The sequence below is a fragment of the Podarcis filfolensis genome (genome assembly GCF_964270895.1).
Source record: "Podarcis filfolensis genome assembly, chromosome: 5".
Lineage (NCBI taxonomy): Eukaryota > Metazoa > Chordata > Lepidosauria > Squamata > Lacertidae > Podarcis > Podarcis filfolensis.
In genome coordinates, this window is record NC_139608.1 from 43,814,079 (window position 1) to 43,935,974 (window position 121,896).

The following is a 121,896-nucleotide window of genomic DNA, read 5'->3' on the forward strand; positions in this document are numbered from 1 at the left end:
GATGACAATGTCAGGGCCTTCACATGTTGCATCACATAATGCAGTCTAGAGTAAGGTTACCAGATTTTTTTCAATGAATCCAGGGATACTTTTCAAGTTCAGTCGGAATGATAGTGGAAATGGTAGGGGACTGATTTGTAAATCTGGGGACTGCCCCCGGAAAACGGGGATGTCTGGTAACCTTAGTCTAGAGAGAGGTGTATAAGATCCTGCTGCTGTATTGTAATGGGATAGTTGGGAGCAGATTTGTGCATCACATGCATAGAAATTGAACACAAGGTTCTGCTTTGTGCACGTTACTGTGTATAATAATGGTAATGTATGTGTCCAAAGCACAACAATAAAAACAGCCATTTGTTTTTTAATACTGACATTTCTAGGAAGAAAATTAGCGTAAGCCCCTTCCAAACACTGAACAGAGGGAACAGCTTAGTCACGATGGCTACGTTCTACTTCCCTCGTCAGAGAAAATATGCCACTGAAGTCTAGTTGCTGGGAATCACAAGTGAGGGGACATGCAGGGGATTCTGTAAGCATGTATTTAAGCATGTAATGCCATTTCAAAGGGAACAGGAGTTACTCCCTTTTCCAAAACTTAATGGAAAAGGCCCGACCTCCAGCTCTCTATTAATCCAAGGGCTGGTTTGAATCTGACCCAAGCGCTAGTTTCTTTCCAGATTATGTGCTTTATTGCTGCCTCTGCTGTGGTGCAGTGGTTAGAAAACCACATAACAGTACTCTGAATTTTCCAAGCTCTTTCCCTGATCAAGAAATTAGGGAATGAATGGATCTTGGTATGATTCCAAAATCATAGGCCCCATATAGTGTTGCCAACTCCCCTTTGTCTTGGACAACTGCCAGGTTGTGACAAATTCCAAAGCAGCTTCCTTCCCCCTTCACCGCTACCTCCCTTTGAGAAAAACGAGACTTCTCACTAAGGTGTCTGTTAAAGGCAGGTGAGAGTCTCTTGAGTAGCTATTGTAGAAGCTAGACATGACAAACCACAGAACTGTGTGTCTCTGTGTGTAGTTTCAGTTGTTAACAGGTAGGGTTGCCAGCTGCAGCCGTAGAGCATTCTGGCACCTTTTAAGGAGTATATAATTCTGTATGTTGCCACATTTCTTCATTCACAATTCACCTTTGCTCTTAAGTCTTTGCACAACTTTCTACTGCCCATTCTATGCTTGTAACTCATCCCGTAACTAAGGCTGTGTACACAACATACGTTTAAAGTGGATCTGAAGTGCATTATTTCCCTCAAAGAATTCTGGCCACTGTGTCACAATTCCCTTAAACCCTTCACAAACTACAGTGTGCAGAATTCTTTGAGGGAAGTAATGTGCTTCAAATCCACTTTAAATGTATTTTGTGTACACAGCCTAAGCCCCTGTAACTCAAAACTGTTGCATTTTCTTCCCCATCCTATTTACATCTTCGATTGTCAAATTTTAGATATTAAGCTCCTTGGAGCAGGGACCTCTGCTCTTGTAAGGCAGCTTGTGCACTGATAGTGCTATAAACATTTGTAAACAAACAATAAGCACAGAAAACAGAATTTTCCCAGGTGCAGCTTTTTTAACCAGGCCTGCAAATATGAAAGAAGCTGCACCTGGTGCAATTTAGCCTGCTATGCACCTGTTAAAGGTACAGGAACCTTCTCAAGGTCTAGACCCAGAAACTCAAGTTGAAAACAGTTCTGAGGAAGTTTATTCAATTGCTGGAACTGGGAAGGGTGTCTGAATCTGTTAATTGATTGCAATGTCAAATAGGAGAGGCTTTACAGAGACCCCAGCTGAAAAGTGTCTGTTTTTTAGGGGTGGACTAAGTAGCCAGGAAGAGAAAAAGTGAATATGATCTTAACAGAAACATTAAAGGATTAAGAGAGTGTGAGAGGAAGTAGGAAGCCCTTTCTACAGCCAGTAGCTAATAACCTTCCTAAAACTAGGATACTTTCCAGCAAGATCCTGAGGCTCCTGATTGGTGAGTGATATGGTTTTATTTCTAAGTCAGCATTCAAAACTCCCATTGTTCTAGGCGCATTTTGCAACAGGGAATTTCATTAGTCGAGCGGTTTCTGAGTTCTGGGTGCAGTACTAAGATTTCAGATTAAAACTGCAGAGTGGAAGGAAAGGAGGACCTTTTTTTTGCCTCCCCACTTCCAACTACTCTGAAGACTGGAGAAGAGACCCTCTTAAAAATATTAGGGGGGTTGGCAGGGGAAGGACTAGACCATGTGAAAAATGAACATAATATTTTAACTGCAGTTCATTTTCAGCTTTCTATTCTTGTTATTAAAAAAGCGTGCCTGGACGTTCCATTGTTGCACCCATAGCCTCGGCTTAAGGCTTAAGGTGCATTTAGATCCCAGCTTTCAGATCTCAGTTTCTAACACGGTTCTAAGTTGATAGTTTTCTACATGGCACAACGGGGGGGGTGCAGGGGCAAAGTGTTGGACATCTTTTAAGTATTCTTCTCTGTTTGACTTTCAGAAGCAGTTTGATAGCTTGTTTTAGATTTAGAGGCAGTGCAGTGCTACAACCATCTAAGCCAGGGTGCAAATGGTCTTATAGCTCTAATTTATCAATATAGTACATGACAAAAACGGCTGAGCTAGTTGAACCTAGAGGTCTTCATACATGAGGAGTTGTTCTCAACCATAGCTGATATTCTTCTCTCCCAAATCCACAGCAGAGGTACTGGGCAAGTGTTACTGACATTCTTATTTATTTAAAAGTTTTCTAGCCTGCTCTTTTGCTAATGGTGTAAGCAATTATAAAACCAACATATTAAAAACAATATACTATATTAATGCAGGGTTTCCCAAACCTGGGTCTCCAGTTGTTGTTGGACCACAACTCTCATCATTCCTAGCTAGCAAGACCAGTGGTCAGGATGATGGGAACAGCTTGAGACCCAAGTTTGGGATATCCTGCTCCAATGCAACAATCAATAGGAAATTCATATAGAAACAGCAACAGAATTGTGCACTGAAAACTTGAATAATAATAACAATAATTTATTATTTCTACCCCGCTCATCTAGCTGGGTTTCCCCAGCCACTTTGGCGGCTTTCAACAGAACATTAAAAACAGAATAAAACTTCAGACATTAAAAACTTAAACAGGGCTGCCCTCAGATGTCTTCTAAAAGTCAGATAGTTTATTTCCTTGACATCTGATGAGAGGGCATTCCATAGGGCGGGCGCCACCGAGAAGGCCCTCTGCCTGATTCCCTGTAACCTCATTTTTCGCAGTGAGGGAACCGCCAGAAGGCCCTCGGCGCTGGACCTCAGTGTCCGGGCTGAACAAAATGAAAGAATGCGCTTATGTTGGTCATTCATACAGGCCCTCACTCCAAGAGTAAGGACACTTCATCAACAGATTGAGGTTGAATCCTGACAAGACAGAAGTACTGTTTTGGGGGGACAGGAGGCGGGCAGGTGTGGAGGATTCCCTGGTCCTGAATGGGGTAAATGTGCCCCTGAAAGACCAGGTGCGCAGCCTGGGAGTCATTTTGGACTCTCAGCTGTCCATGGAGGCACAGGTCAAATCTGTGTCCAGGGCAGCTGTTTACCATCTCCATCTGGTACGTAGGCTGAGACCCTATCTGCCTGCAGACTGTCTCGCCAGAGTGGTGCATGCTCTGGTTATCTCCCGCTTGGACTACTGCAATGCGCTCTACGTGGGGCTACCTTTGAAGGTGACCCGGAAACTACAACTAATCCATAATGCGGCAGCTAGACTGGTGACTGGGAGCAGCTGCCGAGACCATATAACACCGGTCTTGAAAGATCTACATTGGCTCCCAATACGTTTCCGAGCACAATTCAAAGTGTTGGTGCTGACCTTTAAAGCCCTAAATGGCCTCGGTCCAGTATATCTGAAGGAGCGTCTCCACCCCCATTGTTCTACCCGGACACTGAGGTCCAGCACTGAGGGCCTTCTGGCGGTTCCCTCACTGCGAGAAGCCAAGTTACAGGGAACCAGGCAGAGGGCCTTCTCGGTAGTGGCGCCTTCCCTGTGGAATGCCCTCCCACCAGATGTCAAAGAGAACAACAACTACCAGACTTTTAGAAGACATCTGAAGGCGGCCCTGTTTAGGGAGGCTTTTAATGTTTGATGTAGTACAGTATTTTAATAATATTTTTTTGGAAGCTGCCCAGAGTGGCTGGGAAGGCCCAGCCAGATGGGCGGGGTATAAATAAATTATTATTATTATTATTATTATTATTATTATTATTATTATTATTTCTTCTGTATCTGAAGTAAAGCATGTGAAGTGTGTGGGGAGTGGGGAAAAGTACAGGATTATCTGAATAAAGAAATAGGATGGGGTTTGGCTACTAGAAGGCATTTGTTTACTGTGCCTCAAGCAACTGGCGCTTCCTGGATTTGTGGTTTAGAGCACCCAGTGATTTCTTTCTCACATAAATATGTCTGAAGAATTGAAGTTGTGTAGAGTGTCCAAATATGGTCCTAGCTGAACAAATGTCTTTTTTCAGTGAACTTGCCATGTTTGTAATTTTATGTAACCTGTTGTAATTGACCCAAAGCTTAACATACACACAGGCAAGAAACAAACGAACAACCTTAGAGGCTGCTGGTATCTCTTGCCCCTACTGAAATGGAAAAGAGGGCCTGTTGATGGGAAAGTTGATGGTGTTTGTAACTGATAGGAGCTCTTCTCATTCAGCCTTAATAATTTTAAAGATTACATTCCAGGGACTTGAAATTGGACCATAGAAAATCCATATCCCAAACTTTCAGCAACAATTTCATACTTTCGGCTAGATGAGTTTCTTTACCAGGTCCAGCTGGAATAGAGATGGAAGCAAAAGCTTTGGGGAAAGAGATTAAGTTTTGTCTTTGCTAGAGTCTACCTTTTTAAAGAGTACAACATGTGAACCGTTCTTTTCTTTCTGTCGTTATGTGAACTTAAAGAAAAAATGTCAAATTTAAAACATCCTGTTTTGAGCTGGGGAAGAAGTGAACCTGGAATCTCCTGGGGATATTGATCCATCAGGAGAGGCCTACTCTGCCTGATTTAGAAGCACTAACTTTGGCAATATATTGGTAGTGCCTAGTTTGACCAACAAGGCTCAGGCAAGATGGCGGAAGAAGGTGTCAAGGGTGGTTCTCTTCCAAGTAATGGGAAAAGGACATGAAATGAGGTTGTGTGATGTTGAAATAAAAAGTCAACATAAACTAGAAATAAAATTAAGGTATGTAAGTTGAGAACTCAGGGGAAGTGGCAGTTGAAGAGTCTGTCTTTTAACTAGTTTCATGGCTTCGGATCAGGGAATGGAATCTGCATTATTTAAGCCACTATAGATCTGACGAAAAGCGATGAACACAGCTCTTGTGTACACCTGACAGAAAGAAGCAACCCTATATTCAAAAAGTAATGGAAAACCCTGGCTCATGATTCCACTGTGGTGTTCATCACTGTCAGAACATTCAGAAAGTATAAGGAGGGAGGAGAGTAGCCATGTGATGACCATGGAAATATTGAGGGTTAAAGCTGTGGTGAATATTTGCAAGCGTTTTTGGCATGGAAAGAAGAGTTGAGGATGTTTTTTGCACACACACAAGCACACACACACATACACATTCATCTTGTTTGTGTGTCTTCAGTTTGACAGCAGGCCTAATAGGCAGTTTCCTTGCTCCCATTTTTAAAAATGAATGGAACAGTGATGTCGTCACTGATGGTGCCACCAAACCTTAATTCACTGCTTCGAAATGCTAAATGGATATTAAGCAACATATAAATATATGAAACAAATAACTCTGAATGAGTTGGTTCTGCTTGTTTTCAGGCTCACTGCGTTACCTTTGCCTTGCTTTCAGTAATGTCATAAATAGCTAAATCTGATTGGGTAGTTGTTGGCATCAAAGACCAATTGGGGATTTAAATTATAAGGTAGGAAGTGTGGGTGTGGGTGTGTATGTATTGATGGGGGGAAAGCATGGTGCTGAAGCAGCTGCTGACAGGGCTCAGAAGAGCTCACAGTGGAGTACCTTGGCCTGCATGTCAACAGTACAGATAAGGAGACCCCTTGAGGGGGTATGGGGTTGCATGTGACCCCCACAGCTGCACTGTGTACTCTCCCCTGAACATTGCAGCCTTAGGGAATAAAAATGCCTGCAAAATTTGAAACCCATTTCATTTCAGCTGGGATAGCTCATTTGGTAAAACATGAGATTCTTAATCTCTGGGTCATGGGTTCGACGGCCACCTGGGGCAAAAGATTCCTTGCAACTCTATGATTCTGTGAGTCTATGAGCCCTATTTTCTCCTGACTATAATGGGGCGGCAGGGGGAATGTGACTTGAGGGGGAGGGGTGTTACAATTTATTTAAAGGGCTTTGAGAGGGTGCCATACTTGGTGGACAGTTCCCTCATAAGGCTCTTCTGAATGACTTTAGGACACCTTGCAATCTTTGCCTAATTCACCCTCATGACAACTCTCTGGTTTGATTATTGATTTAACTATATAGTCAGGAAGTCAAAATTGCAGTACTGCTTACAGAAATTCACCCTCTTGCAGAAATTTGACTGTTTGACATGATACACACCCATTTGTTTACGTGATGTGTGCACATGCACAAGTAATCAAAAGAATTGGTGCATACATGCTCACACGTGTACGGAAGAATTTAAATAAATTAATGAGCATGACTGCACTTTTGTTTTGTTTGTTTGAAAATATTCTGCCCTACCTTTTGGTGTTGCTGATCCCAGGACGAGTTACAAAACATAACATGATAATCTGATCATAATGCAATGAAACAGCAACATATAAGAACATATCAGGTAAGACAGCAATTATAAGATTCATACACCATCGTACACAAAGCAGATCGTTCCGATAAAACTTATATCACATCAATGCCTGGGAAAACAGGTGCATTTTAAGTTGGCACTGAAAAGCAAAGGCAGCAGGTGCCAAGCATATCTCAGAGGAGAAGGCATTCCATAAGCCAGGCACCAATCTCGAGGAGGCCCAATTTTCTGTTGTTTCTAAGCACTGCACACCCATTGTGCATATGTACAGTTATGTAAACTGTTAATGATATGGCAACTTCATATACATCTATGCAATTGTTCTCTAAACTACTGAGCTAGCAATGTAGAATGATGCAATTTGTCTACTACCTTATATATGTTGTTGAATTTGTGTTTTGTAGTATTTCCTCCATAGCTCCATAGCTATTTCATCCCTACGGTGATACTGTCAGGATCTTGCTTACAGTCTTCTTTCTTCTTTGGCAATCACTCATAGCCGAGTAAGATTGTCTTCCATAAACACGATTTTAACATTGAGTCCGTAAGTGAGTGTGGAGGCCAATTCTGGATCCACATGTCCTTCCACAGTGGGGACATTGGTTTCTGGGTGGGAGTTGATCACGGTGTGGATTTGTCAAGCGTGCCTTCCTTTTAGCATGTTTCTCCCTTGCGTCCTGAGTTTGAGTGTCTTCAAAGCCCATGACACCTTTGGTAAAGGTTGTTCTCCAATTGGAGCGCTTGCAGGCAAGTGTTTCTCAGTTGCTGGTGTTTATACTACATTTTTTAAAATTTGCCTTGAGATAGTCTTTAAACCTCTTTGTAGACCACCATTTTTAAGTTTGGAATAGAGTAGTTGCTTTGGAAGACAATCAGGCATCTGCACAACATGACTAGTCCAACGAAGCTGATGTTGAAGAATCATTGCTTCAACACTGGTGATCTTTGCTTCTTCCAGTACACTGGTATTAGTTTGCCTGTCTTCCCAAATAATGTGTAAAAATTTTCAGCGACACCATTGATCTTTTGAGGAGTTGGAGATGGCGTTTGTAAGTGGTCCATGTTTCACAAGCATACAGTAAGGTTGGTAGTACAATAGCTTTGTAAACAAGCATTTTGATTTCCCTACGAAGGTCCCGGTCCTCAAATACTCTGCACTTCAATTATTAGAAAGCTGTACTGTATACAAATGTACACATTGTACGTGCATGGTTAATGTACACTGAACATGGCTAATATTTTAATGCTGAAGTCCTGTGCCTACTGCCTTGTGCTGTGAGTAAGACCCATGGAACACAGTGGGGCAAACTTCCCAGCAAACATAAGAGGATTGTGCTCCAAGTCATTAGCAAAGCCTGAGCTGGCCCTTAAGGCCACTGGCGTCTGAAAACCTGGAGCAAGCACAGAGGTCAGAGAGGAAAACAAATATGAAGTGAGAGTTCCAGGCGTACATTCCTGTGTTGAGGAGGTAAAATGACAAAAGGGGGGACTGCAGGGGGATGTTTGACAGCACCTTTATTAGTCTGTCTTAAAATATTAGTTTTCAATTGATGGGCTAGAGACTGCGCTAGATAAATTGATTCTCTTTTTCCCCTCCGGCAATCAATTCTTCCTTTTGAGTAGGGAATTGGACATGGTTTTTATTGTTGTAAGCAAGCAGCTCCTCCCTCATATGAAGAACAAGCAGGAATTGATCTAGCACTAGATCCATGAGTATCAGCCATGTAGCGAAGGGAAAAGAAGGCCGTTCCTTCCTTGGGTTGGGTGTCCATGGGAAGAGGTTGCTGGAACAGATCCTGCTTTCAGCAGTATTGTAATTGAATGACATGCCCCTGGAGTAACAAAAGGGATGGAAATTGCTGTATTATGTGGGAGAAAAGTCTCTGTTCTCAGTGGGAACATTTTAAGTATGTCAGGCCAGGTAGTGAGCGGCCCAGGGAATGCAGCGCCCTAGAATGACTCCATGCAAGAAACAGTTAAGGCCCCGAAGTAGCTTGAAGCCGAGTGTGCCTCCCTAGAGAAGGGTGCGTGGGATGCTGCTTGTTTTTCTCAGGAGGTGCAGATGTGCCAAAACATACAGCTGTGCACATTGAGGATGCAGAGCTGAGAATGAGAGGCTTTGTGTTTCATCAGTATTTTCTTGCTGTCTTTGTGAGGCAGCATGCTTCCAGCTTCTTCCTTCTCCTCCCCCAGCACCAGTCCCAGCCAAAATAACACACTATCAGCGGCCAAAGACTCTCTGCAGCATGCAGTATTTCCTGCTGTTTTAGAAATGGGGGCCACAGGAGGGGCAGAATCAAAACCGATGTGTTGTCCATGCTGTTTCAGAAAAATTGAGAGTGTGTGTGTGTGCGCGCACTTGCACACAGATACACAGTTACCTTTTAAAAAAAACTAGCTTAAAATCATGGGTGCTAAAACGTTGGATTTTAAATCTTCATTTGCATTTCAGAACCTACACGCCTTTTTACATTTTTGCATTCAGACACTATCCTACCATTGTGGGCTAATAACGACTTACTCTGACATGTGTAGGGTTTTTTTTTAGAAACAATAAGGCTATAGCGTATTGTTACTGAGAAGATAAATAGTGCTGTGGCAATTTGCAAAATAAATTGTTTTATTAATCCCTCAACTTTCTGGTGAGGTAAACTTTTGAGGTAAACCCTTCTAAGGCACAGTTACACTACAAATTTAGAAAAATATGAAAGGGAGGGCAAAGAGAATTTTGTGAAATAAAGGTCCTGTTTTATCGTAGAATGAAAATTCCCAGGGGGTCCTTGGGAAAAGGCCAGTAACATTATAAACTGATTTCAAACTCCATTACAGTTAGAGCACAGGCCACTGCCATGGTGTTTTTCTGTCCCTTGCTTTAGGCTCATCTTTTAGAATTTGGCTCAGTTTGTTATGTTAATCTGTCTCTGTCCCCATCAACTCCCTTCCAACTGTGATCAGCTCAGTCAAGATGGCAGGTGGGGGCTAAAGTGGATCCTGTGAATCAAGTGGCTTAACATTTATCTAAGAACTCAACTCAACAGGGTAAGGCCACCTCCATACCACAGATGCTTGAGTGTGGCAAGTGAAGCCAGGAGGCAAAGTACCATCTGCCAGAGGAACCCATGAAATCATAGAATTGTAGAGTTGGAAGGAACCCGAACAGCTCTTACTGTTAGAAAGTTCTTCCTGATGTTTATTTGGAATCTTCTTTATTGTAACTTGAAGCCATTGGTTCATTTCCTACCCCCTAAAGCAGGAGAAAACAGGTTTGTTCCCTCTTCCATGAGACAGCCCTTGAGATATTTGAAGATAGCTATAATAATCTCCTCTCAGTCTCCTCTTTTTCAAGCTAAACATACCCAGCTCCTTCAATTGTTCCTCATAAGGCTTGGTTTCCAAACCAAGTTGATCAACTTGGTTACCCTTCTCTGCACATGTTCCAGCTTGTCAACATGCTTCTTCAATGTGGTGCCCAGAATTGGACACAGTATTCCAGGTGTGATCAGACCAAGGCAAAATAGAGTGGTACTATTACTTCCTTTGATCTGAACACTATACTTCTGTTGATGCAGCCTAGAATAACATTAGCTTTCGATTGGAGAAACAACAGAACAGAAGCCACCAGTACTGCTCCTACAGTTCACCTGGATGTTGGCTTTAGTCACGAGATACTTCTGATCATAATCGGATGCACTTTTTCACCAGCCATGTGTTCACACCTACATTAATCATCAGAAACTCTCCAAACTATTCTCCAGGCCATCTTAGTGAAGACTGAACTATTGCCACTTGAAAAGGAAAGCTCTCTGTCACTTACCCATATCTGGCTCATGACCCTTTTACTTCAACAGTAGCCTGTAACAGCCATAGAGGTGGGGAGTAAAGGTAAAGGACTCCTGGATGGTTAAGTCCAGTCAAAAGTGACTATGGAGTTGCGGCTCTCATCTTGCTTTCAGGCTGAGGGAGCCAGTGTTTGTCCACAGACAGCTTTCCAGGTCATGTGGTCAGCATGACTAATCCGCTTCTGGCGCTACGGAACACTTTGACAGAAACCAGAGCGCACGGAAACGCCGTTTACCTTCCGGTACCTATTTATCTACTTGCACTGGTGTGCTTTTGAACTGCTAGCAAGGCAGGAGCTGGGACAGAGCAACAGGAACTCAACCTGTTGTGCGGATTTGAAGCGCCAACCTTCTGATCGGCAAGCCCAAGAGGCTCAGTGGTTTAGACCACAGCGCCACCCGCATCCAAGGTGGGGAGTGTGTTTGAGCTTCTACGTGCAGAATATATCAACTGATGCTGCAGAAGATGTTAATCAAAGGACAGAAGAGCTGGTTCTGATTTTGCTCTATGTCTGCCAGCCACCTAGACATTAAGCCCCATCCCAGTAACAGCTGCCGAACATCTGCAAGGCTCATAACAGCCCCATAAAATGTGCCCGTAAAACACCTCCCAACATGCCTGATCCTAGCTCAGATATACACAAGTGCTTATAACAGGAGCTCTTAGTTCCTCAGGGGACAATATACTTCAGCCATCTCCTACTTGATTCTAGCAGTATAACTGCCACCCAGGAAACAGAGCAGGAGAGAGGATCCCCCAATTAGATCTGATCCTATATCTGACAAAAAAAGAGAGAGAAGGACATGCTATGGCATCCAAGAACAGGTTGGTTGTGTTGAGGAGTGGAGTGCAAGCAGCCAAGGACTGCCAAAGGATATAGGCCAGCTTGTGTGGGGAAACTGAAGTGCCAAGCTGATGATAAAAGACAGAGTAGCCATTTCAGATTTCACTGAGGATGTGAGTCACATTCAACCAGCATCGAGGCCCACTTAATTTTTTTAGGTACCAATAGCTACTCAGCATGTAGAACCAAGTGTTCCAAAGGAATCATATTGGGAGAGCTTTGCTCAATAAGGCACCATATTAATTTTTTAAGAGAAACTGAATATATCCTGAAATACTGGTGTTGGGGAGGCAGTGCAGTCACTGCAGTTAACAACGGCAAGCAAAAGACTCTCCTTTGAAAGAGAACAGTTTGGGAGAGAAGAGAGGCACACAATGTTCATTTGATTCCTTGAAATGTGGTAAAAAGAAGAGCCGTCAGTGAACAGGAGGGAAAGCAGGCTGAGCTAAGAGGCAAATGAATTGACCAGGTTGGGAGCAGCAGCGGCGGCAATATCAGGAGGCACCATGTGAAAGGGCTTTGGTGTTAGAGAGAGCAAAGGAGAGGCTCCAGGATACTTTGCCAGAGATGGATTTTTGGTTAAGAACACTGGTGCTAGTAGTTGTGGCAGGAACCACATCTGCACATAGGATTTTAAGCCAGATAAGCACCTTCATTTCTGACTATAATGAGGTATATAAGTGCCTGCAACAAATGCTCTGAAAATGCTTTTGTTGTTGTTGTTTCAAATCAAACCTCAATACAGTGGTACCTCAGGTTACATACGCTTTAGGTTACAGACTCCACTAACCCAGAAATAGTGCCTCGGGTTAAGAACTTTGCTTCAGGATGAGAACAGAAATTGTGCTCCGGCAGCACGGCGGCAGCAGGAGGCCCCATTAGTTAATGTGGAGCTTTAGGTTAAGAACAGTTTCAGGTTAAGAACGGACCTCCGGAACGAATTAAGTACTTAACCTGAGGTACCACTGTATAGGTGAAATTAGGTTTTAAATCGTTCTGTGAAACTAGTGGAATCTCTTTGACTTCTGCAAATGTGACCCAAAATGCCCCCTCCTTTGGCTTTGTCCACTCTGAACAGGACTGTGATTTATCATTGTGGCCTGTGAGCAGAGATGGCATAAGAACAGGGTGTGGTCTGTCTGTTGGCCATCCTGGCAGGGGCTGCTGGGAGTTGGAATCCAACAAAGTCTGGAAGGCCACAAGTTCCCCACCCCTGCACTGAAACCCCCATCTAACCCCAGCCTCTCTCCTGTCATCATCTCCTCACTGCCTTCTCCCCTCTCTTCCCATCCTCCTGCCTGCCTTTTGAAATCCCAGGTGAAAAGTATGTCAATTAGATAATCTCTGTAACTTGCTCATACGCACATACTTGTGAACAAATGCTGATTCTCTGCCAGCTTTTCCTTTCTCTCTGTTAGTAAGGGAAGGGGCAGGGAAGCCCTGTGGATTCCTCCAGGGAGTTTGTTTAGGCCAAGCCTTGGGATGTCAAAGCCTCTCCCTTGAAGAATTCCTTGTGGGCAAAAGCAGGGACCTAATGTCTTCTCCATTAGATGAAAGCTCTCAAAGATTTTGACATATGCCGTAACGATTGACGTACTATGTCAGGATTAGGGAAGGCTTAAGTATTTGGAACTCTGTAAGGAATAAGAAATGTTTGTACAATATTATTGGGGAAAAGGCATTAGGCTAGAACATACATGACTGAACAAGGAGTTGCTAGGTGGCAAGGTGAATATTTTCTCTCCCTCTCTCCCTCTCCTTTTTTAAAACAAGAATATGCCATACCTTTCAATAAAGTTTGTGACATAACAGCACTGAAAACAAGAATAAAGTATGCTGGGTAGAAGAGGGCAGCTCTTTGCTTGGTCAGTTGCTCCATCAGACAGGTGGCGTTTTCTAGGCTGGCCTTGGTCTGAGCACCTACAGATGCAGAGGCTTCACTCCAGTGTTGACCTTCAAAACATAGCAGCTGTGTTTAATAGGATGGGCAGGAATAGCCCTTCCTCTTTAGCAAGCCTAAGGTTCACCTACAGTAACCAGCAAGTTTAGGACTGATTTATCCAGGACCAAGTGTATATTGTGAGGAACATGTTTGTGTAGCCCACAACTACTAGCTTGTCCTACCTGAAGCAGCACTGTGCTTCTGTTCCAAATCTGTTACATCCATATCTCAAAAAGGTACTAAGTATACAATGATGGCCTCCAAACTTGTTGATTTGATGAATCATTTTTGCAAACTCCTTTATTCTGGCCTTTGTCGTGCCCATGCTCTTGTGCCATTTCTGGTCCCCTCCCCTTTATAAATCTGATACATTTATATAGCATATATTCATAAATACAACATCAAAGAACAGTAGATTGCAATACCTTATAGGCTCTAATTATTAGACAACACAATGTAATCTGTCATCCTCCCATGCTGTTGGGTAGGGAACAGTCTGGCCTACAGGGCTTTCTTATGGTTGCCTCATGCAGTTATGAGTGGATGGACAGGCACTTGCATGTGTAAAGCATGGCTATGCAGTCTGGGAAGGGTAAAGCACAAATACAAACTGGGAAGAAGTCACAGCCCACAGACTCACTTCAAGGGACTCACCTCCATGTGTTTTGTTTAGGAATGACTGTGGGAAGGAACCTCCAGACAAAGTATATTAGCAGTATATTATCTGGCAGCACTCCTGCCTAAAAAATATACCAATGATAGCTGCACTGCGCAAGAGCTTTCCCAATTACTTTGCCTATAATATTGGGCCCTCTGTGCCCCAGGGTGACTTTTGAGTAAGTCATTGTTTCTTTCCCTTCTTTTTTTCTTTTTAAATATTTGTATATCGCCCTTCATCTGAAGACCCCAGGGTGGCTCACAACAGAAAGTCACTGTGACATTTCTCTTGTGGAAACATCTCAGCTAAGGAAAGTGATATTCCCAGCACCTTGGAAGGATCAAGCTCCTTGCAGTTTCTCAGGTTTGGCATCTAAAAGAAGAGGTGCATAAATTAGAGAACACTGAAGTCATGCCTGAACTTTCCATTGCCACTGACACAGAAAGAGACATTCAGGATGCTCTTGCCTCTAAAATCAGAACAGTGCAATGCTAGATGTCCAGTACTAATGCCACTTGGGGCTCAGCACAGATGCCAGCACCATGTTCACAACAGTGGATGCCACGAAATCCCTTGGCTTGGGTGTGTGCTGACTTGTAACCAATCTATAATCAACCCATGGCATAGCAGACTATAGGAAAATCAGGTTTTGCATCAGTATGCAGTCAGTGTTAGGCAGGCCCATGGGTTTGTGCATCTGTTCAGAGTCAAAGTTTGACTCCCTCACTGTGTCCTTGCCATGTGCAAGAAAGAGTATATTTTATTTTCGCTAAACATTTTCTTGCTCTTCCTTCACTGCTGATTAGGGTGTCCTAAACACAGAACAGTACAGTGGTACCTTGGTTCTCAAACTTTATCCATTCCGGAAGTCTGCTCTAAAACCAAAGCGTTCCAAAACGAAGGTGCGCTTTCCCACAGAAAGTAATGCAAAATGGATTAATCCATTCCAGACTTTTAAAAACAACCCCTAAAACAGCAATTTAACATGAATTTTACTATCTAACGAGACCATTGATCCATAAAATGAAAGCAATAAATGATGTGCTGCAGCCACACAATCAATCACAATCAATCAATCAATCAGTAGCTGAACTGGGTTCCACACAGTCACAAAAACAAAACAAAACAAAAAGAGCTGCAAAAACAAAAACGCAAAATAAATAGCAAAAAAAGGCAGACCTCAGTGTAACACTCAAAACTAAAGTGTGGCACTCAAAATGGAGCATGTTGAGCTTCCGAAAAACGTTCACACTTACTTCCAGGTTTGCAGTGTTTGGGTTCCAATTTGTTTGAGTACCAAGGCGTTTGAGAACCAAGGTACCACTGTACCCAATTTGAAGGGCTGTCAGACAGCAGTCCTCTATTTGAAGAGCAGATTCTGTTGAAAGGTAAAGAAGAGAAGCCTTGAAAGAGTTAGCACCTGGTCAGGTTACCTGGTCAGTCTTCCTCATGATGATGCAATGGATTATAGTTCTAGTTACATTCTAGCAAGCGTTTCCAAATCTGCACCAACACAGATAAGTGAAAATGTAAAGCAAATCTGTGCCTTCTTTGGTCTTTTTTTTCTCCTGAGTGAGGCATTACTTATTTTTTTAGGCAGTCCAAAAGTGGCCACCCTAAATTGACCAGAGCTAAGATGAAACGGCAACTGGAATTTATGGTAGTGAATCTGTGTAATTTTATTTGCATGCTGAGCACTTTGAGGCGCTTTTGATATGACAACTTCACTCCTTGTTCCGCAATAGCTAAATGGGGCATGTCTAGCAGCCAATGCAGAGAGACAGCAGAGAGCCTTACTTGATTTATGCAGCCCAAAAGAGCCAACTCCTAGGCCCTCCCAATAAAATATTCAAGGGGGCTGCCCCACCCGCAAAGTTGATGGGCATTGCCATTCAAATGGTGTGCTTGCACTGAGTCTTGTGATCAATTATGTGGGGTGGTGTTTCCCTGCCCCCCAATAGTTTATTCAAGGTGACACCCCTGATCTGGCCCTTCTCAGGATAGCCACCCTGACTATCATCATAATCGCCTCTACCACCACCACCACATTTGTACAGTGCTCACTGAGCAAAATGTTGAATGCACTTTATCTCAGTACAGTGGAACCTCAGTTGTCGAAAGTAATCCATTCCGGAAGACTGTTTGACTTCTGAAACGTTCGACAACTGACGCACATTAGGTGGTTGGCAATTTCAATGGAGAAAATGGAGAAATGAGCCTTGGAAGCCGTTCAACTTCCTAGGTGCGTTCAAAAACAGGAGCATTCACTTCCGGGTTTTCGGCGTTTGGGTTCCGAATCATTCAGCTTCCAAGACGCTTGAAAACAGAGGTTCCACTGTAACTTCTACAATGGCCTTGTACTATGAATCAGCATTATTGCTTCTGCATTTGCAGAAGGCTTCCCACACACAGAAAACTCCCGATTTATGAGGTGATTACGTTCAAAGGCACTGTGCCTTTAAGTGAAATTGTGTATACTTGAAAGGCCATTCCTGGCTCAGAGTGCATACTCTTAGTCCTCGCACTGCACACAGCATCTTTAATGGACCTTTTCTCTCCACCCCACCCCCCAAATCTAGCTGCAAACATGCCAAATTGCAAAGCACTTGAACTGCATTTGCACTAAAACATTGCTGTCTAAAAGCTCATGGTTGACTTTAAAATCACAAGATTTAAAAATACTGCAGTGACAACTTTTCATTTGCCTTCTGGTTCATTGTGAGCGGGCAGAACTGCACAATTCAGTACATCACATGAACAGATGTGACACTTTCCCCTGGGAACAGAATCGGCTTCATAGCAGGAAAAGGCAGCTGTCCTGTGGCAGCACTGGAGGCAGCGGACCATCAGCCCTGTCAAGGATGAGAGGCGGGTTAGTCAAGCCAACTTGCTTCCTTCACTAAGTCCAAGTCCTGAGGTGATACTCTTAGGTCACAAGACAGGAATCGGCTCTCCAACACTTCAACACTGACATATAAACATGGTGCTTTTTTGACACCACACAATTTGCAAGTTTTCAACCCAGGTAAGTAACTATAGCAGAAGCCGAATGAGGAGTACTTAGATCTTGGATACAGTTAATATTCTTTGCTTGATCTATTGGCGCTTTCCAACCTTGTTGACATTTATGGACCACAAGCCAGTGACAAAAAAAAAAAAAAATAGTTTTAGGTCAGAATAATGGTCAGGGGTCCCTTTACCTTTACATACTGAAACATGGATGGCACTGTGGGTTAAACCACAGAGCCTAGGATTTGCCAATCAGAAGGTCAGCGGTTTGAATCCCCGCGACAGGGTGAGCTCCTGTTGCTCGGTCCCTGCTCCTGCCAACCTAGCAGTTCGAAAGCACCTCAAAGTGCAAGTAGATAAATAGGTGGGAAGGTAAGCGGCGTTTCTGTGAACTGCTCTGGTTCGCCAGAAGCGGCTTAGTCATGCTGGCCACATGACCCGGAAGCTGTACGCCGGCTCCCTTGGCCAATAAAGCGAGATGAGCGTCGCAACCCCAGAGTCAATCACGACTGGACCTAATGGTCTCAGGGGTCCCTTTACCTTTATACTGAAACCCCAAAGCAAAACTCAGTAATTTTCTCAGAGGAAAGCTTCTGGTTTTTGGTAAATCAAGTAAGCTCTGACATATGAGAAAATATACACAAAAGTGCATGCTGATTAACATTGCCCTACTCCAGATGGCAACAAGCTACAGAACAGGGCAAAAACCTTGCAGTTGTATTACCAGAGCATTTACTGCCTGTGATGTAGATCCCTCTATCTCTGAGAGAAGCAAAGCAAATATGTTAGCAAATACGTTAGCATGGACGCATGCTGAATTTCCCACACAGGTAAAGAGCTTGGAACCAGAGTAAATTCGTTGCACTTAGTTCCCATTGAAAACAGTGGGACTTCATGCCTAACTTGTTTTCATTCCCAGAAAGTGAAATCTGCTTTGATAAATAATTCTGAAATAGGGCCTGGAGCGCTGGAACAGAAATGGATAGAAGCCTGTCCTGTCTAAAAATAAAGCCATGCTGTTGTATTATTATTATTATTATTATTATTATTATTATTATTATTATTATTATATTTATTAACTGCATGGTTACATATAGTCAATAACAAATTAAATAGTGGGAAGGCACTCATATCTTACTATTTGCTTCACAACCTGTGGCCAGTACTTTGCTTTGAAAAGATGTCATTCTTATGGCATGATAGTTAATCATTGTTACTAAGTGCATTTTTTCATAAGAAGTTAATTATCTTTCAAAGCCCAGCCTTGCCTTACATTGGACTCTGGTCTTGCACAGATGATAAGTGTAAATTAATATTTCTGGCACACTTGAGTGGCCTGTGGATCGGTAGGGTCATTCTGCACTGTAATTTTGTAGGCCCAAACTGCACTCTAGCACTTATGTACTGCACCTGCAAGTCCATTTCAACAGCAGGATCCACCCCCCACATAACTGAGGGGAGAAGAGACTTGCTGCGAACGGGGTATGAGATAAGTGCACTGCTGCCTTTTGAACCTTTTTTAAATAATATAAAATCTGGTAACATGGGCCTTCCAGCCCCGCAGTGGGAGAAGAGCACGGCTTCAAATTAGTTGAAACTGAATGTTAACGAAGGATGCTGAGGATAAATTTGTTGGTGTTACCCCCTTTTAAAGAGGAAGGGTAAGAGCTGCTGTGCTAAAAGAACTCCATGGCTTCTAAAGGATGGTTTTAAAAAGAAAACAAAACAAAAGGAGTGACCATAGAAGGATAAATATGTCTCCAGCTGAGTGGTGACTAACTTGCGGCTCTTCAGATGCTGTTCAGTTACAGCTCTCATCATCCCTCCCCATTGGTCATACTGGTCTGGGGCTGAAAGGAGTTGGAGTTCAACAACACCTAGAGGGCCACAGTTTCCCTACACCACCTTCTGCCATTCTACCAACTCCAGTGCAAATGTTGGAGGCACAGGCTGATGGAAGAATTACGCTGAGCACAAAATAGGTTTCCTATGTAACCATGACACAGGTCAGCATAGCTTAAAAAGAGTCAAATCTCTCAAGGCGCTGCACTATTTCTGCCTGGTCTTGATTCATTTGTTCTGCTCCACCCCAACCCCATGAGGGAACTTAGCCACTTTTGTCCTCACAATGAAATAGATAGGTGTAATGTTGATTTAGCCATTAGCCCCCTCCCCAGCTGTTTTTAGGCAGGCTGTCATTTTGCTGTTTGTTTGTTTGTCTGTCTGTCTGTCTGTCTAAAGTGCCACTTTACAGTTAAAGTTCATAGTTCAAAGCTCGTTCCAGAGAGGGACATGAATTTGCAATTCAGAGGCCATAGCCAGATGTTCAAAGGATGCACATGAGAATAAAAAGAGGAGGTAGCATGTTCACTGGCTACGGCCCCCAATGTCTGCATCTGGACCAGCTTTACCCCCTCCCCCTCCTCATGTTGACATTAAAAGTCTGAAGCTGAGTTCTTAGTGCATTTGGGCGAAAGTGCTTAGAATCTTTGCAATCAGGGCTCCTGGAAGTTGGGAGAGGGCCTCCTCCTCACTTCATTCCCAAAACATTCTTTGAATTCTTCAACAGGGCTACTGTCACCAGCCAATCAGAACTATGCACCGTTGACATCAGTTGCTAGCTAGCAGAACTCAGTTCAACCTTGGGAGTGAATTAATTGTTTGTTTAAACAGACCCTGGTCAGTGCACTTCCAGAGTGAAGATCTGCAGTGTGTTGCATAATCGGTAAATCGCTAGAAAGGATTCACAGGATACCAAAATTACAACAATGTCTCAAAGAAAAACATGCAAGGGTTGAGCTACTCAAAACTTACTTTTGGCAAGAATGGAAAGATCACTAAATCAAGATCAGAGCTTAAAAATCCAAGTTACTACAGGTAGATGATTGCCTATGGTAAAATTTTGTACATCAAACAAGATGTATTATCATCGCCTTTATCACATTCCAGGATCACACCAAGAAATAGAACCCAGGGCAGGAATATGCATGTGAGAGGGCTGAGACAGCAGCTGGTTCAGTTTTAAAAGGCTTCCTATTGGGTTCCATGGGACAAAGTAAATAGGTTACATTCAGGCAGGAAGCCTTTTGCAGCCCCACCTAGATATGCTGAGGATTGAGCTTGAGAGCCACTGCCACTGAGCTACAGCCTTTCCTGTATGTCTGCCCTCCAGAAGCACCACTATTGCTACCCCCCCCCCCGCACCATTATCCCACTCACTCTGTGATGGTCTAACAAAGATGGCACATCATTCTGTGCTAACACAGCCAGTTGCAGTTACCAAATACCCAGATGTATGTTAAACTTATTGTTTTTCACTGAGCTCACTTTTCCTTTTTTATATTATTTTAAATAATCTTATACCCTTTCCTCCCATGTTTTAGAACCATGTATTTTTGTAACCTGAAAGGGGCAGAGAAAACTTAAGAGGCTGTTTCTATAACTCCAGGTCAGCTACAGGAAAAGACACAGGGCGAAAGAGCAGACCCACTGAAATTCATGGACTTAAAAAGTCCATTGATTTCAGTGGGCCTACTCGGGATGTGATTGATGTTGGCTATCCCTCAGTGTATTTATACGATGACAGCCAAACAAGCATTGCATCCTATACTTAGTAAGGTGAGGGATAGGATGGGATCTTAGGAATGGCATGAGAAGTAGCTGTGCCCTTTTACCAGAACAGGGACCATAATCCTATGTGAAACTTGGGGGAAGTTATGTATGAAAACTTGTCTGTAAAACACTTAGAAACATAGAATTGTTGAGCTGGAAGGGACTTGTTTTGTTTCTGTTCCATAAAGGACAGATTGTGGTAAAGAAAATAAAACTCAGCTCTTTAAAAAAATTAAAAACAGTAGCCCCTAAAATATGACTTAAATAGAATAAGCAAGAAGCCCAGAATAAAATTTAAAATACTAACTGATGTAAAGGAAAGAGGTGGATTTGCCCTGCCAGACCTTAAACTTTATTATGAATCAGCAGCATTCTGCTGGTTGAAAGAATGGCTGCTTCTTGAGAACACAGACATTTTGGATTTAGAAGGCTTTAATAACGTTTTTGGATGGCATGCATATCTGTGGTATGACAAGGTTAAAGCACATAAAGCATTTAAAAACCATATTGTCAGGAAATCATTGTTTAATGTCTGGATAAGATATAAAGACTTACTTGAAAATAAAACCCCAAGGTGGTTGTCACCGATGGAAGCAAAGGCTCAGAAAAAGCTCAATATGGAGGCCAAATGGCCAAAATATTGGGAAATTTTGGAGCAAGAAGGAGACAAATTGAAATTGCAGAGTTTTGAGAAATTAAAAGATAAAGTGTGAGACTGGCTTCACTATTATCAAATAAGGGAGGTTTACAATTTGGACAAAAAAATTGGCTTCCAGGTGGAGAAATCAAAATTGGAAACAGAACTGTTAGATCCCAAAACAAAGATACTTTCTAGAATGTTTAACTTGCTGTTAAAATGGAACACTCAGGATGAAACGGTTAAATCTGCTATGATTAAATGGGCACAAGATGTTGGACATAACATAATGTTCGCTGACTGGGAACAGTTGTGGACCACAGGTATGAAATTTACGGCATGTAATGCCCTAAGAGAGAATATTATGAAAATGATATACAGGTGGTACATGACACCAGTCAAGCTTGCAAAAATCTATCATTTGCCCGATAATAAATGTTGGAAATGTAAAGAAAACAAAGGTACATTCTTTCATCTTTGGTGGACGTGCCCAAAGATTAAGGCTTTCTGGGAGATGATCTATAATGAAATGAAAAAGGTATTTAAATATACCTTCCTGAAGAAACCAGAGGCCTTTCTCCTGGGCATAGTCGGCCAATTGGTGCCAAAGAAGGATAGAACTTTCTTTATGTATGCTACAACAGCAGCAAGAATACTCATTGCAAAGTATTGGAAGACACAAGATTTACTCACCCTGGAAGAGTGGCAGATGAAGGTGATGGACTATATGGAACTGGCGGAAATGACTGGCAGAATCCGAGACCAGGGAGAAGAGTTGGTGGAAGAAGATTGGAAGAAATTTAAAGACTATTTGCGGAAACATTGTAAAATTAATGAATGTTAAAATGATGTTGGATTGAAATTAAGTGGCATTAGCAACAAGGTTAATAAGAATATGTAAAAATGGATTGATAACGGATGAAAATATATAGTTATAATATGTTGAGATATAGAGTTAAGATACATGAAAGAGGGTAAGGATTTGCTGAACTGACTATGTGAACGGGAATACAAAAAAGGGAGGTGCGAGGAGGTCAGGGAAATAAGCAAATGAAATCCAAGATATGAAAAAAATGGATTTGTTTTTAATTTTTCCTATTTTGTATTTTCTTTTTTTCCCCCTATGTATTTTTGTATTTTTTGTATTTTTCTTTTTTCTCTTGTTCTCTTTTTATTTTGTAAATTTCTGCTTTTTGTAAAATTCTAATAAATATCTTATTAAAAAAAATAGAATAAGCTTAGTGCCTACATCATTCTGCTTGATGAGGTCTAGTTGTGGCCCAAATAGTCTCATCTTCCTGAGCAACAGTTCTAACAGTTACCCCACTCCCCATTCAGACAGTTCCTTCTATGGTATCTGTAGCTGTTTTTCATGCCTCGAAGTTGGCATGAGACCAGACACCAAACCAAACGCCTTTGGTTTCCTGATTCTTCCTTTAGGGCCTCTTTTATAGCTAAATCTTTAAAAGAAACTGCAAGAGAGACAGATTTGTCCCCAGGAGGCTGCATTTTTATGACAGCAATATTGCCACTTGGAAAGCCCACAAAAGGGATATCTTCTTTCTCATGTCACAAATGATAAAAGCAGGTTAATCAGGCAGAGACCATGCCTCACCAAAAGTGTTTCCCCTAGCCAGGGTGGTCTTGCCTTGGGCTCACCTGCCAGTCAAAAGCGTGGCGTGGGGCGCTTTGCACATTTCTGCAGTGTCTGATGCAGACCACCACTGGAGGCAGGAGACTGGGTGGAAGAGGCTGTTGCATAGATCCCAAAATGGAGCAGTAATGTAAACTAGCAGAAAGTTTTTTAAAAAGGAAGAAGTCTCGATAATCGCCAAAGTGAATGAAAGGATTTTGACCCTTTGGCAGTTTCTGATCTCTTTTGCCTGTCTTAAGTTTGGTTAACTATTTATAGAGTGAAAGAATGTCTCCAACTCATAAACAGCGGTTTCCATAACTACTTCCCACATCCAGCACAGGCTGCAGCAGAGCAGATTCATACAAACATCCTGCTTCATCTGGATTTGGGGTGGGTGGGGGTCATGGTGGGTTGTTTATTAGTATTTCAGTTTTCACAATCAGCAGTTTCAGGGAGGGTGATGAAAGGCAGCTGAAAGTTTAACATGAGAATGCTGACGAAGCTGATGGGAAGGAATGATGGGTGAAAGTATGTGAGAGGCAGACAAGATTAATGAACAAAATCTAAAAGGGCAGCTAGCCAAACTGGAGGTGACTCAAAACTGGACATGAAAGCAATTAATGCAAATGTCTTCTATTATGTAAACAGCAGCCCTGGGAATCCTGACCAGCCCTGGGACCACAGGCAGCAGGTCTGGATAAAAATACCCACCGCCAGCATTGGCATTAACAGAAGATTCTCTCTCACTGCAAAGAGCAGCTTGCTCAGGAGCAATTTTCATGGGGACCACAGTAGCACAGAATGGGTGGGATTCTAACCTAAAGTATCATCTTCTCTTGTGCATACCCAGCCAATCCCTGCACTCTGCCGGAGAGAACATCCTACAGATAGCATCTTATCAGGAGGTCCTTTGGCATAATGCCGGAACTGGGTTTTTAGGCTAGTGAGATGTACCCTTTTGGAACAGCTTGCCATGGTATAACGGACAGGTGCTGTCTCTATTCTATTCTCTCCATCTTTTAAAGGCGCTGTCTCTAGTCTATTGTTCCTGTTAAAGACTTTCTTCTCTCCATAAGCCACTTAAGTGGAGATGTATGTTTTGGATTTGAAAATTTTTATGTATTTTTTATGTATTTTTAATTGTATTTTATTATATGCAATTGTTTTAACAGTTTGTATAGATATGAATATATATACATATAGTTCAGCTCTAACTGAGCCAGAATGTTGGTGTGCATCTTGCTGAAGGAGATGCATAATGTATGTGCAACATTTTCACTCTAACTGAAATCTGAAAGTGCCTCTGCTCTCTGTCTGGGTTCCTGATCTAGAGAAAGACGTGCATGTGCAAGCCCTGCTTCCAGAGGCAAACCATTTTATTTGGGCTGGTGCGCAGGATTCAGTTTCTGGAAAGAGAGAAACAAACAAGAGCCAAGACTCTTGTCTAGAAGAACTGTGATGGATGAGGAGAAAACTGAAGGCAGCATCATTTGCCTTTCCACACAATTCTGCTTTCATGCAGTACATGTAGTTATTATATTTGTGGTGTGGTATTCAGATGCCTCTTTCCAAAAAACTGCTTCTATTGCAGATGACTTGGTTTCCCCCTGTACTCAGTTCCTGCTTTCACACCACTGCTCACCTGTTGGGAAGGGAGAGGTGGCTCAAATCCAGCCCTCCTTTTCTCCCTCCAATCTCCACCCTTTCCCCATTGTAACAAGCCGTGCTTTCTTTTCTGGGGGTACGCGGGGGTACGCATACCCCTAAACATTTTGTGAATCTAAGCTTGGCCTCATTGAGGGGAAGTATTTCAATATGAATAGGAAAATGAGAGTACCCCTAAACATTTTTTTTTAGGAAAAAAAAGCACTGGTAACAAGTACATTTGCAGCACTGAGGGATTGTTGCTGAGATTAATCATCTGGAACTATGTGCTCAGCAGCCCCACCCTTGAACTCGGATATCTGTGTTTCAGGGAGGGGGGGGTCTAACAGGGACTGGATTTATGATACCTGAGGATTGCTTCATAAGCAGATAACTTGATTTCTATCTACTTGATTGCACTTGACGATTGGCTGCTTAATGCATAATGCTTAATGCATAAAGTGGCACTGCTGAAAAACATTTTGCTTGAGGCGCTGTGTGATGCAATATTAAAGGTACCCCTATAGCAATGGATTGGCAATGGTTCCTTCACAGATAGAAGTTGTCATTTCACCTCATACGTGTGTGTGGCAGCCTAAGTGCAGGCATGTTGCCTTCCAGTTCGAAGGTCATCTTGCAGTGAATTTAAGAATGAGATTCAGCAGGCCCCATTTCTCATTTTCTTTAACTATCTAATCCCCAGTGCATGCATTGAAATTAATCGACATGTGAAGTGTGGCTGATGGTGTCAACAACATCTGGAGGGCTACAGGTTTCACATCCCGCTGAACTGTTCATTCATTTAACACAATATTTAAGGATCACAAGCAAATTGATCAGTTTTCTTGTGGAATTTATATATTCTGGATCCTTGCTGTATTCCAATTTCCACCTCCCTATCACTGTTCCTAATGATGGGAAAGTTTTACCATCTGAGATCTGCCGAGTTATTAAATCTGCTGTATTTAAGCACTTGTTTAGAAACCCCTTGCCTGCCATGCTCTGAAATCTATTCTTTTTTACTTTACTTTCTTTTATTTTACTTTCTTTTATTTTTTACTACTACTACTACTACTACTACTACTATTATTATTATTATTATTATAACAGCACACATAATTATAGCACAAAATAAATGAGAACATAAGAATATAACCTAATAACATAAAAAGAGCCTGCTGGGTCAGGCTAATGGCCCATTCAGTCCAGCATCCTGTTCTCACAGTGGCCAACCAGATGCCCATGGGAAACCGGCAAGCAGGCCCTGTGCCCAAGAGCCCTTTCCCCTTCTGTGGCTTCCTGCACCTGGTATTCAGAAGCATAACTGCCTCCAACTGTGGAGGCCGAGCATAAGCATCACAGCTAGTAGCTGGTAATAGCTGTATCGTCCATGAATTTGTCCAATCCTCTTTCAAAGCCATTCAAGACTGGTGTTAATCATAACTGAATCATAGCTGTCAACGTTTCCCTTTTTTAAAAGGGAAATTCCCTTATTCCGAATAGGATTCCTCACAAGAAAAGGGAAAAGTTGACAGCTATGAACTGAATAAACTACAAAACCATGATCTCCCCAAAAAGTCAGTTTTACTTGCAAGTCCACCCACACGGATACACAAAATAGTTAGGTGGCTTAACCAGGGCTTTTTTTCAGCTGGAACTCACCGGAACTCAGTTCCAGCACCTCTCAGGTGGGTGTCACTAGAAGAGAACAAGGGAGGCCTTCATGATGAGTTTTGGCACCTTTTTTCCTAGAAAAATAGCACTGGGCTTAACCATTCTTGCCTCATAGTAGAATTCCTGCAGTTTTTGACAAGTACCAGCTAGATTGCTGAACCTTCTTTTGGCTTCTGCCACAGTTCACATGGAACAAGCAAAAAATCTGTAAGCATATTCGCGCTTAATTGAAAATTTATGTATGAAGTAGACATATAATCACACAAATCCTACTCAAAGCAATGGCTCCTACTATTCCTAATATCCCTGTTTGTTATGACCTTGGTCCATCCCACTTGCCTATGTGTAAGGAACTCTGGGACTGCTAGTTCTTGACAGAGCATGTCCCATGCGGAAGCAGAAATCTCTGTGCTGCTCAAACCACACATCCTAGTAGCACAAGCACACTCTTTCTCTTCTAGAAAAGGGCTTGGACCAGCAATCTGCTGTTCAGAATGGCCTGCTAATTCTGCTTCTGAATGGCTCCAGCAAATCTCACAAGATCTTGGCAGCAAAATAAGTTGCCATAACCTACAATTCCGCTTCAGTTTCTCCCCTCATGGTAATGGTCTTCCCTTGATCTCAGTAAAGTGTACCCCTCCCCACCCACTTGGGTCTGCACCCAATTCCACCTTTTCAGTGGTGAGGGTCTTATTAAAACCAAACAAACCTGGCAACCCAGTTACTCACAATTGCCCTTTGCCCATGTGTTCCTCAACTACTGTATAATGATTTCTCAACATGTTGGCAGAGGGGAAGGAGGACTTGGAGGGTATGATGGAAGGCTGACATTTCATGTTTTATTGATGGCGTACTTTTTCCTGATGGGTGAGGGCTAGTGGGGTTGGGGGTGGGGCCGGGGGAAGGAGAAGGCTTGGAGGAAAGCATTAATATACAGCTCAAGTAAATGGCAGGAGATGGATTAGGAGCTGGTTGAAAATGTGTCAGAATGCAAGAAGAAAAATGAACAGCTGCCTGAAGAAAAATGGGCATCTGATGAAGGACATAAGGCCTGGTGGAAGAGAGATACACAAAGCTGGTGACACTGTTTGGGAAAGCCTGATAAAGAACAGCTGGGTCTGGGCAGAGAGTAGCACTGGAAAGGGGGAATGAGGTGGGAGGAAGGATGTGAGGGGCTCAGAGACTGGTTCCTTCTTTATTTTTATTTGTCTCTGACCCTCTCACAAATTAAAACTGCAAAATGTAATCCAGTCTCTTTCTCTAATGTTCTTCTTAACTCTGAGGGTTGCCGCCTTTCTAAATTCTGGTGGGTATTACATACCAATGGCAGGAGTGAGTTTCCCAGCTCCTAATATAATTAAGCATTGATGTTCAGTTCCCTGGCTGCACACCCTGGATGGGTGGGGAAGAAAAAACACTTATCAACTGGCAACCATGGGTGAACACTTTCTGTGTTCATTTATTATTTTTAGTGATTAATTTGTGTGTGTGTGTGTCTTTTTTATTTTAAGCTTTTAAGTCACACTGTGACTCTTTTGCTGTAAAAAGCAGTGAATAAATGAGCAAAAATAATGAAATAATAACAATAATTTAATACGAATAAATCTTAAGGGTTGCCGCAATCACCTCTGTGAACTTCTTAAAAGTGTAATTGGTGCTTGGCATCTGTGGTAATCATTCTTAGAGGCACTAAGTATTAGAACAGGTAATGATAATAATAATAATAATAATAATAATAATAATAATAATAATAATAATAAAAAACAGTTTTAAATAATAAAAAGTTTAATAATAATAATCAGGCAATTATCCCAGATCCAAGCCCTTTCTTTGAATCATGTAAATTCCCTTTCAGTCCTCATACATACACCTGATATACTTACACATGTTTCTTTCCTTAATCCCTTTGTCCCCATTCAGCAATACACATGTGCAGAAGTGGGCTACCTTTGAATGCTATTGTTCAGTTCCAGGGCCGGCCCTACCAGTAGGCAGAATGAGGCAGCCACCTCGCCCGTTCCTGAGAGTGAGATGTGGCAGTGGCACACTGGTGGCCACATTGTGCCATGCGGTGTGTCCTACACTCTTAAAGCCAGGCTGCTGGCCTCAGGTGTGGTCAATGCAGGCTGGTCCAATAGGGCAGATGGGGCAGTGTGGCACCAACCTCAATCTTCATTCCTCCAAGCCCTCCTGCCTCCTTAACCAAAGGGGTGGCCCTTACAGATTGCTTTCTCCTCCTTAGTCTCAGTTTTGCCCATGTATTAGGGAGGCAGACAGGGACAAAATCAGAATTACTTGTTTGTGTCTGTCCTTGGCTCTGGCTACTCCTACTGTTGGCCTTCTTGCTTTTTGCCTCACCGATCCCAGCATGCACCAAGCACCATTGGGTGGGGTGGAGGAGTCTATCTGGTTGCCAGGGTCAATGTAAGATTCAACTGCCAGTCCAATCAGGTTCTATACATGGGACAGTTATGGCAGAAGGCAGGGTGCCATCTTGTCCTTCATTTCAGACAACAAAATGTATTGGGCCGTCCCTATTGTTTGCTGTAACAGAACCGATCAGCTATCTGAAGGTGAAAGAAGGCTGAATTCTCCCCACCCATTTAATAGGGTGGGAATAAAGAATGTATCCCAGATTTAGTTTTCCTCCCTAAACAGGAACTTGATGCAGTCAAAGCAGATACTGCCCCCAGCCACATGTTTGCTGCTGCATGTACAGTGCCCAACCCAATGTCAAAAACTTCTCGTCCTTCATTCCCACTACTGTATGCTGAGATTCAGTGCTGGGAACTGCGAATCTTTTTCCACTGGCCACCTTCTGTATTTGCATTACCGGTACCTTCACTGGATCAGAGTGTTTCTCTGTCTTCTTCCTTCTGCTCATTCTAAGCACACATCATGCTTTCCCAACAGCTGCAGCCTGGGCAATGCTTGTCCTCCTAAAATGTGAAACGAGTTGAGTTCCACAAAAGTTCCCAGATTCCAGCAGGCTATATTGGTTCACCTCTCCTTAAAGCTCTCGGGATATGTATATATTACGGGGAAATGTTCATGGTTTGTTGGGAAATTAAGCACAGAGCTTTAATTACAAGAAGTATATTTAGATGCCATCAACTCAGATACTTGCAAGCTTATAAATATGGAACACGGTTTCAGGGAGCTTTTCAAGATACCTCATCAGCTCTTGGAAAAAATACACAGGAATATTAATTAGCACCTATCTGGCAATGAATGTTCTTTGCTTCATTTGCTTTTCTTAGAACACAGTTTCTGATGGTGTTATCCTAGGATACGCTAGACTGAGTCTGCAATTCACTGCAAGGCTTCTATGCCTCTGTTGGAAACTAGGAAGGCAACACAAACGCATGACACTGAACATGCTTTCAGAAACACGTCCTATTGATTTTGATCGGACTTACTCCCTGGTAAGTGTGCATGGAACAGCACAAACCTATGCATGGAAGTTTCACTGTGTTTAATTACGCTTCCAATGTAAGTGTGCGTATGATTACAGTCTCAGAGTCAAACAAGATTTGACATTAAATGCATGAGCATAATTAACATGGGGTTTTGGGGGGGCCTTTTGTTGCAGGGGTGGGGGTCCCAGTGCTGCAAATGAGACCATCCCTTGAAATTTTAGTCACAAATTGGGAGGGGTCATTTTGTCATAGGAAACTGCCTTACACTGAGTTGGCCCATTGACCCATGTATTGTCTACACTGACTGGCTGCAGTTCTGCAGGGTTTCAGGTAGGGAACATTCCTAGCCCTAACTGGTGATACTGGGAATTGAACCAGAGACCATCTGCCCTCAAAGCACATGGTCTCCACTGAGCTATGGCCTTTCCCTGTAAGGACTGTGGCAGGCAGAGAAAGAGTTAAGCTTCCCCTCTACACCCACCCACAGGGTCTGGAGCCTTCCCAGGCCTCTCTGCAGCTGCTATGTATATCAAAGCGCACCTTAATGACATTCATGCAATTAACATCATGGCTAGTTTGACTCTTCTTGTTGTCAACTAGGAGATTATCTAGTCTAAGCAGGGCTTCCAGGCATTGAACTGGAATTTAGAAACTATAGTAAATTCAGCAAACCAGTTTGCCTCACCTATTGCTTAAACGCATAAAGACACGTTAAACAGAATCAGCCAGAATAATAGAATCATAGCATTGTAGAGTTGGAAGGGATCACGAGGGTCGTCTAATCCAAGCCCCTTGCAATGCAGGAATCTTTTTGCCCAGTGTGGGACTCGAACCCGCAACCCTGAGATTAAGAGACTCATGTTCTACAGATTGAGCTATACAGAAGTGGATTCCAGAGGAGTATTTATCCTGATTTGTTTGCATAAAGTTTGTGGGGTGGTTATAGGCTATCAGCTGCTTACAGAACATTCATTTTGATTTGTTTGCAGTGAGGTTATACGCAGTAGCAGACAACAGGGTGGGGCTATGCCACTCACCTGACCTCCCTCTGGCTGAATCGCTGCACATACTGGCACAGGGAGGGGTGAGGCTGTGGCAAACTCAGCATGGTGCAAGCGCACTGGTGGAACAAACTTGATGCTCCTGAAAGCATGTTTGCATCTTACCACCACCTCACCCCTCCCCTCCCCATCCCAGGATACAATAGCAACCCAGCCGGAAGGAGGTCAGGTGAGTGGTATAGCCCCACCATGCCATTACACTGGGTCAAGCAATTGCTATCCAGTGCAATTTCTTTTGGCAGCCCTTTGATACACAAATGTACCAAATCCACCTTAGCTGTTCAACCTGAATTTGTCTTCGAACTGTGATAATGCCTCTTGCTTGCTTGCGTGGAGGATGAAGAGATAAGTGTGTGTTGGTAGAAACCTCTGACTTGTGCGTGACTGGAATGTAGCCCACAGCACAACAGTAGGAGTCACAGCTCTTACCCCCCACACTTTTGCCTCTGGCCCTGCCCAGCTAGCCAAGGGCAGGACTGTAGGTCAGTGATAAAGCATCTGCTTTGTATGCAGAAGGTTTTGTGTTCAATCTCTAGCCTTTCTAGGGCTGAATCTACACAGATATAAAAAACCACACTGTGAAAATGCTTTTTAAAAAGTTGTAAAATATATATGGAATTTGCCATTACCTCATCAGCACCATCTAGTGTCACATTTGTATCATGCACATAAAGCACACTTAAGGCATTATATTTGCAGCTGTATATCTGAGTCCTAAGTAGATCCCCCTGTCTGAAATCCTGGAGAATCACTGCCAGTCTGTGTAGACAAGACCAGTGAAGACTGATCTACTAGGGCAAATGGGGCATTGCCTCACCACCTTGATTATTTCAAGCCTACCAGCCTTCATAATTACAATGAGTCCAAAAGGATGCCCTTGTTATCTGCTTCCTTCTCCTTAGTCTCAGCGTTGGCCTAGTAGAAATCAGCTGGGGAGAGGAGCAGGGGGAAAGTAGAATTCCACCAGTCATTGGCTTTGCTTCCACCTAGTGTTGGCCTCCCTGCCGTCAGTTCCATCAGCCCCAATGGGCACCAGCCAGTCCTGGACCAGACTGAGCTAGATGGAGCAATGGACACAGCATAAGGCAGCAAAAGGTTTCCCGCCCTTGTACTTGCCCTCTTATGCTTGAGGAAGAACTACATGCATAGGACCTGGAGGTCCTGCTGGACTACTTAACATGACCATCTGTTGGAGGGACTAGGGAGCCTGGGTTTAAAAATGAAAGAACAGAAAGCAGGAGGCAATCCTACACAGGAGCAGTTGCTTTTCCACTGCTGCTGGTCTTTTAGGTCTCACATGGCACTAGGGTTGGGGAATAACCCACCTCTGCACATTCTGAACTGCTGTGGGAAGACAAAGTGAAATGCTGGGGTGTTAATGAGTCATCACAACAGGTGGTTCCTGTGGCTGCTTTGCTGCTCACTCCAAGTTTGCTGGTGAGCACTTGAGAGGGTGCCAAGTGCTCTTTTGGTCTGCACCCCTCAGCCTAGCTTCCTGGACCCCCCAATTGGTTGACATTTATTTATTTCTATACCACCCTTCATCAAAAGATCTCAGGGCAGTTCACAAGCTAGAAATGCAAGACAAAAGCACAAATGAGTAGTTAAAACAGAGACAGCAAAACAATAACCACCCCTCCCACAAACACATTTGAAAGGTTATAGAATATTAATCAGTCCAAGGCCTGGTTGAAAAGGGACATTTTTGCCTAGCACCTAATATATATATAAGGAAGGTGCCAGGCGAGCCTCCTTGGGGAGAGCATTCCACAAGTGAGGAGCCACTGCAGAAAAGGCCCATTCTCATGTTGACACCTTCTGGATGTCATGTGGAGGAGACATGAAGATGGGCCTCAGATGATGAATGCAGAGTCCAGGGCGGTTTATATGGGGAGAGGTGGTCCTTGAGCTGTTGCGTTCCTGAGCCACTTAAGGGCCGCTCCTGATGTGTACAATTAGAGATCCAGCTTTAAGCTTAGGTCATGGAATAATTCCAGTAATATTTTCCCATCCTATGTAGGGAGTGGCACTCTGATCCTCCCCTGAAGTCCTCCCCCAAGCTCAATCCCTTTTTGCTCATGTCAAGTGGCAGTTTCCTACCAGCACAAAAGTAGCAGTACTATATAACATTTTGCTTTACCAGAACAATTGGATTTAGTTGTGGCCCTGTCCCAGCCCAGAATGTGCAAGTCAAGTGTAGGATTGCTCTGCTGGTGAATTCGTGGTGTTGGTGAGATATGAACCAGAGACTGACTGGCTCCGGTATGCTACACCAACTCTTAGACTTAGAACAACAAAAAAAGAGTATCTCCAGAGATTATGCAAGTGTTGATGTGGCTGCCTCTGGAGCAAGCCAGAGCTGTTTCTAACAGTGTTCCATACTCCGCAACAATTCTATCTAACATCTGTAAACCACATGTAAGATCATGACACTAAGTGGAATGGCCAAGGCCCAGAGAAACCATCTTTGGCTGTAATGTGCTGCTGCTTACCATGTGCAGAGACCAGAATCCTTCAGTGCGCACTGCAGGCAGGCCTGTGTTATGTCTCGCATGCCTGAGAAAGGCTGGACTACCTGAATCCAAAATCTACTTCGTGCTAGAGCACTGGCTTTATTTGAACAGCAGCAATGGCATGGAGAATGTCCCTAACACTCATCATTCAGTTAGAAACTTTGGAAGTGTTTTGGCGAAAGCGAGAAACCAAAGTGAACACAGCTCAAAGATCCTGGGTGTGTGGAGTCAAGGCATTCATATCCAGATTGTTTGTTCTTCCTCCCCATGGTTCCTCCTCCTTATCCTCTACTCTTGGTTATGGATCCGTTCTTAGCTACTGAGAACATTGTGCCTCTCCTACTTTTCTTGATCTCTTGTCAGCCTAAACATTTTCACAGTAATTTATTCAGAATTCAGCAGATGAAAAAAAAAAGTGTGTCTGTGCCTTGTGTAACTAACTATTCAGCCAGTGAGGCTGATTTTTCCTGGTTCCCATTCACATCGCATCCTGCTCTCCTTTTCCTCGCTGATGCGCATGTGGCTCTAGTTTGGCACAGTGACTGGCTGGCTCTCTGCAATGAACATGTGTGGAACTTCCTTCCTAAGGTCTGGGTGGAGATGATTATTAAAGGGACAGCCTTGCCTTTTGAGATAACTGACAAAGCCAGTGGATCTCTGCAGAACAAAGGCCTGTTTGTTCCATGTCAGGCTCGCATGCACACACACACATATCCACAAGGCAAGTTTGGATAAGTCCATTTTGGGTGCAAATGTGAAGCAAAGGCAAGCTGGAGGAAGTTGGTTTGAGAGTCTTCAAGGAATTTAACAAGGTGGGGAGGGAGATTTTGAGTGTGAAGAGAGATTTCTTAAAACCCGTCAGAGTCTTCTTATGACAATTTAACCCACAGCTCTTCCCCCCACCCCCCCACCAACACTATTCAGCTGGAGGCTGGCTGAACAGTTTCTCTCTCTGCCATTCCCCCTCCCCTGCTCTCCGGCTGCATCCTTTGCTACATCCGGGCCAGGAGGTGAACTTCCTGGTTGCCCTAGAAACAGAGATGAAGGCCAGATTCAGACAAAGCCAACCAAAAAGTGCCTCTTTGTTGGTGGCTGAGCAAGCTCCGCCATCCAAGTAATTCCCTCCCGCCTTTTGGCGGATTAGCTCTGTGTGTGTGTGTGTGTGTGTGTGTGTGTGTGTGAAGAGTCAGATGGAATCTTCATGAAAGAGGCTGACAGTTGGTAGCAAGCAGTTGCAGGGGGTGCCTCAGGGAAATGTAGCTAGGTAATCTTTCTATTAGCTGTGTAGGTTATGAAGAAGCAACAACACACTATACATTGCTTTTAAAAGAGTTAAAAATGCAACATTTTTATGTTTTGTTCCCCACCACCCTTTTTTTTCTTCCTCTCTTTTTAAAGGATTTCACTGATTTCAATCACAATGTTTGAGATCATTAAGGCATAATCATAGGGGGAAAGTGGGGAAGGAGTAGGGTACTTTTATGAAAGCATTTCATCAGCTGTGAGCTGTTTCTCTGCATCCCTTCCTTTAGACCACCTTGTCTCTATTTTGCTGTGACATGCACTCCGGCATGCACCCATGCACGTTGCCTGGTGCTGGTAAAATGGCAGCAGAAATCAGCAGCACCTGTATTTGCCAGTGATGCACCATTGTCTCCTATCCATATGTATTGTCATTGCATGCAAATGTACATGCAATGTTCACAATCTAATAACTTTGTGTGTGCATTGGTTTCTTCTCAGTTCTTTTGCCCAGTAGTTCATGGCCAGGGATAGAAACTCTTAGCAGCTGATCCACCAGCTAATGCTGATGGTGTCCTATGATTTGCTGACGATTCAGTAGGATTGTTTGTTCTCCTCCATTGTGGCCACGGCAAGAGAGCAGGGGAGCTGTCTGTAGCCCTGCATTGTTTTCAATGGGCACAATTCATTTAACCTCCTGTTTGGCATTATTCTGGAACTCGATTTCAAACCGACCTGAACAAGCATAGGATATCAACTAAGCTCTGTTCTTCCCCTGCCATGCCCCAAACACCGTTCTTTTTTTCTGTTCTGACTGGTGGTGTGGTGCCAGCAGAGTGCATATGCCAGTGTAATGAAACAGTGACACAATGGTATTTCAATGCCAGAGAAAACCCACTATGCCAAGGTAGCTTTCTGATCTACTGAGGAAAAAGGATTTTAGTAGAGATGCTCTTCTCATATAGACCTAAGGATAGTGCTTAGTGCTTGTGATTTACAGTGCCCCATATGGGCAGAAGTGACATCACTTTGAATCAAATAATTCCGTTCCTAGGAAAGGAATAGGGTTTTCTAACAGCTCTGAGTTGTTTTTTTGCTGTCTTAGCTGATCAAGGTTCCTGAGTGAGATCTTCAAAATAAATACTGCAAGCAGAGTGAGATATTCAAAACAGATGCTCCAAGCAAGGCTTTTTGTAACTTTTATGTCTTTAGACTGTGTCCTACAGCAGTGAAAACCTAAAGTAGTTGACTAGTGGGGTGTAAGAGGTGTTAGCAGAGGGGTGGGACCCCTGGTGGGAACGTGTTGTGTTCCTTCTGGGGTATTTTGTCCAACTTTGGTTCTCCTTTGGAGACAGACGAATGCCAACAACAAAGCTGATTAGTTAAATTATTGTTTTTTAATGCTTGCCCCCACCCCCATATAAATCAAACTTTTATTTAACAATTTCTTTGTTTACCTCTGGGATGGGACGCGGGTGGCGCTGTGGTCTAAACCACTGAGGCTCTTGGGCTTGCCGATCAGAAGGTCAACGGTTGGGTCAAATCCGTGCAACAGGGTGAGCTCCTGTTGCTCTGTTCCAGCTCCTGCCAGTCTAGCAGTTCGAAAGCACGCCAGTGCAAGTAGATAAATAGGTACCACTGTGGTGGGGAGGTAAACAGCGTTTCTGTGCACTCTGGCTTCTGTCACGGTGTCCTGTTGTGCCAGAAGTGGTTTAGTCATGCTGGCCAGAAGACCCAGAAAGCTGTCTGTGGACAAACGCTGGCTTCCTTGGCCTGAAAAGCGAGATTAGCGCCGCACCCCATAGTCGCCTTTGACTGGACTTAACCATCCAGGGGTCCTTTACCTCTGGGGTGGTTGTAGCTCAGTGGCAGAGTATCTGCTTTGCATACAGAAGGGTCCTGGCTTTAATCTCTGGCATAGCTTTCTTTTCTTTCTGTCTCCAAACCCTTATTAGGCATTACAGATATAGACCATCTAAAAACATCCATATACAAAATTTTAAAAATATATACAAAGAAGCAGCCATATAAGATATATAGTAACAGAAATTTTCACTGGAATGTCTTCCGCTAAACCATGCCATTCACCACTCTAAGAGATACTATTGACAGAACCTCAGCCACCCTTGCAGTTACCTCTGGGTTAATATCAGACAAGTGGAATCTGATATTTTCATTGTGCCATGATGTTAAACTACCCAAAATGGGGGATAACACGCATTTATGTAGCTGGTTGTACAGTGGACAGTAGAAAAGAATATGTTCTACAGTGTACAGCACATTCAAATAACATCCGCAATGTCTATCATTTCTAGGGATGTTTAAATATCTGCCCTTAACAAAAGCTGAGGGGAAAACATTCAGTCGGGCTAACATAAATGCCCTGTGTTGGGCTGGAATTATTAACTTTGAGATATGTGATACTGTTATCAGTTGTATTTAAACCATAGAACTTGGGGGAGCACATTTAATTTATAGCTGACTCAATGTTTTGTTTTTCAATATCCCTTAATCTAATTTGGATATTGCGATAAATATATTGCTCACTAGAATTATACAATAATTCCAAGCCAATACCAATAGATCTAATTTTGCTGTGTATGAGTTGGAGCCATCTGGATTTATAGGAGTCCTTAAGTAAATCGGAAAACAGACTTGAAGGTTGGGAACGAAAATGGCAACGCTGCCAGTGTTTTATAATGCTAGTCCACGCCCAGTTTTCCATCATGTGTATACCTAATTTTGACATAGCTCAGTTGGTAGAGCATGAGACTCCTTAATTTCAGGGTTGGGGGTTCAAGGCCCATGTTGGGCAAAAGATTCCTGCATTGCAGGGGGTGGACTAGATGACCCTTGTGGTCCCTTCCAACCTTACAATTCTATGATTCTTTGATTCTAGCTGCACGTAGGGAAGACAAACACCCCTGTCAGAAACTAAAGAGCCCCAGCTCCTTCCAGACAACACAGTAGTGTGGGGATAATTAGGGAGGCAGGAGAGGATATATTACTTAATCATATCCTTCCTAACTTGCGCTAGCAAGTTCCATATTCTAGCAGAGTTCCAAATACCCCCCTTTTTAAATTACGCAGCGATCAGCTTGTTGCTGACTCATCTGAGTCTTACTATTAAAGATTCCTTCCTGGTAAAATCCCTTCTAATCCCTCTTAAAAAGAATAAACACAAGAATCTGATTAATGTTAATATAAAAGTAGTTTACTCACAGATTCATTCAGGTTCACAGACATACCCCTGAAGGCAGGCTTAGGTTACATAACAACTAGAACTATTCCATAAAGTTAGTCCCAAGTGACTGCAACTATGCAGTTACTTCTCCAAACACACAACAACATACAAAATGGAAAACACACACTTATCAGAACATGGAGGCCGTGTGCTCCTCCATGCTAGTACAACAGACCCTCTTCAAGTCGTATGTTGTGGAAGTCTGTCCCAGCTCAGGAGGAAACAGGAAGTCTTCTCCTGAGTAGTACAAAACATCCCCTAACATGTCCACTGTAGGAATGTTGTACTTGACTGCAGTTTTACATCCCACAATTAGACAATGCTGACTAGATTGACCAACGGTCCAACTAGCTACAAAGCAATTTTTCTATTCAGTAGCTTTTACACCCACTGGGCTTCAAATACTTTTGTGTTGATATGTCAGAAGAGATGAAGAGCTAAAAGCCACTGGAAGGTGAAGCAAGATGTAATTCTGTATAGGCAATTAACATGTTTTTGTATTGTAAAAGTGGGGGGAAGAAGAACCCAAGCAGTTTCTGAGCCATGCAAATGGGGAGGAGATATTTAACTCACTCCCTCTTTTTCTCCCTGCCAAGATCCCAGTAGAAACCTCTCAGAAGCTGCTATTTGCATTTCAAGGGAAGCACTAATTTTGGGACCTGTGTAGGAGGTGGAAAGTATGTGCAGGGGTGGGGGTGAAGAAACCATGCGTCTTTAAAGAGATAGCTGTCTATTTATTTATTTATTACGTACGTATTTTTTTGCCTACAGTCTATAACAGCCTTTCCCCTGCCCAGAGGTACCAGATTTGGGTGAGCTAGTCTAAAAGACCTTGAAAGCAGCTTGCATATTGAAAACACTCCAGACACAGTAAAGAGAATGATTGAACACTAGCAGCATAAAACACAATGAGAAATCAAGGTCTAAAAATCAGGAGATCTAAAATGCCTGATGCCAAAAGGACATGGGTCCCTCTGGAAGTCCTACCGGCAGGTTGTATGTTTGATTCCCCTTCTGGCTCTTTCAAAATGGGCCTTAACACCTTCACTTTTCTAATTTGTTTTTAATGGAATATTGTATAATTATAACTGCTGCTGTTTTATGTTTTAAATTGTTATCCACCTTGAATGGGCCTTTGGCCCTGAAAGGTAGTATAAATCCTCCCCAAATAATGCAGAACTGAGGTGCCACAACAGAGGAGAAGGAGAAGGAGAAGGATATATTTATACTCCACCCATCTGGCTGGGTTTCCCCAGCCACTCTGGGTGGCTCCCAATAGAATATTAAAAACACAATAAATACATAAAATATTAAAAACTTCCCTAAACAGGGCTGCCTTCAGATATCTTCTAAAAGGTAGTTGTTTATTTCCTTGGCATCTGATGGAAGGGCGTTCCACAGGGTGGGCGCTACTACGGAGAAGGCCCTCTGCCTGGTTCCCTGTAACTTCACTTCTCACAGTGAGGGAACCTCCAGAAGGCCCTCAGAGCTGGATCTCAGTGTCTGGACTGAATGATGGGCATGGAGATGCTCCTTCAGGTATACTGGACCGAGGCCGTTTAGGGCTTTAAAGGTCAGCACCAACACTTCGAATTGTGCTTGGAAACGTACTGGGAGCCAACGTAGGTCTTTCAGGACTGGTGTTGTATGATCTCAGTGGCCACTCCCAGTCACCAGTCTAGCTGCAGCATTCTGGATTAGTTGTAGTTTCTGGCTCACCTTCAAAGGTAGCCCCATGTAGAGCACATTGCAGTAGTCCAAGCAGGAAATAACCAGAGGTTTGACTTGGTCATCACGCACCTCACTTCAGAAGCGGTGGGGGACTTGGAGAAAGGCCTGCAAATAATATATTAATACTTGGGCAGGGGAGAAGGCAGTCCTTCATGGACCCAGATCCTAAATTGTTTAGGTAACTGCCAACACTTTGAACTGTTCTCAGAAATGGAGTTGCAGCCGGGGCAATTGTTTCAGAACTAGGAAGATTTGACTAGTCCCAGACAGTAATCTGACTGTTAGATTTTATGCTGTCAGAAATTTCCAAGCATGTTTCAAAGGCAGCTCTAATAACATGACATTAGGGTAATCTAAGCAAGATATTTCCAGAACATGGATAACTATGGCCATGTACTTACAGTATATGTGTTTCAAATACAAACTGATGAATGTGTGCTATTTCACTGACAGTGTTTTACATATTTTAAAGTATACACTGTGGACTAGGGCAGCAATAGCTGATTTGATAGTTATTTCTTTCCAAAATGCATACTGTCCAGATGTGTGGCTCACAAGCACAGTGCCTATTAGTAGTCCATAAAATACAACATTTTGTAACCTTCCACCCATTTTGTATGGATGGTGCCCCTTATCACCTTTGAAACTGCACTCTTAGGATAATGGGTGAAATGTGTGTTTACTGATTTTCTGCCATTGGCCTTGGCCAAGTTACTTGTTCTCAGCCTTAGCTCCCCATTTTGTAGAATTGTAGAATGGTATCGTTGGAAGCAACCACGAGGCATCGCAATATAACAATACAATAACATTACACTTAGATATCAAATATGTCTTTGAGAGGGAATGTGCTGAAAACCTGAGACTGCCGTTTAGATTCTCTGATCAGTTCTAAGGCCCAGTTTTCAATGGAAGCTTTGCATACTGTTTGGGAAGGGCTTAGGTTAGTCCTCTCTGTGGACTCACAAGTTTCTGAGACTGTGAATAAGTGCATGGATGCTATTGGCTTTCTGTCATTGTTCTGGATGTGTATGAGTGCAGTCAGAGAAGCAGTTATTTGATACTTTTGTATTTATTTGCAATGCGTTTTTTTGAAATAGCGATGGTAGAAGAAACCTGAGGCCAGGGCAGGCAGATGTGTTCAGTTAGGGCTGGAGCAGATGCATGGAGCCCGTGATTGGAGTACCACTAGCACATAGTCCAGGCACAGGCAAACCCCAGCCCTCCAGATGTTTGGGACTACAATTCCCACCATCCCTGACCACTGATCCTTTTAGCTAGGGATGATGGATATTGTAGTCCCAAACATCTGGAGGGCCAGAGTTTGCCTATGCCTGATCTATACCAAGTGATAATGATTATTATATTTCCGTTATGTAACATCAAAACCCCAGCTATGCAGAACCCATCCTTTATAAAATAAATATGATTAAAAAAGAAACAGAGTGGGCTATTGTTGTTTTTTTAAATACACTCATACACCAAGTAAGCTAACTTTAAATGAAACGCAGTTATTTTAATTACAGACAAAATCCATACTATGATAACATCTGGCACCCAGGGCTAAAGAGCCTCCATTAAGTCCATGCCTCCTGAACTAATTTCTAGCGGAAGATCAAAGGTACCTCTTGGCTGGGTTTTCTGCAGCAAGATTATTTTATTTTAAAGTTATGGCAACTGACAGTCCTTAAGCATAATGGGAATCAAGTGCTGTGAGGGGCCCAGATGTGATGCATCTGCTGGCTAGCCTAGAAGACCAGCTCTGTGAATGACTGTAAGTGTGCACACAGCATCTCCAAGGTACAAAGAGGAAGCCCTTCCCATTCTGGCCACATTCACACAATACATGTAAATCACTATGATGCCACTTTAAACAGTCATGACTTATCCTACAGAATTATGAAAGCTGTAGCTTGTTAAGAGTACCGAGAGTAGTTAGGAGCCCCCTGTTTCCACCACAGACCTACAGTTCCCAAAGTTCCTATGAAAAGGGACTGATTGTCTAACCACTCTGGAAATTGTAGCTCTGGGAGGAGAATTGTCTCCCCTGAAAGTATGACTTGCCTCTTTTTTGCTCCCCTATGGATAATGCTAGCAAGTGCCTGCATATGAAATATAGCCTCTGAGAAAATAGGGATGGACAAGTCTATTCATTTTGGTTTTTCTCAGTTTTGAATTTTTTTTGCACGGTTTTTGTTTTTGTTTCCCCACCCTCTTTCTCTGAAATCTGACTAGTAGGTCTCCATTTATCCCTGCTACTATTTTGTTTGCTTTAATAACCTCATCCCAAATCTTGGTTGATTGTTTGTGTGTGTGTGTGCGCGCGCTTGGGCGGCATTGTGTGTGAAGCAGTCCTCACAGCTATATAAACGGTGCACGAGTCCACATGCATCCAAACGCAGAGGCTGCTTGCCTTGCAGCCTTGTGCAGTATGGACATGCAAGGCCTGGGCTGAGCTTTCCCAGATGCCTCTTCATTTAGGAATGTAGCCCCTGCAAATGACAGGAGGGGCCTGTTTCAGCTCCCCAAGGGAAAGGGACTTGTTACACAGATACCGAGGATGCCGCATGACTCGTTCAGCAGATACTGACAGTGTGGCAATATTGGAGCCATTCTGTCCAGAAAAGATAAAAGACCAGAGTTTTGCCTGATGAGACACCAGCCAGCACATGATTCCCTCTTGATCTAGAGTTGTTAAAGGGCAGCGCTCTGCTGACAGGCATCTTGAAACCCCCTTGAGCCTCTGAATCTTTCCATCTCGTTTGCTCCCACAAGGCCTCCCTCTCGCTTTTGTTTGACAGCTGGGGAAATTGTTTACCCCCATTTTAAAAAATGAAAGCTGAGATTCCAACTAATTGTGGAAAGGGAGAGGTCTGGCCACCCCCCTGGAATGTGGTTAATCTTCAGCTGCCCCCTTGCGCTCCCAAACTGTGTAATTTAGACCTTAATGGTGAATGTACCATTTTTTTAAATTATGGGGGAGTTTTCTTTGCGTGTCTGTGTGCGGTGAAATGCAGGGACGTGCCGAACATTCATTTCTTTGTCTTTTGGTTCCAACTTGGGTTCCTGCGTTGCATCTGTGAAGCCAGCTCAGTGTTTGTCCCCCTCGGCGGCATCCTGATTCCTGAGTTCCATGACGGCGACTGCAGTCCGCCTGAACAAACATTCCCTTCAGTGAGTTTTCAATGCTCTCTCGAGGTAGACAAATTGGGTGGGACCCCCTTGTTTCCAGGACAGGAGAGAAGATTTAACCCTAGAAATCCACAGCCTGCAGGTTTTGCTATTGAGATTTATGTGTTAAACACATAATGGCATGGTTGTGTTTCTCCCCTGCTTTCAAACATTTGTTTGGATTTCATGGGAAATGCGTGCTCTCCATGAACCTAAATACAGGCATGAGCCCTGCCCTAAAGGTGCTGGTAGGGAACCAGACTTCCTGCAGAAAAGATTTGAGCCTCTTTGCTTGCCACCAGTGGCGTAGCGTGGGTTGTCAGCACCCGGGGCAAGGCAAGTAATTTGCGCCCCCTAACCCATGGATTTGCGCCCCCTAACCCATGGATTTGCCCTAACCCCAGATGTTGCGCCCGGTGCGGCCGGCCCCCCCTGCACCCCCCACGCTACGCCACTGCTTGCCACTGAAAACTCTGGTAATGGAAGCAGATGGATGTCATCCCCCCCGCCCCCGCCATCTTTCCTCCTCCTTTGTTTGTTTGCACCTTGCGCTTATGCCTGCAGTATATTGTGAGCCTTTGGGAAACGACAATATCCTGGGCTGATTCTTACATTACCAGAGAAGTGAAGGGGAGCTCCTCCCCTGTGGCTACAGCCTCTTGCTTTGCACACATTGAAATGTGGGTGGTGGACCATGGGGGAAGTTCCCATGCCAGTTCTAAAATCATAGAGTTGGGTGGGACCTTTGATGTCACCTGGTCCAGGGATAGAGAACTTGTGGGACTCCAACTCCCACCAGCCCCAGCCTGTGTGGCCAGTGGTCAGGGACAATGGGAGTTGTGGTCCACCAACATCTGGAAGGCAAGTGGTTCCCCACCTCTGGCTCTCCATTCTAAATAATAGTTGCGGTGTCTCCTGAGGGTTCGTGGTCAGTGTGACTGAACCGGTCGCTCTCCCCTAAATCCGCCTCTGCGCTGTCGAATGGCTCTTACCCTCAGAAAGTTCTTCCTAATATTTAGTCGGAACCTCCTTTCTTCTCGTCGTTTGACTCCATTGGTTTGGGTCCTTCCCTCTGGAGCAGCAGAAAACAAGCTTCCATGTGGCAGCCCTTTAGATATTTGAAGGTTTCTGTCACATCACATACTTCAAATAACTTTTTTGTTACATCACTTGAAAAACTGCTGATACTTGTTCTGGGACCGCTTACTGGTGTACCCTAAATCAAATTGTGAAGGATGCCCCATAATACATTGAAAGCGGGGGGCACCCACCTCACACTTCTTTTAAAAAACATTATATTTGACAGCTGCACAATAAATAAGGTTTCTTCATCTCACATCTCATTTGCATGTATGGAGCTTATTGGTTGGACTGCTTACTGGAGCTCCATTTTAAAACAAATGCAAGCCTCCTTCCACCCCCACGGTAGAACTGATGGTATCAGATGGGGGCCCTCTGGTGGTTACTTTGGTACCTGCAAACTCCCTTGGCTAACGCCACAGACTGGTTCGCATTTCAGTGGCATTGCTTATCCTCCAATCGCACCATTTGAGCTGATGTATTACTAATGTTTAGAACACTGTAGTGCATTTCTAACTACTGCCAGGTTTCTCGATACATCCAATCTGTGCTCAGCATTTGGAAAATTGATGCAAAGTAGAAGAAAAAAATCCTGCTCTGGTTGGACAGAACTTATGAAAACTGCATTTATTTGTTCTTTCATTCATTCAAAGCACTTTTTTAGCCTGCTTTCCAGCCAAAAAGACTCTTAGAGCAACTTACCCTAAGATCCACAAAGCAAGGTAGTGGCTGCCCACAGGCTTACAATCTGAAACACAGCATAACAGGAAAATGGGACAGAGAAGGAGGAAGGTGGGGGGGAACTAACTCAAACGCTACTACTTAAAGTTTTAAGAACAATCAGCCGGCATGGAAACAGACAGGAGAAGCCAAAAGGAGCTGGTCTCTCGGCAGAGCCAATGGAGTGGCCTGCTTCTCTCTCTCTCCCCCTGCCCTGCCCCGCCTCGCCTCACCCCGCCCCACAAATCCTAAATATACAATCCAAGCTGATGGTTGGGGCTTTGACTCTACAGGGCTTTCTCTTCAAGAGTTGACCATTAGCTGAAAGCCAGGGCTTCAAATTGCCTTGCAATCCTCTTTCTTCTGCCCAAGTGTAGTGTAAATGGGGTTGTCTTGGCCAAAATGGCCTGGTGGGCCTGATTTGACCCACGGATCCGGTTTTCCCCACCACCCTGCACCCAGGTTGAAGCTTTGGAGACCTACTTGCCTTTGAGATTTACCATCAAGGGAGATTATATACACACACCTCCAGGTCTTAAATTTATAGGAAAAGAGATAGCAGAGATTAAAAACCTATATGGAAACACCTCAGTCTGATCTGAAATTTATTTGACCCAATCCCTGGTGTGTGGGGACTTCTGATAGGTACTTAGCACTTAGAAAGAAATGGACTCTGCGCCTATTTTGTCTCACTTTCATCTTTGCTTTTTTTAATGTGTTCTTGGGTTAAGCCCTGCCGTTAAAAATTGGAGCTGGGGCTGAGCAAGCTTTAGCACCCATTAAGCTCTATTGCTGCCTGCTCAATCTCCCTGGTAATAATTAAGATCCATATGAATGCACATAGAGATGTCAGATCTGTTTCAAAATTAATGGGTTGCTTCACATTGCAGTGATGCTCTCAGTGACATGAGAGAAGGGATGTGGTGCAGAGCTGTGATGTTGTTAAACAGGAGACAAGGTGCTTATATAAGGGACAACCATTTAAAAACAAGGGTGTAGAAGGGCTTACTTTCTGCCAGGGCTTAATCGCAGAAGGTCATGTGGGCTGAGCTCAGGAAATCGCCTTCCTTGTTAGTCATGCCTCAGTCCCTTCAGACATACACTTAAAATACAAAAAAAAAAGTTACAAAGATTGGTCTTTGGAAAAGAAAGCAAAAGTTACAGTCATCGGGAGAGGCAGTCTGTGTTTTCCATGGGTCTCGCCAACTAGGTGTTGCCAGCAGTGCTAAGCCTAAAGGCTCAGGCATGGAGTATATGGAGCAAGAGTAAACACAAGATGGGCACAATGTCCTCCTAGAATATTATATGGCTGGGATGGGAAACCTATGACCTTCCAGATGTTGCTGGACATCTTCCAGCATCCCTATCCATTCACAGTGCAGGCTGGGACTGATGGGACTTGGAGGCAAATAACATATGGATTCCTCAACCGTGTTCAGTGGTAGAGCACCTATTTTGCATTCAGAAAGTCCCAGCTTCAGTCCCTGACATCTCCAGGTAGGGCTAGGAAAGACCCCTGTCTGAAATATTGGAGAGCCACTGCCAGTGACTGTAGAAAATGGATGGTCAACCTGGTCCTTCCAGATGTTCTGGACTCCCATCAAGCTCAGCCACCAAGGGCTAGGCATGAGCAGAGTTGCAGCCCAGAGCACCTGGATGGTACCAGGATGGCTCCTACTGGTGTAGAGAGTATGGAGATAGATCAGTGTTTCCCAAACTTGGGTCTCCAGCTGTTTTTGAACTACAACTCTCATCATCCCTAGCTAGCAAGACCAATGGTCATGGATAATTGTAGTCCAAAAACAAATGGAGACCCAAAGTTTGGGAATAATGAAGATGGACCAATGGTCTGGCTGACTCAGTATAGGGTGTATACCAAAGAGTACCATAGTCAGCTCCCACACACCTAGGATTATGGAGAAAGTTTCGGGGTCAGCATGTGTCTCTTTAGAGCAGTGAACCAGTGGTAAGACATTATTTTGCAAAGCTCCCCATCTACCTTCACTTACCACTTCCTCTACTCATGCACATTCCATCATCTCAGCCCATTTTCTGCCCTGTCAGCAAAGCCACCAAGCTCAAGGAGTTGCCATTGTTCAATCAAGGTGATTCAGCCTAAATCAAAAGCACCAACTGGGTGAACTCATCATTGCACAAACAACTTGCTCCTCCAAACTAGGTCAAGTAACCCTCCAAAGAGAGAGGGGAGCACATGCCTGAGCCACGCTGGCAGTGGAAGAATTGCAGCAGCTGCATTCTCCATATATATATATATATATATATATATATATATATATATATATATTTGTGGGTATAATATAGATGCATGCATATGTATAGCCATTTGCAGCTGTCAGGCCTTCTGCTGATTAGGGCCAACTGTTTGGGAGCCAGAGGGAATGGTAGAGATGAACACAGGAGAGTTTGTTGGCATATTCAGAGACAAAAGTGCCACCAGCAACTGCAGCCCTCTCCCCGCCTTCCACCCGCAGCAGCTGTGGTGCTGTTGATTGCTCTTGATTCAGCAGCTTCTGCCTGCCTCCAAGTCATTCCAGCTGACAACCTCATCCTTGGAGTTGTCCTTGTCCTTGTCACTGTCACACACACACCCTCTGCTACAAGATGGTCTTTCTTTTAGTGTTGTCTTTCCCTGTTGAGATGTCATCAAGGCTGTCTTCACAGAAGCTTGTGAGCAACTCAAGCTATTTCTGTAAGGCTAATCTAAGTTGATACACCTTACTTAGATGTTGTTCACAATCTTTCGAGAACAGGGATACCTAAATCTGTGTTTTCATCAAGTGGGGTTGTGATCAATAAAATAATGTTGGGCTTCTTCTTGGTTCTGTTTTCTATAGGGCAACTATCCAATTAAGTTCTACTCAGAATAGAGCCACGGAAATTGATTGACCCAAGTTAAGCATTTTCATTAATTTTATACTCTGTGTATGACTAATGCTGGTGTGGACAAAGATGACCTGGGCCCCTACTCATTAAATAAGGCAAAACTGGCAAATTAACTGGAACTGTATAAACTCACTTGGTAAATGAGAGTGCAATCCTAAGAATATTGATTTAGAAAGTCATGTTGTATGTAATGGTGCTTATTTCCAAGCAATTAGGATTTCAGCCTTAATCAACAAAACCAGCCATTAGTAAGGGCAAATTTTAATGGTTTGGACTAAGTGTCAATGAAGGGCACACATATTTCTTTTAACAGAATAGTGGCTTTTGGTTTTGCGAGTTATCTCATATTTTCTTCAGTACTGCAAAATATAGCTATATTGAACTTGCAGTACAAGAGGATTAAAGTTTAATGAATTGGCTGAAAAGTGATAAATAATTATTTAATCTGTGGACAGCCCAGCTTTTTCCAACCAAATGTTGCAGGAATGAGGGTCTAATTCTTGTGCTCATGCTTGCCCACTTCTGTAGCAATCTATCTGAGCTGCAAATAGTCAAGTTTGTGCTTTGCGGTACCAGAGCTGACTGATCAGCACCTGAGAATCATATCCATGCTGGGGAGAACACCTGGGACTTTGACCTTCATTGTGTGCCTGTTCCCAACAGCCTAGCTGCTTTCGTAACGGGGAGTTCTGAGCATCATGCCAGGCCTTGTCCAACAAATGAAATTGCAACTCGGAACGGACGCCAATAAAATGGATGATAAAAAACCGTTAGCCCCCACCATTCCCCTTCACACAGGCATCAAGGGCAATTAGCATCACAAATGAGCCACTTGGCTGACTGTGCCAGGAAAGTTGTGTTCTGCTTGTGGTGGAGACAAGGGACTCGTGGACCTACCCTTGGAAATGGCCTGGTGCCATTATAGTGTCCTTCAAAGCCTGCACTAGTTTGTGCAGCTTATGATACAAAACTTGAACATGGTGACCTTGAAGAAAGACTCTGCAGTGTCACTGGTGGCTGTGATGTGATGTGTGAGAAGAGCTGGATGTAAACAAGGGCATAGCTTCTCTGGAGATGTCAGGAATTAGCGGTGATGATGATATGAGGAATGGTTGAGGGAGTTCGATATGTTTAGGTTGGAAAAGAGGAGACTGAGAGGAGATATGAGAACCATCTCCAACTATCTGAAGGGTTGTCACATGGAAGATGGAGCAAGCTTGTTTTCACCTGCTCTGGAGGGTAGGACCTGAATCATTGGATTCAATTTGCAATAAAGGAGATTCTGACTAAACATCAAGAAGAATTTTCTGACAGTAAGAGCTGTTTGACAGTGGAACAGGCTCTATCAGAAGGTGGTGGACTCTCCTTCACTGGAGGTTTTTAAGCAGAGGTTGGATGGCTATAGATGGCCACCTGTCATAGATGGTTTAGCTGAGATTCCTGCATTTCAGGGGGCTGGACTAGATGATCCCTGGGAACCCTTCCAACTTTGCAGTTCTATAATTCTATGATATTCAAGTCTGATCTTCCCACCACTCTCCTGCAGCAGGACTGATCATGAGAGGATTATTGTCTCTCTCATAAGACATCTAAATTTAGCAGAATTTAATTTTCTCCCAAAAATTCTCCTCAAAAATTCTTCCTTGAAAATTTGAGTTGAATATTCTGTAAATAGTATTTAAGAATCCGCAACTTATATTCTAAAGTAATATTTTAAACATCTTTTCACATCTTAGTTTAAGTCTGCCAAAACCAAAATAATCAAGGAGATGCCTACAAGTCTAAAGCATTAGATTATTATTTTTTTGTTAAAAATTTCACAGTCAAAATGTGAATATGAATTTTGCTTTGAGATTTCTCCTTCAAAAATGTGTATGGCAAAATTGGAAACATTAGTGATTTCAGATATTTGTAAATAATTTATTTCAGCTCCATATCCATCTTTGAATTCAAGTTTGTGTTTCTTTCCTGATGACCAGTTTTACTCCTCCTTTCTGAGACCCTGTAGCCGTGGGCAATTTCTGGCTTCTGTTCAGTCAATCTACGTCTCACCATGTGATAAAATTATTTGGGGAAGCCCTCACATGAGAATATCATTGAGTGTGTGCGCGTTTGTTGGTTGCTGAAGAGAATTGTGTTCCAATGGACTATGGCACTTGTCTGGGCATGGTTCAAGGCCTAAACCTGTTTGGTGCATTTGGGAAAGCATCACTGTCTGAGGTCCTTCATCATGTGCCCCTCCACAAAATTCCAGGAGGGTGGCAACATGATAATGGGCCTTTTCTGCAGTTACTCCTCATTTGTGGAGTGCTGTCCCCAGGAGAGCCCATTTGGTGCCTTCATTACATATCTTTAGGCACCAGACAAAAATGTTTCTCTATAGCTTGCCCTTTGGCTGATTGAATATTCTATTTGCATATAGGAGCAGGGTTATTGATTTGTTTTCATTCTTGTTTTATTAAGTATTTTGTGTTCTTATTTTGTATTTTTATGTTCCGAACCGCCCTGTGATCTTTGGATGAAGAGTGGTATTCAAATTTAATAAATAATAACAACATAAAACATACATAAAACAACATAAATAATAATAATCAGCTCTCATCTGTTTAACATTAATCACAATGTACTTCACCACAATGTTGTGAGGACAACAAGACTGAGATTGCAAAGCACTTCAGACGGATGACAACTGGACACTAAATAAGAAATGATGCAGCTGACATATGTTTGCAACAGGAGCGAGAAACCTGATTGTTAGAAATTGTATTAAATGAAAGTTATTTGGTTGGATTTGGAAAAAGAGAGAGAAATTGCAAAGCACTTTAAGGCTCCATAGGCACATGATAAGCAGGTTGTCATTTCTTTTGCGGCTGTAGGAGTAGATCTACTGAACTCACTCAATTTCTCTAGCATAAGGGTTGGTGTGTCTTTGGCATGAGGAGCAAGTTTTTTCTTGCATTTCTTAGTGCCCAATATGTTTCAGAACAGGAATTCTAAAGGTCCTCACATCTCACCATGCAACTGTCCCGAGTACAGCTTTCAGCTTACAGAGAAAACCCCAGTGCAATCAAGACTGTGAAGAAAGATGTCCCGGGAAGATGTGAACTAGCAACTTACAGGGTCCTGTTGCTAGTTCCTTGTCTGAGATGTGGTGATTTGTAATCTGACCACGAATGCGCTTTGCCAAAACTATTCTATCATTTTAGTATTGGAGGGGGAAACTACATAGGGAGGGATATGTTCTTTGTGTGTAGGAGGGTGATTCAGGTTTGATCTCTGGTGTCTCCAGGATGAAGTATCAAACAGCAGGTGATGGGAAAGGCTTTTTCGTGCCTTTGATCCCAGAGAGCTGCTGTCGTACTGTGATACACCCACACCATACATCTAAAGCACCATACACTTTTTAAAAAAAGTTTCTATTGGAAGATGTTCATGGATTACAAAGGTACCTATAGCACCTCTGTTTTCAGTTCATAGAGTCCTATCTACAGGTCAGTTACATTTGGTGTGAGACGTTGCTATCATAGGCATTGTGAAGTTGGAGAGGGGAGAAAGATGTGGGGAAAGAGAAGTGGGGGAAAGGGGGGGTAATGATTTTTCCTTCTTCTGCATAGTTATGTTAGTGTCATGTGGATAGGTTCTTCATCTATTCGTTTATTAGTTTTCTTTGGCAGTGAGAGAGATTGGGGAGCCCAGGGTGAGATTGATTGCATTGCCGTGACTACAGTGAGTTTTATTTGTGTGTGTGACATGGCAGGGTGTGTGTGTTGTTGGCTCAAATTAGCCATAGCAAATCATAGGCTGTCGGGGTGTGTGTGTGTTGTCTTGTTGTCTTGTTGGGCTGTGTATGCAACAAAGGGGAGCCACACCGAGGTGAAGGCATCCTCTTTTGTTTCTCCCCCAAAGAACCATACAGTGGTACCTCGGGTTACATACGCTTCAGGTTACAGACACTGCTAACCCAGAAATAGTACCTCGCGTTAAGAACTTTGCTTCAGCTAAAGTGGTGCTTCAGGTTAAGAACAGTTTCAGGTTAAGAACGGACCTCTGGAACAAATGAAGTACGTAACCAGAGGTACCACTGTACATTTAAAGGATTCCTTGAAAGAATCCTAGGACCTGTAGTTATTTAAAGATGCTGGGAATTGTAGCTCTGTGAGGGGTAGACTACAGTTCCCAAGATTCTTTGGGGGAAGTCACATGCTTTAAATGTGTATTAAATGTATGGTGTGCCTTTTGTGGTCTCAAAAATGGTTTGGTTAATCAGCCAGTAATTTAATGCCAAGAGAGAAGGCACAGTCCATCCTCCACGAAGGAAGAACAGGAACAAACCTTTTAAATACTTTCCCAAATCTGTGGCAGAAAAAACATTTTTTTGAGGGGAGGGGGTTGTTTCTAAAGTGAGCTGGTTGCATGGTGAGTTTTAATCTGATGCCTAAGTAATGACCACTTGAAGCCAGGAATTTGAGGTGAGGTACTGGGTAGGGCGGACATGTTAAACAGCTAAGAAAATGTTGGCAGAGGCTCAGCCAACAGGTTTTGCTTTTATGCTTAGGAAAGGTTCATATTACTGTATTTGGGTAATATTGGAGAGAAATTCCCCCCAGATCAGATTGGTGGGGGCCTCTTTTCTTCTTCTCCTCCTATGAAATTTGGGACTGCTCCCTTCTTGAGGAATCTTATTTTATTAAACTTGTCCTGCAAGTAATTCTGGCACCTAGCTGCGGCCTGCTCTCTCCCTTCGTATTGTGTGGGCTAATTTATTGAAAATATTGCATGTGGAGGATCCTAGCCTCTTTCAGATTATTCGGCATCCACCCTCATTTGTTTACACAAGGTTTGCAGGGAGATTATAGAACACCATTTATTAAGCATCATTCGGATTTGATTGGGTGGGGTTATATGACATCACATCAAGCAATTACCTCACGCTTTCCAGTGCATCTTCCCATCACTTTCCTTTCTGCCAAAAGGCCAATTTCATTTTGGAAGGTGGGCTTGTTGCGCAAGAGGCCAAATCCCATTTAAATTGCGCAGCAACCTGCATTTACCAGTATGAAATCGAATCGCACACACCAATCAGTGACAGTCCAGAAGTGGCCCCAATTTACAGTAGCAGGAGGCTCAGCTAGAATATCTTCACGTCTCTTCCAATTAGAAATTGCTGTCTTCGTCACCATTGTCTTTATTTGAGTAACGCATCAAAGCGAGAAGAAATCAAGATGCACCCCAGCACTTAATTACTTGAAATCCTAAGAGGAGAAGAAACCAGTGCTTGTATTTGGCCTACAGTCTGTCAACTGAAGTTCATGTCTATAACTTTTAATTCGAATTCTGTACTCTTCCTTGTCCCTTTGCCTCTGTTACTGTGCTGCAAAAGTAAAGTGCTGCTTGCCGCAACAGGCTGGAGAGGAGAATGAACAAAGGGACCACTGGAGCAGGTGGGGAAAGAGCCACTGCATCCTTTCTCATTACTTTCCAGACCTTTTCTTTCTTTCTTTCTTTCTTTTTTAAAGATAGGAATGGCTTCTGGGGTGCACAGCTGACAGCTCAAGCTGGTACTGTCCCATAGCTTTGCTTAAAAAGCATTTAAACTAATATTATCCTGCCTGTAGCAATTTTTGCTTCAAAACAGATCAAAGGAACACCAGCCCTTCCTTCCTTCTGCTCCCCACACCACCACTTATAAAAGTATTCAGTATTTCCCCCTCACTTGCTTTCTGGCTAATCCCCCTCCATCTTGCAGCACTTTAAGTTATCACTCAGCTGTCTTCTGCTTCACAGATGGTGGGTGTGACTTTTTGAAATTTACAGTTGGGAGTATAAAACAAAACAGCTGCTGTGGGGCTAGACAGCTTTGGCCCTGTTTGCCCAGCTGCGGAGATGCTCACTCTGCTGGGCATAACTTAAATTCCCCATAGCCTGCACCTGTTTGGAGGCAGCCATATCAGGGGGCAAGAGGAGGGAGAAACATACCCACATTCGGTGCTTCCTTGTTCTTCAACACTCCTGCTGCATCTTGAAAGGAGTTGTGAAGAGATGGCAGTTGTTGACCACTACTGTTGTTGAGCTGTCTTCCAGCATGTTCAGAGGTTTGGTCCAGTTCTAGCATGCAGTTGCCTCCCCATATAATGCTCCTCTGCTGATCCAATCAACATCAGTGCGCACACCATGCCATATCCTTGCCAAGGCACTAACATTCACTGGATTCCAATCAATGGTCGATTTTGCTCAATGGCAACCCAGTGGCTTTTTTTGTCCATGAGAACTAAGCTGTTTGCCACCCAGATAAAGGTTGCCAGCACTGTTCCTGAGCTGCCGTGCCTTTTAACATGTGCACAACACACAAAACATTCAATCGGTAAAACTTTCTCCAGCTCTGCATCTACTAGAAGAGTTCAGCAGCCAAACATTTGTGAGTCATGTAGCTATTAAACTGGCACAATAACTTTGGCAGGGGTTTATTATTATTATTATTATTATTATTATTATTATTATTATTGGCATTGGCATTGGCATTGGAAATGGCAACAATTTGGGCTTGGGAAAAAGTGAGCATTTTGAACTAGACAATAGGTCCATTTAGCAACCTCAGGGCTGGAAAGGATGGATGCTAAGGTAATACTGCAATGAGGCTCTGGGTCATGTTGACTGAGTGTAGCTACACTTTCTCTTGGACATTATTGTGCAACATGGTCTTCCCATTGTTCAACAGCAAAAAAAGGAAGGGAATGCAGTGAGAAGAGGAAGTATATATGCAGGTTCGAGAAGTGCAAAGTGGCCTTTGGCTTATTAACATTTGATGGCCTCTTAAGTGTGTTTGTGGGAGGGGGTTATTGGTTTGTTTTTGTTTTATTATGTATCCAGTGTTTTCATTTTGTGTTTTTATGTTGTGAACCACCCTGTGATCTTTGGATGAAGGGCGATTTACAAATTTAATAACAAACAAACAAACAAAACATGAGCACATCATTTACAGGTCAGACCCCAAAATTGTGTGTTACTTTTTATACTTTGTAAGTCTAAGATAAAATAATACTGAGAAGCACTTTGCATTTTAAAAATTGTAGAGAGATAATCTCCACCTAGTACAAACATGTACACTAGCGCTCATGGTTGAAAGGGATGCCAGTTTGCAACTTTGAGAACATGTAACTTTAAATTCCTTAATGAACAAGAGAAGTGGCAGCCGTGGCTTCTTGGCACTTCCCCCCCCCCCCCAGTCCTATTGTCCATTACCACCAGCTGCTTGCTACACCTGGAGTCCTAGGAGATCACTGCAGCAGGTAGGGCAGTGGAGCACCCAACAGCATATGGTGTGCGGGGGAGATGCTTTTTCTCCTGTTGCTTCATAGACATTATCTGTGTGGTTTGCACCTTGGGAACTCTATACTAAACTGTAGCATATATGGCATATCTACAACAGTTTGATTTCCTCATAGTGCTGGAAACCACTTAACGGCTTCATATGCTCTCACTCCCCCCCCCACCCCCAAAGTCCAGTCAATGAGTGATTTTACTACAAGCCAAATCAAGTCTTAGATGCAATTGTTTCCACTCTGGAAGGCAGAGGGTGGAGGAATCATTACTCAGCAGCATTCACTTGGTTGGTTCAATAACTTAGCCGTCAAGGAGGCTTGGCCATTGCAAGAGAATGTCCCTGGCTATGTAGCTTGCAGTAAGCAGCTATGTGGGAAACGAGACTGCAGAAATGACTACCTAGCAGCTAGGAGGCGGATTTGCAAGGATGGAAACTGACAGTAATGCAGTCTTATGTTGTATTGAAGGGCTTAGTCAAGGGTACAAGAATTTTTCAGTCCAAACAATAGAGATGCAGCAGCAACCACAGCAATAAAACATGCCTTCGGTTTTTCCTCAATCCTGAGTTTGAACATACAGGGCCAGACCAAATCCTTGTCATTTTAAGAGCACCCAATTTATCATGTAAATGTAAAAGCTTCTGGGTGTAATTCTCCCTACCTGACACACAAACAAGGTCACACAGCAAACCCCTCGTAAATTACACAGCATTCTACGGGAAAAAGCAACAGGAAAAGAAAATGCAGAAACCTGGAAGCAAACAATAAATAACACCGAGACAAGTTAAACTACTCCCAGGGCATTTGTTTGCCAAAGGGTCATTTTCCATATCCAATCCATTAGGAAAATTAGAAGTGAAAGAATGTGCTAGTTTGACTTAAAAACATTGAAGAAATACCACCCCGCTCCCCCAAAAAATTAAGTAGAGCCATCTAATATTTTCCCCAGTGATTTGACATCATGCCAGATGTTGCATGTGTGAAGGAGATGGTCCTGATATATTTTTATAGCTCAGTTTACTGTTCTTCACTTCTTGCCCTGCATGTTTTCCTGTAAAATAACACAAATTCTTGTACCTCCCTGATAAAAGCCCATGCTAAATAGGGTTTATGGGAATTTGTGAAACTTGTGTGTGTTTTTCCCTGAGTGGTTGTAATAAAAAACAACATTTTAAACAACTGAGAAAAATAGGAGGAAAGCTTAGTGATAGGTAACATTTATATTACATTTTGAAGTGTTTGAAGTGCTTCACATACTTTACCTCAGTCAATACTATTGTCCCCACACACGGAGAAAGCAGCAGTGAGGCACCTGGTGGAAACCAAGCCATTTATGGCTGAGGTGAGATTTGAAGAAGACATCCTTAGAAGCAGTTTGCCAACTCTGCAACTTATGACATACCTGTGCTCCAGTCTAATTAGGGAGAGCCTGGATGTACAAGAAAGCTGTCGTGTGTATCACATGCTGGAAAAATGTGTACATTGGGGTTTTTTTATAAGATGTTTATTAGGATTTTACAAAAAGCAAAAATTAACAGAATAAAAAGAAGACAAGAAAAAAAAGAAAAAATACAAAAAATACATAAAAAAAGGAAAATACAAAATTCAAAAAAAAATAAGTAGAAAAAGTTAAAAACAAATCCATTTTTTTGCATATCTTTAAGCTCGTTTGCTTGTTTCCTTGACCTCCTCACACCTCCCTTTTTTGTATTCCCGTTCACATAGTCAGTTCAGCAAATCCTTACCCTCTTTCATTTATCTTAACTCTATATCTTAACATATTATAACTGTATATTTTCATCCATTATCAGTTAATTTCGATCCAACATCATTTTAACATTCATTAATTTTACAATATTTCTGCAGATAGTCTTTAAATTTCTTCCAATCTTCTTCCACCGACTCTTCTCCCTGGTCTCGGATTCTGCCAGTCATTTCCGCCAGTTCCATATAGTCCATCACCTTCATCTGCCACTCTTCCAGGGTGGGCAAATCTTGTGTCTTCCAATACTTTGCAATAAGTATTCTTGCTGCTGTTGTAGCATACATAAAGAAAGTTCTGAAAAATGTGTACATTGAACACACATATAAATATGCATATAAGCGGGAAGATCATCTGTTCACAATGCAACGTGTCATATGCGGGGCTGTCTCTGAAGGTGGTTCGGAAGCTCCTGCTGGTGCAGAATTCAGAGGCCAGGTTGCTCACTGGGACAAGACAGTTGGAGCATATAACACTGATCCTGGCCTGACAGCACTGGCTGCCAATTAGCTTTCAGCCCCAATTCCAAAGTGATGGTTTTGATCTATAAAGCCTTAAATGGCTCAGGACTGCAAGACCTCAAGGACTACCTCTCTCCATATAAACTGTCCTGGACTCTGTTCATCATCTGAGGCCCTCCTCCACTTGAGGTCCAGAGGGTAGCAACAAGAGAAGAGGCCTTTTCTGTAGTGGCTCCCCATTTGTGCAATGCTCTCCCTAGGGAGGTTTGCTTGGTGCCTTCATTATATATTTTTAGGCACCAGGCGAAAACATTCCTCTTCAACCAGGCCTTTGACCAATTAATATTCTACAGCCTTTTAAATGTGTCTGTGGGAAGGGAGGGTAATTGCTTTGTTGCAATTATTTACTTGTGTTTTTATCTTGTATTTTATTCTGTGAACTGCCTTGAGATATTATGATGAAGGGCAGTATATAAATTTAATAAATAATAATGATAAATTCAGTGGGGGGGAATATAGACCTTCAAATGTGCATCACTATCCACATTGTGGCGCAAGTAGTCATTCACAAAACACCGTTTTTAAATGGTGGATCATAACAGAAGAGATACAAATTTCCTATAGCATAATGTTGTTGTTGTTTAGTTGTTTAGTCGTGTCCGATTCTTCGTGACCCCATGGACCAGAGCACGCCAGGCACTCCTGTCTTCCACTGCCTCCTGCAGCTTGGTCAAACTCATGTTGGTAGCTTTGAGAACACTGTCCAACCATCTCGTCCTCTGTCGTCCCCTTCTCCTTGTGCCCTCCATCTTTCCCAGCATCAGGGTCTTTTCCAGGGAGTCTTCTCTTCTCATGAGGTGGCCAAAGTCTTGGAGCCTCAGCTTCAGGATCTGTCCTTCCATATAATAGGATAGCATATATGTCACCAGTGGCCCAATCTGAAACCCAGCCATGGTTTTAAAAATTCATTTCTTCCTGCATGTAGTTCTTGTACAGCAAACCATAGCTCAGTGGTAGAGCACTGGCTTTGTATGTAAGAAGTCCCAGATTCAATCCCTGGTATCACCAGGTAGAACTGGGAATGCTTCTTGCCTCAAACCATAAACTATGCTGCCAGCCAGCATAGACAACACTGAGCTAGGTTTGCCTCTGTATAAGGCCTCTTTCTGTGTTCCCTGGCCTCCCATGTACAACGCTATATCAGATTGTCAAAAGATGAGGTTCTAGGAAATCAATGCAGTGACAAGTGAAAGAGGGACACATTCGCCTCCTGGAGATCAGGCTCCCCCAGTTAGCACACACTAAACATTTATCCTGAAAAACAAGTATATCTGATTTAGTGGGATTTACGGTACTTCTTACCTACACTTTGCATTATATGATACCTGATACCTGAAGAACAGGAGAAACCAATTTGGTACTCTCCATATGTTCTTGGACTACAACTCCCATCAGCCCCAACTATCATGGCCATTGGTTAGGGATCATGGGAGTTATAGTACAATAAAATCTAGAGGGCACCGCATTGTCTATCCCTGCTACAGGTAAAAATCTTGTGACTCTCAGTACCTAGGGATCCATGGGAAGCAAGTTTCCAGAGATCACATATATTCAATAGGAGAGTCATTAGGTTATAAAATCATAAGCATACAGAAACAACAAACAGTGTTAAATGTTCAAATGAACTCTATAGAGACAGAACATCACAGCATCCTGGAGGAATTATATGTACAGGCGTTACAAACAGACTATTCAAATGGAGTTCCTTAAAAGAAAATCAAGACTTCATTCTGAAATAAAACAAAATCGTAAAGGCGTCATTTCTACTAAATTTTATTCAAGTTTGCCAAACATCTAAACATATACACCAAGGCTTAGCATCACCAACTTATCATCACACACACCCTTTTCATGAACGTCAAAAAGAGAGAATAAAACTAAGAACTAAAAAAAAAATCAAAAGAATCAGATGTACCCTATTGAGAGAACAGAAAAGGTGTAATGGATAACATTTGCAGCTATGGCTTTTTATAGCAACTGAACATCATCTGGTATGTAAGAAAGAGAGCAAACCCTGCTATATTTAATCAAAGAAACAAGTAATTAAACCACATCTGAAACATGCCTTCTTCATTCTAGTATGTTACATGAACAATACTACTCTGGTCTCTCAAGGCTATACTTCATCCATTCTGGCTTACCTGTAAATGTAGCACAGTATTCAGATAGGAAACATGTACCATATATATAGCGAAACAACTTGTCAAAGAGTCAGTGTGGCTATTGTACTTAAATGAAAGAAAAACCCTTTCACACACTACATTCAGTGCAGAACTAACTGAACCCGGGATATTGTAAAAGCCAATAGCAGAGCTGGAATAAAATTATTTTTTAAAAAGGATAAGATAAAGATTGGTTTTAAGAACTGTGAACTAAACAGTTAGAAGTTGCGAATTTGCCTGCTCAGGGCAGTCTTTTCTATTTGTTAGAAATAACAGAGGGAGATTGTTCTGTAACTGTCCCATGTTTTGCAACTTATTTGCGAAGCATCCATCTGGCAGAGGTCATTTTCAGAGCTAGGATATTGGCCTCTGGGGTCACTGGGTCAGCCCTGTCTTCTAGTTCTTAGAAGATCTAGTTAGGTCAAAATGATTCAAACTTGATGCAGGTATGACAGCTGCTTGTTGAAGTCAATGGACCATGGTAGTTCCTTTTGGCTCAGCGAGCTGCACCAGTACCAGTGAGATACCATTTTCCACAAAAAAATATGCTTAGCAAGAGATGAGAAAGAAACAGAAACAGGACAGCCCTTGGGCAATCTGCATTCACTGTCTGAGATAACAGAGAGCTGTATTTTGTGCTCAAAGAGAGAAGCAGAGAAGGCAGCATGGTCAGTTTGCTTCACAGTTTGTCAACTGGGTAGTAAGTATTGGGGGCGTTTTGTTAGCTTGCTGCACACTGAAGGAAATGCACTTCTTCCTGAACTGAACAGGCTGACTTAGGTTTGTTGAATTTTAAGGGAGATGCTTCCAGACATTATGGCATGAGCAGACAGGCCTCTCTCTAACATTTGGACTGAATAGTTGCAGACATATTTCATTTCTTTTAAAATTGGACTACAAGTGCAAAAAGAAAAAAGAAAAAAAGAGAGATTTCTGCTGCCACTTTTGCACACTGGACCTCTAGAGAGTGAAAGCCTTTTCTAAAACGCAAATCTGTATTTGCAGCATGTCACCAGCTTCCGCATAGAAAGCAAGCAATAGGAAGTATCTGCTCTTAGTGATGTTTTAGCAGTTTGTGCAAATATGTATTTTAGCTGTCACGCCTGGGGGTTCTCAATGGATTGATTTGGATTGTTGTCTGTACCTTATTTTATTCTTGCTCATTGTTGTAATGTTTGCTTATGGATTTATTACCCTTACAAATCCGTTGAAGTAGGTGGGATATAGACTTAATTTATCTAATCTAGAATTTATGTCTGTTGCAAACCACAAATTAAGAGCAAGACAGAATCCAAGTTGAGGTGGACTAGAAATTATTGCCATTACGCTCTTCAGATTAATAAGAAATAAGCAAAAAAAAAAAAAAAAGACAATATAGTGACAGTGGATAATATGGTCAAGAAATGTCTGAAAGCAGCTATTGTGCTCTGGCTCTCCACAATGTATACACATTGCCCAAGGTTTAGCAAGCAAGTTTACTCCCTCCCACTAGGAATGAGAAAGGGCATTATAGTTGCCATGGCATTTTCTGCCCTATACTCTGGTTATAATCTGCATGCTGCGTGCTAAATTCATTGCATGCAAGACTGCCCTCGCCAAATTACTTTGAACTTGGACAAATCTAGCAGATGACCCAGAGGCGAGAAGCAGCCTCCTATGTCATTTCCTGGTGTTGTAGCGATATGCTGAGATTTCCCAATCATACTATATGACTATTCCCTCAAAGGAGAGAGTGCATCCTTCATGCATTTTCCTAACGAATATTCTGTATTTAAGAAGTTATAGACTCTGGGCTTTTCTTCTTAGGACTGATAGAGGAATGCTTCTCTTGCCAGAGATTTATCTATACCTTTTGCTCTAAACTGCAACTTAAATTGGTTGGGTATTTCCTGAAGTGAGGGACATCTCTTTTTGAACACATCCAGACTGTTACTTCCTGCAGAGATAGTTCTGAAATGTAGTTCTAAACTAACAGTGCAGGAAGCAGTGCAGACTCACAAAAAAGCAATCCCAGACTATACACCCACAACAACTCATTTGGATAGAGTCACGACATTGAACCTGTTAATCTCAGTCTATTACTGTCTGGACTACTTGGGAGAAGCACATTTGCTACATGGCTTATAGGAGGCAGGTGCAGCCTACCAAAAGCCCTTCTCAAAACACGCCCCCCCTAAATTAACCAGTTCACTGCAGATAAGACTTAAAGAGCACTAAACTGACTACCACTATATGCTGTTAAACTCCACCCTCATGGAGGGATTTTTACAGTGCAACGAGACTGAATGTCAAAGAGCTCTTGGTCTGTTTACACCAACCAAAAAGGCAACACTGCACTGCAGTCTGACACTGTTTTATTTGATAATGACAGCATCTCTAGCACTCTGATGCTTCTAACATTCAGACTGTTAAGAACTTGAGTTACAACGCAGGTCTCTGTGAAAGGAAGGGCAGACACCTGGGTATCTCGCTATAATAAAGGCTCTTCATGAGGCCATAGGAGTGTCTTGCCAGCATTCTACAAAGTAATGTATTGTTTTAAAACTGAAGCACAGATGCTAATAAAGCATCAGCTCATTTGCTGATGAGAAAAGCTTTGAGTGGCACCAGGTGAGCATCCTGAGTGACTTCAGAACTGAAGCAGGCTCCCGTACACGTTGCTATGATCATCCTACACTCTGCGGAACCCACTGGAAGTCTTTATGGCAGACTTCAATCTGCTCCTGTTTTCAGTTCTTATTCTTTAGTCAGATGAATGTGGAGACTCTCAATACTATTTATGCCAAAAGGGGTAGGGGTGGGGGGAAGAAATGCATATGTGGAGGGAAATGATACTAGAGAGAAGGTAAAGTTCGAATTTGGGCAGTAGGCTTAGCTGCTGTTCCCATTTCTAACAGCTATAGCTGCACACAGATGGAAAAATATTTGGTCAGATGCTAGCAGCCAGCTAGCGTGTTTGGCTCCTGCAGCCCGTCCAATTCCATGCAACGCAGTTCATTTACTTCTTCTTTGCAATGACATTTCTGCAGACCCAGTTCATGCCATCCTTCAAAAACAAGACAACAAAGAAATGGAACATTAGATGAGAGGAAAGGGTCAGCTTTTGCCCAGCTCACAATAAGCTCTCCCTTATCCCATTTTGCAAACGCAGAATCAAGTTTCGCTTTTCCCTATCCTATATAATAGCGTATGTGAAATGCTCTGTCTTGTTAGTGCAACTATGGTTAGGAAACCTGATCTACAAATGGCCCTTCTTAATCTTACATCCCTTGTCTTGTTGGTAAACTTATGGGACTAGGAATTACTGCCTTTTTATCAGGCTTTTCTGTCAACATGACCCTCTTTGGCTTTAATTGTGACATGGATCCACCCACTTTCAACTGTGTGGTTGTTATTATCCTGCTTTATTTTGAAGAGGATGGACTGTAAATCTAAATTCGAAGGAATACCAAGGATCCTTTGCTAACTCAGCAGTATACAATCTTAGGATGTAATCACACAGAAACCTTTGTCACGTTCAATTTAACTTTTGCACCATACATGTGTGCTTCCTAGTCCTGGGACTGCAGCTTTGAGATTTTGATCGTCTCCTCCCATTTATGAAATGCTAAATTTGCTCAGCTGCATCCATACACACCCTGATAAAATATTCTGCAGTTGCCAAAAAGGGGAGCAAAGATAGAGAGATACCCGAAGATGAGATAACGAAATAGCTTCCAATAAATAATTTTTAATAGATGAAATTAACAAGGTTGGGGAAACCCAGCCAGATGGGCATTGTATAAATAATAAAATTATTATTAATTATTATTATTATGGCAGTGTAGGTGGCAAAATGCACAGCTGCAAAGGTATAAAGTATTAGCAAAAGGAACTGCACTTAGAAATGCACTAATAACGAAGGAGGCAGGGATGTAGAACTACCAAGAGCATATAGCAACTCAGAAAGCTGGCCCATCTATTAGTGGTCCTCCCAAGTCTCAGGCTGAGGTCCTTCTAGCCCTGCTGACATCCTTTTCATTGGAGAGCTTGGAGATTGGCCAGTCTAGTCCAATCACAAATCTCTCCAATGACGTACAAGATTTTGAATAAAGGAGAAAGCCTAGGAAATGACATACAAAGAATGCTGGTTTTCATGCACCTTTACCCAAGTCCCCAGCCCTGTCTGATTTAATCTTAATAGCCCACAGTTTTGTGTCAGCAAGAATGAATGGTCGGAGCTGAGCATGTTGCTGTGTATACTGTAATGTCTTCAGCATAACTGGAAGGCCTGCAGATTTCAGCTTCCTTTAAAAAAAAATATAAAAGCACGTGTGGATTAATTTGTTAAAGGACATGCATGCACAGCAAGTTCCAGTACAGTTGACTCATGTTCATTGTAGAAAATACCCCAGAAAAAAGGTTTGGGTGGGGTTCCCAAAAGTAATGGTAGAATGTTTCAGAACTCAACAAGTTGCCTGCTCCTCCCTACAGCTGCTTGCTTGCCCTTACAGCACCAAGGACACATGTTCCCTTGCTACCCAAGACCTTGTGAAGAAATTCTAAATGCTGAAATAGCCTTACATACATCAGTCAAAATGCTGGAAGTAAATGTTTTGTAAAACTAAGGGAGTTCTACAGCAATTAGGAAACATACATGCCAACTTCCTTTATTGCACCTTTTAGAAATCTGGTTGCATAGAGCAGTTTCTTTAAAAAATAACAGAGCTTTCTGCAACAGTTTTTGCTGCTCCTGTTGCCTCTAAAGCAGTAATCATGTTTGCACACATCATGGAATACAAGGCAAGCAGCACTCCTCATTCATTTTGAATGTAGGCTTATATGCCGAAGCAGAAGAGCTGAGACAGCTTAAAGTCATAAATATCTGCTGACACTCCTTTGATATTCAGCACAACAATCCCATAAACAATACATCCCTGCAAAACAACCACCAGGCACCCCATCTCCCAGGTAGAAGCAGACCAGAACCTACCCATACAGAGGGACTCTAACACTGCCCGATGCCACAAGGGAGCTCAGCCAAAGGGAAACTCAGCTACCTGAACACTGCACAGCAGAGGCTCATAAAGCTGAGTTTATGATGGGATTTACTGTGGCTGTGAGCCTGACTATATAACAAGGGCAAAAGAATGACAAGGCACTATGCAGGAGGAAAGGTGAACTCCAAATGGCTTTTCAATTCATATCTGGGTCACTTTACTTTGAAGGCAGGAACTCATCCAAAAATCACTTTCATAGCAAGAGCTGGTTCAAAGAGAATTCTGACTGTCCCTAATTGGTTTGTGGGGAATGAGTGTGTGAAATTAACACAGAGACTACAAGGGGAAAAGGATCAATTTCCCTGGATCAAAGAGGATAAAACACACACATTTTTTTTTAATCTGCAGGTAAACCGTTTCCCATACTCCACACAAATAATTGTCAGTATCAAGTTCAATGATGGGAAATAAATGTTCTCATCAGATAGCTAAAATGCAGAGATCAGCTTAATGGGATCAAATTCTGGTAAAGAATTGGTGGCTATTTGCCAGCAGGGAAAGAAACAGGAAGCTAGTAATTAGAGAAGCAGAAATTTGAAAATAAAATCAGTAAGGCTGTTGTTACATCTGCATTACAATTTTATTTTATTTAACAGTAAGACGAGCTTAGCTAGATAAGACTAAAAAACCCTTCTAGAGCAACATCTTATTTCCAACAACGGAGAACCAGATGCGTTCAGAAAGCCCACAAACAGGGCACGAAAGACAACTACTCTTCCCTTGTTGTATGTCCCCAGCACCAGATATTCACAAGTGTACTGCCTCTGCATGTGATGGTTCCATTTAGCTCCCTATCCTCCCTGAATTTGTCTGGTCCCTTTTGAAGACATCTAAACCAATGGCTGTCACCACCCCTTATAGAGGTTCATAATGTATTATTTGGAATAGTATTTCCTTTTGTTTCTTCTTTTTTTGCATAATTTTTAATTGCAACTTTTCACCATACAATATAATGAAAAACAAACTAATCTAAGTAAAAATAAAGAAGAAAACAAAGAAGAGAGGCCCTTTCCTTGTCTCACACAGAAGAGGGTGGACCCCTCCCTGAAAGCTTCCCTTTCTTCTCCCAGCCTCCCACCTTGGGAGTTCTTCCCTTCCCTGCCTCTCACACAGGGTCTTTCACCAGTCATCCATCACCTTCCTGTGCGTACCCTCAGAGTAGAGGACATCAACAAACAAAATAAAACATAAGCAAAAGCAAAGTAGATGAAGGAAGAAAAAGAAAAAAGACAGGAAGGAAAAGAAAAGAAAAAGAAAAAGAGAGGGGAGAGGATAGAAATAAAACGACTTCAGATTCTCTGTCTGTCAATTATATCTATAAGGATTATTCAAAATATCCAAAGTGTTCACTCCAGGACGGTATCCAGCTGTATTCTAGGAAAATATCCAGCTGTTTCTTGATCTGCTAGGCAATGTTTTTCCAATCTTCAGCCACACATATCTTAAGTTTATTCCTTTTCCTTTTCACACAAAAAGTCTAAAAGGGGCTCTCCAATTGTTACTATCACTAAATGTTAATAATAATTTTCCTCCAGTATGGTATGACAACTTTATCTCCATAAAATTCCAACTTCCATTATTAGAATAATAATCCATAGTTATTTACTTGTAGTATATTCATTGATTCATACCCACTTCCATATATTCTAATCTTGTTTCCTGTTGGCTGTGATTTTCCATCCTAATTTAATAAAAGAAAAATAAGGGGGGGCTCCTTCTATTTCCATTTCTTCCATTCTTTTTCCAAGTGCATCACCAGAAGTTTGGTAGATCTTTCCTTTAAATTCACTCCAAATTGTACACAGAATACTTTCTCTGTCAGCCCTATCTCTGCCATCTCAAGAGGTTTCTTAATGTCTTGGTCAATGGTTTTGTTCCACTTCTCCAGCATCACACCTCCATCATTTGTCCATTCTACACCTCCAGGCACTTATGTGACGGTCCTCTCCATTTCATCATTTACTGCCTCCAACTTTACCATCCCACTCTCATGTTCTGGCAGTATTCCCCCCCCCCCCCCGCCCCAGGCTCTGTCTGATCTTTCTCTGTTCCATTTTCATTCAACATTTTACGCATCTCAGCTCTGAGCTCTTTTAATTCCTCACCCAATAATTGACTCATGACACTATAAGTCAGTGGCATGTTCAACAGTACTTTTACCTAGTCTCTGTCTTGAAAACTTGTGTCTCTCTCTTTACCAAAGCACATTCCTTTCCCACGGTTAAGGGATTAAGTTTCACTTTTGCAGTCAATACTCCACAAAAGGTACAGAGAGTTAAAGGTAATATAAATGAAAATTTCTAACAACCACAGCTCTCTTATCTGTTTATAATCTTTCTTAGTCGCAAACAGTTAAAATATGCTTTTTGTTTTATTTTCAGCCTGTTAATTAATGCCTCTTCTTATGCCAGCAGTCAGTTCACATTCCGTGTGAAAGTTTAATTGGCAGATAGATCACCCCAGTAGTAATTCATCATAGTCTCAGAGGTAATTAAAAGAAGGGAGGTTTAATTGACCTAATGCCCTGAGGCATAGGGCTACTATGTGGTGTCTGGGCATGGTGGTGGTTCCTCACTCCAAGTTACTCACTGCATCTGAAAACCTCCTGATCTCTGGAGGGAAGAGCAGCTTTCTTCAGAGCATTAGAGGTTAATGCCTTTGATCCCCCTATTTTCAAAGAGAGAATGTGATAACCAAGATTTACATCTTGGCTATCATTAATCACCATGTAATTATCTCTGTTGATGGCGTGTTGGTAGTAGACGACTAGTCAGCCATCTTTTCTCCCGGAAGTCTCACAAATGCCCCTTTTGTTTCTTCTCAATCTACCACCAATCAATGTCATTTAGGTAGCCCTAAGTGGTAGTGTTACGAGACAGAGTGTCCACACTTTCCACAACATACATACTTTGTGAACCTGTATTATGTCCTTCCAGGGATACTGTTTTTTAAAAAAACTAAAAAAACCCAAATGTTTTAACCTTCCTAACGGAAGAAGCTCCCATTGCTTGGTCATTTGAGTTGCTTTTTTCCTACCCTTTCCTTCTTTACCTTACTCTTTTTGAGATGACTTGGTCATAATTGTATACAGTATACCAAATGTGACCACACTACGTAATATATAGTTATTATGGTAGCAGTTTATTTTTACTCTCTTTTTAAAAAATCAATCTGAAATTTGAGATTGTCATTGCTGATGTACACCAAGTTGATGTTCTCATAGAACTATTCATAAAGATGCCAAGAACAATGCTGGATAGTCACAGCCAGTATATGTATGATTAGGGTGTTCGTTTTTTTGTTCTTGTTCTCTCTCTCTCTCTCTCTCTCTCTCTCTCTGTGTGTGTGTGTGTGTGTGCTTTGCTCCATTGTAACTATATAAATAGATAATTTCAAATAATGTTTATACCATAGCATTTATATTTTTGTGCCTATACTCTATATACCACAATGCCAGCATAAGTGTATTTTACACATGGCTAAACACAACATCACAAGTGCAGTTACAAACTGACAGAAAAAATGAAACCAGAAGTAAGGGAATAGGATTGGCAATGTTTTAAGTACAGCCCCTATTTCAATCATCTGATTAACCTTATTTAACTTACATAGCAAGAGGCAGTTGTCTCCCAATAATGATAGTGCATAAAGATCAAATGACTCCAGGTGTCAGTGTGTGTGTTTCTCATTGGCTGGAATCTGCCATTACCAACTAAGCTAGATGAGTTAAAAATAGTTAGAAAATCCAGCCATCTCCTTTTGTGCCTCTTTGTATGATCACAATCCTGTCTTGGACACCTGATGGCATGGACAGCTCTACTGGCCTTTCTCTGCCTCTGTTAATATTTAAAACCCACTAATTTCTTACCTGCTTGCACATTCCTTTGTCTCCTGGAATCAAGCAGTCTCCCATGATCATAGACTCTTCAAGGCCTTTATACAATATTTGCAAATGTGTCAAGACAAGTGAACAGACTTCCCAATAACTTATTAAAAACAACGATGAGTGAATTGCAACATAGTACGCACAGAGTAGTGGGGAAAGGAAGGACAATGGCTAGGGGATAAAAAGAGGTGAAAAGGTATTTCCCTCCCCCAACTATCATTGGCTGTAATAAAAGGTCACTGCAGTAAGAGTAGTACTAAAAAGGAAATACAGAATATTCTTTTTTACAGTAAAGCCTCCAAACCAGGATATCTGCACCAGTAATCGGCTGGTGATGTGGAAGACTTCTTTTTAGAAAACGACCTGACACCGTTCAAGGTTTACAAATTTTGTAAGATTATAATACAAAAATATAAACCTATACATTACGGTGAAGTCATTGCTTCCATTGCCATTTAGTTTGATTTAGTACATGAATGAAAACAACGAAATAAATGTTGAAATGAAAACACATTGGTAGTATAATTAATAAATAATAATATATATTGTGGCGTCCTTTTCTAAAAAAGAAAAAGGGCAGTCTTTTACAGCAACTCTATTCCCCTCTTATTTCTGTTTAAATAAAACTCCAGAGCCAAATATACTTCAAATTCTATCCTAATTATGAAGGACTTAGATTTAAGGTATTGGCATTTATTCAGCTGAGTACTGTCAGCTCCAGTTGCTTGTGGCCCTTATTGCTTGGAGGAAAACTACAGTAGCTTCACTCTGAAGACTGGCTTCTGTTCTGGGCTTTCCCATCATGTGCCTGCAAACACATTTTCTAGAGAATGGTGTCTGGTATTTTCACAAGTGCTCACAGTGTGTGTGGGTGTCTGTGTGCTAAATGCACATGTGGATGCGGGGGTGGAGAAGCATAAATGCCACAAGTCTCTTTTGTGGCAATTCACATGTCAGCTTATAAACCTGAGTTGTGTACTGGCAAACAGAAGCGCTGAGCTGACTGATCCCTTATTCTGTAGTATAAGGGATATTTCTAGCCAGCCTGCTCCTGTCTCTCTTTAGCTTGTTAAATGAGAAGAACAAAAGGCCTGGTACAAATCTGTGTATGGTAAAAAATTATCTTCTCTGAACAATGGCAGGAAGCCTGACTGGTGCATTGAAGGAGAGTGAGAGTCAATTATAAACAATGGGGCTGCTCTACATTACTGCTCATGGAAATAAACCGGGGGCACTCTTTACATTCAAAGCCTCTTGATCAGAACCTTTCACTGGTATCAAATAGATACAGGGCAAGCTCGCAGCGGATTCCTTTCTTAATTAACATTTTTAAAGAAACCCATTTCAAATAATAGTTAAATTCTCTAAATGTATATAATTTATTAACCATAATGTAATCTCATTAACCTTGAAATCCCCAGCCTTAACTACTGAGTTCTGCAGACTATAGCTTAATCTACGAAACTAATTAAAATGACCTTCAAACCATTTCTCCTTCGTTTGCTGTCATTATTTATTCTTTTTTTGATACTCTGCCCTGGGGCTGTCACAAACCGTTCCCTATTAACTCATTCTCTGTACGTTTCTGTTCCACAGAAAGTCCTATTTTCTTTTCAAATCCACTGTTGCCAACATGCACTCTTGTTATTCATGCAACAGCCTCCTGGGTACCTTCCCTCCTCCCAGCTGGCATATTTACTTTCTCTTTATAGCCTTCTAAATAAATATCTGATAACACTTCCATGTTCTGTCACCAGCCTCTAGGGTGGTTCTTTAATGCTGTGAACTAGGACTGAAACACTACATCTCCTTTTTCCTGAAGAGCTGAAGCAACAATTCTTCTATATTTACCTCAGCTTCAATGCACAAATTAACTATTCTTTAAACTTCACATTTAGGGCACACTGGAATCTCTTGATTGCCAGGCCACTGGGCAAAGATGTGCCAATGATTACTGGCGAAAGCCGTGTCAGAACATTCAACTCACTGCTAATAGTGGCAATACTTGAAAAGTATACGGAGGCATCAAGAAAGCCTTTGGACTAATAGGAAAACTGCACCACTAAAAATCTTATCTGGAGAGATTATCACAGACTGCAGCAAGCAGATGCAGCAATGGGCAGAACACTACAAAAACTGTACTGGCAAGAAAACATGGTTGCTAGCACAGCAGCTGACAGCATCCAGACTCTGTCTGTCTTGGAAGAGCTGGATGTCCCTCCCCTTGACAAGCTGAAGAACACCATCAACTCTCAGGCATGTGGTAAAGCCCCAGGACAGGACGTGATGCACCTCCATAGCCTTCTCTTGCAGTGTTGGGAAACAGGATCTGCGCCACAAGACATGCACTGCTCCAGCACTATGACCCTCGACAAGAACAAAGTTGACTGCCATGATTGTAACAACTACCAAGGAATCTTCCTGATGATTACTGGAAGGAAAGCCTTTGCCCAGATCTCAACAGATTAAAGTCACTCACTACAGGGTCTATCCCAAGTCGCAATGCAGCTTTAGAGCTCAGAAGTTAAGACTCAACATGATTTTTTCATTGCATCAGCTGCTGAGAGCAGAGGTGTCCCTTTTGTGTCACCTTCATAGACCTGTCAAAGGCCTTTGACCACATCAGCCAAAAACAATTCTTTACACTGCTCAGTAAGATAGGACACCAACCTAGGCTATACAAGATGATCATGTCCTTTCATGAGAACATGTGCAGCACTGTCCAGTATGATGGCTCATCCTCCGACATCTCCCCTATAAAGAATGGTGTGAAACAGGGCTGTGTTCTTGCCCCAACTTCTTCTCCCTGTTGCTCTCATATGCCTTCAGCTTGACTAAAGACAGCGTGTAATCCATTCAAGGAGCAACGGGGGTCTGTTCAACCTGGCAAATCTCCATGCCAAGACAAAAGTGCAACAGGTCTTTATCCAAGAGATGTTGTTTGCAGATGATGCAGCCTTGACAGAGCACTCAGAGGAAGCTCCACAGAGTCTCATCAGCTGTTTTGCCTAAGCTTGCATGGAGTGCGGTCTTATCGTTAGCCTGACAAAGAACAACATCCTGAGTCAGGATATGTCACCTTCTCCATGCACCTTCTCCAGGTGTCGCCAACACTCCATGCATCAGCACTGGTGAGCGCGTGCTTGAGGTGGTAGATGATTTTGTCTACCTGGGGTCCACCATAACAAGCTACTTCTACTGTGAGCAGGTCAAGCTTATTGGCAAGGCAGCTACGTCAATGGCTTACCACTCCACAAGAGTATGGGAGAATGTGATGCTAATGACCAGGAACAAGATGAAGGTCTAAAGGATTTGCGTGTTGAGTCACACTGCTTTATGGAAGTGAGTCATGGGAAACTTACAACCGCCAGGAACAACGACGTCTCAATGCCTTCTACACTGACTGCATCAGGAAGATTTTGGGCATTACATGGCAGGACAGCTTGTGCTCTCCCAAGCCGTCATTCCCAACGTGTTCACATTCCTGTCTCAGTGATGTCTACACTGGATTCGTCCTGTCCACAGAATGGAAGATGGCAGGATCCATTAGGTTGGAAACATTAACCATGCTGCATGGGAATCCCTTGCAGATCATTGCTGTGCCTGTGGACAATCAGGTCATGTATCCACAGCAGTGAACGGAGGAGGAATGACCACTGGAAGGAGCACATAAAGAAGAAATGCCATGGTACACCTGTATCAGTACAACAAGATGCCTCCATCTGACCCAACTGCAACAAAACACGTCTCTCCCGTATCATTCTCTACAGCCACGGCAGGCGCTTTAACTATCCAGTGGTTTGACTTAACATCCGAAGGAGCACTTTTCCATTGTCTCCCTAGACAGATGGATGCCAACCAACAGTTGTAACTCAGCTTCCTTTGTATAAGTTGTTTCCTAAACCAACGAAAGCTCAAAGAGAGGCCCCAGATATCTGAGTGGACAGATGTGTGCCAATCCAGCAAGGGATATTTTGTGTGCAGAAATAACCTTCCGCATGCATGACAGATGCTCACTGGTCTCCCCATCCACACTGTGGTGCTCATCCAGGCCTCAATGATCTGTCGCGATCTGTGTATAGATCTGTATGCAGTTGTGCATCCTCATCCTTACTAAGCCACCAGAGTTTATAGTTAATTGCCTATGAATCAACCTGGATGGGGGCCATAGTGTTTAAGTGTCGTATCTGCAGCATAGGCAATGTTTCATTCTACCATCTGTGGGCAGTTTGTGTGACTGGCTCACTGTCGGTGTCCAGTTTTCAAAGGAATGAAAAGCTGTCACATTCAAAAACAGAGACCAATTAAAATAGCTTATAGGATACTGCTCTCCATTGCTACCACCACAAGATACACAAAGCTAGCAAAATCCAATTTACTAATCTAATATGAGATCAGAGTGGCCACTTTCTTATTCTGTATCTAGTGATGTATGTGCATGTGTGTATGTAATTTATATTGAGCAGCTAATGCTCAACTATTTTTGTTTCGATATTTTCTTTACACACTGCATTGAGAGCTTTGCACACTGCAAATTTATCAATTTATATACTGCTTAGATACAATTGTCTCCAAGTGATGTAGATGAACTACAATGCAAAGGAAAGGTAAAATTCAGTTAAAACTCTAAAATCAGACTACAACCAAAATGCCCGTTGGAACAAAAAAAGAAAGTCTTCAGTAGGTGCCAGAAGTTCCACAGTGAGGGGGCCTGTCTAACCTCGACTGGAAGAATGTTCCATTGGGCCCATGATACATTTAATATTAATATAATGCAAGGTATTTTGCCAAACAATTTTTTTTATAGAAGAGTTTCCCAAAATGAACTGTTTGTCTCCTCCCTTAAAGTGTGTGTGAGTGTGTGTGTGTGTGTGTGTGTGTGTGTGTGTGAGAGAGAGAGAGAGAGAGAGAGAGAGAGAGAGAGAGAGAGGGAGGGAGGGAGGGAGAGGGAATGAGAGACAGAATGCTGCCTGGTGGGAAGTGGTCACTGGAAATAGAAAATTCACTGAAAGTCAGCCTGACTATAGGTGGTAGTCAACTATACGTTTTACTCAGAGAAGACCCATTGAAGTACAGTAAATGAAAATGGCCAAGTTAAGACTATTAATTTTGATGTACTCTGAATAAAACTTAGTTGAATACCACCCTACAGTATATGTATATAGATCAGGCAAGCAATGTTGAAACAGCATCATGAGACCCTAATGATGTAATGGAGACTCTAAGTTTAAGGAGGAGGGAGAATCTCATGAGAGAGCCTGAGTCTGTGTTAGAAGTCTTTACCTCCCTCCACACACCAAGCTACACATTTTTTGCTTTGTTTTGTTCAGTTTCCAGTTTTGCAATAAATACATCATACATTATGATCCAGAATAGAGGGGGAGGGGTTGTGCATTTCTCATTCAGACCAGTGGAAAGGCTATTCTGCCAGAATAAACATTGCCTCCTCACCGACACACCCTCTCCTGTGAGGGCCGAACAAGACTGAATCTGCCAGACTCTGTCACGGATCGTGTGCAAGTTCAGACCCTCTACAATCTCTGCAGCAGGGGCTGCCGTCAGCAAATCTTGTTTGTTCGCAAAGATGAGCACAGGAACACCACTTAGCTTCTCTTCATCTAAGAGTTCCGCTAGCTCCTGTAAGAATCATAAAGATGCAGCCAGTATTTTTAAAAAGGCTTTGGCAATGGCTGACTGTTGTATCTAAGTAGTTGTACATGTTTTAGTAACATATAGGGCAAATAGTAAATGCTAATGTTTCAACAAAGCACAGATGTTATAGTAAAACAAGCAACTGGTACATACAATTACTGAGACAAAGATTTAAAAGCAAATCCCTCCGTCTATGGAACGGAGAAAGTTTTAGCTCAGTCCAATATTACCAGTTGTTTTCAAGGCACTGTCAATCCCAACCCTCTAGAGATCAGCACTGATGACGCAGCAAAAATACATGCTGGCACAGTTATAACTTGACTTGCTAGTAGAATGGAGCGGCCCTTGAAAACAGGTGGTTTTATCCTACATATGCTTCAAATTCTGCGGGAATGCTAACAGCAAGCTTTGAACTTTGTTCCAGTTTAATCAACTGTAATTCATGCATAGGACATCACTGATAAAATCTCTATCCAGAAACAAGCTCATCTTCATAAAAGGCAGCTGTTCTGGATACTAAAAGGGATGCGAAGTGCTCATACAGACATCATTTGTTGATAATATCAATGAATGCGCTAGGGATTAGATAGTTCAGGAAAATGGGGAATGGAGCCTGCTAAATCTCATTCTAAACTTGTTGTAAGATGGCCTTAGAACTGTAAGGAAACAGGCCTAAAATAATGGGCAGGTGCCTGGGAATGTTAAACCCTTCAGTCCTAAACTTGCGGTGAAAGGTACCAGAAGGAACAATACTGGCAGAGGTAGAACAGAATTCATAGATGGGTGGTTAGCAAGTCCTTTACAGATGTTGTTGAAGATTATCAATGCACGATTATTTCTGATGCACTTTGTAGTCCACCACCACTAGCACATTATTATAGAAGCACATCCATGCTGTGTATTCTGTAATTGAGCACTATGTCCCTGTATGCTATACAAATCTCTGTAGTCTTAATTATGGTAGCCAGATAGCTAGAAATGGATATTGCTGTACCAGTCTTAACTGTCCCCGCAGAACAATCCTATTTCTGTGGGTTTTACTTGAGGAAAACAGAAAAGAGCTTAAAAACTCAGAAGAGTAGCCCAAACGTTCATTAATTCATTTGGCAGAAAACAATAATTTAAACTTAACAAGGCTTAGCTTGCTTTTAAAACGGCAAACTGTACATCAGTCCCTTTTCAAATGTCTGACAGTGTTCTATGTATTTATACATTATATATACATTATAGAAAAAGGAGTAAAGCGATTTCATGAAGGTGTGCATTACTTACCTGACCCGTTTCTTCAAATCTCTTTCTATCTGCACTATCAATGACATAAATCTTTAAAAAAGGCAAAATAGAATGCAACATTAGCCAGGAAATAATAATAGCCCATTTCCAATCACATTGACTTGGCATTACTTCCTTTTTAAGGAACCTGCAGTCAGGAAAACTTTTATTCACCTATATATCATGTCTGAAAATTCCCATTATTCTGATAGTGGATGGTTGTACCTTGGCAAGATTCGGCACAGATATTTATTTTGGCGTGTGTGAATACAAACATCCATTTACCAAGTGATAAGTTACTAAAATGTGTCTATAATTACATAATCAGTATGGGGGGACGGGGGGGGGGGACTTACTGCACTTCCACACCTCAGCAGAAGGGGAAGCAGGGGGTCTTGAAAAATTGTTCATCACATAGCTCTTTATATCCCATCAGTGTCTTCTCACTCCCCATAATGTCTTCTTCTTTTTTGTGGGTTGGATGGAAAATTTTCTTACCCCGGCTATTGTCAGCCATTTACAACTTACAGCCAGCAAGAAAAGATTCCAGAAAATCAATGCATTCAGCCCAAATTTTAGCTTATATTATCCAACTGAAAATAATCTAGACAGTGGCCACATTTGGATGATCATATCTTAACAAGCTGAAAGAAGAACATGCCATTTCGAAACAGGCTGTCATTTACCTTCTCCCTTCATGTGAGTTGCAATTAAAGCAGGAAGTCTATAATTCAAATAAAAATTAAAAATTAAAAAATTGTCCAGTAGCACCTTATGGACCAACGCAATTTGTTCTGGTGTAAGCTTCTGTGTTCATGTACACTTCTTCAGACAAAAGTTTATACCAGAACACACTTAGTTGGTCTATAAGGTGCTACTGGACAATTTTCAATTTTTTTATTTTTATTTTGACTGCGTTAGATCAACATGGCTACCTACCTGAATCTTTAATTCCAGGGTAGGCGATGTGGTACCCTCCAGACATTGTGGGGCTACAGCTCCCATCTGTCTCAGCCAGCTAAATGTCAGGAATGATGGAAGCTGCAGTCCAACAACATCTGGAAGACACCATGTTGGCTCCCCTTTTCTAATGAATTGTGTCTTCTTATTTTGTCCAGACTGAGAAATGATGGTTACCATCTTTGTAACAATCCAGGAATGTAGACCACATATTGAAGTTGGTTTAGAATTCCAGGTTTTTCCAAAGATAAAGGTAAAGGTAAAGGTACCCCTGCCCGTACGGGCCAGTCGTGTCCGACTCTAGGGTTGCGTGCTCATCTCACTCTAGAGGCCGTGAGCCGGCGCCGTCCGAAGACACTTCCGGGTCATGTGGCCAGCGTGACAAAGCTGCAGCTGGCGAGCCAGCACCAGCGCAGCACACGGAAACGCCGTTTACCTTCCCGCTATAAAGCGGTCCCTATTTATCTACTTGCACTTAAGAGTGCTTTCGAACTGCTAGGTGGGCAGGAGCTGGGACCGAATGACGGGAGCTCACCCCGCCGCGGGGATTCGAACCGCCGACCATACGATCAGCAAGTCCTAGGCACTGAGGTTTTACCCACAGCGCCACCCGCGTCCCAAAGATAGTAACCATAGTAAGATAGTTCCAAAGATAGTAACCATAATTTCCAGGTTTGGAAAAAAACAGGAGAGTATGGGAAATTGTGTCAAAATGGTAGGGAGGAAAGGGGCCATGACTAAACACTGGTTTAGTCCTCAGACAAGAAGGCTGCACTTACAGAAGCATCCACCAGATCCCTACAGCATCTGGCTGTTCCCCAAGGACCTCTTATCTAAGCGTAACTTGTGAAAAGCATCTCATTCACAACTCGAGACTGCAGACCTTGTGGCAATGCCACAGTGAACAGCACTGCACCAACCAAGGTAGATACACGTCAAGTGCCTACTTCCCATAACTAGAAGGCTCAATGCCAAATAGCTGCAGGTGTGTGTCTGAATATGCAATCATTCAAATATACACACCTTTATTTGACTGTGCATAGCTTCCAAATAGCACAGGTGTGGGTAGCTGGAGTATCTCCCATTCAAGAACACCTGCATGTTTATGAATGTGCAATCACTTCATGTGTTAAAAATATTCTTGGAGGGGCCTCTCACTTGAGCAGAGACAGGCATCTTAGTTAGCAAGCTGTCTTGTTTCCAAGGCACACAGGGCTAGTTTGGGTTCTGTGTTCCAGCATTTCCTTCAAAACATTTTTGTAAATGATAGATCAGAAAGGGGGAATGCCCCTGCTCACGGATTTAGGCTTCTTTTTTAAAAAAAAGAAAGAATGCCCATAGGCAATCAAAGTGAATCAGATATAAAGGAAATCTGGGCAAATGATGGCATAAATTATAAAATGGATCGAAGTGATAAAATTTATTTTACATTAATTTTGCCTACTCTTGTGTTTGCAAACGTCAATGTTTTCTTGTTGAGATTCCTAGACTGGAGATGATGGGGGTTCCTAAGTATCCATTTGGTCTTAGTTTAAACATACACTACTTCTTCCTTTCTTGGGCAGTGGGGCTTTATGGGGATTGTTATATGTATTTTTAGAAACTGAAAAATAAAGAAGTTAAAAAAGCACCTTCCATCTTTGTCTCTATACAAGAACTGCATAGACATATGAGTTGAATAGTTGATTAACTGTTTGAAATCTTCATGACTTAGCTAAACCTGCCAAGACACAGGATTTACAGACATTTGGTAGCATATGCTACCTCCCCTCAGTAGAAGAGGAGGCAGGGGGACTGGTAAAATGATCTTAATCACTAAGCAGCTAAGTTCCCCTTCCCACAATCCTTTATCCTAGCTATAACAGATACTCTGCTTTTTGAATGGATGTGCCTGCAGTACTGCACTGGGAACATGTTCAGTTAATTGCTGCTATCAAAGAAAGGTGCAGAGTCCTGAAGCCTGCAGTTAACTTCCATAGAACCTCCCCGGTAATGTCAGTGATACACTTCTTTACCAGACTGGAGTATGTTTTTAAGATCTACTTTGGAAGTTCTCCTCAAGATTCCCTTGCTGGAAGATGTTAAGACAGGTGCCAACCAGAGTGCACCTTTTCAGTGATGCTGCCCTGCAGGAGCAGCCAATCCAATGCTCCCACTGCCACACCCTACACTGGCCCAAGCTTCCCACACCTTGCCCCTCCCCTCTCCATAAGCACCAGCGACCTGCTGTGTTGGGAAGCCAAGAGGGCAATGGTACCCCACCCACGTTGCTCCACCACTTGTTTCTAGTGCCTTGCCTGTTAATCCCCTTCCCCAGGCAGGTTTGTGAGGCACCAACACTGGTGTCCTTTGGGTGTCCAAATCTTTTATTTTCTCCAGGGTGTTTAAGTGAGCAACCTATATGCTTCCTGCTTTTCTTTGATTTATTTCATATTTTTTTAAAATAATTTTTATTAACCGACCAATCAAATCAAATCAAATCACATCACATAAATTCCGAATTACAAAGCCGAATTTTAAATTTTTGTTGAGGGGACCCATATTTCAAGTTCCGAAGGGGGATTCTGATCATCTTCTTGCTACTGCGTTAATATCCAAATCAGTCCAAATAAAGTTCATAATTCTATCCAGTCTTATCTTGCTGTTTCCACATCTCATCTTGTTTGTATATTTTTTCTTTTTTTCTTTATGATCTCTTCTGATAATCTCCTTAAGCAGATAAACACCAATTATATCCTGTGTGGATTTTTCCGTTCGTCCAATCCTCATATCGAGATGGTTTCCATATATCATCACTTTAATAAATAACATCGCTCTTTCCATCATTAATCTCAGGACCTGTCATTCTTAAGTCCCACTGAGGAGTCTCACCCACAATATAAAAACAGCTCTTTTCCTCCTCCCAGACTCAAGTCCTCCGACAGAGCTTACCAACATGGTGACGGTATTTTTAACTGCGTCATTCCAAAACTCTTGAACTTTCCATGCTCTTCTTAAAACATGCTTTGGTTAGAAAATTCATCTCCACACAGTCGTAAATCCACAGCTTAAGTCATTAAAACGGCATTTCTGACTTGTGGGGGGGGGATTCTTGTTTAATCACATAGAGGAAAGAAAGGAAAGTTTTTCCCCCCTCCCCCATCCAGTCCCTTTGCCATACCGAGTCTTGGCATATCTTCTCATGATTGATTATTGTTCCTCCGACTCGTCTTGTTTATCAGAGAACTCTTCAGTTAGCAGTCCTTCCTTGAAATATGTGCATTCGCTTCTTCCTAATTGTTCCTTTTGAAGTTCTTGCAGCTAGCGGCGCGGATCAGAGACAGCGTCCAGGAGCACCGAGATCCACAGTAGGGCATTCTGCCTAGTGCCCCCATCCCCACAAATTCGGGGGTGGTATAGGGCACAGCAGGCAAGGGCAGCCCCCCCCATAACCTTGGGGGGGTAGGGAGGCTATTTACTCCCATCACAGCCTCCTAATTACCTCCTGTGGGTTGGAGAGATGTTATTGTCAGCCATCTTCCGATGCGCCCCTAGTGGCCCCTCTGATTTATTTCATTTTTGCTGTCACAACTGCCCTTCGGCTTTTTATCTGCACATTTTTATTGTTTTAACTGGACATTTTGTTTTTGCAAGATGCTTTTGATATAATTATATAGAAAATAAATAAATATATAGGATTTTTTAGGCTCTGCACGTGTGAAAGACTGCTCTCACTACAAAGTGCCTTCTGTCCTCTTCTCCCCACTGAAGTAGGCAGCCTCTGATCAACTCTTGATGATTCCCCTCTCCCCACTACTGCCGCCCTCCATACTATATAACAGGCCTTTCCACGGGGTGCTAGGCTTACACAAAGTCTGGATACAGCCCATAGATATTGGTTCGTGGCTGTCTGCAGGAGAAACCCAAGTATTCAGTCTGCCCTTTGCAGTTCTGACTTTTGTCCATCACCAGTCCTTTCTGCATCCAACAGTGCACTACTGCCTCACTGATGAAGCCATGATAGCAATATGGCAAGCTGTCAGCCAAGCAGACCTTGCCAAAGAGCAAAATGTCATCAAGGGACTTGTCTTCCTTGATCCTCTGGTTAGCAGGCCTTCTAAATGCTTCTTCAACTGTGCTTCAAAAAGCCAACTGAATGAGCTGGTATAGGATAACACCTCAGGGAACAGGCTATGTGTTCTCAGTTCAAATTTCACCCAATGGAAAGGCTGTGATTGCTACTATCCCAAATTCCAATTGGGCAGGGGGAATACACCAGCAATAAGCCCCAATGTGAGCAGGATTACTGCCAGTAGAATCTTTATGTTGATAGAACACTGCTACTATGTGGAACAAACCTGGGGCAGGGTGGCACAATGCCACTCATCTGCTTCTGTGGCTGTTTAGACAGGGAACTATACTGCTCCCTTTTCTGCATCTGAAGACTGTATTCTCTGGAGTGTTTTGATGAGTTCTTGTCTAGAAGCACTGTACACATAATAGGTTTTACCTATTATGGAGGGAGCATGGGTTCTTCTCCACTGAGGTATGGAGCTGGCATGGTGTTATAACTGACACTCCTTTTTCTGTGTGTAGCCCTTGAAAAAATTTGCTTGTTTGTAGAACCTTATCATTAGAGGGTCATTAATGAATTTCCAGGGATACTATGGGCGACCTGTACATGTTGGTGTACTGCTGTTTGTTTCTTCACCTACTGTTATAGCATTGCCTCTGCTGCTGAGAGCACCATTGCTGCTATGTCACACTGGTGACAGATCTGGCACAGCAGGATAGTTGGATTGTCCAGTTAGGCAGCAGTAATCTCTTAGCATCAGTTCACCACTTGCAACATGGAGATAATACTGATTTATCTTACATGACTGTTGTCATAAATATTACTAAGATAATGAATGTGAAGACTTTTGAAAATTCAAAAAGGAAATGGCATCTGGGAGTCATATAAGTGTCCTTCAAAAGATGCCATGGAAGGAAGAGCTCCATAAAATGTTGTTTTAATTGTGCAATGTGGTTGTACTTTGGTGGCACCCTTACTGTGTGTTTTGTAGAGTACTAAAGAAGAAGAAAAGCGCATGAGAATTGCACCTAGTAATTTGGTTCATATTTTTCAGCCTGGAACACAGAGTTACTTCAAAGGGAAGGAAAAACCAAATGGAACTGTCACATAGCACACTGTTGAGAGACCAGTTAAAAATAAATGTTTCTGCAGATTTCATAATTCACGTGCACACACTGGCTCTGCAAGAATGTTCAGACTGGCTGACTGCTGCAAAACAAATGACTTTGATTGCAGTATTTCTTAGCTGTTAAAGTCACTATGATATTTAATGTAGCATTCAGCAGTGGCCAATGCTTACCAGGATATCGGTGTTCTCAAAATAATTCCTCCAGTATGGCCTGATCTTCCTCTGTCCACCAATGTCCCACACATTCAGCTTGAAACCTTGTGCTTGCACGCTTTTGATGTTAAAACCCTGTGACAAGCAGAGATAAAGTATAACTGGTGTTAACGTGATGCCTGGCTTCAGATTCACAGGCACACATCAGTCACAGTTTATATATCACAACTCTGGAAACCCTAACAAAATAAACCCCGTGCTGCTATTCAGATGGATTGACTGTGGGCAAGGTGAAGGCTATAGCAGCCTTGCATGGATCAGGGTCTGTTTCTGTCAAAGCTATAAAGATGTATGTTGCAGCTCATAACAAGAAAGGAAGGTGCAGTGGGAGGTGAGAGAACAATGCAGATAAGAAGTAATCACATAGCCTTGCAAGGAAGGAGTAAGCCTCAGCTACTGAAAGCTGAGGCCAATGTGCAGGCTAACGAGAAGCAGAAGTCTGTATGTGAGTTGATATGAGAAAACTAGAAGCAACAGCTGCACTTTTGAAGGGCCCATTTCATCAATTAAAGCTCCAACTGAAAGGGGAGTGCAACCGGAAAAACAGGATGTGGTGCAGGCTGGCAGTGAGCTGCCACACAATACAGGGGATTGGCTTTAAGCTTGGAATCTGAGGGTGGGCTTTTTCTCTAAGGCGTGGGAGCATCTCACAGGCAATGTGCTCCATCTTGAGGACTGGGGGAAGCAGATCCAACCTTGTACAATCTCTAGCACCATCCACTGGCCAACATTGGGATGGTGTCAGTTGAGCAACTAATGAAAGATACTTTAGCCCTTAAAAAAAGCTCTGGAGAGTTGGTGCATGTAGAGAGGACAGAGGGACACTGTGTGTGTTGCAGTTTTGAAGTATACATGTGAAATATCTGCACCGTATATGTGCTGAACTGCAACACTGAAGGACGTAACAACATGCAGCTTTGTTTAATCTTCTGATTCTCTAGTGTGTGTTCATAGCCTGAGAAGTTTTAAAGCAAGAAATGCATACACTCTACAACTGTTACCATTCCATTGGGCACATGCACACCCCTTCAATCTGCACATCACTATATTAACATGTGAGGAAAAGAGTCATAGCTCACTTAGAAAGCACATGCTCTGTATGCTAAAGGTCCCAGGTTGAATCCCTGCGATCTCTAGGTAAGGCTGGGAAAGGGTCCTGTCTGAAACCCCTAGAGAGCCGCTGCCAGTAAGTCTGGACTACAATGTGCGAGATGGTGAAATGGTCCGACTCAGTATATGTGGGGCTACCTTTGAAGGTGAACCCGGAAACTACAACTAATCCAGAATCCAGCAGCTAGGCTGGTGCCTGGGAGTGGCCGCTGAGACCATATAACACTGGTCCTGAAAGACCTACACTGGCTCCCAGTACGTTTCCGAGCTTCAAAGTGTTGGTGCTGACCTTTAAAGCTCTAAATGCCCTCGGCCCAGAATACCTGAACGAGCATCTCCACCCCCATCTTTCAGCCCAGACATTGAGGTCCAGCGCCAAGGGCCTTCTGGCGGTTCCGTCCCTGCGAGAAGTGAGGTTACAGGGAACCAGGCAGAGGGCCTTCTCGGTAGTGACACCCGCCCTGCGGAACGCCCTCCCATCAGATGTCAAGGAAATAAACAACTATTTGACTTTTAGAAGACACCTGAAGGCAGCCCTGTTTAGGGAAGTTTTTAATGTTTGATGTTTTTAAAAATTATTATTAATATTCTGTTGGGAGCCGCCCAGAGTGGCTGGAGAAACCCAACCAGATGGGCAGTGTAAAAATAATAAATTATTATTATTATTATTAGTAGTAGTAGTAGTAGTAGTAGTACAAGGCAGCTTTCTACGGCCTTAGGAAGTGGCTGCATGAGGTAAAAGCTATATGAGTCCCAGAACTGTGGGTATACTACTATTGGAATAAAGGAAAATTGGGGGGGGGGGGGAGTACATAGGTGTTGTGGCATCTGTAGCAGCTTTATTTTTTATAAAAAGAGATTATATTTTACTTTTGGTTGCAAGACAGATTCTGTTTGTAGCCACCCTTCCCTCTCCATCCTCCAAACTTCAAGATTTAGCAGAGCACCAAAAGCCTCGTTCCTTACCTGTGTGGGAGTAATGTGGGTGATGTCTTCAGATGCTAGTTGTTTCAAAAGTGTGGTCTTGCCTGCATTATCCAATCCCAGGAGGAGGATTCTTACCTCCTGGTCTGGTGCACTCTTCAATTTGCGCAGAATTGACAGCAAACCCTGTTAGTGAGAAAGGGCAGGAGATGTTACTTGCTAGATGTTATTTTTATCGTTGTTGCCAAAAATCAATGAGAAACAGAAAGAATAGCCTTATAACACATGAACAAAATGTACAAGTTGCTGCCTGTAGGTTGATGATCTGTGATACATGAGACAAAAAGAAAGGGGATTTGAAAGAGGGATTTTCCACTTAATGAGTGAGATTAAAAGGAAGCAGGAGAGTAAACACAGAACTATTTGGTAATTAACATAGCACTAAAATAATTATTTTAAAAAATAACATCAAGAAAGAAATGCAAAAGAGAATATAGAAGTTTTAATAATTTCCTAAAATAGGATAATGAGGGGGGTCAAGTGACTAGATAAAGGAAAAGAGTTCCTTACATTTGGGAGAATGGAAACATCAAAATAAGAAAGAGCACAGGGAGATGGAAGTTTAATAAAAAAAAATTAATGAATGAAGGGGCTGCAGAGGAGACTAGAGTAAAGGGAGAAAGCAAGAAAGGCAGATTACAAGTGGCAAGGCCATAAGTGGCTATTAGCACTGAAAGGTAGCAAAAAAACAAAAAAAAGAGGAAAGGGAAAAGGAAAAGGAAAATAAAGAGATGATAGCATGATCAGAACAATGAAAGAAGAATACAAGCAGCAGAAGGGAGAATAAGATAAAGATGTTGAAAAATAAGAAAGAGAAATAATCAAAGTGGGTGGATCTATGCAATAACTTTGCAACAGAAGTAACGTATAAATAAAAATATAGGTCATAATCTGATAACACACCAGCACTATGAAAAGCAGCAGCAGCAAAATATATCTTTTTAAATAAACCACAATAAAATTATGTTGTAGAATCCAGAATGAGATTGCAGCTAGATAGTATGTAACAAGTAAGAAGTAGAAAATATTTCCAGAAGGGTATCAGTGTTAGTTTGTTGCAACAACTATCTTGTGGCACACCTTAAAGACTAACAAATTTGTGATGGCATAAACTCTCATAGACTAGAGTTCATCTCATCAGGTACCTAAGAACAAAAGATAGCACTGAGGCAGAAAAATAAATGTGAATGCTATGAGCATAAATAGGGCAATTCAAAACAAATAAATGAATTAAATGTCCAAGTAGGAGGCTGTACAAGGAAAAAAGTAACAAGTCCTAAAACCATGTTGCATGGGACAACAGACAATGGAAATAGAAATATATATGTCTGTAACATGAATAAAGCACAATTGAGGAAAAATTAAGAGAACAGAGAAAATAGGCTTAAGCTGAGAGACAAGAGATTGTCAAGCAAAACATGACAACAACCCATGCAGAATAGAATGAGAGTCTGAAATGAGGATTTTACTAGAATCAGGGTGGATTTTAAGAGATATATTACACAGAAAGAAATCTTAACTAGAACAGTAATACAAGTTGAGAAAGAAGAATGCCCAAGCTCTTAACTTCATTTTCCATGCATGGACCTAACCCTTATTTTGGTGTGTCCATGAACCTATACCAACAAATGATAGCACTTGCTCAGAGGGGGGTCCTAAGATTTATCACCTCCTTCTCATTCTTCCCATATGAATGCCATTTTGCCCCCTCATGCAGCTCCCACTAGTGTTAAGAACTGCCATTAATATTAGATCGTATCATAAATCATTCATATCAGGGTGTTAGGTCTCAAGATTTAGGGCAGTAAAGAATTTCAGTCAAGCTGCTGAATTAGTTTTATTACTTTTGCCACCAGCCAATCCTCATTTATACAAAATCCCATAATCCAAATCCTCCCTCTACATTCCGACTAGCCATGCCATGAATTCTTACCTACTAATGATTCTGATTATCCACAGCCCCTTGTATTTATTCTCTGAACCATTCCAGGCAAATGATACATTCACATGTCAGCGTTTTCATGATGTATCTATTGCAAACCTCTCAATTGCCTCCATTGTGTAGCTAAGAAAGTTCAGCAGATTTCAAGTGATAGATCCTTGAGCTGAGAGTAGCTTTCAGGGTTTGGGAACAGAAGATCCCTGTGAGTTTATTTGCATTGCAAAAATGCTAGAAATAATTGTGTGCATTGGTGGTGCCAGCACTCAAACACCTGTACTACTTTAAAAGAAGTGTCAGCTGGAAGGGCATGTTGGGCACTGATATGTAAATGTATCTGGGCTGCTTTCTTACATCTCTATAAGATGCAGATCAGCCAGATTGGCCACTGGGTGACAAAACTATTATTAAAGCCAAAAGATCTGCTTTCTAGTCCTAGCTTTGCTAGCAACCTGTCACAGGTCACCTGTGACATCTGCTGTTATTGCTTGTATTTTCCCTGTGCTTGTTTCTCCTCCAGTTCATATGACTGACCGAAACATTCTTAAAGCCAACAGCATATCTTAGTAAATTATAAGAAGTGCTCTTGGTCACATCACAGCCAACTATCAACTCTAAACTCTGGTTTTTGTTCTTTGTTTTAGGTACATAATATATTTTTATAATAAATAATAATAATAATAATACTAAATTTATTATTTATACCCCGCCCATCTGGCTGGGCTTCCCCAGCCACTCTGGGCGGCTTCCAAAAGAATATTAAAATACTGTGATACATCAAACATTAAAGGCTTCCCTAAACAGGGCTGCCTTCAGATGTCTTCTAAAAGTCTGGCAGTTGCTGTTCTCTTTGACATCTGGTGGGAGGGCGCCACTACCGAGAAGGCCCTCTGCCTGGTTCCCTGTAACTTGGCTTCTCGCAGTGAGGGAACCACCAGAAGGCCCTTGGTGCTGGACCTCAGTGTCTGGGTAGAACGATGGGGGTGGAGACGCTCCTTCAGGTATACTGGACTGAGGCCGTTCTTGAGCTTTGTCTCATTGCTAATCCCCTCCATAGCATTTAGAAAAAGTTATTCTGCGGCTCACCATGACTCATTTAAAAACCCTAGCATATGTTCCTTTGGTGCAGGTGGAGAGCAGGATACACGTGTAAGCGAGGATACACAGTAACAACTCAATTATTTTAATTTATCAGTTGTGGAAAGATGTTCTTTTCTATCAAGGATGCATGTATTAATAATAAGTTCCATGGGGTCATTGTTGGCTTTAATTTTAAATAATTAAATATTTTGAGTGTGAGCAAAAACCAAACATATCTTACATTCCAAACATACAATAACCGAACATCTTTATTGGCATTTTGTCAGGAAAAACTATGCTGAAGCAAAAAAAAATTTTAGGCTGAAAACACACTACTGGTGTAAGTTATTTTGTTCTGAGCACACACTTGATAAGCAACAGTTATTTCACAAAGGCCATAAAGGGAACCACTAACATATACTTAATAATCCTGGACATGATCCAGCCATACATTTTTTTATATTGAGACACTGAGATCTGGCAGAGACAGAGGTGTTGCATTTATACAGGCCATCCAACCATGGAATTCCCTTCCTCTCCAAATAATATTTGCAGCAACCATTATGAGTTTTTACCAGTAGTTAAGAACTCATATTTTTTGCCCAGGACTTCGGTTGATTTCCCCCCTCCTCCGCATTTGTATTTTTATTTGTACTAGGTGCTCTTAATTTTAACTGTGCAGCATGATTTAAATTTGTTCATAATGCTTTAATTGTTGTTGGAAATCACTCTGGTAGGCATATTGCCTGAAAATTAGTCTATAAACATAATTAACAACAACAACAATTTGAAGACATGCATTTATAAACATGCATTTAGTTATCCTGTTGAAATCAGTAGAACTTGAAAATATTTCTGTATCATTTTTAAAGCTGCAAAATACCTCATAGTAAATATTTATTTCAAAACAACCCTATTATGACTAATACACAAACTAGGGTAGAAAGCAATTAAGCTGCCCAAGATCAGCAAACAAGTTAAATAAGGCCTTGAACTCAGGTTGTCATGATCTGAGTATGTCATGAGCCAAGTCTATCCACTACTAGAGCACTCTGTCCCTTGAGCTCCACAAAATACTCTCCATATCCAAATATAAAGCATAAAGAGGGAGTACCAGATTGTCTGTTTATTTGAACAGTTACACATGCTAGTACAATGTTAAAGCATAGCATTAAATAGCTATAGTTCTCCTTCTTTAAAACTTGCTATTCTTTTAACTCTACACCAGGGGTAGGCAACCTAAGGCCCAGGGGCCGGATGCGGCCCAATCACCTTCTCAATCCAGCCTACGGACAGTCTGGGAATCAGCGTGTTTTTACATGAGTAGAATGTGTGCTTTTATTTAAAATGCATCTCTGGGTTATTTGTGGGGCATAGGAATTCGTTCATCCCCCCCCCAAAAAAATATAGTCCAGCCCCCCACATGGTCTGAGGGACGGTGGACCAGCCCATGGCTAAAAAAGGTTACTGATCCCTGCTCTACACTGTATCAGTTTTCTGGTTGTAATCCGTGTCACATAACTGTTGACCTCAATAATGTATTTATAGGACAAATGCAGAATATTTCAAATATGTACTTAGGGGAAAGCATCATGGAAAAAATACACATTTAAAAAATGCCTGTTATTTTCTACTGAAGTGACCCATATAAGAAATACCATAGAGAGAATTGCCACACATGCTATTGGCTAGTAGTAGGGAGGCTTGCCAATCACTAAAGAACAGAGAGCGGAATCCCATTAGAGGAGAGAAGTAAATACCTGCTGTTTATCTGGATTAGCCATAAAGCTTTGATAATGAATTTAGAGTGCAAGTACAAAGAAATCTGCCTTTTGTAACCAGCAAATGTTTACTTAGTTGATGTGGTATTTCTCTAAAGATCAAGTCAAGTACAGCTGTCCTGTAAAATAGTCACTGAGGTTGCTTCCCCAATAGTAGATTTCATTGAATTCTATCTTCTCTTTGTCCCAGAACTATCAGCCTTAGCAGCAATTGTGGTAAGGCAAGGTAGAAGTGTGTTGCACAGTAACTATATGGCTGAGTCCTGTCTTGGAATGTGGGATTAGGAAGGGAGGAAATCTACATGACATCAATCTAACACAGCTAAGGCTGAACTGTAATGTGTGCAAGCCTTTCAGTCTGCCCCACCCTAAAATGCTATTTGTCTTTGCACCAACAGCAGAGGGGCAATAGTGTGGCTCTTTAAAAGACAGCTGGCAGGGGACTTCTTGGGGAAAATACCCCTTCCTGCCAGCAGAAGAAATCCTCAAAATCTTATGCTCCCTGGTATGTCCTCCTGGAAACTATAGACCTATATCCTTTGATGACTTTAAAAGATTAGACAAATTTATGGAAGATAGGTCTATAGTCATTAATATTTAATGGTCCATTGTGTAATTAGGTTACAAAGTTCTGGGTGGAAGTGTGTGTGGAGTGAATTTGTCATGGCCTTAATAAACTAGCTAATGCCATGAAATGTATTTGATTATCTTACTCCTGCATCTCAGGGCTGAGCTGCATACAGTATTAGTACTAGCTGCATTAGTAGCATAACTTTATATGTACAAGCTGTGAGGGCTAACAATTATCATACAGCTACAGTATTTTTCAAAATACCGATGAAGTGCAGAAGTTTCCCCATATTTCTGAAAAATACCACAGAAATTATGAATAATGATTTTAAATATTCATCCTCAGGCAAATCTATGGTACAACTTCAAATTATCATCGTAATCACTACTACCCACCCTTCCACCCATAGGTCCCCGGGTAGGCTACAACAATTTAAATAGTTTGTATTTCTTAACAGCAAATTTTTAATCACAAAACCAGTGTGGAATCTAAAAATATACAATCCAAGAGTGTGGGATAATCAGTCTCATATAAACAACATGCTTAAGTTTAATTAATGCATGAAGGGGTTGATACCATAGAGTAAGCTACCCTGTCAGGCTTAGCTATGTCATTTCCCTTCACCTTGGGAGGAAAGAGGTAAACAAACACCCACCCACCCACCCCACTTAGTGATCCCAAGAAGCTCAGCATGTGAAGGTTTGAATTGGTTGCTCCAGCAAAATTGCATGGCTCTCACCAGCCACTCTTCAGTTCCTATACCAATACAGTGGTACCTCCGGTTAAGAACTTAATTCGTTCCAGAGGTCCATTCTTAACCTGAAACTGTTCTTAACCTGAGGTACCACTTTAGCTAATGGGCCCTCCTGCTGCTGCCGCCACGCAATTTCTGTTCTCATCCTGAAGCAAAGTTCTTAACCCGAGGTACTATTTCTGGGTTAGCGGAGTCTGTAACCTGAAACATCTGTAACCCAAGGTACCACTGTAATCTCTAGGCACTTTTATCACTTTGTAACTAAGCTAAGTTTTACTGCCTGTGCAACTTTTTCTGAATGCACATGAATCTGACCTTTGGAGAGTTTGTAGATAAACCATTTTAATTTTCCAAGTGTGTGGTATTCTTCTTTGCTGGGGGAAGTGGGAAACTTTGTAACTCACTTAAAAGGGGCTATTTTAAAGGTCTAACAGCCTATATTTCCACACTTTATAGGGAAGGAGGCGGTGTTGGAACGCTTTGTACACCTCTAAGTCACCTCAAAAAGAATATTGTAACGCTGGAAAAGGTTCAGAAAAAGACAACAACAAAAATCAAGGGGCTGGAGCAAAACCCCTTTCATCTTACAATGTTTAGGACTTTTTTCATTTACAAAAAAAAGGGGGAGTAAGGGGGATATGATACAGGTTTATAAGATTGTGCATAGATTGTGCAAAAGCTGGTAAGCAGTGGTTCCTGAACTCCCTCATAATTCTAGAGTCAAAGGTCATCAAGTAAAGATCTGTGGTAGGAAACTAAGAAAAGACAAAAGGAAGTACTTCTTCACACCCTAGTTAAAACTTTGGAATTTTCGACTTCCGGAGGCGGCGCGAAACTGTAATGGCGGTCCTCTTCTAGTCTGAAGAGGGGCTCCGCAGGAAAGGGTCGTTTCGCTGCGGCACAGCGACGACCCATCAAGAAAAACCACGAGCAGAGTGAGCTCGTGGCCGTGGGACTCGGCGGGCACCTGGAGCGACCCCGAAATCGCGAAAGGAACCCCGTAAGGGGCTCCGGAGTGAAAGAGGGGTAGCGGTGCTGTGAGTTCATCGCTCTTTCTGCGGGAGTGAAGCCGCGCAGCTGTTGCAGATGAGCGCCGACCTTTCTTCCTTTAAAGATTCGACTGAAACAACAAACCCGTGAGTAAGGACGTTAAATTCGGCAGTAAATTCTTGAAAAAATTTTGGCTGTAACCGGGAGACGTTAAAAAGGAAGTCCGCCTCCCGGAGCTGCTTACAAGATCAAAGCAAGGGATCAGAGAAGCGAAAAGCGGCTGAAAAGGGATGTTTTAAAGAGGGACTTTCATGCACTTTCAGAAGTGACTGTTAACGAGAAAAGATAGACTTATTTGTGAGCAATTTTTTAAAAGGAAAATTGGAGCGATCCTCCCCAGTAAGATCATTCAAAGCTAAATTCCAAATCGTCGGGCTGCTGGAGGGGAAACTGTTTAACTGCGGAACTGTTACAAATTGTTACAAACTTTTACAGACGTATGGATACCCTTGAGCTTTTGAGCTTTAACAAGCTGGACTGGATACAAATTGTAGGCACCTTTTTGAAACTTTGTTAAAAGTTTAAAGTACTCTGCAGGACTTGTTTATTACCATTTGGGACTATTGCATTTCTGTTTTTTAACATACAGGGGACTTTAATGGCGGAAAAGTTGCCTTCTTCTTTTTGAAACTTTGGTGGTACTCCCCCTAGAGGATTTTGGGAATATAAGGCCTGGGAACAGCTTTTTATGTTTACTCTCTCTCACTGGATTGTTTTTAAATTGGATCTGTCTTTCCCATGGGACAATAACAATTTGACCTTGAACATTGACTGATGAGTGGTACAGGAAAGACAAGAGCAGCCAAAGCCAAGGAAGCTAAGGAGAAGGAAAAGGAAAAAAAGCAGGCACAGCTTGTACAAACAACTTTGACTCAGGGACGCAGATCATCAGTTCCAGCTGTGCTGGGCGTACAAAAGGCAGAAGCCGAAAAGTCTAAAATTCCAGCAGAGGAAGATATGGCAGCAGGAGCATCTGAGGGAGTTCTGAAACAAATCTTGGAGCAGTTGGCAGCTTTAAATCAAAAGGTTGACAACCAATCATTAAAAATTGACCAAGCTACATCTTCGATCCAGAAATTGACAGATCAGGTTTCCCAGCATACACAAGCAATTGAAAAATTGCAAGGAGCTACACAAGAAAACCGTAATTTGGCTGGGGAAGCTGTTCAAATTGCAACGGCAGCTAGAAAAGAGGTCGAGGAAGTTAGAGGTGAAGTTAAACCTTTGCATAAACAAATTGGTGAACAACAAGCCTACCTCTCGATGGTGGAATTGAAAAATCGTGAGAATAACCTCAGATTAAGAGCAATCCCAGAAATTGAACAAGAAGATTTAATTGGATTTTTGACAACAGAATTTTCAAAATTCTGGGGCATTAAGGAAGAAACTGACTTTAAAATAGTGTCAGCTTTTCGGCTGGGAAGATTGGTAAGGAAGGACAGACCCAGAGATTGTTTGATAATTTTGAGATCAAGGGAAGAGAGAGACAAAATATTAGGCCTACATTTCGCAAATACATTGGTGATACAAGATAAAAGGGTGGAAATTTACCGAGACATCCCAAAACAGTTATTGGACTTGAGAACCACTTATTCAGAACTGGCAAGACTGCTGAGAATCAACACAATTCGTTATAGGTGGGAGTTTCCACAAGGGTTATCATTTACTTACAAGCAGAAGAAGGTAAAGATAAAAACACCAGAGGATTTACAAAAGTTCCTGCACGATCACGGTGAAGATCTCCAAAAAGAAGCAGCAGCACTTTGTCCTCTACCACAAGTTGGGATTCCGCCTGGAGGCGGAGCAGGCCCTACACCCTCGGGACCAGAAGATACACCACTCTAGGTGTAACAAAACAGTACAGGATGTCTCTGCAGCTACTTAGTTGGAATATAAATGGCGGAAATTCTCCGGAAAAAAGAAGGAAAATATTTCACATATTGAAGAAAGAACAATTGGACATTATTTGTTTACAAGAAACCCATGTGACCAGGCTTCACAGAAAAGTCTTAGTTAACAAAAGACTAGGCCAAGAATTTATTTCATCAGACAAGGTTAAGAAAAGAGGCGTGGTGATATATGCCAAGGAGAGCCTGGCACCAAAATTTGTATTTAAAGATGAGCAAGGAAGAATCTTGGCGATTGAAATCCAGACACAAGGAGAAAAAATTTTGATATTAGGAATATATGCGCCAAATGACGGGAAATCAGAATTTTTTAAGAAGCTGCATGAGACCATGCTGGACTATATGGACTACAACAACATCATAATGATGGGAGACATGAATGGAGTGGTATCTACACATATGGATAAGTCTCAAAATCAAAACTTAACATCAGATGGCAGACTGCCTAAAACTTTCTTTGAACTGATTGACAATTTGGATCTGATTGATATATGGAGGACAAAAAACCCCCTAGGTAAAGAAGGAACTTTCTTCTCTGAGGCCCACCTGTCATGGACAAGGATCGACCAAATCTGGACATCTAGAGGGCTGGCACCCAAGACTAGAAAGGTGGAAATCTGCCCAAAAACATGCTCCGACCACAATGCTTTGAAACTAGAACTTAGACTTACCCAAACCGGTTCCTTCAGATGGAGAATGAATGACACCTTATTAAGAGATCAAGAGATTGTGAAAAAGGCCCAAAAAACGTTAAAGGACTATTTTGAAATCAACCTGAACACTACAGTTGAAAAAAGAATGATCTGGGACGCAAGTAAAGCCGTTATGAGAGGGTTTCTGATACAACAAAATACAATCAAGAAAAAGCTCTGGAATGGAAAGAAGGATAAAATATTGGAGAAAATATATCAAGGTGAGAAGAAACTGAGAACCAATCCCAAGTCAAAGGAAGTGCTGAGAGAAATCAAATTCCATCAAGCACAATACTCTAAACTGATAAATCAAGAGATCGAATGGAAAATCAAACAGATGAAGCAAAGATCGTTTGAATCAGCAAACAAATGTGGAAAGCTGCTAGCTTGGCAGCTGAAAAAAAGACAAAAGTTAAATACAGTGACAAATCTAGAGATTGAAGGAAGAATGGTTCAGAAACCAGAAGAAATCAGGAAGTGCTTCCACAGATACTTCAAAGAACTTTATGCACAAGGGCCTCAGAAAGAGTTGGAGATAGATCAATTTTTAAGGATAAATGGACTACCAAAAATAACCCAAGATAAAAGATCAATCTTGAATTGTAAAATAACTCAACAGGAAATTGAAGGTGCCATTCAGAATATGCAACTTGGCAAATCTCCAGGCCCGGATGGGCTTACCTCCAAATACTACAAGACTTTGAAGGACTACTTGACACAGCCTTTGATGGAGGTATGCAACCAGATCATGGAGGGGAAGAGGGCACCGGAAACGTGGAAAGAAGCATTCATCACATTGATACCCAAGCTAGAATCTGAAAAGACCCAGCTTAAGAACTACCGTCCCATCTCACTCCTGAATGTGGATTACAAAATATTTGCAGACATTTTAGCAAGCAGACTTAAAAAGGTCTTAAATGAAGTAATTCACAAGGACCAAGCTGGCTTTCTCCCTGGTAGACATTTATATGGAAATACCAGAAACATCATTGACATTTTGGAACTATTGCAAACCAATAGGAACACAAGGGCGGTTTTAATCTTCATTGATGCGGAGAAAGCATTTGATAATATATCTTGGAAGTTTATGAAGAAAAATTTGGAAGGGATGGGAGTGGGACGGGGGTTTGAAAATGGAATAGAAGCAATCTATTCAGAACAGAAAGCTAAATTAATAGTGAACAATGTGGTGACGGAGGAATTTAAAATTGAAAAAGGGACACGACAAGGGTGCCCTCTATCCCCTCTTTTATTCATTTCAGTCCTGGAGGTGCTATTGAACATGATTAGGGAGGACCGGTTGGTACAAGGGATAGAGGTCGGAGTGAAACAATATAAACTGAAAGCTTTTGCAGATGACTTAGTTTTGACATTACAGGAGCCAGAACCCAGTACAAAAAGAGTTTTAGAACTTATTCATGAGTTTGGTCGGGTTGCAGGATTTAAGTTGAACAAACAAAAGACTAAGGTTTTGGCCAAAAACTTGACATCTACAGAAACAGAGGGGTTTCAGAGAGAAACAGAATTAAATGTGGTTAAAAAGGTGAAATACCTAGGGATCTATTTGTCTTCCAAAAATTTGAACTTATTTAAAGACAATTATGAAAAATGTTGGTCGGAAATTAAGAAGGACTTAGAAATTTGGTCAAGATTGAAACTTTCCTTGTTGGGTCGAATAGCAGCTATAAAGATGAATGTATTGCCGAAAATGTTATTTTTGTTTCAGACCCTACAGATCGTGGACAGAGTGGAATGTTTTGGAAAATGGCAGAAGGATATATCTGGGTTTGTCTGGCAGGGCAAAAAGCCTCGAATAAAGTTTAAAATACTAACTGACTCGAAAGAAAGAGGAGGGTTTGCCCTGCCGGACTTGAGGTTATATTATGAATCTGCAGCCTTCTGCTGGTTGAAAGATTGGTTTTTGTTAGAAAACACTGATGTCCTGGATCTGGAAGGGTTTGATAATGCTTTTGGTTGGCATGCATATCTATGGTACGACAAGGTTAAGGTTCATAAACTGTTCAAAAATCATATTGTCAGAAAATCAATTTTTGCAGTCTGGATGAAATATAAGGACTTATTAGAGAGTAAAACCCCGAGGTGGCTATCACCAGTGGAGGCCAAGGCTCGAAAAAGACCCAATATGGAGGCCTATTGGCCGAAATATTGGGAAATAATCGAAAAAATTGGAGACAACTGGAAACTGCAGAGTAAGGATAAACTAAAAAATAAGGTGCGAGATTGGTTACACTATGCTCAAATTCAAGAGGTTTTTAAATTGGATAAAAAAGTTGGTTTCCAAGTGGAAAAATCGAAATTGGAGACAGAATTGTTAGAACCAAAAACTAAGGTATTATCGAGAATGTACAACTTGCTGCTTAAGTGGAATACACAGGATGAGACAGTTAAATCTGCCATGATAAAATGGGCACAGGATGTCGGACATAACATTATGTTTGAAGACTGGGAAAGGTTATGGAACAATGGGATAAAATTCACGGCATGTAGTGCCCTGAAAGAAAATATTATGAAAATGTTATACCGGTGGTACATGACCCCAGTCAAGCTAGCTAAGATATATCACCTGTCTGATAACAAATGTTGGAAATGTAAGGAGGCAGAAGGGATATTTTTTCATCTCTGGTGGACCTGCCCAAAAGTGAAGGCCTTCTGGGAAATGATTTACAATGAACTGAAAAAGGTATTTAAGTATACCTTTCCCAAGAAACCAGAGGCCTTCCTGCTGGGCATGGTAGACCAGAAAGTGTCAAAGAAAGATAGAACTTTGTTTATGTATGCTACCACAGCAGCAAGAATACTCATCGCAAAGAATTGGAAGACACAAGATTTACCCACGTTGGAGGAATGGCAGACGCAGTTGATGGACTATATGGAACTAGCTGAAATGACCGGCAGAATCCGAGATTTGGATGAAGAATCAGTCGAGGCGGATTGGAAAAAATTTAAAGACTATTTGCAAAAATACTATAAGCTGTATGAACTTTAAGACAGTGCATGTTTTTGGAAAGGTTACGCTTTAGCAAATATGATTAAGCAAATGGTAAAATTAATGACAAATGAGAAAAGAAGTCAATGTGAATCAAACATTTTATGTTTATTTTAAAAGGTAACAAAGTTAAGATACAATATACTGAATATGGGTACATAATAATGGAAAGTTCCAACAAGGTTTGAAATAAGGTAACAAATTGCTGATATTGCTACTACAAAGAACGCAGATCTGGAAGGTGTGGGGAAGTCCAATGGTTTTCTTTTTTGTTAAAAAAATCAAAAATTGTTTCTTGTATTTGGGTTTTTCTGTATTGTATTGAATTGTCAAAATTATGAAAAGAAACGTAATAAAAATTATTTAAAAAAAAAAAAAAAAAACTTTGGAATTTTCTGCCAAGCTGGTTGGCTTTAAAAAATGAATGAATATAAATTCATGGCGAGTAAAGTTATCATTGCTTGTTATTCACAAAGACAATTTACAATCTGAAAAAATCAGAGGCAAGGTGCTTCTAAATACTAGCTGTAGGGGAAAGATTATAGGAAAGTGCTATATCATTCATGTTCCACTTGTTGGTTCCCCATGGGCATTTGGTTGCCCATTGTGGGAACAGAATGGTGAACTAGAAGAGTTTTTGCTCTGATCCAGTTTGACTCTTCTTATCTTATCAGCTAATGCTTGCTGCAGATCAAGTAAGCTAGTAAGGAGATGAACACATAGAAGATCTGTGGGGGAAACCCCGGGATTCCTCATGACCCAATTCCACTTCGAAAATGAGTTATTTCAACAACCCAACCCTCTCTCTTCTCCCCCTAAGGTCCCCCACTGAGAATCCCGCAAATCCCATCTCAACCTGTCCTGCTTACAGCTGCCACGTGTCATTATAAAACAACAACGAAGATATCGCCCCTTAAACAGCAAACTTTCTCGCAGAAGATTGTACTGTATCTCATAGAATACGGGGGGGTGGGGAGGGTAACCGTGTTGCAATTCTTTACATGCTATTCTCACAGCTTCCCAGAGCACATCCAGTAACTCGCAGTTTTGAAATAATAAAACAGATGAAGGGATCCTTATTTCTGATTTTAAATAAATAAATAAAAAACAAATAAAAAATAGAAATCTGGCGATCTCAGCCTCTCCGTCCCCATCGTCACCTGAGCGGTTCCTTCAGCTCCAGGTACACGACTCCCACCCCTCCCTTCAGCCAGGCCCATTCATCGTCTCCTCATCCATCCCTTTAGAGCAGCATCCCCCCTCCCTCAACACGGAGCGCTCCGCCGCCACAGGACGGATCCTGCCCCGCACCCAGCACAGGGCGGAGGGCCGGTTCTGCGCTCCCGCTTCCCACAACGCCCTCCCGGGCCCCCCTCGGCCTTCTCCCCCTCCTAATCTCTCACTCACCATCCTCTACGCGGCTCCCGGTTACCATGGGCAACTGCGTCATGCGCGCGCGCGCACTGCATTCCTCCCACGTAGAACGTCCGTCCCGAGTTCGACGCACAAGCTCCGCCCACTACCCTGTTCTCTCCCCTCCCTAACCCTCCAAAGAACCCAGCCTCCTTCTTCGTCAGATACATGCGGCCTGCGTCGACGCAGGCACCGACGCGACTAAGCCAGCCTTTCATTGGCTGAGGAGAGCCACGCGTCCTCGGCGGGGCCGGGTTAGAAGCGGTGCCCATGTGCACGAGAAAGGAAGGCGGCGGCACTGCTGATTGGTGCTTGGCAAGCTGCAGGTAGGAGTGAGCGGTAGTCGGGAAGCGCCACGAGGAGTTAGGAGTTAGGAGTAAGAGAAAACCATAGAGGCGGCCTGGCTTCCTTTCCCGCGGAATGCAGGACACGCCGGGGAGGGAAGGACAACATGTAATAATAATAATAATAATAATAATAATAATAATAATAATGTAGCAGAAGGGGAGAAGTTTGGCAAGACGCGAGGCATGTGTGGTGCTGCGCTCTTAGGGTATTAGTGACACAGTTTCTGCATTGTTAGAAGGAAAACCTGTTGTTATATATATACGTGTTTGTGTGTGCATGCATATGCATATATATGCAGCTGTGAGAATGTCGCTCATTTTTGCGGGGTGTGAAGTGGAAGACTTCAGTAGTGAAGGTAGGCATTGGCGTGCCAACTTCAGTGGCATGAGAGAAGAGCGGATTGGACAGAGGATGGAGATGTTTGGGGCTGCGTACTCACCATATAGTTAAAGCAGACTCACACACCTTCGCTGAACTACAGTTCCCAGCAGCCTTCACAAACTGCAGCTCCCAGAAGACGTGTGTGCTTTAAGTGTACGGTGTGTGTACAAACAGTGATCCACAAGTGGTGCATAATGGGAATAGGTATCCCCTGTTGTTTGTGCTCTCATCTGGTAATTAGAGATAAACAGAGTTGTAGTTAATAGGCTTGTTCTAGACTTGATACACAGTATTTCCACAGAGCAGGGGTAGTAGAGTGAGAAGTCACTGCCAAGTTATGTTTTGAGGTGGTGAATAACAGCTGGCTGCTCCTGATGAGATTGTTGTAAATTTTTTTTTAACCATCTGTGGCCCTGTTGATTATGTAGAAATTTAGCAGTTCTGCATCATGTAACAACTGGGTTGCTTCTTCATGCACCTTATGTATTTACAGTAACTTTTTGTACAGTACTTTGTCAGTTTCTCTGCCCTTTACCTGTCACACTTTCAGTCGACAGGGGAGTTGATATCAAAAGGATTGTGTGTGTGGTAGTTGAGCAATGATTGGTTGATTCGAGGGATATTGCCTGGGTAGTGTGCATAAGGAGGAGTTAAGAGTGCCACTGTTTGTGGGTTTGTGGTGGAGGTGGAGATTATCAGAGGAGTTAGGGACACAAAATATTTACTATCTGTAGAATTCTTCAGGCCCCCCGCCTCCTAGTCTTTCAGTATTGATAGCTGACCCTTCCAACTGCTGGTGTTTGTGAATGTTAAGCAAGGCTCACATGGCACCTGAAGTAATGAGTATGTATACTCAGTTATGATTGGTTCATTGGCTACAGCCATTCTTGGCCTAGGCTAACCTTGCTACAGTAATCCACGCTCTGTTAACCTCCTAATTGGACTGTACATTACAAGGGGTTGCCCTTGAGCAGAGTCCAGAGCCTGCAGCTAGTGCAGAATGTGGCTGCCATTTGCTATCTAGAGAAGCAAGTTGGGGTCCTATTGTACCAATCCTGAAAACAGTGGACTGGCTGTCAGTGAGTTACTGGGCCAAATTCAAAGTGCTGGTACTCATGTATAAACCCCTGAATGGTTTAGAACCCAAGTATTTGAATTAACACTTTCCATAGTATTAGCCAAACTGAGTTTTGAGATCTGCAGGGGAGACCCTGCTTATGGTACCCTTGATGAGTATTGTCCAGGAAATCACTGTACAAACAGGACCTTCTCAGTGGTGGTACCCCAATTACAGGACTCAACCCAATCTCTCACTTTGTCTTCATTCAAATGGCGATTAACAGTGTTCAACTGCTCAGGAAACTAAATGGTTTGCAGTCCAACTTCTATGAAGGAACAGAAGGCTATCATTTTGACTGGGTTTCCATGCCACATAGGGGATACCTAAAGAATGGCAAGATGTCTGTGATGTAGGGAAACAACCCCCTACCCCAGAGCTTTCCAAACTGTGTGTTGCTACATGTTAATGTGTTGGCTACAGTGAGTAGGTATGTCATGCGAACGCTCCCCATGCTGCTTCCAGGGCTGGAAAGGGGTTAGTTTAACCCCCAGTTTGCTAGCAAAACTGAATTACTGTATCGCAAAATGATGTATGTCTAAAAAGTGTGAAACCAACATGAAAACTATAAAGTATACTTGGGGAGAGGGACCTGAAGAGGATGTGGCGAGGGGAATGGCAGAACTGGAAAGGGCTTAACCAGGGGGGTTATTCTGAACGTGACTTAAGATTTGGGCAGGGACTATATGCTACAAAGGGAAGGAGAGGGACCTACTAAGGAGGTTCAAGGAACAGGGACAAAGTAAGCAGTGTCTGAAAAGCAGGAATCTGAGGAGACATGTTGGAGACATGAAGTTGAGAGAAATACGAGCTAAGTGAAAAGTAGGGTTTATTTGCTTCAGCTGTGAAAACTGTTTATTATTATCTCTTTGTGTGTGTTTTAATCCAGTTACTGCTCTATAAACGATTGCCCATGATTGCCGAGTATTCCTAGAAGTCCAGCCTAAGAATATACTGTCTACCATTTCAGCCTTGCTTACATCTTCATTGACTACCTCAAAGAATTCTAAAAGGTTGGTGATGCAAAACCTTCCAGTGAGGAAAACCAGACTGATAATTTCTCTGTAAAGTGTGAGACTATCTAGCATGTGACTGGTGTGTGCAGTTGTCTTCTTATAAGTGGGGAGAAGCTGACACCTGGAGAAAGCTATAGTTTGCTGAGGTAGTACTCACAGATAAATACTGGAGTTGGTGATCCAGGATCACCATTTTCTAATCCTGTCCTTTAGACAAAATTAGAGTTCAGAATCTGAAACAACCAGAGTTTTGCCTGCAGTAGAAGGCCTTCTCTACCTTTTCTAGGGCTTATCTCCCTTAATAGTGTGTCTCTCTCAATTTCTGGTAACTAAAAGATAATCAGCACTTGTGTGTTTTTCCTTCTGATGTCTAGCCTCATTTCCCCTCCCCCCCCAGCTCTCCCACTTACAGTCCCAGCATAAATCCATTTAACTATACCAATATCCTCCTGTTTATTCCAGCCACCAGTTAGATGACAATTCTCTACTTGACAGAGACTGCTGCCCATTAACAGAAAGAGTTGAATATTTATCCAGAGGTCAAGGGCAGTTTGTGCCTATACACACTTAATTCTGTTTTGTCTTAGTCATGCCTTTGGAGATCTAATTATTCTGTAGCCACAAGGGTAAGCTATACTCTTGCTGAGCATGGAATCTTGACTTAAACTGCCAGTAAAATATTCTACACATCTTGACTGTTAATGAAATTTTATAAATCTTGGCTATCTTTTATTCTTCTCCACACTACCTATCACCCTGTTGTCAGATGTGACCTCTCAGAGAGGTTGATATTTTTCCTGTACAATATATTTTAAATCTTGCCTGTCTTGTTAAATCTCCATTCATTTCTTGCAGTAATTCTTTTTTACTATGTTCATTTAATTTTTCAATACATATACAGTGGTACCTTGGGTTAAGAACTTAATTCGTTCTGGAGGTCTGTTCTTAACCTGAAACTGTGCTTAACCTGAAGCACCACTTTAGCTAATGGGGCCTCCCTCTGCTGCTGTGCCGCCGCTGCACGATTTCTGTTCTCATCCTGAAGCAAAGTTCTTAACCTGAGGTAATATTTCTGGGTTAGCGGAGTCTGTAACCTGAAGCATATGTAACCTGAAGCGTATGTAACCTGAGGTACCACTGTATTGTGACTCTGATCCCTAAATAATTAAATTGGGGAATTCTCCAAGAAATTAAATGTTGTTTAGTATTAATTACATTTCTTCATACCTTTCCCTATGTTAAAATCCCATCCATTTTGATTTTGATATTATATATGCAGATTTTGCTGAATTCCTTAACCAGAGTCAAAAACTTTCCAAAAGAATTCAGAGGATATACAGTGGTACCTCGGGTTACATACGCTTCAGGTTACATACGCTTCAGGTTACAGACTCCGCTAACCCAGAAATAGTACCTCGGGTTAAGAACTTTGCTTCAGGATGAGAACAGAAATCGTGCTCCAGCGGCAGCAGGAGGCCCCATTAGCTAAAGTGGTGCTTCAGGTTAAGAACAGTTTCAGGTTAAGAATGGACCTCCAGAATGAATTAAGTTGTTAACCCGAGGTACCACTGTATTTGAAATGGTAACTGTAGTTGCTCCCAAGACTTCCAGATACAGTGGTACCTTGGGTTAAGTACTTAATTCGTTCTGGAGGCCCGTTCTTAACCTGAAACTGTTCTTAACCTGAAGCACCACTTTAACTAATGGGGCCTCTTGCTGCCGCCGTGCCGCCGGAGAACAATTTCTGTTCTCATCCTGAAGCAAAGTTCTTAACCCAAGGTACTATTTCTGGGTTAGCGGAGTCTGTAACCTGAAGCGTATGTAACCTGAAGCGTATGTAACCCAAGGTACCACTGTAGTTGGTAATGCCTTATACTTCATAAAGACACTGGCCAGGGGCTGTTTGCATAAGAAATTTCTCTTGGTTATGGTTAGTTCTAACCTTTCAGTGGTACTAAGGAGGGCTGCTGTTTAATATTTTAACAGAGCATGCATAGAATTTCTTTGGAATATATAGCAATTACCTTAGTAAAGATTATGCTGTAGATTCCATACATGCTCAGTGTACGATATGTGAACAACAAGGTAATAAAGTCCTCCCTCCCCTCTGTGTATTTCTGTGGCTGAAAAGTCACAGTGTGATCCAGTTCATGCCAAAGTTCATAGCATGAACAAATAAATAACTTGTTCTTGCAGAGTGGGATTTTCACAGAATTTCCCAGCCTCTTTTCTTAGTTGCATTCCTTTGAACCTAATAGTTTCATTTTTCAGGCACACCTTGAGACTCTGTATAACACACACACATGTGTATATATCACCAATTTATAGGTTTCTAATTTGTAAAACTTGTGGAGACCACCCAAGTTTTACACCAAAAACTGGTGTCAGTCACCACAATTCCACCTTGCCATCATGGCCATCACTCATGTGCCAGGCATGTGCCAGTCATTCTGCACATCTTTATCCTTCCTGGGCCTCTGTGTGTTTGTGGCAAAATAGCCATAGCTGGATAAACTCTGGTTGCCTGACACGCACCATTTAAGCGCTGTGCCCCCTCAATCTCTTCTAGGGGTTCCCTCAGTCCTCTGGAGCAGATTTGAGGAGTTCATAGGAGAGTTCTTTAGTGCAAGTGGATATGGTTGTGCTGATGGGATGCATTATTGCCCTTCCTATGGCAATAGCACCTGTTTATTTAAAAAGAAAGTGTGCAGAAGTTGCATTTCCTACCAGTGTCTTGCAGTGGTGGTGGGGCTTCCTCTATTTCACATAGGAGAATGGGGAGGACAGCTAAACCATCAGATGCATCCTTTCTCAAAACTTCATAGCTTTTAAAAGGGCAGTCGCCATTTCCAGGTGAACACATGTGCCAACCATAATCCTTGGTTTTATTTGGGTAAACCATGGAGCTCATGCAGTGACCTGCGGATTCCTTTTCTACTCTGCAGTAAAATGGCAGCCAGTGTCACCACATTTAACATTGACATCCCTCGCTGGGACCAGAACACTTTTATGGGGCGTGTGAAGCACTTTTTCAACGTCACGGACCCAAGGACGCTGCTGGTGTCGGAACATGAACTGGATTCAGCAAAGGCATTGGTGGAGACCTGCAGGTAGCCTGGGCAACTAACAATCGTTTTTAAAAAAACAAAACACATTTGGGACTCTTGCATGATCCAAGCATAGATCATATTCAGGTTTATTCACAAAACTGGTGGCACAGTGTCCATGTTACTCTAGAGTCTATTACAGAAAACGTGAATACCTGAATACATTTTCAAACCTCGATCTGATGAGAGAGGCAACACTTTAACAGAATTTCTCTATCCTGGTCCTGGTGTTGAAAAAATACCATAAAGGACATGTAGGGATTTAGACACTGTTGTTTGGTCCCAGCTCCTGCCCACCTAGCAGTTCGAAAGCACGTCAAAGTGCAAGTAGATTAATAGGTACCGCTCCAGTGGGAAGGTAAACGGCGTTTCCATGCGCTGCTCTGGTTCGCCAGAAGCAGCTTAGTCATGCTGGCCACATGACCCGGAAGCTGTCTGCGGACAAACACTGGCTCCCTCGGCCAGTAAAGTGAGATGAGCACCACAACCCCAGAGTCGTCTGCAACTAGACCTAATGTCAGGGGTACCTTTACCTTTTTAAGAATATGTGTGTGTGTGTGCTGTGCGTCTGTGCACTCTGTGAGAGTGTTTCTCCCAGATTCCCAGTGCTTAACTTTGTAGCAGAGGGAGGGTACTGCTCGAGGTATTTGGAGGCTCGAGGTATTAGAAAAATGGTGCTGGAACAGTTACTTCTTTCTCATGCCTGCAGGGCAGGCATTGTGCCTCCAGGAACCAACCAAGAGCAGCTGTTCTATGCCAAGAAGCTTTATGACTCCGCTTTCCACCCTGACTCTGGTGAGAAGATGAATTTGATAGGGAGGATGTCCTTTCAAGTCCCCGGGGGAATGGCTATCACAGGCTGCATGCTGCAGTTTTACAGGTATGAAGGGAGGAGTGTTGTTTCAGGAAGTTGCTTTTGTGAGACATGGAATACTGGGTGTTTATTCCTTTCAAGTGCTGGTGATCTCAACTGAATTTTTGTTCCTTATCGTGCCTGCGCTACTTTCTCCCATTTTTATTCCTGTTCTAGATCGGTCTTCAAGAGGTGCTACATTAACAGTGAAATGTTTTTCAGGCAATTAATCCTTAGCACTGTGCACCTGCACTTGCAGAAATTAGTAGCAGACACTAATTGTAACTAAGGCTGCAATCCTAATCCCACTTGCGTGTGAGCAGGAGCCATTGAATCAAATAAGATTTACTTCTGAGTAGACACAGGTAGGATTAAACTGTAAAGGAGACTTCCGAGTGGATTTGAACACAGGCAGAGTCTATGCATGGGCTGAGCAGACAGACAGTGCACTCACAAAGTCATATCTGTGTGCAGCCAGTGCTTTTAAAACACTAAGCCCCAAACCATGGTTTAGCTCAGCCGAACAACCAGGAGCCTGCACGTTTGCTTGTTCACTGTAAGTCCTGCTTTGGCTTGGCGTTGCATGCAACTAAAGGCCAAGTCTGATAAAGGTGAACACCTTGTGCCAGAAAAATGATAACAGTGGTGTCACTTTTGGTTATTTAAATGGATGCACAATCCTATTCTGGCTTCTGGATCTTTTCTTCTCTCACTCCCTTCCCTACAGGACAGTTCCAGCTGTAGTTTTCTGGCAGTGGGTGAATCAGTCTTTCAATGCCATTGTGAACTACACCAACCGGAATGCTGCCAGCCCCATCTCCCTCAAGTGAGTACCTGTTCAGGGTTACCTGATGGCATGAGGCAGGATTCACCTAACCAACCCCATCAACAGAAGGCCTTCCACACAGCGGTGCTTCCCGCCTCTCTCTTCCCCTGTACAATCCCTGGAATTGGCTCTGGGAAATGGACAGGAGAATCTCCAGAATAGCATGCAAGGAAGGAGGGGGATGATTCCATCTGGAGAGCAGGTGGAACAACTGGAAGTGAGCAACACTGAATTTCACTCAGTCTTTTAGCATGTCAGGCTTGTTGTCTGGCTTAAGCTAGGATTTGCTCTATCAGCTGGAATAGTTTGACTACATTGGCAGGAAGTGCCCTCTGGGGAAATCGGATGATGCAAACAAATTGCTATGCATCCATTTGTCATAGTAACCCTATCAAGTTGATAGGGTGCTTGGCACTTCTGAAACGGGCTCCAGTGAACAGAGCATGGTGGTACTTTTGGAGTGGCAGAATCAAAGACCCCATTTCTTATTGCCCCTATGTGTGATATTCATAGCTTATTCACGTGGATGGCTTAACTTCAGACTGTATGATGGTAGAAGAGGCTGGTATGGTATGGGGAAGAGGCTCTTGTTAGGCAACTTGATGCTCTGTCTACAACAATAGACTTCATGGTGGTTCTGTTTCCCCTCCCATTGGATCGCAAAGCTAGAGTTGGAAAGATTCTTGATGTCTTGTGTCTATTGGAGAGCCAACAGTGTAGGGATGGCAGGTAGTGAATAAGCCTGCCACAGTAAGACCACACTGGTGGTGTGGAGGAGTCCCTCTGTTGCACAATTCATGAACTGAAATGGACTGTCTATGGACCTAACTTGTTTACCCTTTGGATGATTCCAGGCAAATTGGAGTTGCTTATTTCACTGCTACCAGCACTGCCTTGGCAACTGCCGTAGGACTCAACCTTTACACCAAGGTACCGTAGGAAAATGCTTCGTTCTTCTAACCACAAAGGGGCAGCAAGGCTGCAGGCGGGGAGGCAATCTTCCTCCAGTGTCTTCGGAGCTGTGGAAGTGTGATTGTCTGCTTCTTATGCATCAGCCTTGGGAACTATACAAAGGGATAATTGGAAGGCACACCATCCTGGACGCAGCTTATTTTGGCTGTGAGATGTGTCCCATCCCTTCCTTCCTTCCTTCCTTCCTTCCTTCCTTCCTCCCTTCCTCCCTTCCTCCCTTCCTCCCTTCCTCCCTTCCTCCCTTCCTCCCTTGGCTTCAACTGTTGTACAGTGTTATTGTAAGCAGATGTGTATTCATTATAAGAATTTGGGAGAATTGGAATAACTCTTGGTATTAGGCATACAGGGCCTATGGTATCCATAGCATAGGCACTGTGTCCTTCCTGAAAGCACACACAGAGTTCTGAAGATCTGGTCCTCCTCCTAATTGCCCTCCTGTCTCCTTGCAGAGAGCACCATCCCTTGTGGCACGCTGGGTTCCCTTTGCAGCGGTAGCTGCTGCCAACTGCGTCAACATCCCCTTGATGAGGCAGCAGTAAGTCTCTAGGTAGAGCTCAAGTGGCCTTTTAAGGCGGGAGGGGTAAAGGGGTGAGCTGTAATGTCATGATGCTGTGCTCTGCTTGCCATCCACAGCCCAGGCCTTTGCTTCAAAGAAGGAATTCTGCTTTACCTAGCGGTAAAGGCATTTGCCTGGGAATAAGGACACCTGAGTTCTCCCCGCTCCTCCAGTATCTACCGTATTTTTCGCTCTATAAGACGCACCAGACCATAAGACACACCTAGTTTTTGGAGGAGGAAAACAAGAAAAAAAATATTCTGAATCTCAGAAGCCAGAACAGCAAGCGAGATCGCTGCGCAGTGAAAGCAGCAATCCCTCTTGCTGTTCTGGCTTCTGGGATAGCTGCGCAGCCTGCATTCGCTCCATAAGACGCACACACATTTCCCCTTATTTTTTAGGAGGGAAAAAGTGAGTCTTATAGAGCAAAAAATACAGTAATAATAACTCACTTGCTCACTCATACAGCTGCTTTCCAAAGTCACTGCTGATAGCAGAAGAGGCAGCAGGGTAAACAAACCAGAAAGGAAGCTCCATTTCCTTCCCAAAGTGTATTTACTTCTCTGGAGGTGATTGGGCCTCCATTTAAACTACTAGTCTTAAAATCCTGGGCATTAGGTATCTAAACACAGACACATTGAGTGCTGAGTCAAAAACATGATGGGTGGGACCATTTTTGTTGATGAAAACGCAAACTGATTTCATATAGTGTGTCATGGAGTATGTCCTAAGATGTGGGTGATAAGTCCTTGTTGTTCTTTCAACATCCTACTATTTTTCACCATTTGCACTACATTTCCGTGTGTGTCTGTGTCTGTGTGTGTTTGTTTATTGTGTGTGTGTTTTTAACCTTCAGACACAAGTTTATACTCATTGAAGAGCTATAAGCTTTTGCATGATAGGTGTGGTCTTACACTGTTGCTCTTCCACTGTTGAAATGGTTTCCTGTCTCCCTGGACAGTAAACTTGCATCATTCCACTTACTTCCTGTACATTTTGCTAATATTGTATAACTTCTCTTATCCTCAGCTGAACTTGCATATGTTATGACCCTACAAACCAGTTTCTTTGCAGCAGCATCCCAAGGTCCCTTGCTCCCTGCCCTGCTTTTTGTGTGTGTGTGGAAATTAATTAGATTCATGAATTCTCTATATAGGTGCAGTTTCACAAATTCAGCATTTATTAAAAAACAACAGCAAGCCCAAAACATGAGCCACAGTCCCTGGAGGAAGAAGCATGCACATATATAGAACATGTGCAGAGGTTAGGTACCCAGACACAAATGCAACATAGGTGCTGTCTAGATGCATCCTTAAAGCAAAATGCAGAAAAATGACAGCTAATTATGTGGATTTGGCTGGTTGGTTCTAACCTATTCAATGGAAAATCAGTACTACTGCCATTTTGACCTCTCTGCTCACATTTTCCCAGCCCACAATCCCGTATACTACAACACTCTGTTTTCTTTGTTCGCTTAGAAAATAAACAGTTGGAATAGTTTAAAACACAATGTCAATTAGTATTATTTACCAGTTGTTAAAATGAGAGCACAAATCAGAGTCGAATACAATTTTAATATATTGCCTAAGGACTAAGTCAGCAGGGTAATTGAGGCATCAGTGATTCAGAGACAAATGGGAAAAATCAGTTCTACTAGGCTGAATTCTCATTGCTCTTTATTTTGGATTTGATGAGGTAATCATTATACTCTGGTTACACAAAATATAAATCAAATTTTCCCCATGATTGCCTTTTTACTTTTATGTACAACCAGTGATGGTTAAAGGGAAATAACTTGGCTTGCAATGAACTTAATTGCCATGTGAATGAGATTTCAGCAGCCACCCTTAGTGACATGGGCAAAAACAGTAACTTAATTAGACACATGAAATACACAGCACAGGGCATGCAGAACTGACCTGCCCAGAATAAAGAAATGCAATGATGGACATTAAAACAAGTGGTAGGCCCCAGGTAGAATGCATACAGACGTCAAACCTTAAGATTACAGAAATACGTTAAAATTCTGATCTGCTTACTGCTGGTTATGCAGTTGTGGTGGGGTTTTTAATGGCTGTGTAGTGTGCTACAAAGAGAGGTAATCTATTCCTGCTCAAAGCCACAACCATCAGGCATCCATTTCAACACAGCTCCTTCTTGGCTCTCTGTGTCACCAGAATACTCTGATACCCCAGCTCCATTCTGCCTCTGTCTGCAAAAATGAAATGGGCTCACAGTAATGCTTGAGATGTCACCTTCTTATTGAGCCAGAAACTAGTTGCAAGATGTTTTCCGTGGCTTTTGTTGATAGATTTGTCCCTTAAACCAATAAATGTTGCAGTGATAGGCTTCACTCAAATGGAGGCAACTTTTTAAAAAAAGAACTATGAACATAGTGGATAAGCACTTTGTCCAGGCGTTTAATTTGCTGGAAGGGGTGCTAGTTGCAGTAGTACAAATGCTTCCTTTAGTTTTCCAGATGTGTTCCATCTTCCATATAAATATTCGGATGAATATTTGGAATAAATCATTTTATTACGGAAATCCCATGACTCTTTGGAGATATGTATGCAGGGTTTTTTTCTTAACGGGGACCACTAGGCGGCAGCAGTGCACCATCAAATTGGTTTCAGATGCTTTGTTGTCTTGTGAGATACACCATCTCAGCAATAGGATGCTCCTCATACTGATGAAGCACAGTAGCCTGCAAGGGATTTAAGAGTTTTTAGAGTATATTACCATGAGACCCTCCAGTGTTCTGTGAGCAGATTTTTCCTAATTCATTAGTGAAAAACGGAGCCTTGGGTTTCCAAAACGAGAGAACATATCAGCACAAAACAAGCCATGTGATTGGGAGGAAGATGGGGTGAGGGTTCAGATCATGCCCTGCAGCAGGATCAAGTAACTCCACAAACACATATTAAGTGCCACAGTTGCTTGGGAGTAGTTCTGGGGCGTGGAATATGCTGAGAGTGAGGGAGTCAAATGTGTTTCACTTTCTCTTTCTCTCACCCTCTTTTCTCTTTGCCCAGCAGGGTAGGGAAGTTGCAGAACCTACCTTGCTTTTTACAGTGGTACCTCGAGTTACAAATGCCTCAGGTTACAAACGCTTCAGGTTACAAACTCCGCTAACCTGGAAGAGTTACCTCGAGTTGAGAACTTTGCCCCAGGATGAGAACGGAAATCGTGTGTCAGCGGTACAGCGGCAGCAAGAGGCCCCATTAGTGAAAGCAGTTAAGAACAGTTTCAAGTTAAGAACAGACCTCCGGAATGAATTAAGTTTGTAACTAGAGGTACCACTGTATATAGAACCCCAAGGTCCACAAACTTAAGTGAGCTACAAATGGAGGCTTGGGGGACGTGTGTACACTCAGAACTAATGAACCAGAGTGCCTCTGGGTATGTGTGCAGCTCAAGAATTTGTTTTTGGTACCTGAGCTAAGCTCATACTCCTTTCATACACAAACATGCCCGTTACAGCTTTCTGCCTCAAGTTTTGTTTACTTCAGCAACTTAATTTAGAAGGGGTAAGTGGATTTCTTGCTGTTTGGAGCTGGGACTCACTTGCTGATCTGCTGCAAATTGACCGTAGCTGTGCCAGTTGATTCTGACTGTCCTATAACCAACTCTAATGCCTCCCCACCAGGAACAGAGGAAGGGGGTGTGTGGTGGGGGCAAATCGCCCTGGGTGCCTTCGCTGAGGGGGCTGACATTTGGCACGACTCCCAAGCCTACCCCCAGCCGTCGGGGGAAGGGGGGAGCTGTACCACTTTGCCAGTGGCATTCCTCCCTTCCTCCTTCATTTTGACAGCTGGGGGAGGCTTGGGAGTCACAGGCGAGCGGCATGCTGAATGTCTGCCATCGGCAGCTCTCTCCACCCCCAGCTGCTGGCTGCGCATGCCGTTCTGTGCACCCAAGCAGCTATCCCGCGCCTGGGAGGGCACCCTCCGCACCCCTCTGGAGTGTGCCTGCCCTGGGAAGCGCAGTCATATGCTCCGCTGCTGCTCCCCACCACCGCCCTTATGTCATTTTAAGACAATGGTGGCTTAGGGCTTTCTTGGGATTGGGAATCTGGGTCCTTTTGCTGTTCTAGGCATCCCCTCATGTTTCATTTATTTATTTTATGTATTTATTAAATTGATATACCACCCTTCAACTGAGGATCACAGGCTGGTTTACAATATAAAAACAGGAGAATATGTAAAATAATGGCAGACAAAATAATACCCCCCTATGTTTAAATTAGCCAAATTAATTGGCTTAATTAGCCAATGGCCTGGGAGAAGAGGAATGTTTTCGCCTGGTGCCTAACGATATATAATTATGTCATAATTTCATGACATAACCAGAGAGCCTCAGACAATGTTTGAGTCAGACAGAGTTGGTGTCTATTGTTTGCACATACATAAAAAAGTGAAATGTGATGTTCTGAGGATCCACATGTAGCAGAGTCTTGCTATAGTTTCTATCTCCTGTATTCTCTTTGAGCTGCTCATCAAGGCTCTCTCTTTCGGTGGTTTGCTGTGAGGATCATGAGAATGAAGGCTGAATGTCCTGACCAAAGCAGGGGTGTTTTTTGTGCAGAGGGAAGGAAGAAGCATGCTTCAGATGCTGAGCGTGGTGGTCTCAAAAGTGTGGGTGTTCTAAGGTCAGCATGGTCGGTCGCAATGTCTGAGATGGTGTGTTTGTGTTCGCATTTAGGGAACTCATAAATGGGATCACAGTGACTGATGAGAACGACAACCCTCTGGGCAAGTCCAAGGTAAGTACCATCATCTCAGGAGTTTGGAGATGTAGAGTCATCACTGCTGTGTTTGGAGGAACAAAGCATTTGGAATTTGTCTTGCTGACAGCCAAAGGAATTGAAAGACCTGGGTATGCAGGCACTTCAGGTTTTAAAATGCTGCCCTTTTTGTGTACTTGTGATCTCCCCATCCTAGGGAGGATTTGGGAGTCGGGCACAATATCAGCATTTGGGGGAGAGAGAAAAAAGGGCAACAGGGAATTGTGAAAAGATGAAAGCTACTGTTGCTATGTCCTAAAGCTGGGCTTCTGGAACCTCTGGCCCCAGGCCTAATTAGGCCTGCCAGACCTCTGCATTTTGCCTCTCAGGCCGCTGCACCCAAGCCATGCCTACCTGTTCTACACCTGTTGTCATATATGGCATCAGATGTGGGACAGCCAATGACCTGACTCAGCCAAAATTATCTGTCTGCAAAGCACTCTGCAAGACCCAACCGCTGGCTGATGGCTGGGTCTTGCCGTGCCCCTTTCAAAGTGCTCCACAAGATAGCACTTTTGCAAGGGGCTTTGCCTACATGTCAATCATGGCCAGCAAGAGGTCGAAGAGAGAACAGTCTGACCTGCCAGCCGGATCCAGATCCCCACCTCTGACTTTGAGTAGGCAGGGGGAACCTGCAGCTCTCTGGATGTTGCTGAATTCCCAACCTTCATCAGCTCCAACCAGCATGACCATTTATCAGGTATAATGGGAACTGTAGTCCAGCTACATCTGGAGGGCTACAGGTTCTCCATCCTTGCCTTAAAGATTTATTTGTGCGCATGTCCAATAAACTTTCATAGGCCATAACCTTTCATCAGGTGATATTCTTGGGGAAGTGATGGCTGCTTCAGATAAGTGGCTTTTGGCATCCCAAGAGAACCAAGCCTATCTATCTCGTGGAGTTGGGGTGGTGGTCACTGGCTTGCACTACTGCCTGCTTATGATTTTAAGGGTTCTTGCTTTAAGCTTCTAATCTGCCTTCTGACCCCGAGAGCTGGAGCCGTACTCAAAAATCGCTTTAGCAGGGAACAAGATATGTTTCAGCTTGCATTGGCACACACCGTGCATTCTTCATGACACAGATGTCTAAAGAAAGAACCCAGAATGCAGATGCTATGCAGATTCTTTGTAGGTAGCATTGGACGCTTTGCTATTCCCAGTTCTGTTACAAATAAAGCCTAAGCAGCATATTTTTGTATCTCTTGCTCTGCTGAAACACGAAGCTTGTTGACCTTCAGATAATACTTTCTAAAAGAAACATCCTTAGAGAACAGGCCCCTACTTGCAGGCTGAAATCTGGCACAGGGAAAACAATGGAGACAAGGGTAAATAGGGGGAGGACGTGCAGTGATTTCAGTTAGTTACAGCATTCGGACAGCATTCTTCAGCTGGAACTCTGGTGAGATAATGTAAGCCCAGGCAAGAGATGACCAGGGCATAGTTCAGTTTTGGCTGAGATGCCAGAGAGGAAGGGCTGTGTTTCTGCAGTGTTGTAAATCAGGGGTGGGTAATACCCCTTTGCCTAGGGCCACATTCCCCCAGGAAGATCAGTGGGGGTGGGGGTGTCATGTGCAGTTAGGGGGCAAATGTAGTCCTCCTCTCCTTGCCTCTCTTTCTGTCAACCCCTTTTTCTCTTCTTGTGCAGCGAGCTGCTGGAGCAGGGTCAGATCACTTGCTTCCATTGCTTCATCCGTATGAGCTTCTTCCTTCTCTCTGCCACCAAGGGCTGCAGTTTCCCAACCTCTCTTGTAAAAGGGAGAAGTGACATGAGCTGGCTATAGACTGAATATGAGGAACAAAAGAGAGAGACGTGCCCATCGTTATCTCCCAGTGTAACAGAACAGACAGTGCTGCTGTTGGTGTGGATCCAAAGAGAGAACAGATTGGAATGAAAGATCAGAAGTTTGGTGTTGCACATGTTGAGCTTGAGATGACGATGATGGATCCCTAAAGAAACATAAGTGACTTGGGCAGCAGTGTGGGATTTGATGAGGTCACCCAAAGGCCGTGTGTCGAGAAGAGCAGAGGGCCAAGAGCAGAGTCCTGTAGGGCACCAACAGAGAGAGGGAAAGCAGAAGATGGGCTCACCATTGTAGCAGGTGTAGGGAACCTGTGGATGTTGCTGGCCTACATCTTCCGTCATCCCTGACCATTGGTCATGCTGGCTGGGGCAGATAGGAGCTACAGTCCAACAACATCTGGAGGGCCACAGGTTCCGCCCTCCTGTCCCATGGGAACATCAAGATGCACTGGAGCATTTGTAGCTGATCCTCTTGCTGTTGGAACCATGTTTAATGTATCCCTATTTTCGGTCAGAGGGTTGTGCTCTCTCTGTAGTCCTTCATTTCCCATCCTTACGTATCCTTTCTCAAAATTTAATAGCCATGAAAGTGCCCATCTGAGTGTTGGAGACAGACTTAAACCAAGAAGTCTCCAGCCCAGGCATTTCCCCTCTTTGCCTGATGCCAGCCATTCTGAGATGATTGGTCTTCTGTGTGTGTCATCATTTGAAGAACAACATGACTCTTTCTTTCAGAGAGCTGCGATCAAAGGGATAACTCAGGTGGTGGTTTCCCGCGTCACCATGGCTGCTCCTGGCATGAGTAAGGCAAAGCCTTTGAACTATAGCTTGGCAAGTAGATTATGGGATGGGCACCAAAGATGACACATGGATTATTAATGTAAGGTAGCTTCAGCTGAGGAGGAGGAGGAGGATAGGCATGAAGTTTTACCTCCAGTAATGATCTCTCTTAAGAAGCAGACCAAACTATGGTCTGCAAGCTCCCCTCAGGAAGATTGTAGAACACTTGAGAATACCTGTACCTTGGCCCTATACTCAACTTCCCTCATGGTCCACCCCAGCTGATTTGTTCTGATCCGGCTGATTGGGGCCATATTTACTGAACAGACTGGCAAGCCCTAGAGCCTGTACTGTATTTTGTTTTACTTTCATAACACTGCATTGGTGTAGTGTACTAATTTCCCCCTATAATTTTACCAGTTCAGGGGCCAATGATTTTCATAATATGGTACTTGTTTTGATAATGATTTGGTGGGGGGGTGTATTTAAGTGAACTGCCGCAATTCACAATTGGTCCTCGAAGGTGGGTAGTGGCAAAATTGAGAACCACTGCTCTAGTGAGTAATATTGTGGGCTTTTGAAACTGTATTTCATCTGGCTCTTACTTTGGTGTTCAGAAAGCAAACTGCTCTAATGCGGAAGAGACTCATTATGCTAAGACCCCACCCCACCCCACCCCCCAATGAAGTTTCTATAATAAGGCCTGTCTACCTTGGGAAATCTGAGTAACTGCCTTCCCCATTCCCCTCATTTGTATCTTACAAGCCTAAAGCTGCAAGAGAATACTTTCTGAGCATGTGGCTGTGTGCTGTTTGCTTATTGCACTGCAGGGCTAGGCTGAGGAAGAGCTTTTAAAACTAGTTGTACATGGAAATTTATTCATCATACTTTAATAGATGGCTAAGAAGTCGCCACTGGAGGAACCTTGCCATCTTTTATCTGTTTGGGCATTCTGATGTGGCTAAGTCCTTCTGGACTCCCAGCATAAAAGCACTTCAAACCAGAAGAGGTTTGTTGCAGAGTGCTTGAAATATCTTCAGTGCCATAAGCATTTGGACGTGTATTGATTATAAACCATTTAAAGTGCTGTTAATAGGAGCACCTGCAAATGTGGTGATGAGCTGCTCAGTGAAGAAGCTATTGTCCACTGTTTGTTTGTTTTGGGGTTTTTGCATCTTGCATGCCATTAGTTCCCTTGAGCCAGGATACATGGGCATTATCAGGAAAGAAGAGTCCTCCTGGGTGGACTCTAGGGAGAGATATTTTGTGTCTGTGTGGCTTCTTAAAGTCAGGCTGCTCCGCTGCTGAAGTTTACATAGCATGCATACATGGAGTGGCGGAGAAGCGGGGGAGGGAAGGCTCTTTAATATCCCACATCTCTTCTTAGAATAAACTGATGCTCTCTTTTTCTCCAGTTTTGTTGCCCATCATAATGGAGAGACTAGAAAAATATCCTTTCATGAAGGTAAGTAGCTCTAGAAGTATACCTTAACACCATTTTCTGCCCTCTGTATGGAAAATGAGTACCATTTTCCCAATTTAAAAGGGGGATAGGACGGATCCGCAAAACTATTGGCTGATTGGCTTGCTGGCCATCTTCTCAAAGCTATATGCACAGTATCACCTTCAAAAATTATCAGACTGGTTGCAAAATAACATTATTCATGAATAACAAGCCGGATTCAGAGGAAGACACAGCGCCATTGATGAATGTTTTACTCTGAACCATATTGTAAGGAAATAAACTAAGAACATTAAGAATAATCTTTATGTAACCTTTATTGATCTTTCTGCTGCATTCAACTCTATTAATTGAAACAGACTGTGGAAGAAATTTCAGATTGCTAACCCTGACTGCAGGCTTCTGCTATTGATCCAAGAACTATACAGCAATACAGAAATGAGGATCAGAGATGGTTTAAATGACTGGTGCTTTTAAAATGTCTTGAGTGAAGCAAGTTGCATTCTGGCTTCCACTCTTTTAAATTTTTATAGTAATGATCTGTTGCCATATATAGCCAACGCAAACTCCCTCTCTCCAGTAATTAGAAATAGAAAGCTCTCAATATTGATGTATGCAGATGATTTAGTTCTCTCTCTTTCTCGATTGGGCCTCAAAAATCTCTTGGAGGTGTTCAGCACATACTATAAACAGGAAAGCCTATCTATAAATTCCTCTAAGACCAAGATGATGATTTTTGGCAAACACAGTCATAGGTATAAATGGTGCTTAGATCAGCAAACTGTAGAACAAACTTGCTCATTTATATACCAGGGTATAGTCTTTAGTGAAACCCTCTCTTGGATGTGGCATATGGAAGCAATGAAAGTCTTGGAAGGGCCAAGAGAAAATGGATCTAGTTGTAGCAGCACAGAAATAGGTTGAATAGCAGAAAAAGCTTGTTCACCATGAGATCTACCGGTCAGTGGAACAAGTTTCCACTATAATGTGGTGGAGTTGCCAACCCACTTTTACAGTGAAGTGGGGTAACCTGTGTCAGATTGATTGATGCTAGAGAACCTTTAATCAGTTCAGGATGCTAGATTGGGTCTATGGTTATCGCATTCAACCTAAACAATGTCTGATTTCCCACAAGCCTCTATCCTATAGCTTGTCTGTTTGAATTTTACATGGTTTTATCTCTTGGAACAGCTCTGTAAATTTAGCACTAGGGCAGACTGGCCACCAAAACACTGAAGCAAAACCTAGCCACTTTCTGACTTCCATAGTATGTGTTCAGCATTGTCAGATCCCAACAGAAAAGAGGGCATGGATGGGGAACATGTGGCTCTCTAGATGTTTGATGTACTATTGTCCCCATCATCTGTGACCATTGGCCATGCTTGCTGGGGCTGATAGGAGTTGGCACCCAACTTCAGCTGGAAGGCCATGGGTTCCCACCGTTGTACTAAGGTATGAAAGTTTGGTTTCTTACTTTCTTATCTGTTGCTTTCTTGGCAGAAAATCCAGGTTCTCCATGCTCCATTGCAAACGATACTTGTTGGAGGGTTGTAAGTATTATGTGTGTCATATTGCCTTCATGAGTACTAACCTAAGGCACAGACGGCAAAACTAAATGTGGTGGGTAATGGGTATGGTATAAAACAGCTCTTTAGATACCCACAAGAGACTTTACAGGTTACTTCTGTAGCACATCAGCTGTTGAGTGACCAGGTGATTTCAGATGAGGAAAAGCAGTGGGGAATAGCCAAGATGCAATAGTAGTGTTTCTGTGTGAAAAATTCTTCCACGTGTATAGCCTCTCTCTTAGCAGTTTTGAAGGTGGAATAGCAATGCTGGGTTTGCTGTCTAGAAAAAATTGAACCTTATTTCTAACAGTCTGCCTTTGCCTTGTAGCCTTGTGTTCATGGTCCCGGTTGCCTGCGCACTCTTCCCACAACGAAGGTACAAGTCTTAGTCCTCTCTCTTTTCTTACATTCTCTTTGTTGACTTCCCTATACAATTCTGGTATCTTCCTGGCTTGGGAGGGCAGCATTGCCGCATGTCTTCAACCACATGTGCCTTCAGCTGATTGATATTTGCTCATCATTTTGTGAGCAGGCATAGTATAATTTAATAATTACCTCATCTTTCCCACACAGGAATGATTCATGTTGGTGTGTAGCCAAAATTGCAATTCACTCCTGTGCCATGTTTACTCTAATATGAAATCCCACAAGTTCAATAGGACTGGCTTCCTAATTGGTGACACTGAATTTTCTTGAGAAAGAAGCCAGCAGAAGGATTCTGGACTAACTAAAGAGGTTCTCTGGCCTCTTAGCTTGGAGTGGGGGGGGGCACTATGTGTGTGGCTCTTTAATTCAGTGTGGTCCCTCTGCACATCCATACACAAGCAAAACTGTGGACTCTGTACATAACTATTTACTATATTTACTATTTACGATAACATTTACTATGGCACTGGTTCCCAGACATTTTCTAAAGAAACGCACCAACAACATTTTGTCTTTGACTGGGACTTATGTGTCAGTTCCACTCCGGATGGGTTTTGCAGACAAGCCTTGTGATGCACACACATAATTATGGATTCTACCATGTGACCTAGTTTGCAAGAGAGCGTATTAAGTGATTCACTTAATACTGATTTCAATATCTGCCTCCATTTTTCTGTTCTCACTCTTCGGGAGAACAAAGCCAAAGGCAGTTTTGCTGCCAGCTTGAAATCCATGTTGCCTAGACTCTCCTCAGTGCTCTAGAAACGTGACACAAAAAGCCTGGCAGCAAGTGCAGCTGCAGACTGGCTCTCCTAAGCAAGCCTCTGCTTCATCAAACTGTTCAGTTAAAATTTACAGCTAGCACCAGGAAAGCCGATTGTGAATGGTTTCTTTACCCATAACAGGTGAGTAGCCAGTCCTTGTCCCACCTGTTGGACTACAGTTCTCTCTTCATTCCTTTAGGGGAGACCTGGCAAGATTAAGTGACTTGCCCAGAATTATAGAAAAGTAGTGCATGGCAGGGTACAAAATCTTACTTGACTTTTTTTGCACCTAATTGGCTCCCATTCCCATGTCACTATATACTAGGCAGCCTTGAGGACCAAGTCTTTTCTTCTTTTCCTTTCCAGCTCTATTGCCCTTTCACATTTGGAGCCTGATCTCAGGCAATCGATTGTGGCCAGACATGGAGACAGTGTGCCTTATGTCTATTTTAACAAGGGATTGTGAATGAAGCCTCTATCTCGGGAGCTGCCTGGACCTGCACTCGTGCTCTGCCTTTGAGCTTCCGAGAAGTGTCTTGTTAGCCATTGTGAGAAATGGGGTGCTGGGCTAGTTGGACCTTTGGCCTGATCCAGTCTGGCTGTTATGAAGCTCTTAGCTGTACAGCACTCCTCACAGGGATAGGTGTTGTAACCTCACTATGGATTTTTCCTCCACCTTCCCGGCCATATAGTTCCTGCTCCGTTCTGATACGTTATCTGTGTTCTATGCAACTTTGGGATTTCCAACTGGGTGCCTCATTTTGTCTTTCCAAGGCAATCTCTGCTAAGCTTATCTTTGTCAAAATCTGTCTTGCTTCCTAAAGGGTACAAAACCTCCAAATAGATGTGAAATGGGGAAGTTACTGTGGGCTTCACACCGGATGACTCAAAATCAAAATATAGGTCTGTATCACTATGGTGTTGATTTGCTCATATGCCTTCAGATGGACCAATTTCCTCTCCTTAATCATTAAGATAAATCATGTAAAGGTAGGTGACTTAGGGTCAGTGTAGGAAATTATCGTTTAAGCACACCCTGCAAAAGGTGGTCAACTTGTGACCTCCATGTGTTGTTAGATTCCAGCTCCCATCAGCTGTAGCCAGCATGACCAGCTGTCAGGGATGATGGGAGTCATAGTCCACCAGCATCTGGAAGGCTATAGGCCCAAACTCAAGTCAATCAAGAGAATGGGACTAGAATAATGTTTCTGCCACCACTGCTTTTCAAGAACCACAGTGGGACATATATTTTCTATGCAGGCACAGATGGGCTACTGGGGAGAGAGGTGAATGTGAAACCTGTTTTCTTTTTTCATTTGGAAAGATGAGCCTATATGTTCTGCCTCCCCAGTATTCCTTTCCAGAAAAAAATAATATTCCACCAGCTCATGCAGTAGCAACCTAGTTCTCCCTGAGAAAGTAAACTAGGGGTGATGATTTATTTTCAGCCCAAGCACTTCGAATCATAGAATTGTAGAGTTGGAAGAGGGACCCTGAGGATCATCTTGTCCAACCCCCTGCAATGCTGGAATGCAGCTGTCTCATATGGGGATTTAACCCTACAACCTTGGTGTTATCAGGACCAAGCTCTAACCAACTGAGCTGTCCACATTCCCTTCTGGTCAACCTGCTGGGGCCCACAGGCCAGTGGTGGATGGAGCCAGAGACGAAAGTGGGCAGAGCAACAAATGTAAAGCACACCTTTTCACTATAGGCTAGGGTCTACACACACACAAACCTCCCCCCTCCAACCAGGCATGCAAGAGGCAGTGTAAGAGTTCAAGAACACATTCCAGACAGGCAAAAACACTCAAGGAAGGTGGGGAGCAGGGCAGGGGATGGCATGTGACCTGGGAAGATTCTCAAAGACCAGATAGAGATCCAGAGGGCTGCATTTGGCCCTTAGGCTTCAGGTTGTCCATCCCTTTGTCTGGCCTGTACCACTTTAGAGTGTAGGTGAGTGTTCACGTAACTGAATGCTTCTCTGTACAAAAAACACAAATACACCCACATACAGCACAGAAGAATAACATGAGTAGTGTAAGGCTAGGAAGGTCCCCAGAAGAACATTCATTATGTGTGTTCCCCCACCTGCGCTCTGAAGTAATTTCCAAACACAGGTTTGCCACTTTATTGAGAAGTGCCAGTTGCCCAGGTTGCTTAGGCTAGTATTAAGACTGACTCTAAATAGTTGACATTTCCCATGCTGATTCTTTGGCAGCACCCGGGGTTAACAGAAAAGCAGCTGTGGGGCCTACGTGCAGACACATGCTGTCCGTGCAGCTGGTTAAGGATGCAAATAGCGCATATTTTCTACCTCTCCCAAACCAGGGTGTTGCACTGTTCTGGAGACAACACACATCTGATGCTCCCACTCACTCAGGTGTAACTTGAGCAGGTCCTTTACTGAAATCTTCTGTCAGCCACATACTCACTAGGTGGCTTTAGGTGAGCCTTAGTCCTGCATCTCAGCCTTAGACCCCATCTCCAACCCATAGGTGATAATAGTAACCAATCTTGAAATTAACTGTTGTAATGATTATTGAGATAACGTGTGTGAAGTATTCTGAACACTTGAAATGTGCTCTTTAAATAGTAAATACTTTCATTATGCAAATCAAGTTCTTGCATGCAGAAATTAGAATGCTTGATGGGCGGGAAGACACTCATGCAAGGTATTCATTTAAGGTACATGTGCCAAATTATGATGAGAGTCTGTCCCTTGTTGGTAGGTATTTTAAGCAGCAATTTATTTTAAGGATCTGATTTGCCTTGCATTGAAAATGACTGTTTGAATCCAGGAGCTTACTGATTTTTATATGTGTTTTATTATTTTAATGTTAAATGTTGCCCAATTGTGTATGTATATTTGTTTATGCTGGTGCTAGCCAAAGTCTGCCATATTGGATGGCAAAGTATTGGAATATTTTTTGCTTTTTGCCATTCTTGGATTTGTTCAGGATGAACTGACATTCAGTGTTGCTTATTGAGTCAAGAAAAGCTCATGCCATTAAACCTGCCAGGGAAAGGCTTTGTTACATGTACAGGAAAGACAACAGAATAAAACACACTGGAATCTTATAAACTGTCCCTGGCTCTTCTCTTGTAAACATTTGGAGCCATGAGTCCTTTCTGCTTGTGGTATTTATTCAGCTGTGTGGCTTAGGCTTCTGTAGACCCTACAAACCCATTAAGTCCACTGTGAATCCCTCAGATGTCTTGGACTACAATTCCCATCCTCCATAGGATTAGCAAAAGCCTGATCTAAGCATTGGTGATAAGAACAAATATTCTTAAATTGCTGTTGCTTTCCTTGATACACACAGGCCAGGCATTCCATGATTTGAACTGGTGACATGCACAGAATCTTCAGTGCAATATTCTGAGTCATGCTTAATACTCTACTGCATTGGGATTTAAAAATGTTGGGGAACCCTGTGTAGATCCATAGCTGGGGCTTTCTGTAAAGCACCACTTTCCCAAGTAGTGAAATCTGCTGAGTGACAACATGAAAA

The 121,896-nt window shown here is 42.6% G+C and overlaps 2 protein-coding genes across 6 annotated transcripts; one reads left to right on the top strand and one right to left on the bottom strand.

Moving 5' to 3' along the window:
* Positions 1-58,723: 58,723 nt before the first annotated feature.
* Positions 58,724-97,753, bottom strand: ARL3 (ARF like GTPase 3). Of its 2 annotated transcripts, none has more exons than XM_083616469.1 (6): positions 97,616-97,753; positions 83,410-83,553; positions 81,292-81,408; positions 74,978-75,028; positions 73,505-73,690; positions 58,724-62,174 (listed from the first exon to the last, which is right to left on the bottom strand). In XM_083616469.1, exons 1-6 carry the CDS (start codon positions 97,616-97,618, stop codon positions 62,127-62,129), a joined length of 549 nt encoding a protein of 182 aa, XP_083472595.1. In that variant the 5' UTR covers positions 97,619-97,753; the 3' UTR covers positions 58,724-62,126. The 2 variants fall into 2 exon arrangements, with proteins under 2 accessions (XP_083472595.1, XP_083472594.1); XM_083616468.1 differs by having other exon boundaries at positions 97,369-97,620.
* A 96-nt stretch (positions 97,754-97,849) lies between these two features.
* SFXN2 (sideroflexin 2) lies at positions 97,850-121,466 on the top strand. 4 transcript variants are annotated; one of them, XM_083616464.1, is made up of 13 exons: positions 97,850-97,947; positions 100,357-100,480; positions 103,429-103,593; positions 104,300-104,470; positions 105,171-105,269; positions 106,124-106,199; positions 106,691-106,776; positions 111,499-111,559; positions 114,117-114,183; positions 115,577-115,626; positions 117,124-117,173; positions 117,520-117,567; positions 118,748-121,466. In XM_083616464.1, exons 3-13 carry the CDS (start codon positions 103,433-103,435, stop codon positions 118,845-118,847), a joined length of 969 nt encoding a protein of 322 aa, XP_083472590.1. In that variant the 5' UTR covers positions 97,850-97,947; positions 100,357-100,480; positions 103,429-103,432; the 3' UTR covers positions 118,848-121,466. The 4 variants fall into 4 exon arrangements, with proteins under 4 accessions (XP_083472590.1, XP_083472593.1, XP_083472591.1 ...); XM_083616467.1 differs by having other exon boundaries at positions 104,320-104,470; XM_083616465.1 differs by having other exon boundaries at positions 97,944-98,074.
* The last annotated feature ends 430 nt before the right edge of the window (positions 121,467-121,896 follow it).

Coding starts and splice junctions, on each gene's coding strand:
- ARL3 (XM_083616468.1), bottom strand. CDS start 97,428: ATGGGCCTGGCTGAAGGGAGGGGTGGGAGTCGTGTACCTGGAGCTGAA. Junction 81,409..83,409: donor CCCACATTACTCCCACACAG/GTAAGGAACGAG, acceptor TGCTTGTCACAG/GGTTTTAACATCAAAAGCGT. Junction 73,691..74,977: donor GATTTGAAGAAACGGGTCAG/GTAAGTAATGCA, acceptor TGATTCTTACAG/GAGCTAGCGGAACTCTTAGA.
- SFXN2 (XM_083616464.1), top strand. CDS start 103,433: ATGGCAGCCAGTGTCACCACATTTAACATTGACATCCCTCGCTGGGAC. Junction 111,560..114,116: donor ACCCTCTGGGCAAGTCCAAG/GTAAGTACCATC, acceptor TCTTTCTTTCAG/AGAGCTGCGATCAAAGGGAT. Junction 117,174..117,519: donor ACGATACTTGTTGGAGGGTT/GTAAGTATTATG, acceptor TTTGCCTTGTAG/CCTTGTGTTCATGGTCCCGG.